General features: G+C 53.0%; 4 protein-coding genes across 7 annotated transcripts; 2 read left to right on the top strand and 2 right to left on the bottom strand.

The window, feature by feature from the left end:
* Positions 1-3,644: 3,644 nt before the first annotated feature.
* On the top strand, positions 3,645-7,369 carry E2F1 (E2F transcription factor 1). The gene is made up of 7 exons (XM_063350059.1): positions 3,645-4,052; positions 4,783-4,873; positions 5,437-5,656; positions 6,057-6,209; positions 6,366-6,480; positions 6,595-6,799; positions 7,062-7,369. The coding sequence occupies exons 1-7, from the start codon at positions 3,843-3,845 to the stop codon at positions 7,310-7,312; spliced, it is 1,245 nt and encodes a 414-aa protein (XP_063206129.1). The 5' UTR covers positions 3,645-3,842; the 3' UTR covers positions 7,313-7,369.
* A 6,165-nt stretch (positions 7,370-13,534) lies between these two features.
* NECAB3 (N-terminal EF-hand calcium binding protein 3) lies at positions 13,535-41,261 on the top strand. Of its 2 annotated transcripts, XM_063349690.1 has the most exons (13): positions 13,535-13,875; positions 18,839-18,863; positions 19,901-20,009; positions 26,682-26,707; positions 27,055-27,152; positions 35,348-35,484; positions 35,672-35,793; positions 36,108-36,187; positions 36,628-36,681; positions 37,341-37,453; positions 39,138-39,215; positions 39,574-39,665; positions 40,542-41,261. In XM_063349690.1, the coding sequence occupies exons 1-13, from the start codon at positions 13,780-13,782 to the stop codon at positions 40,568-40,570; spliced, it is 1,059 nt and encodes a 352-aa protein (XP_063205760.1). In that variant the 5' UTR covers positions 13,535-13,779; the 3' UTR covers positions 40,571-41,261. The 2 variants fall into 2 exon arrangements, with proteins under 2 accessions (XP_063205760.1, XP_063205761.1); XM_063349691.1 differs by lacking the exons at positions 36,628-36,681; positions 37,341-37,453; positions 39,138-39,215; positions 39,574-39,665; positions 40,542-41,261 and adding an exon at positions 36,276-36,597.
* On the bottom strand, positions 33,613-34,565 carry ACTL10 (actin like 10). The gene is given in 3 exon segments (XM_063350312.1): positions 33,613-34,083; positions 34,085-34,471; positions 34,473-34,565. Coding segments are annotated over 3 exon segments (951 nt in total).
* Positions 41,262-42,994: 1,733 nt separating the features above from the next.
* CBFA2T2 (CBFA2/RUNX1 partner transcriptional co-repressor 2) lies at positions 42,995-108,916 on the bottom strand. 3 transcript variants are annotated; one of them, XM_063349687.1, is made up of 11 exons: positions 108,809-108,916; positions 60,531-60,674; positions 56,483-56,724; positions 54,220-54,309; positions 53,478-53,659; positions 52,029-52,282; positions 51,258-51,343; positions 49,976-50,171; positions 48,393-48,461; positions 47,858-48,048; positions 42,995-45,759 (listed from the first exon to the last, which is right to left on the bottom strand). In XM_063349687.1, exons 1-11 carry the CDS (start codon positions 108,834-108,836, stop codon positions 45,478-45,480), a joined length of 1,764 nt encoding a protein of 587 aa, XP_063205757.1. In that variant the 5' UTR covers positions 108,837-108,916; the 3' UTR covers positions 42,995-45,477. The 3 variants fall into 3 exon arrangements, with proteins under 3 accessions (XP_063205757.1, XP_063205758.1, XP_063205759.1); XM_063349688.1 differs by having other exon boundaries at positions 47,858-48,045; XM_063349689.1 differs by lacking the exon at positions 108,809-108,916 and adding an exon at positions 85,717-86,208.
* Positions 108,917-116,588: the final 7,672 nt, after the last annotated feature.

Genomic DNA, 116,588 nt, shown 5'->3' with positions numbered 1-116,588 from the left:
AGCTGTTGGATGGCGTAGCGTGGCCGTATCTTCAGACCAAGTGAATCAAGTTGAGGCTAGGCAAACTGGACGTACTCAAACGCAGTGGAAATGGGAAAGACCGCGACCGGCTCTTGCACTGCAGCGAGGAAAGAGTCCATCTGTCCTGTTGGGTATTCCTGGGTGACACAGTTGCAGGGCAGACTGCTCCTCGGTGCCTTGCAGTTGTAGAATCATAGAATTGTCTGGGTTGAAAGGGATCTTTCAGATCATCGAGTCCAACCATCAACCTAACACTGCCAAAACCACCACTAAACCACGTCCCTCAGCACCACGTCTACCTGTCTTTTAAATACCTCCGGGGATGGTGATTCCACTGCTTCCCTGGGCAGCCTCTCCCAACGCTTGACAACCCTTTCGGTGAAGAAATTTTTCCTAATGTCCAATCTAAACCTCCCCTGGCGTAGCAACACCAGGAATGCACATGAGTGGTCGCATGCAACTGTTCAAGAGAAGTCAGCTGGAGGAACCTTTGTCTGTGACAGCCCAGCGTAGGTGTGGAGTCCCGGTTTCAGCCTGTGTGCCTGGTCCTTGCCCAAAAACTCCTCTTCAGGACAGACAGCTCGTGGCAGAGCCGTCTGCCAGAGCAGGGCGTGGGTACAGGGCTCTGGACACGAGTCTGAACCTGCCTCACCCATGAGCTAAACAAGATAATAACATACTCAAATAGACAAAATAAGGATGTATATAGATGATTTTGGTGCCTCTTCTGAGCTAAGAGCTTGGAACGTGCTGTAGAGGTACCAGCTGTGGTAGTGGAGATAAAGCAGTCCCTGGATGAGGAGCTCCCCCTGGCACTGGCAGGTAAGGGAGGTCCTGATCCCGAGCAGGAGAAGGTCCCTCTGCAAGGGGAGCAGTGATTAGCTGTAAGACAAAACCTCCTGCTTTGTAGCTGCTGTAATACTGCAGTGTCCAGCCCGGGCCCACGAGAAGCCGAATTAACACCTCCAAACTGATGTCAGTCCTATGTTAGAAGTGGTTTGGTTTTTTCCCCTCTCAAAGCATCATACTGTACCTGAGCCACCTGTTCCAAGTGAAGCTCTGAGCGAGCTCCAGGTTTTACTCTGGCACTTTACCTGCCTTTTGGGTTCACAGTGCCAACAACCGTGCTCTGAAGCTGCTGGGAAGGGAACGTGGACTGGCGAGAGTTCCTAAGTCCAGGTAAAAGCTAAAGCACAGAAGGCAACACCAAGGGGCTTATTCCCAAATGTTCTCCTTGATGATTCCCAGGCTATTTGCACAACAATCTACTGAAACACAAGGATTCTGTGCCCCTGATGCTTCTACCAAAAGACTGTACAGATTGATGTTGAACTTTTAATAACATCATGCAAGAGAAGGAATTCGTTGTGCCCAGCATCAAAGAGAGTGGCTGACCTGATGTCTTGGGAGAAGAATTGACAGTGTAGTTTCCTGTAACAAGATGCACAGAAACGGGCAGTTCCCAGCTTTTAGGGACCAGGATCTGGGAAAAGACACCTAAACCAGTGATAGTCTCCTTATGCTTCAAGTAAGCTTTAAATTTTTCCGTTTGTGCTACTTCAGTTCCCGTGGAAAAAAGGTGATGGAGGCAGACAGCGGGTAAACTCAGGGTAGCAGCAGGACAATGGTGTGGGGCTCTGGGCTTTCCCCGGTGCTGGTCCCCTCCGCAGGCCACCCTGCAGCAAGAGCGTGCCATGCTGTCAGCTCGCCGTCACCTGAAGTGCTGGGAACGGGAGCATTGGCAGGAGCCCCCCGTGGGGGTTGTGCTTCGCACGACGCAGCCGTCCCAGTGAGACAGCTCAGCCTGGTCCTCTGGAAACTGCCGAAAGCAGGACCACGCTGTGGGTGACAAGGATGGTAAATGTTCTTCTGGGACACCGTGCTAAGGTTAACTGACAAGAAGGGGTGCAGGTTTGCATCCTGCCAGCTCTCCTTCTGCCTGCCCCCCCCTGCCAGGAGATGGTTTTGCGGTGTAGATACTGGCTGCAGCTCTGTCTGCAGCCACGCTCTGTGCTCTGCCATCAGCGCAGGGACCAGCAGACACCCCTTGGCCTGAGTGTCCCCAAGTGTGAGGCAACCAAAACCCACCCGAACTCAGCGACTGCGGCAGGGTAAATCCAGCTGGGTTCAGAGCGTGTGAATGGCCTTCCTGATCCTCTCCGTGACCAAGGGGGCCGTGGAGACAGGACTTTATCTTTGTGCAACACCCGCCAGACAGCTAATCTAGGGAGCATGTCCCCACTCCTTCGCAGGGCTGGCGGGGCCGGGAGGGGGCTGCAGCTGTGCAGGGGACGGGATTCATCTGCTGTCCCTCCTATACATGCGAGAAAAGCCCCTGCCCTTCCTTCTCCCACCGCTATTTGCCTTTCATTTGTCTTTGCAACCCTTTTTCAGTCCTCCCAGCGCTAAAATCCTTGGAGAAGTTGCAGGGCAGCCAGGCAGCGTGGCGGCCGGGGGGACTGGGGGGGGGGACACAGAACGCAGCCGTCTCCCCCCGAATCAGCTCCTGCATGAACAGGGAGAGGGGGGGGTGGGGGGAACCCAGGCTTTGTGAGCGGAGCGGGAGCAGCTGGTGCGGCAGCTGTGTCCCAAACCCTGCGTCACCCCAGGAAGCGCCTGGCCGAGGCTCCCCGGGGAGGAGGAGAGCGCTGACAGCCCTCCGCTCCCCCCGGCCGGTGGGGTTGCCTTTCCCCCCCACTCCCCAGATGGAAGAAACATTAACTGTGTGCAAACATCTGGTCTAACTGTTGCTTATGCTTCACAGCCATGATGATATTGCAGTGCAAGGGCTCCGGAGAGCAGGCCCCTATTAGAAGGGCCAAGCGTTAATTAAGTGTATTAATTTCCTTTAACCAAGGCAGCATTTCTATTTGCTCTTTGCTGAGGAAGAAATGAGGCAGGGAGAGGTGATAGGATCGGTCCACGGGTGTGCAAGGTGTTACCGGTGTGTTTAAGGATGTAGGGATCCGGGGAAAACCACAGCACTGGGCTGTCCCGCAGACGAATCGCAACTAGTGCCAAACCATCCAGCATTAAAAAAAAATAAATAAAATAAATACTTTAAAAGCTGAAACCTGTTTGGCTGGGGCACGGCGTGTTGGGATCTGTTCCGCAGTCAGAAACTCCCCGATGTCTCCTGCATCCTACGCACTGGCGCCGTGGGGGGGAAGGGGGGAACATCCATCCCCAGCATCCCCGGCAGGTCGGGGGTGGCAGCAGAGCCCCCTCTTTAAATGCGGGGGGTACTTTTCAAAAATTAAAGGGGGTGTATATATATATATATTTATGTTTTTTTTTTTTTTAAAATTGCCTTCTGACACAGCCGGGAGGGTTATCAGCACCCCGCAGGCGGGAAACGCATCTCATGGGTGGGCCTATCGGCTCCAGGAGTGGGTTATATCGCGACAATCGCGGCAGGGGGGCGGCGGAGCTGGGGGGACGGCGGCGGCGGCCCCTCCGGCCCCCCCCCCCGCGACCAATCAGAGAGCGGCACCGCCCGCCGCCGACCAATAGGAGGGCGCCCCCGCGGCGCCCGGAGGCCGGCTTGACCAATGAACGCGTGGCGGGGAGGCCGGCGCCGCTTTCGCGGCAAAAAAGGATTTGGCGCGCAAAGGCGGGCGGGCGCGCGCGCGCGCGCCGAGGGCGTGTTTGGGGTGTGTGTGGGGGGGGAGGCCCCCGTCCCGGGCGCCCCGTATCCCATAACAATAACGGCGGCGGGAACGGCAACGGGAACGAAGCGCCCGGCTCCCGCCATGGGCTGTACCCCCGCCCGCCCCCTGCCCGCCGCGCCGCCCGCCGCCGCCCCGGCGGCCATGTGAGCCATGGCGGCGGCGGCGGGCGGCGCGGCGGGGCTGGCGGCGCTGCTGGGCAGCGCTTCCCCGCACCTCCTCATCGTCTCCGCCGCCGAGGAGCCCGCCGGTGGTGGCGGCGGCGGTGGTGGTCACCCGGACGCCGACCTCCTCCTCTTCGCCACGCCGCAGCCCGCCCGCCCCGGCGCCGCGCCCAGACGACCCGCCTTGGGCCGCCCGCCGGTAACCCCCGGGAGCGGGACGGGGAGGGGGCGGCGCGGGGGCGGGGGCTGCGGAGCCCGGGACCCTGCGGGCACCGGCGGGGCCGTGCGATAGACCGGGCCGTGCTATGTGTCGGGTGGTGCGATGCTGGGCCGCGTCGAGCGCGACTGTATACCGGAGCCAGACTATATACCGGGGCCGGGCTGTATACAGCACCGGGCCATATACCGGACCGGGCTGTATACCAGGTTGTGCTGTGCCACGCTGTGCTATACTGCACCGTGCTGTGCCGTGCCATGACCTGCTATACTCCACTAGTTTGTAAAATGCCGTGCTCTATACCGTGCCATGCCATAATGTGCCATGCTACAGCAACTGTGCTGTGCCATGCTGTGCCATACCCTGCCACACTGTGCCACGCAGCACCTGCCGAGCGCGGCTCATCCCCAGCGCCGCTCTGGAAGCCGCGGGCTGGGGCGCTGGGCCGTGCTTTGCCTCCTGCTCCTGCAGCCCACGCCTGCTTTGGGGTGCTCCCTGTGGCGGGGCCAGCCCCCTCCGCCGTGTCCCCGCTGGTGTGGGTGGCAGCCGTGGAGCCGCTCCTGTCAACCCAGTCCTGCCGTGAGCGGCAGCTTCCGTACCCCACAGTGCCGTGCCCCTGGGGGATCCCTCAGGGATCCCCTGTGGTTGTGTCCAGCACTGTGGGGGTGGCTGTGGGGGTGGCCGTCCCTCTGATGAGCCCCATCCCTTGCAGGTGAAGAGGAAGCTGAACTTGGAGACAGATCACCAGTACATAGCAGAGAGCCTGCCGGTGGGCCGGGGCAAGGCCAGGAACCCCACTAAAGGTACCGGCTCCGCTCTCCCTGACCCCTCCCCGAGCCAGCCCAGCCTGGAGCAGGGGCTCCGGCAGCCCTGTTCGGCTGCCCACAGGCTGGACTGCACCTCCGGGCTTGGCCCTGGCAGCTTTTCCCCATCTCTTTGTTTTGGTTTGGAGAGGCTGTTCCTGGGGCTGGGCTGTTTCTGGTGGCACGGTTTCCTGCCTGTCTGCCGGGCACCACACCGGCTCCGTCCCTCCCTGCGGGATGGAGCTGTAGCCCACCAGGACCGTGTCAGTGCAGCATCCCAGGTGGATCCTCCATCACCTCCCTCCTGAGCGCTGCCTGGCACCTTGGTGTCACAACCAAGGTTACGGTCACAACTGAGCACGGATATTGGAGCCACGCTGTGTCCTGCAGCATCCTTCCCATGGAGTATGTGGGAGTATTGACCTGAGAAACCAGATGGGTTTCAGGGTGGTGGTCCTGGTCCACGAGCCACCTGCGAGTGTAGGGGAGTGTTTTGGGACCTCTCAGCTCCAGCGCTGGGTTTCCCTTGTGGCTAAATCACACTTGTCCTTGGCGGCTGGCAGGGACAAAGTCTCCTGGGGAGAAGTCCCGCTATGAAACCTCGCTGAACCTCACCACGAAGCGCTTCCTGGAGCTGCTGAGCCAGTCGCCTGACGGCGTGGTGGACCTCAACTGGGCGGCCGAGGTCCTGAAGGTGCAGAAGAGGCGCATCTACGACATCACCAATGTCCTGGAGGGCATCCAGCTCATCACCAAGAAGTCCAAGAACAACATCCAGTGGCTGTACGTCCCTGGGCCGGGCTTGTGGGGCTGTGGCTGGCTGTCCCCTAGAATGGGGGACCTGCCTGGGCCAGGCTTGGGGTGGAGCAGGGTCTTGCTGGGATGGAGAAGCTCAGAGCGGTGTCACTGGAGCATCTGCTCGGGGGTCAAGTGGTGGCTTCCAAGCATCAGTATCCCTGGGTCACCTGCAAGTCCCCCTTGGGGTCCTCAAGCCAGGAGAGTGTCCAGGCTCGGGGAGGGGACCCCAGGGCTGTGCCCTACTGGGAAATCCCCATAAGGCTGATTCCCTGGGTATGGGGTGGGATTTAGCCTGGCCCAGGTGGGGACAGTCCATGGGGACAGTCACAGTGTGGGGCAGAGCGAGCCGTGGGGTTTGGCTCCTGATGGCCCTGATGCTCCCCAGGGGCAACCAGGCCACTGTGGGGGCCCCCGGCCGGCATCGGCTGCTGGAGAAGGAGCTGCGGGAGCTGCAGGCAGCCGAGCGGCAGCTGGACGATCTCATCCAGACGTGCACGGTGCAGCTGCGCCTGCTCACCGAGGACCCTGCCAACCAGCAATATCCTTTGGTGCGGGGCTGGGATGGGGCTGGCTGGGGGGGGTGGACGCAGTCGAGCCCCGATGTGAGCCCGGCCACGTTGCAGACGGGGCATTTTGCAGCCTGTCCCGCTGCCACATGAAAGCATCCCTGTGTCTGCTCCTTGACCTGCCACACCGCGGCCTACGTGACCTGCCAGGATCTCCGCAGTGTTGTGGACCCCTCGGAGCAAATGGTGATGGTCATCAAAGCCCCCCCGGAGACCCAGCTGCAGGTCTCGGACCCAGCAGAGGTGAGCTGGGGCCACCCGCTACTCCCCATGTCGGCACAGCCCTCAGCAAAGCCCAGCCTGGGCTCCCCGGGCATCGTTCAGCCTCCTCATCTCACCCCTCTCTCCTTTCTCCAGGCTTTCCAGGTCTCCGTGCGAAGCACTCAGGGTCCCATCGACGTCTTCCTCTGCCCCGAGGACAGCTCGGGGGTCTGTAGCCCCGTCAAGAGCCCCTTCAAAGCCCCTGCAGAGGAGTCATCTCCCAGCCATTCGCAGCCCAGAGCTTCCCCGCTCCTGCATCCCGCCCAGGACGTGAACATGCCGCTGCTGCCCGGAGAGCAAGGTGGGTGGCCGGGGCTGGGGACAGGAGGGAGCTGGGGACAGGGGTGCTGGTGTGATGGCACGATGGCTCTGGCCAGGGGCTCTTGCTGTGTTGGCAGCTGTGAGCCCCTCTGCCGTCAGCACAAGCAAGGCGCTGGGGTGACGCTCGGGCACCTCAGCGAGGCAGGGAGGCGGGACAGCAGGTTCTGCATAGCCAAAACCTGCTTTTTTGGGGGATTTTTGGCAAGGATCGTGGGATTTACGGCTGCTTCCCATCCCCACAGAGACGCTGCTGCCGGGGACGAGCGCGCTGCCCAGCAAGTGCCCGGCGGAGGAGGTGAGCCTCTCGCCACTGGCCTCCATGGACGCCCTCCTGGAGCACAGCAGGGAGGATTTTTCGGGTTTCTTGGCGGACGAGTTCATCAACCTGTCGCCGCCGCAGGTGCAGGACTATCACTTCGGCCTGGAGGAGGGCGAGGGCATCAGCGAGCTCTTTGACTGTGACTTTGGGGACCTCACGCCCTTGGACTTCTGAGGCTCTGCCTGCATGCTCGGGGGGGGCTGGGGGGTGGGAACTGCCAGGCTTGGGGGGGAGGGGGGGGGGGGCGCCCCTTGGTCCCCACCTTCGCAGGCAGCCCCTCCAGCTGCAGCACCCACAGCTCCTCTTCCCGTCCGTTTTTGCAATATTTCCTTCTTACCCCTCCAGCCCGGTGGGGGCTGGCGGCGTCCTGGGCTCCAGCCCCGCAAGGGGGATGCCAGGGTGGGGGTCCCATCTCAGGGGACCCCCCCGCAGGGCCCTGATCATGGCAGGAGTGGGGGGCTGCCCAGGGCAGAGCCACTGCCCCCCCCCTCAGGTGCCTGTTACAGAGCTTTAAGCAGTCCTGTGTATAGAGTTGATTAATTTATTATTGTCCCCTGGGGACAGCGTTTAATTTCCCAGGTGGGTTGGGGGGGGGCCATGCAGCAGAGTGGGGGTGCTGAGAGGTTTCGTCATGCTGGGAAAAGGGGTGGCAGAGTTGTGGGGGGCGCTGGGTTGAGGCTGTTTCTCACCCCCTTGCGTGGGGGGCTGCCAGCAGCCCGGCTGAGTGTGGGGTATTTATTTATTATTTATGGTGTGTGGGAGCTCTCCCGGGACCGGGGGGGGCAGGAGGGAGCGGGGGACGGTGCTGGCTGGGGACGATGACGTGGAGGGTCCCGCTGAGGGACTCGCTGGCACGTCGTGGCTTTGCTCGTGGCCAAAATGGGGCTGCGGGTGAGGCCACCATGGTGTCAGGAGGCTGCGAGTGGGGAGACGGGGCTGGATGGGGCTGCCGGCCCTGGAACCGTGTGCGTGTCCCCTTGGGGGGGCACAGGGTGTCCTGGGGGAATGCATCTCTGCGGGCGAGGACCCAATGCTGTCTCCAGGCTTTTCTTCCCCTCCCCACGCAGCCATTCAGCCTTTCAGCTCCATCTGCCCCTCTCTGGCCCACTGGGGCTGGGAGAGACAGAGGGGAGGAGAGGGGGGTCCTGAGTCCCCCCCTGGGGCCAGGCTGGAGACGCACTTTCACTTTTACTGCCTTTTTAACAAGCTTGTGTTCCTCTGAGCTTTGTGTTTAATAAAGGTTTCTACTGACTCTGGCCTTTGGCGCAAGGCTGTGCTTGGGCGGCCGGGGGCATGAGGGGTGGTGGGGACTCCGACCTGAGAAAATAAAGGGTTTGGGGTTATTTTCTGTGTGGGGTTTTTTTTTTCCTGTTTTCAACGTGAAATGTCACTGCCTGGGGAGGTTTTTTGTGTTCCGCCCCGCCCCCCCCCCCCCCCCCCCCCCCAAAATGCATGCACTCCCATGTGTGGGATGGGAGCTGGCCACCCTCTGCTCCTCCAAAAAGACTGTGCCCCAGTGGGACGGGGCCATGGCTGTGGATGGGGATCACTTCTTTCGGCAGCCCCTGTCCCTGCTTGGCTCCTCTCCTACTTGGCCCCCTCCCCCTGGTTTTGGGGCAGCATTTGCACAGGGGTGCTCCTGTGCAGGGGGGAGGAAGGCAGCATGGGAGCTGATGTGAAACCAGTCCAGGCATCCACCACGCCAGCAGGCTCCCCGTGACTTCCCAGCTCCCCTGTTCGCCCCAGCACCTCTTGGTCCAGCCTGAAGGCAGCTGCCAGCATCGCTTCACAGCCCAAAATTCAAGGTCCCCGTGTCCCTGCTCACTGGGGACGAGCTGGCTGCAAGCAGCAGCCCTCACCCTGAGTGCCCCAACCCCCTCTGGGGCACACCATCCCTTTCCCAGGGAACAAGGGACATTGGGGACCCTCAGGGAGGGATGCTTGGAGGCTCCAGGGACCCCCTGGCAGCCTGGAGCGGGCCCTGGGGGACCATGGTCCCCGCCCCAGTGACAGGCGGGGACGTGCCACTTCCTTCCCGTGTTTGTGTGCTCGCTCCACTCCTCTTTCTGCCTGGCCTCCTGCCTCTTTCTCCTTTAAACAGCCTGATAAATATTTCACCCCGGACCGCCTTGCGTAAGCTCCTGCGCCGGTGTTGGCAGGGAATGGGAGCCCAGGTTCAGGTCGGGCTGGGGTGACATGCCAAGCCCATCACCGCTGCCTCACCTCCCGTCACCATCCCCATGCCTCCATCCCCGCACCCGAGTGCAGTCCCCGGCTCGTGCTGCCATGGGACTGTTCTCACTACAGGACACACGTCAACAGCAACATGCCGGTGTAGGGTCGCAAACCCCACGGCTCAGCCCCCTCCATGGTGCCAGCTCCTCGCTCCATCCCCGTTCCCAGCCCTCCTCCCTGCAGCCCCCCTAGGACTGGCCAGGGCTTGGGAGCAGGGCTAGCTGGGGCCCGGGCAAGGACAGCATCCCGTGCCATCCCAAAACTCGGCGGCCAGGAGGGCAATGGCACGCACAGCCTGTCTGTCCCCTCTGCTTGAGTGGGGTTAGCTGGTGGCTTGCTGTCACACTGTCGCTCCATCAAATGGGGCTTTTTCAGGCAATTAAACTGAAAGAGCTCTGCTGCTGCTCCAGTCCGTGGGGGTCCTGCCCCACAGAGCTGGGGGCAGGAGGATGGGGAGACCAGGGTGGGTGGGCATGGACCCGGTCCCCTGCCTGCTGCGTCCTTTACAAGGTCAGTGTTTGTCACCCAAGGTGACAGAGGTGCTGTAGCTTTTGTGGTTTACTGCGGGGCGCCGGGCACAGCCATGTGCCAACGCGTCCTCCTCCCCACACTTGGGAAGGTCCTGCCCTCCTTCTCCTCTCCCCTTTTCAGTTCTGTTTTTCAAGGAGGGTGGTGGCGATCTGCGGTGCTGCCCAAAGGGGTGAGACCCCGGCGAGGGCAAAGTGGCCGTTGGCTTTGACAGGAGCCAGCGGGCGCAGGGAGAGGGAATAGGACTCACACCAAGGTCCCAAGCTCTGCAGGGCTCCTAACCCCCTGCGGCAGCACAGCTTTTCCCTTTTCCTCTGAGCAAAGGCGAACCTCTCTGATGGAATTCGCCATCATGTTCCCCTAATAGGGAACCTCACGGGATGAAAATCCCTTGGGACTCCTGGTCCCCAGGAAAGCAGGCCCCCCCCGGCAGGGACAGGACTGCGTCCCCTGCTGTGGCAGCACAGCCCATCTCGGGGGGGAATGCGTTGGCGGCTCCACGCCAGCCAGAGCACCGTAAAAATAACTGCTCTGCCTCCCAGGGATGATTCATGATGCAGCTGAAGGGCTTCCCTCCTGCTATTTCGAATCACTGGAGAAAGCTGATGATAGCTCGATTAGGGGCTCTTGTTTCTGAAGAGCACATGGCGGTTTTGGGAAGTGGCCTCGGGCGCTGCCTGGTTTTATGAGCTGTCTGCACCGCCGATGCTTGTTTTCATTGGGCAAAGAAGAGACGGTGCCAGAGATGGGCACCCTGCACACATCCTGCGTGCCCCACGGGTCCTCGGCTCCTGCCCGCTCCCATTTCCTGGCAGTAGCCCTGCAGGGACCCTGCCCCTCCAGCTCTGGGGGTGCCTGGTGCCATTGGGCAGCTGTGGTGGCTCCATTGGCACCGGCACGTGCTGCAGCAGGCAGGCGGGCATCCGCAGGCTGAGCTGTGCTGGATGCAGCCGCGGTGCTGAGCCCAGGCAGCCGGGGGGGTCCCTTGTCCCCGTCCTGTGAGGCTTGGACTCACAGGAGTCAGGAGAGCCCAGCCACGGGACAGGCTCAGGGACAGGCTGGCAGTGGCTGGGGGCAGCTTTAGATGCTGACACAGCACAGAGTTTGCCAGAATTTACACCTTTAATCCCCCTTGGAGTGTGCGGGCAGGTTTTGGGGGCTCCCCAGGTCCCTGTATACATCTGCCCTGGGGTGCCAAGCCCCCACCAGCACTGCCTGCTCCCGGCCCGGATTCTGCAGCCCACCCCACGCTGGGTATTTCCACTGCCGAAAACCACTCGCCTTTCTACCAAAAGGAATTAACTCAGGGAGGCGAAGCGCAGCATCATTTATTAATGAGACACCAGTAAGTGGGTGCTTCGTTTAATTCCTGCCCGCATGTGTCCCTGTGCCCCCTGCACCTGGGGAGTAGAGCAGAGCCTTGGCGTCCCCCCCCAGCCGGGGCAGAGGACATGTCCGCCTTCCCCACCGGTGGATTTCGGGGCACACTTTGGAAGCTCCTGTGGAAGGAGCTGGGGGCACCCGCTGCCTCCTGCTGCCGGCAGAGGTTTTGCCCTCGACTTTGCTCTCAGGACTTTCCAGCTGCTCCTTCCCACGCTGAAACTCCTGTTGAGCTCAAGGAGCTCCAGTGGAGAACGAGCATGGATTTTAGCAACACGGGAGTGCAGAAAGGCCCCCCCAGGTCTCTGCTTTGATCCACAGCAGAGCCCCACCATCACCCAAGCCCCTTCTCATGCTCCCTGGCAGGGTGATCCTCTGTCCCCGCTGCCATAGGCCTCCCCTGTCTCCAGTACCTCCATTTCAGTTTGATTTGATGATGGCAGCTTGACAGCTCCCGCTCTTGGACCCCCTTCTGCCTCCCTGGGGACAGCCCTGTGCCACATGGACTGGGTGCACGTGCTCCCCGGAGCCCTCGGGTATCCCCACCAGGTCCCAGGTGCACTTTTTCTGCCTCTTTTCCCTCGCACACACCCGGAGCAGCCGGAGATGGTAAAAATAACTGCGATGCATCCTCGCAACCGCCCCAGGGGAGGAGGAGAGCGAGTCAACTACACGTGCCACGGCTCGGTCACGTTGGGCTGGGGACGTGTCTCGGTTTCAAGAGCTGGGGTAAGAGACGCCAAGCTCAGCAAGACGGGTTGGCCTCGAGAGGTCCATGGGAAGGGAGAGTGGTGCAGATGGAGGCAAGCCCGGCTGGGGTTTTGCATCCAAGAGAAACTGGTGCACGCCCAGTTCTGTAAGTAAGATCCTGGGATACTGGGAGAGGGACGGGAAGAAGCCCACCACTCCAAGAAGTCACTGCACCGCATGTACCCCAGGAGCAGTGTGAAGCTCTGCCCAGACACAGCTTTATCTTGTTTATTTATCTAATTATCTGTTTCTTGTTTGTGAAAACCTTTTGGGACAGGCTGGGCTACGGACATGGGTGTCCATCCTATTCCCTTCTGCACGCGCAGGCCTCCAGGTGCCGGTGCCGGGCAGGGATGGAGGCAACTCCTGCCTCTTCCTCTTCTTCTTCCTCCTCCCCAGCTCCGGGGACACAGGAGCTGGCAGCAGACAAAATCATTTGAAACCACGCTCGGTGGCAGGGGGACCACCCCAGGGCCAACCGCAACCACAGTGGGATCACCCATGGCCAAACTAGGGCCACCCCAGGGCCAACTGAGGCAACCACCCCTACCTTGGGGCCAGCCACAACCACACTGAGAGCACCCATGGCCACACTGGGACTAACTGGGGCAACCAGTACTACCATGGGGCCAACAGCAACCATACTGACACCACCCATGGCCACACTGGGACTAACTGGGGCAACCAGTACCACCATGGGGCCAACAGCAACCATACTGACACCACCCATGGCCACACTGGGACTAACTGGGGCAAAAAGGGCTCCCATGGGGCCGAAGGTGACCATACTGAGACCACCGTGGCCACACTGGAACCAGCTGGGGCCACACTGAGACAATCATGACTAACCTGGGGCCAAGTGTCCACGCCGGGACCACCCATGGCCACGCTGAGACTAACTGGGGCAACTGCACAACAGCCAACAGCAACCATACTGGGACCATATGGGACCAAACCAGGACAACCAGGGCTAACCTGGGGCCAACAGTGTCCACACCAGGACCAGCTATGGCCAAACTGGGGTCACGTGGGGCAACCAGGGCTACCAGGGGCCAACAGCATCCACACTGGGAACACCTATGGCCAAACTGGAACCGACTGGGGCCAACTGGGGCAACCAAGGCTGCCCTGGGGTCAACAGCGACCATACTGAGAGCACCCATGGCCACACTGGGACCAACGGGGGCAACCAGGGCTACTGTGGGGCAACAGCAACCACACTGGGACGACCAATGGCCAATCTGGGACCAACTGGGGCAACCAGGGCTGTCACACCACCCAGGGCCACACCGGGACCACCGTGAGCGGCATTGGAGCCAACTGGGGCCAGCCCGAGGCCACCCCACGGCCGACCAGGCCCAGGGGAACCGACAGCCCCCACCGCGCCCCCGCCATCGCCCGCGCGTCCCTCACAGCGCCGCCCCGCCCCGCGCCCCTCCGCCAACGACCGGCGCCGCCCCGAGGTGCCAATCACCGTCCACGACCAACCGCATCGCCGCGGGGGCGGGCCTTCGGCCGAGGCAAAGTTGCCTGGCGGCTGCGGAGCCCGTCGGCTGGGTCCGGCTCCGCGCCGCGCGCCTTAAGGTACCGCACGGTGGGGTACCGCACCTTACGGCACCGCACCGCGCCGCGCCCTACGGCAGCGTACCCCAGGACATCGCACCCTACGGCACCGCAGCGTACGGCGGGGCACCGCTCCCTACGGCACCGCACCCTACGGCACCGCAGCGCCCGCGCCCGGCGGGGCCATGATGGCGTGCGCTGAGCTGCTGGCCGTCTGCCTGCTGTCGGCCGACCGTGGCCCCGCCGCGCCCCGCCGCCAGCCGCTCCCCATCTTCCACGACGTGAGTACCGCCGGGCGGGCCCCCGGCGAGCCCCCCGTCCCACCCCCGGGGCTGGCACGGGCCGCGGTGTCCCCTCACGGGGAGCCGTGGCGGGGCCTCGCGTGTGGGTGTCAGGGTGAGGCCCCTTCCCGCCTGGCCTGGCTGAGGAGACAAACCCAAGGGACAAGCAAGCGGGCCCTGCTGCTGCTTTAGGCCTGAGGCTGTGAATAGAGGCATGGGGTCACGGTGTCTTAAATAATACTCAGTGTTGTGTCCTTTTCCCGAATCATGGGCTTCAGAGCGGCTAGAAATAGCCCACTCCTTATCGAGAGCTGGTTGTCGTGACTCTGGGAGCAGGAGCTGTGTGTGTCTGGCAGGAAAGCTGCAGAAGGTACTGTGTAGCTGTTAAAAGCCGTGGGATCCCATAGGCAGAGTGTGTCCGTCGCTCCCTGCAGCCCCCATCCCCTGCCTGGTCTTAATGCACCAGGAGTTGTGGAGGAAGATGCTGTTTGTGCAGGTTGGAGGTCAGCTGGGCATCCCGGCGCTGTGGGTGGCTTGGGGGAGTTGAAGATGTAAATAGTGGCTGTCTTCATTTTCACAAGACAGGTCCTGGTGCAGTGCCTCCCATTGTGCCATGTCCCCTCAAGCCCTGTCGAGAGGGTGCACCTCTCGAGAGGGAGCCGTGTGCCCTGGGGCCAGGGCTCTGGGGGAGGCAGTGCCTCTCCCCTGTGGCACCCGGCAGGGTGGGCAGGTGGCTGCATGTCTGGCCATCTGTCAGGGCAAGTGGCACAGCCTGGGTCAGAGCCCAGGAGCCCTGTTGGAGCACATCAGAGGTTCTCGACTCCCCTGCTCCTGGCCGTCTTTCATGAGCTGCAGGGTGCCTAGGTTGGGTGGGCAGCAGCCGAATCTCCCCACTGGGTCACAAGCCCTTGCATTGCCCCGTGTCTGGCACCACTGTGGAGCCAAGGAGATGTGTGAGTGGAGAAGGTGCCCCTGCCCTGCTGCGGGGACCGGGGAGGAGAAAGCAAGTGAGGGTTAAGGGTGAGGGTTGGTGCTGTGCCCCAGCATCTGGACAGCCCAGGATAACAGCCCAGCCAGCTGTCATCTCTGTCCTGTCCCTGTCCGGGTGGTGCCACCCCTTGTGTCCCAGCTCATTGCAGAGGAGGGGAGCAGGAGATCTCGGGCAGCACTTTGGGAAGGTGAATGCCGTGCCTGGTCTGGTCCTCCACCTGGGAGACCCCCTGGCATCACCAGGGAGCAGCTGGAAAGCGCAGCTCCCTCAGCTGCGGTGGTGCTTCCAGCTGGGGGTCAGGGTCTCTCTTCTGCCGCGGGGGGATTTCAGGCTGCAGGGCTCTCCAGCCAGCATCATTAACAGGACTAATTACTTGGCTGCTGGAAGATGGGATGGAGAAGGGGGTTGGTGATGACAGCTGTGTTTCAGCTCAGCTCCTTGGGGCACTTGCTGAGTCCCTTATCTATCCCTCAGGGTGTCATTAAAGCAATTATAATGGGAGGTGTTAACAGCGCTAGCAGCTGCTTTCTGGGTTCTAGCGGCTTCCCTTCCTCTTCCCTGTGGCTCCCTTTGCTCCTGCCTCTGGAACTTGGCAGCATGAATTTAATGTCTCTGCTTTTGGGTCTGGGCAGTTGGCTAGTGTCCAGCTGCCCCCCCGGCTTGGCAGGGTGAGCTTGCCCCCACTGCAGCGGGGCAGGATCCCAGCCTGCCCCTTGGGCAGCGGGAAGGAAGGGCTGCCCACCACAGATCCCAGGTGGCAGCCAGTGCTTCCCCTGGGACCAGAGCCACTGTCTCCCTGCCCGCAGATTGTCTGCCTTCAGGAGAGGTGAGGAGGAGGAGGGCTTTGCCTGAGATGCTTTGCTGCAGGCGTGGTACGAACTGCAGTGCTGCCATCGCAGTTTTTTCTCCGTGCAGACATCTCGAGCCTCTGGGAGATTTGTTTCCCAGGCTGGTGCTCGGGGCTTGCTTACTCTCCTCTCAGTGTACGAGAAGTTCAGAGAAGCCGCTTGGACAGCCCGGTGTTTGTTGCCGGTGCCTGGCCACAGCCCGCAGTAGCCTCCGGTGGGTTGATGAGCATGGTGTCCCCAGGGCAACTGTCCTCTCCCCAACAGCCGGTGTGTCCCTGGCTGTGTGTCCAGCAGCTGCAGTTGCTTCCAGCCCTGCAGGCAGGGAGAAGCCCTATCATGTTCCTCCTTCCTGGGATGTGTGTGGGGTTCATCCACAAATAAATGCTGGTTCAGTGCTCCTTCTATCAGTTCCAGTGTGTCTGCTGCTGCAGGCACCATGCAGAGTTGCTGCTGCTTGGACCCAAGCCCAGGAGCCAGGGGCTACGGGAAATGTCTTGGGCTTGAGGCAGTGTCCCTGTGTTGCTGAGACTTCCAGCCCCCGAGTGCAAGCCAGGGATTGCCTGTGGGGCTTCGTCAGCAGCAGACACAGACCTGATCCCATTCCCAGCCTGGCTTTACATCCCTTTTCCCTGGCTTTGTCCCAGGGCTGCTGTCAGCACCCGGCTCTTGCACCGGGAGAAGCGGTTACCTGCCATTGCCATGCATGTGCCTGCACCCCAGGGGGCTGGAGATTGCCTCATGGAGCATGGAAGCGGCTGTGTGCTATTTTTGCTTGGCTGGAGTTGGATCCTGCCTCATGCACAGGAGCTATCAGTGTTTTCCAGAGCGTGCAGTGCTCACTGGGGCACCCCTCTGCAGCCGGGATCGGCCAAGGATGGGCTCACTGCAGGCAGCGAGGAGTCCCACCATCCCTGGGGGACATGGCCTCACCTCACAGGGCTCTTGCAGCTCACATATTTGTGCAACGTTTATTTATTTTAAGCTTCAGGCAGCTGTTGTGTGTGTACTGGCAGTGCTTTTCTAACGCACCACTGGAGAAGAGGATCCCATGTGCAAGAGAGAAGTGTCAGCTCTGTTTGCTGAGGTTCATGATGAACCCAGAGTGGGCTTATTCCAGATTAGAGACCTTCTCAGCCCCATGAGATTCACCCCAAAATTGTGCTCTCCCTCAGCCTGCAGACAGACCCTGCTGAGCAAGGTCAGCCTGGGAGTGGGAAATGTTTGACCTCACTTGCATCTGCATTTGTTAAGTGCCTGGGTGACACTTGACTGTGTTTGGGATGAGCTAGCTGGCCTCAGTGACATTTGGAGTCATAGAGATGTCATTGCATGAGCCCTGTGTCCCTCCGATGACAGAGAGCTCTGCAGGATTAAGCTTTTGCCGTGATGGAAAGTGGTGTGCCTGAGGCAGGGAGGTGTCAGGGTGGCACAGGCAGGTGGGACCTGCTGGTGCTGTCCCTGCCTGCAAGCAAAGCTGCCCCTGCAGCTAGGGAGCCCTGGCATGTGTAACCCTGCAGCCATGAGACCCCCTGATGGGCAAGTAGACCCTTTAGCCTGGAGAAAGTTTTGCTTTAAATCCCAGAGAAATCCCTAGCGTGTGGGAGCTGTGGGTTCCTGTCTCAGCTGGTAGAGGTAAAGCTCCAAAGTGCATCCAGCAAGCCCTGCAGAGCATTCAGCCCTGCTTTCCTACAAGGGAAGTAGCCTGCCTGGCTGGAAGCCTGAATCCCAGAGGGGCAGTTACCTAACACTGGTTGGCTCAGGGCGGCCTCCGTTCCCTGCAGCAGCTCAGGTCAGGAGGAGCTTGCCTGGCTCAGAAGAGCATTCTCCAAGGAGGCGTCCCTGCTTCTGGTTTCGGTCACGGGGAAGGACCAGGGAGCTCCCTGATGGGACCTGCATCAGAAAAGCCTCTGCCCAGTTGCAAGCCAGCTGCTTCCTCAGGAGTGAGCAGTGGAGGTTTCTCTGGGCAGCTCTTTCTTTGCCTCAAAGTGATTTTTTCAGAGACTTTTGAGTGCCTAGATGTTGGCTTGTGCCCTCAAAATGTGCAGCAAAGCTGTCAGTGAGCGGTGCAAAAGAGATCTGGGGGTGGAGGGGGCAGCTGGCAGTGACACGTCTTCATGCGGCAGGGAGCAGAGCTGGTCCGGGGGTGGTTTTATCAGTGTTCTCCGCTTTGCAGGTGCATGGAAAAGAATATAACAAAGTCCACTTTCCTTTTTCTTGTCCTCTTTCATTCCTGATCTTTCTTCAGACCTTCAGATTTCTTCATCAACCAGGATGATTAAAAAGAAGAAAGTTGCCATGCACACAACTTTCTGTGTGTTGCTCCGTTAGGATGTGTTGGCCAAAACCTTGTACTGTTCAGTCTGGCAAGATGTTCCCAGGCTTCCGAAATGATGCTGTTCCCCACCGGAGTCAGCCCCAGACCTTCCAATAATTATTGGTGAAAGAGGAGCCAGGCAGGGATAAGAAGCCCCAGCTTTCTCCTGGGTCACGGGCGGAAGCGTTGTGGTTGGGAGCCTGGGTTGAGACCCTGAAATGGAGCAGCTCTCCAACTGTGCTCCGTGGCAGAATTAGTTACAGATTAATTAATTCATTAATTATTAATTACAGTGTGTGTGCATGTCGAGGTGTCTCAGGAAGGATTGTTGTGAAGGGTGATTACAAAGTGCAGGACAAGAGCTGCTCTTCGGTGCAGAGGGTTGAAGTGTCAGCGGTGATGCACAAAGTGTTCCCATTATGGAGTGGTTTTATGCTTAATGTTCTTTCATTTAAAGGGTCTGAAAAATTAAAATGCTTTCCATCACAAGGGTGTAGCAAAGCCCTTTCTACTTTGTTTCCCTCTGTGTTCTCTAAAAGATGCTCAGCGTGAGTGCTGGGCTTGCTTGGGCTGCGGCAGCTGTGCCCAGAGCTTTGAGCATTGGAGGCGAGAAATAGTTTTAATGGTTTGCAAAGGGGAATTTCCCTGGAGCAGCCTGTGCAGCCCTGGCAGCGGGGGCTTCTCCACTGCTCCCCGGGCTCTGGGAGGTGGTTTTCTCCTGATGGCAGTGCTGGGTGCTGCCTGGCTCACTGTTCAGCTACATTGCTCTCCCTTCTCCCTCACTAAACCCTCTTGTATTTTCTCTTGCAGATTTTCCGACGAGCTGACAAGAATGGTGAGTGCTTTGTTCCTGCCGCTGCCTCCCCCTCCCTGCCCGGGTCTGGGTGAAGCAGCACAGCCTGTCCCTGCTGGGAGGTTTGGCTGAAAGTGAAGGAGGATAAGGGCAAGCAGCTCGCTCTGTCTGCGAGAAAAATGCTTTTCTGCTTTGACTGGAGGAAAAAGCACTGGAGCAAAGGACCTGGCCAGGGGCTGTGGAAGTGGGTTCCCCCAATTCACTGTCCATGTGCCACACAGGACAGAACCCTTTCCAAGCCCTTCTCCTGCCTGCATGCATGCCATCTCTCCTCTACACTGCTAGCAGTGAGAAGGGAAGGCAAAGGAAGCTGTGAAGCAGGCAGCCCAGGGGCTGTCAGGCTTCTGCTTCGTCCCTTGCAGTCTCTGCACTCAGTCCAGGGTTCTACAGGTGCCCCTGGCTGGGTGGCCCTGTTCCTGGATGACCACTGGAGCCCCTGGCGTTTGAGAGTTATGCTCTGCTACCCAGTTTTAATCTGACACACATAAACCAAGAAGTACAAAATCACAAGTCATTTCTCTGAGCCTTCGCAGCCCCTCTTGGGCTCTTCTCCTTCATGGTAGCTTGCAGGCTCCAGGAACTGCTTTTGTTGCACATCAAAATGCAGCCCAGGAGCTGAAGTCCTCCACAGAGAGGAAGGAAAAAGCTCTTGAGTCAATGGAAAGATTTTCTTTCCATAAAAACCTGATCCTCACTGTGCTGTTTGTAATAAACTGTACTTGGATAGTCAGCTTGGACAGTCATCTAAGTACAGAGTGTCTGCATGTGTTTCTGAAAACGTTGCAGTGGGGTCTTCTGGAAGGGGCTGAAATTTCCACCTGAAATGCCAGCAGCAGCGGCCCTGCTTGCCAGCGCTCCTGGGTGGGACATGCTTTCAATGAGATGTCTGCTCTAATTATTATGCACAACATGCCCAACCGTCCCACGCTTCTGGTAGAGAGGCTGCTGGGAGGATCGCTGGGGCCTGTATGCTTCTTTCTGCAGATATATAATTATTCTTCCCTTTTATTTAAATGCAGATGATGGGAAGCTGTCATTTGAGGAGTTCAAGAATTATTTTGCTGATGGGATCCTGAGCTCGGAGGAGCTGTGGGAGTTGTTCAGTGGCATTGACAGGCGTCATTCAGAGTAAGTACTGTGGTGGCACAGAGGAGAGGAGATGAAGGAGAATATAAAACTGCTTGACTGTAGATGGAGGACCTTTGGAGGCGGGTGCAATAAATAGTCAGGGTGAGATAAACCTACCTCTTGTAACACGCAGATGTTAAAACCCATTGAACATCAGCTACAAGCATTGGTGGTGAGAGAAGCCAGACATTTTGAGAACAGTCATTATCAGATTAACTGTACTTCTGTAAAAGCAACTACCCATTTAAAATTACATTACGTTAGTTTGAAAAATGTGTTCCAGAAATATAATATACAGATCTCTTGAGCAGGTTGTGTGTCTGCAGGAGGAGCATGTGGTTGTGTGAGGACGATGCACAGACTGTGCAGAGTTGCAGACTTTGCCACTGCTGACACAGGGAACTGCTTTTCACTTACGTAAGAGCTGCTTTCCACCAGAAGTGGGCCTTGTGAGTGTAACTGTGAATTTAGGCCAGCTACTTTTAAAAAAAGAAACCCCCAAAGAACAGGAGAAGTAATTGCACTCAGCCCTGGTCTCCTCTTGACTGGTGCTATCTTGAGGAGTCTGTTGGGCTCGGCTGAGTTTCTCATGCTAGTCTTTTGGATATCGGCATGGCCTTGCTGGGGTCCCTTTGCCCTGCCGGCCGCTGTGAATGAGCGTGCTTTGTGGATGGGCTGGGAGAAACTGGCCATTGATACACTGCATGTCTTGCGGCTGCCTGTTCAAATGGGAGGGTGCTGTTGGGGGTGAAGGTGGCTGCACCTTCCTTCTGGTCTCAGGTGGCTGTCTCGGCTCTGGCTCGTGCCACTTCCCTGGCACCCCAGGAAGCGTCTCCTGCACCAATCTGATGCCTTCAACCAGCGCAGTGTTTGAGCAGGCCCCCACAAGGGAGAGCTAAACTGGGAGCAGCCTTAGTTGAACATGCTGGTCCCAGGCCTTGCAGGGTGCCAGGGCAGCGGTGTGGAGGGCCCGTGCCACACTAAGCTGCCAACAGCCACCGAATGCCACCGAATACCCGTCTGTCTCTGGCTGCAAGTTCCCACATCATCCACCCAGAACTGGGGCAGTGGGGGTGATTGACTCCTGCCGAGTGTCGAGGTGGTGGGTTTAGGTGATGCTTCCACTTCAGTGATGGGGCGAAGTGTGGAGCAGTTGTGTGTGCAGCCCCTGCTGTCTCTTTCTTTTAAGCCTGGCTGCCTGTTGATGACTGTCCCTGCCACTTGGGCTTGTTGGATGTGAGCAGCAGGAGTGTCTCCTGAAAATACCTCTGTCTCTTTGGGCTGTGATCCCAGGGAGTTAGCAGTGAGCCGATCCCTTTCCTCTGCAAATGCTCCTTTCCTCTCGCTCCATTTGAGGGTGACCTTGGAGTCACCCTCCCATACAGTACCACTGGAAAATATGGGTTGCAGCAAAGCAGAGAGTTTTAACCGTGTCCTTAACTGAACGGTGAAGATCTTGTTTACCATCACGTTCAGGTTGGGCTTCTTAGAATCATGGAATAGTTTGGGTTGGAAGGGACCTTTAAAGGTCATCAAGTCCACCCGCTGCTTCGTCTGTCCAGAGCAGATAAGCAGGACTGACCAAAGGGCCCTGTGCGAGCTAGCTGTCTGCGAGAGCCATGCATGACCCTGGCTGCAGCGGTGCTCTCTATAACTCGTTACCCGTAATGACGATGCAGTAGCTATGACAACGTGGCAGTTGCAGCATTAAGCTGGTGATATCTATTAGCAGGGCATGACCATTGGGTCTTTGATCTCTTTATCCCATGAAGAGCAGAAGGGATCCTGTGGATGGAGCTGGTTTCCAAATTCCAGTGTTCAGAGACTTCAAGCAAATGTAGGAGACACCGTCCCTCCAGCTCTGTGAGGACGCCCTCATTTCTGCAAGAGCAGAAGGGAAAGTCCAGCCCTGAGGCCCCTGCAGGTGTAGTTCTTGTTTCCGTCCCTGGCTGGGACGTGGTTGATGTGCATGTGCACAGGGTCACACTTAATGCATACGTTACCCAGGTGTTTGCATCTGTCATTGGTTTTGGGATGTGCAGGGGGGGCTTGCTCCTCTGTACAACCTCTGGTGTCTTGTAAGGGCTGTACTGGGTGCCCTGCTGTCCCCTCGACGTGGGGCTGGACTCCCCTCTCCTCTGGCCTGCCTGCTTGCCTTGCACTTGCAGGAATTTAGTATTTTTGAGGGCTGGATGAAATTTGCCAGATTCAAGAGTTATTACCCAAGTAATAATTATTACTCAAAGTATTGCAAGGCTGGAAATCAACTACAAGCTCTACAAACCTATCTGATGTGCTTCTTTCATTTCCCACAGCTTTTCTGATGATGGGAAAGTTTCCGTCTTAATCCAGTGCGTGGATTTGGCCACAAGGGTGCTGTGTTTCTCAGGTCTAGGCTGAAACTTGTGTTTCTGTGTGGGTGCCAGCCTGACCCCAGGAGAGACAGTAACAGAGACCTTTATACCCAGGCACTGTCTGTGTCTGGGTAACAGAGCGCTGCCCAGACACGTCCTGACCCTTGCCCATCACTGCAAACCTGCAGCTGCTCCCCTGGGTCCCAAAGCTGATGTCTGGGAAGATGGGTGTTTCAGCGGTTTCATATGTTACTTGTTCTCCTCCCAGAGAGCCCCTGGCACCACATTCACCTTTTCTCCCCATCCTTCCCATCCAATCTTTGCTCCACCTCCTGTTTATACCTGATGCTCCAGTGGGATGCTGTGGCCTGTGCATCAGGCACCTCTGTTGGGTTCAGTTCAGATATTATGTTTCCCCACAAGGCTTTTTTTGTTCTGCATTTCTGAAAATCGCTCTCTTTTGGCTTTAAAATATCTCTTTGCTCTAATTCTTTGACGTTTAAAAAATTATGTTGAAACCAAATTCAACTCTTTATTGCACTTTGGTACAACAGCGTGGTCTGCTGTTTTGTTTAGCTTATTAGAAAGCTCCACACCAGCTCTGGGAGTGGTGCAGAACAGAAAGATACATCTTCCTGGAAAAGGGTGTTTTCATTCACTGAAATGTCTGGGTGAAAAGAGACAAATAGTTTTGAAGGGATGAAGAAGTTCCATTGCTGCAGAAGCGTCTTGGGAGATGCACAGTGCAGTTTGGTCTCTGAGCAGCCGTGTGTCCATCTGCAGCCCAGTCAGGCGGGATGGCAGCCAATCCCAGGGTCTCATGGGGACAACTTCATGGAGTTTGTTACAAAGGACTTTGGACTGAATGTTGTAGTGTTGCATAGGTTGCATGCCTACTGCTCTTTGCAGGAGGCTGTGAAACCTGCCCACGGAAGCGTTGCATGGACCTTGTGTGGCTTTTTGTCCTGCGTCCGTCGGGAAAATGTAGAAGAATAAGGTATGGCAGATCTTCCTTTGCATGAGAGCAGTCAGATGGTGGTGGCAGGAATTGGGTGTGGACTGCCCAGAGCCTGTGTCTCTGACCTTGAGTCACAAATGAAAGAGGTGGGAGTGCTGGCCTGGTGGTTTTTAAAAACTCTCAGTGGAAATATCTCAAGCCTCTGGTTCTGTGGAAGAAGGGACTTGTGTGAACTTTCCTCCCCTCTCTTTAGTCAGAGACTCGGGGCCACGGTGTCTGCCAGTCTTTGAATGATGGAGAGTGACTGAAACATGCTGGGTCACACGGGAAAGGTTTGGAAACCTTTCCTGGTTTGAGGTAAAACAGAACCAATTTTCTGTGATGATAGCAGAGGTTCCCAACATGATAAATGAGAAAAATAAAAGAATTCCCATCTGCTTTGCTGAAGCTGATTGCTGTTTTCTTGCATAAATTCCAGGCACATTCTGACAAAATCCCAACAGCATAATGATGACAAGATCCTTCATCATCAGTTCAAGCTTAATTACAGTTAATCAGTGGTTTGAGCGCAGTCAAAATACAGCTATGTGGAAATGTGGAGAGTCTCTAGATGAGTGCTTTTGGAGGCAGAGGATGGCTCTTCTTTTGGAGTGGGAGAGGGGATGGCAGAGAGAGGAGCAGAGGGAAGCCTGCTGCCCTGTTGCAGCCCTAAAAATAGATTGGGTTTTGATGTGCAGGTTCTTTATGTGAGCTCCTCTTGGGTTTTGGTATGGAGTAGCTTCTGGTAGCATGAAAATGGCACCATTGGTCCTACAGTTTGCTTGCTGTGCTCTGTCCTGTCCCTAATTGTGCCCTGGGGGCTGCCACAGGATGCAGAACGTGGGAAGAGGTGGCGGTGCAGGCTTGCTGACTGAGCGGGCTGCATTGGGAAGGGAGGAGGTCTGCCACTGGACAACTCCCAGAGGGCTGATTTTTGCCACAAGATCTCAGCAAGTGGTTGAAAGTTTAGTTATTGATTAGTTCATATTAGGTTCTAAGCAGCAGACAGACAAGATAGAAAGAGTTATTAATAACCCTCTCCTTAGAAGCCACAGGGTTGATGTTGATCGTAGCTCTTTCTCACACGGACGCCTGCTCGCTAGAGCCGAGATGGGGAACTGGGCAGTGGGTTGAGCTGGTGGCCCCTTCTTCCTGGTAAAACCAGTCCCAGCCCCAGGTTGTCACTGGGGACAGATGCAAACACCTGGGTAACGTATGCATTAAGTGTTTCACTGTGTATTTTGTTATCATCTCATGTCTCTTTTGTGAATTTTGCCCATCTTTTGGACGGTAACGATTGGCTGCAGTTATTACTCTGGGGCACGGGTCTAACAGGCAATGCTACGATGCTGCGGTGCCAAGTCTCTTGTGGCAGTGCAGCAGCAGCAGCTCTGCAGACTCCAGGCAGCTTTCAGAAATACATAGAAAAATTAAGAAGGAGCAGGACATTTTTCCAGTTTAAATTTGTGCTTCAAACCCCAGTTACTCTATCTAGCAGAGCATGCATGGAAGCTGCTCAGAGGTGGGATCAGCAAAGTTGATGGAGTGGAGTCGGCAGAAGAAGGGGCTGTGGTTTTGCTGATTATCTGTATTGCGTCTCAAGGGAAACAGTATTTTTTTTTTATCCACTTTAAAAACTGTCTGCAGTGCCAGGACAGTGCGCCAGAGCCCTGCCTTAATCAGCTCCTTGCGGTAGGTGTTTAAAATAGATGAGCCAAATCACATCCTAAAACTGCCCATCTTCATTGCCTAAGAAGGTGCCTGATGCAATTAGCTGAACAGAGGGGTCTACAGTCCCACTGCTGCGGGTCTGCGATGATGTCTCACACCAAAATATTTTCATGATTTGAACCATTGCCTATTATTAAAGTACACTAAGTGGAAGCAGAGAGATGCAGAAACCAGCCTTTAGTGTTTGGGGGAAAAGCTGTAGTAAGATTTTTTGCTGAAATTATTATACCTGTTCTTGGCATGGCATTTTGGACACTTCCCAGACTCCTCTAATTTTACCTGGGGGTGTTTTTCCCCCTTTGCCCTGTGAGCAGTGTCAGTGGGGGGATAGGGTGATGCGGTCGTGGTTTGACTTCTGGGCAGCGGCACTGCAGCCATCCTTGAGCTTGGAGCCCAGCAAACTCCAGGTATCACTGGTGCTTCCACATGTGCATGTGACAGCACTTAAACACTTAAAAAACCTCTCTTTCACGCTCTCTTCCACTTTCCCAATCAGGATTAAAAATGGTTGTAATCATTTAGGGGATTTTTGAGACAGCAGAATTTCTTGAGTGGAGGCTGATTTGAATAAACAATATCCTGGGGCATTTCCCTGCGGGCTCTGCAGGTGATGCCGGGCATTGCAAGCAGCTCTGCCTTGGTGGCTTTGGCCACCTGAGAGAATCCGACAGCCTTATGTGAACTCATGGTTATGTTTAACATCTCATCCCGAAAACATGTGGCTGTTTCTGGATGTTTCCTTCTCTCTCTGCACCTCAGTACACCTTTATTAGCAACAGGAGGGACCTCTCCAAGCCCCGCAGGGATGCCAGCATAGATTCTCCAGTGCAGTGCTCTCTGTTACTGAAAAGGGGCAGGGGGCTGGCCCTGCCTCCAGGATTTTGGACCCAGATCCCTGCTTTAATGGCCTTCTCGTGGGCTATGAACCCATCCAGCCCCCTGACCTGGGAGCCTGAAGGCAGCCCCACACCGCTGGGCCCCGCAGGGAAGAGCAGGAGCAGCCGGGGGCACCCATGGGGCAGATGGGAGAGGAGGGGGCCTGGTGCCATGGGGCAGCCATGAGGGAGGACCTGGGCTGAGGTCAAGGGAGACATGAGGAGGGAGCCCTGGCTGAATGTTTTGCACCTTTGGGTATGAGGTTGCGTTGAAGAAGCAGCTTCTGGGGCTTGTCAGCTCCAGGGCTCAGAAATGGGGCTGCCAACCCAGCTGGCCAGCCCAGAGGCGCGGGGCACTACCTACCTCCCCTCACCTTCCTTCTGGCCCCATCCTGCTCTCACAGACCTTTCCCAGCACACTCCAGCTCCAGGAGACGTTGGTGGAGCAGCTTTGCTTGCTCTTTCAGCCTCTGAAGCAGAGGTGATGCTTTGCAGTCCCGCCTGGGTCCTGCAGGTGCTGGGCATGGCTCCTGAGCTGCTGACTCTAAACTTGTGCAGCTTTTTATTTTTCAAATGCAGCTTTTGAAAATACGTGGGAAGAGCAGTAAATCCACTGGAGGCTGAAGACAAGCCCTTAAGACCCTGCTCACCACAACTGTTTCTCCTGAACCAGCCCCGCCATCTAACAAGAGCTTATTTTTTCTGTTTCTTGCAGTAACGTGGACACGGAGAAATTGTGCGGTAAGTAGGGTGATGTTCCTGCCTCGCAGGGCTTCCTCTTTCGAGGGTCTGCGGTGGTGCTTTGTGCACATCTGACCTGGGCAGGGTTCGGCAGTCAAGTGGCGTTGGCAGTCCCTGTGCCTGAATCCCAGCAAAGAGGACATCCATGCTTTTCCCAAGGTGTTGGGACATTTTGTCCCTGGGGATAGGAAAGGACTCTTCATTTCAGTCCAGGCGGGAGTGTGACTCTGGAGAGGGACACAAATCCCTCCTGCAGCGCTGGGCTGTGTGTGGGGAAACAGGAGGCGCAAGGGAGGCAGGGATGGAGGTGCTCTGGAAGCTCACTGTGGTATTCTCTCCTGCTTCAGATTATTTCTCGGCGTACCTCGGAGAATACAGGAATGTGCTTTCTGCCCTGGAGGCTCTCAACTCTGCAGTCCTGGCAGCCATGGATAAAACCAAGCTGGTAAGGATGGGACCATGGGAAGGTGGTGAGGCAAGTGGGAGCAAAACAGAAGCTGTGGTGATCTTAGCTGCTTGCTTAGTGTTTAACTTAGGTGTCAGAGGCAGGACATGTGGTACCTCCCAGATCAATGGGGTTGCCTGTGCGTGCTTCGGTTGTCTCCGTGTGCAGTGAGTGAGGCAGAAGCACAGCCTGCAGCATGCCTGGAGGAGGAGAAGGGTAGGGCTAGTGCTTCTGTGCTCTGGAGACATCTTCTTCCTTGTAGGGCTCTGGCAGCAGTTTTTTCAACAGCTCCTTGCAGACCACTTGCAGGGTCCTGCCTGGGGACGCTGTTTTTGAGAGCATCGCTGATGATCTATGTGTTGTGTCTCTGAGCCAAAGCAAGGTCTTTTCCACGAAGCAGTGTGGTGTAAAATGGGGACTCCGGGGTTGAGCCTGCTCCAGACTGACCCCCAGCAGTTTGTGCTCGGCACAGCCTGTGCTCACAGTGACAAAAATTGGCTCCTGGAGAGGGGGCAGGAGCCACTGCGGCAGGAGGGCTGCTTTGGGAAACAGTGAGGCACTTGGTAGATAGGAAACAGTGAAATTCGTTGACTCCCAGCCTTGTGCTGAGTTCATCCCTGTGGTGAATGCTCTCCCTGCAGCTTGTGCTGATGGGAGGCAGAATGGAGGCCGCTAATTATAGCAAGCAGCCTCCTGCTTTGTGAGCCCCCCTGCCTCTGTGTTGGAGAGCAGAGGTCTGCAGTGCGCAGCGTTGTGGGCTAAATACAGCTGCAAAAAAGCAGTAGCCAATACTGGAAGGGACCTTCCTGGGGGACCAGCAGCCCCCTTTGCGTCTGAAATGTGTTAAATGGTTTAGCCTTCTGCTTGGGGCTGATGGTGTTTTACAGCCGTGGGAAGGGCCGTCCCTTTCTTTCCCTTTGATGTGGTAGTTTGATGCTTGGTAAGAAGCAGATGAAGGGCATGATCCACGTGCACACCGTCCACTGATGTATTGATCAGACAGAGAAGTGAAGAGGGACTGGTCCCGCCGTCAGCTCTGCAGAGTCATTAATGTGGTCTTTGTGCCTCTGTAGTGTCAGTCACGATCTTCCCTCTCTTTGAGTTTTCCTGTGGCCAGATCCAGCCTCAGTACATTGGGAAATTTCATGCTAGGAGAGGGAATCACTTGAAAATGCATTTTCTCTTTGGTTCAGCTGCCTGGCCTTCTTCACAGTTATTAAATGCAAGTCCAAAAGGAGAGAATGAATCCTCTTCAGAGAGCTGTGCTTTATTTCAGTTCTTTTCTGTTTTGGTGGGTGGTTTTTTTGTTTGGTTTTTTTTTTTTTTTTAGTAATGAATTTGTATATTCATGTATTTCTCCAAAGGACAGCGCAATTACTGTCTGCTTCACAGTATTGGCGTGATGCATTCATTCACTTAATAGTTTCTGGTGCCACAGGTGTTCTCTGGAAAAGAGAAGCAGGCTTTCCCTGTTGAAACAGATTTTTGTGGACTTGCTTTTCCACCCCTGTTTGGATCTGCCCAGAGCCAAGGGCACAGAGCAGCCCAATGTTCATAGCGCTGCTTTCACCCAGACAAGGTCTGTCCTGAGCTGGGTGCTCTGATGCAGATACTGACCCTCCTGGCGAGTATCTCCCTGCGCCTCCTTGGTCCACTGGGCTCTGAACCAGGGAGAAGGCAGGAGAGGGCAATGCTCCAACCCTGTGGTCAGGGCTTTTGCAGAGCTGTGGGAAATCTGCTGCTGCTAGAGGCTGGCGGAGATGATAAATGCTGCGTTCTTACCTGCTGTGACCTGAATATATTCCCACGTTTGTATTTCTAGAATGGGACTCAATCTTGGGTTATTATGGGATTAGTGGGTTTATTAGGTTGGATTTTAGCCAGAGCTCTCGCCTCTCTGAGCCAAGGGATGGGGCAGAGAACAGAGACTTCCCATATTACATGTCTGTCCCTCATTTCTCTTGATTCAAACACCTCTAATGCCACTGTGGCTGAGGACTGGAAGTGCCACTGTGGCACTCTCCTGGAAGAGCCGAATGAAACTTCATCCCGGCGAGCTGCTTTGCAGGAGGTGGAGCCATGCTGTGCACTGAGCAAACTGTAATAGACCTGCCTGCTCCAACAGCCCTCAACATAAAGCTCTGCTTCCAGAGCGGGGCTTTGGTGTCAACAGATGTTATAAGATTTTCAGTCCTTGCCTGTTTTTTCCCCAGACTATTTAAGAGAGCTTTGTGTGACTTCCAAGGAGGCAGTGATACCTGGACTACCTAGAAGAAGGAGATCTCTGACTTGAGCTGAGTCTCACCAGTTGAACCACAGCATCTCTTGGTTAGGGCATGGTCCATCTCTGGTAGTTCCTCATTTCTAATGCCACAGGCTTGCTCACTCCTGCATCCTCCAGGTACTTAGCTGCAGCTGTAAATCAGCTCATGTAAACACGAGCCCACTTAACAAGCAAGAAAATAGACAGAGAGCATGGGCTGCTTCTTTAGCACAACAAAAGCAGAGCCTGGGAGGTGCGCTTGGCTTGCTCAGAGCATGCCAGGGCGATGAGCTACAGGGAGGAGAGACAGGGAAATAAGGAAACCAAAGCTCACAGGGAATATGCCGTGACTCTGTGTTTGGGAGCCGTGGTTTGAAACAGTGCTGCCGAAAGCTTTTTTTGGTATCGAGGATTCCCACCTCTGTGCATGCCGTCGTGGTCACTGCGGGCCAGGGTACCCGGCATGGATCAATGGCATGTCTCAGCGGCTGTCTCCTCACTGGCAGGCTCCTCGATCTGCCTGCCCTGCACATTGTTGACTACAAGATAAACGCTGCGATAAAGCATGGGAAGTGCAAGCTGGGTTCATCCATCTCTCTGTGTAAGTGACTGCAATTACTGTAGGAAATAGTGTATGTGTGGGCAGCAAACCTGCTCGTGGTCTTTGTCGTGGGTCCACATGCTAGCAGGAGGAAACCAAATCATTAGGGGTTCCTGTGCTCCCCTCCGTCCTCACTGGGTTGTTAAAAAAGTGGTAAGGAAAAGATGTCTTTTCAAGTAAATAGGGTTTTTCTCCAAATTTTGTCATTCCCACTTACATTTGTAAAATATAACTTGATAGCTATGCTGCCGTGTACTAATTACAGCTTATCTTGTGGCTAAACTTCGCGTTTGCAATATAATAGCATGAGAGTAAGTAGTGAGCTGTGGAAACACCTTGGGAAACGGACTGCTATTTCTCAGAGGGGACCTGTACGCTAAAATCTTTCATTCTCCAGTGTGCAGACGCTGCAAACTAGCCTCTCCAAGTCAGGTGCTCTTCTTTCTCGTTTAGCAGGAATTATGTGATAACCTATACCATTCTGTCCCAAGCTTAACTATCATCGTAAGAAACTAATAAAACCTCTCAAAAGCAGAATTATAGCAGCTGTTGGCAACTTTGGGATTTTCGTCTGGGTCAACAGAGCTGAAATACCAGTCCGTGACCAAAAAGCCTTGTCTCGTGCTTGCTGAGTTATTTCCTCCATGACTCCTTTCCAAGAGTCTTTGCTATGAGCAGAAAATGCTGTGCTCAGTGAGACAGAGCACGGTTTTATTGAGCCTCTATTTACAGAGGGGTCTGAACAGTGTGGTGCAACACCTGACAAGAGGGTTTTGCTTGTTTGCCCTAAAGTGAGAGTGCAAAGGGGACTGGGCAGCTGAACTGAAGGGAAGGTGCATTTTTCAATTGATTCCCTCCCCTGCCATGAAATTTTCCAAGTCGATGCAGAAGGGTGAAACAGCATTTGGGGCTCTCTTGAGAGATGGTTATTTCCATCCTCTCTCCGGCGTGTTCCCCTGGGCGTGCTGTGTTTGACGAGGCAAGAGACAGGAGGCAGCTGGCTCGTCATGTGCAATGCTTGCCCAAAATACCGACGTGTCTGTGTGGGATCCTGCTTTGCCCTTGCGAGGTGGGCTGGGGCCTGCTGGGACCAGGAGGATGGGGAGCCCTCTGCATGGCAAGCTTCAGAACCGAGTCCTCTCCAAGCATGGCGTGCCCCAGGCTGGTAGTTGAGTTTTGGGGGTGGCACCCCAGGCTGGTGCCTATCCCTGCATGTTTGGGGTGTGCTGGGGCAAGCTGCGGGGCTGGGGGCAGGCTGAATGTGCTCCTCACTGCCGTGACATGATGTCTGTGGGAGCAGCTGCCTGGTCCTGCGATAGAACTCCATCAACTGACATCATCCGCAAAGGACATCAGGATTAGGCCATCCTCAGGATGAAAGCTGAGAGGATGGGGAGTGCTGGGAGGCTGGCTTGATGCCGGGACTTGTCCCAGCACTCGGCCTTTTGAAGGGGAGCAGTGTGGTTGGGGAGAAGCACCTGGCCCCCGTGCGAGGGGAAGCATCCATATGCCAAGGCTGTGGGCGCTGCGGCCATCCCTGACTGGGGGGCTAGGGAGGACGCAGCAGAGATGGGAGCGCACCTCATCAAGTGGGTCCACACAGCTGCAGAGCCTGCTCACCGTGGGAAGTGTCCTCTGTGCAGAAAGAGGGGTGACAGTATTTGGATTTAGACCAACTCCTGAAATGAAACGGACTGTGCCCAGCCATGCAGTGGATGAATAATGTATCCTTTCCACTGGGCCCCAGTGGGGACTCAGTCAATTAGTATTCTTCACTTTTCTCAGGCTTGTCCCAGGGAGGTTTGAGTGCTGGTTGTTCCCCTGTAGGTGGGGGATGGCAAGCACAGATGAGTGGCACTGGCGGGGATTTCAGTGCCTGCACTCCTTGGGAGTGAGGAGGTGAAGGAGCGGGCTGTGGGAGCGGCAGAGTCCCTGCCTGGGGTCCCCAGCCCTGTGCTCTCCATCTTCTGGGGCCACGGAGGGAGGAGGCTTGTGGGAGCAGGTGGGGTGCTTGGCCGGGGAAAGCCTAGAGATGCAGAGCTGGAGCTCAGCTTCCTACATCCCCATTGGCTTCGCTGCCATTCTCTTCCTCTGGCAGAAAAAATGATGTTCACTTTCAAGCATGGATGAAGACCCATCAGCAGTATGGGGGCTGGGCAGGGGGCTCTGCTTGCCTGGGCGGTGGTAGGGGGTGAGGAGTGGCTGTGACCATCCTTCACCCACTCCAGCACGAGCCCAGGGCAGTGCTCGGTAGATGAGCATTACGTTCCCCTCCTGGCCAGCTGCAGCTGTGCCAGCAGCCCCAGGCAGACACAGCTCCAGGACTGGGCTGGTGGCCCAGCTGTGGCACAGAGGAACCTTCCCCGCTGCCCCCTGTTCTTCAACAGATTTTTGACACCAGCATCAGAAGGGTTATGTCCATGTGCTTTTGTGCAGAGCTTCTGGGATTCAGGATCCTTGGTTCTCCTGTGTGTTGGAGAGAAACACAGTAGGAATTGGAAATGTTTGACCTGAGTAATGTGGGAGCATTGCTGGGCTCTGTTTTGGACATGAAAGAGCATGTTTATGGTGCTTAGGGGGGTGAAGGCAGCCTGGCTCCTGGTCTGTGTCACAGCTTTGGGTGCATGTGAGAGTACCACAGGGAAGGCAGAGGTGCTTCTGGTCCAGTCTCTCTCCTTGTCTTGTCAAGGAAAGTGGTTGACCCTTTCCTGGTGGAAAGGGATCCCATCCATCTCCTGGTGGATGCTCCTTTGGAGCAACCAGCCCTCCTGCATTATGTGGAGACTCCTTCCTTGGCCTCCCGCCTCCAGTCCTGTCTCTCTTAACGCTTATGGTGATGTCCCGTGGTTTCTTTGTCCCTTGAGGAGCTGGGCACGGGGGGCTGGCTATGGGGAAAGGAATCTGCTATTACAGCTGAGTAGGGCTTCCCGGCGGCTTTCCCTTGCAACCTCTCATCCTTTTCTAATCATCTGCTAAGCTGAGTCAGTTCACTAAAGCAGCAGCAAAGGCAAGGGAATGCTTTTCTGCCTGTTCAGTGAGCCGAATTGGCTCCCTGAAGCACCAAATGACCATTATACCAGAACTGCAAAGAGCGGCTGGAGTTCCCTGGTTTTCACTAGCTCATACTACTCAGTGCTGAGCTGCTTCAGTGCCAAGATCAGAAATCAACCTCCCGTAGTAAAGTTGCTGCAGTGCAGGTGCCTCCTCCTCCCCAAGTCCTTCCTCCCACCCCTGTGGCTCCCCACAGACCTCGGGGGTCCCGCCGTGCTGAATGCTGAAAGGAGCTTTGCTGGAGCAGCCCCCTTCCCTGTGCCAGCAACTGCAGGCAGTACATTCAAAAAGGGCAGCTTTGCTGCAGTGCCCTGGACATCACGGCCTCCAACCTGGAGCGTCAGGGCTCAGCTGTAGACCAGCTGTACCCAGACAGTCGGCATGGCCTGAATTCACAGCATGAGCCGCGGTTGTGTTGCTGGCCTGATCAGACACATGCTTATTAGAGTGATGGTGGATAGGCGCAGAAATGAAAAGCAGTTTCTTTTGGAGTATTTGAATCAACTTTGCACTCCTGCAGCAGCGCAGGAGCTGGCCCTTGGTCGTCACCACCACTGCAGCTCTACCTGAAACAAGGCAGCAGGAGCCGTGCCCCTCCAGTGGGATGGTTTGTATGCATGGTTGTCATCTGCCTGCTGGAATATCTGGTGCCCGTACTCGGCACCGTGCTCCTGGTACTCGCCCTTTGCCATCCATGCGTGCTGGAAGGACGTGACGACACTGCCATTGAGCCCCCCACCCAGGCTCACCAGGACCTGAATCTGGCAGCCTGTGCCGTGGAACAGGGTGCTCAACTCTAAGCACATCCTCTTGGGAAAGTCAGGAAACACTGAGGAGCCCCCTGACAACACATTGTTACCCACCGTGTCCCTCCTGGCGTGGTCAGGTACCACCTGGAGGCTCTGCAAGGCCAAGTGGTGGGGCCCTGGGGAGCTTTGATGGAGTAGCTTCGGTTGGAAGAGCATCTCTGGGCCATAGAACTGTTCCTTGTCCAGGGTTATCCAGTGTCCATCAGGAATTCTGAAATCTGGCTGGATGATGGTAACCTTGGTCATGGAGGTGTCCTTCGTAGTCCACAAAGACATAGTAGCATTGGTTCTTCAGATGGATCGCTGTCATCTTCTTCACAGTCTTCAGCACTGAGGGGTTGTTGGGGCAGTCCATCAGCAGGCTGTGCAGGTAGCTGGAGAGGAAGCCACCAGCCACCCTGAGGCAGTAGATAGCCTTCCTCCAGGTCTGGGCCAGGCGGACAGAGGTGACATGGAACACTTCAGCCCCTAACTCCACGGCCATACCAGTGACTCTGCCGTAGGCACAGAGAGAGAGGAGCCCTGTGTTAGCCATGTGCAGGGCTGGCACCCTGAAGCTCTCAAAAAGCACGTCTGCCAACTTTTCTCTGTTTAATGGAGGGCCAAGATGGGGAGTTGGCCATGAGCACTATCTGTTCCTCTGGGGAGTTTTCCATGCCATCCCAGTCCAGTGAGCTGCAGCTGTTCATTGTACACAGATTTTTGCCCAAGATGGTCTGTGATCACAGCTGGTGAAGGAAGGAAGGAGTCTGGGGTGCCTCTGTGTGTGTCCAGGCACTTCCCTGCCTCTCCGTGCTTCTCAGACATGCTCTTAGGGCATGGTGTGCATCCTGACCCCCTGTTTGGGTGCCCTCCAGGCCAGTTTGGGTGCCCTCCAGGCCACTTTGCCTTCTTGCCAGGATGCATGGTGACCCTTTCATTCTTCCCAGTGCTTCTTGTGTGACCCCCTGGACCCACCTTCACATGCCCCCAGCACTAATGCCAGTGATGTGCACATTACGCATCAGACCGGGGAGAAGGATGGGGAGGAAAAGGCACGCAGCTCCATGTTCTTGACAGACATCCCTCCAGCGCTGTAGGGCAGATGGGCTGGGGCTCGCAGGGGCTGCCGCTTACGTTCAGGAGGTGACATGGGGACAGGCTGTGGTGTGGCCCCGAGTGCAAGTGCATGTCGTGAATTCAGCAGGGATCTCTTCCCGTCAGAGCAGAGAGGCTTGGCGCTGTCTTCCTGGGGAGAGAGGGCATGAAACCAGCCCCCTGCCCTGTCCTGCCAGCAGTGGGGTGCTCCCTGGGAAGGGGTTGCCTGTGGTTGGGGGGACACTGCAGGTGTCATCGTTGCTACAATAACTAAAAATTTGATTGGAATCCACCCCATTGGGTTTATTTAAGGGCCAGCCCCTTCCAGACGTGGCTCTGCTCCTCCAGCGCAGAGCCAGAAGCATCTGACAGATCCTTCCTCCCTTCCCTGCAGAGGTATGAGACCTCCTCGAAGATGGAGCAGTTCCTGACCCGTTTCCTGCTGCGGGAAACCATGCATCAGCTGCAGTCCCTGCAGGCCTCGCTCGAGTGTGCTGTTGACACCGTGGAGGAGCAGGCGGGACGGGAGAGGTAACGGGACATGCTGGTTCTTCTCCTCTCCCCATCACTGCTCGTGGGGGTTGCAGTGTGGGGCAGGGCTTGTGGGCCCTCCTGGAAGGGACATGTGGGAGCAGGATCTGCCCTTTCCAAGCCCGCTGTGAAGCTGACCCCTGCAGTGAATGGCTTCAACCTCTCCTTTTGCATTTTATTCTTTCAGAAAGGACATAAAGAAATCTGAGACCTCGGTTGGCCTGAGATCAGGGAGACGATGTGGGCGCAGAGGACAGAAGAACATCTGTCTGTCTCCAACAGACCCCTATTCCGGGATGCTAACGACAGGTATCTCCAGCCTGGCCATCCCTCGGGTTGGTGTCTCTGCCCCACTGGAGTCTGGAATGGGTGTGGGGAGCAGCAGCACAGGACAGTGGGGGCTTGTCTGGAACGGAGTCTGGACCATCACTCTGAGATGCCAGCTGGAGCTCCTGTGGGTTGTTGTATCTCTTGAGCAGTGGGAAAAGTTTCAGGAGAAAAATCATGGTTTTTTGTTTAAATAATAAATTAGAAGCTTTTGTGGTTTTCTGGATCTTGAGCAAGCTTTTGCAATGACCAAAGCAAGCTTTTTTGTTGACATCTCTCTGCCCTTCCTCATGCAGGTGTTTGTGTCGAAGACAACAGCCAGTGGATGGCACAGATCAATAGGCTCCAGCAGCTCATCGAGAAGCTGGAGTGCAAGGTGCGTGGCAGAGGGGAGGTGGGCTGGGGGCTGCCCTGCACCTTGGTGCTGGCCAGGTCAGTGCTGGGTCCTCTCCCTGTGCCCACAGCCCTGGTATTCGGTCCTGGCATCATTACAGAGCTGCACCCATTCACCAGACCCAGACCTGCATCATGGCTCATCCCTTGCTGTCTCCAAAGCTCCGCTTCTCCCCTCAGCTTGGCTGACCCTCCCGTGGCTTCTCCATGGTCTGTGCTCATCTGACAAGTCAGTGTGGACCCACTGAGCCCCACAGATGTGCCCATCACATCCCTTTTCTCCCCCAGGTAGCCAAAGGAACGTCCCCAGAGTGGTACCCATCTGTCATGCTGAGCCGGGCTGGGTTGTGGGTTACTGCCCCATTTTACCTTGTTGCAAAGTTCTCCCAGTAATGATGATTTTTCCTGTGGTGTTAAACGCAGAGCCCGCGCCTGGAGCCGCTGAAGGAGGAAGCGATGTGCAAAGGAAAAGATGCAGTAAGTCCCTGTCCTGCAGCTTGTTGTTTGCAGGTAATCCCGTAGTGTGCACAGATGCCCTCTCTGGCGCACACATGCGTGCTCGCGCAGCCCCTGTGCCCTGAGACTGGAGTCACCTGGGTGAGCTTCTGGCTTTGGTGTGGCAGGGGGTCCGCTGCCCGGCGATGTAGCACAATGGGAGTCAGAGCTGTGAGCTGGGCGTGGGACCATCCACAGGGCAAACGCAGCTCTGTCAGGTCCATGAAAGCCCCGGGCAGTGCCTGCGGCCAGCCCAAAGGAAGGCAATGCTCCGCTTGTGAGTCCCCAAATCCCCTAAGTTTGCTCCGAGCACCCACAGACCATGCAGAGCCCCCGTGCGGGGGTCCTGAGGCCCCTTTCTGCTGGGGGAAGCACCCAGGGAACTGTAGTAGTCCTGTAGTAGGACCCCACCACCGGGGTGTGGAATGTCTCCTGTTGGTGTGGTCCTCATTGTAAAGGCAACCTGCCCAGGCAGGAAGAAGCTACTTTATGTTGTTGTCCCCAGCGTTGTGGTGCCAGCCCCTTCTTGAGGCTTCCCCTGTGCTGCTGTGCTTGTTTGGCACTGCTGTGTCCCACAGCAGGCTGGGAGCAGGGAGGGCAGGATTAGTCCCTCATGCCACTCATCTGCTTTCCCTTCACAGCACATCCTGGTGGCGAAGAGGCAGATCTCGGTGGCAACAAGTGGCATCGAGGAGTTTCGCCAGGCGTTCAGGTCCTACACGGAGGTCACTGCTGGGCAGAGCAGCTGCCTGCAGTAAGTGTGTCAGGCAGCGGGGTTGTCTATGGCGTGGCTCACCCAGAAACAGGGGACAAAAGGGTTTTTTGTGGAGTATTTTGTGTGCTGGTCAGTGCAAGGGTGGGCTCGGCACACAGAGGTTTGACCTTGCAGAGAGGATGAGATGGTGTCACGGCTGCAGCGGTGTCTGCCTGCAGTCCTGTCCCATCTCCTGCTGCAGGTACTCCCAGCAAGAACCACTTGTCAGCGTCTGGCAAGGAGGGGGGTGGTTTTTATGCCATCGGGAATGGCTGTGGCACACACACGTAGGCGAATGCCTGCATTCCTCCATCACTGAAGGACTTGAAAATAATGGGGGAAAAGTCAAGGGGAGAGTTCATGGCAGAGCATTGCTTTGTGTAAAGTGTGTAGTGCTGGTGGGAAGCAGCCTTGAACACCTGAAGATAACCCCCGCATGAGACCAAGGCTCTGCCCCCCAGCACCACTCCGGAGCTCCGAACAGAGCTGAGGATGGAGCCCAGGTCTGACTTCAGTGACACGCCACTGCCAGCCTGTCCCTGGAGATTGCACGGCTGCTCTTTGAGAGGTGCTTTCCTTCGCCCATGGGAGATTTCAAGCTGCTTTCAGCGGGAAATGTTCGTGCTGTTCCCATTTAAAGTGTCATTTTTCAGCTCTTCATTTCCAACAGCACAAAATCGCGTTTTCAGTCCAAACAAAAGGGAGATACTTGTTTTGACACATGTGACAGAGAGAATGGTGTTTTCTTCCTTTGGAATTGATGGGCTTTTCTGTCAAGAGAACTATTAGTGTAGACAAGTGGGTAGCATTGCATGGGCAGGTTATCCGTGTGAGTGGAAAGCTGGAGTGAAGCCTGGGGAGACTCCGCTGTCCTGGTTCACGCCAGTGAACTGCAGAGCACGGTGTGGCCCCTGCGTGGGGGGACGCAGCCTCCAAGCTGCCGGGTGACTTGCTTTGCTCTCCCCCGGGGCTTGGTCCCTTCCTGCAGCCATTAGCAGCAGCTGGAGGAAACTTTCATCCTCAGCTGGAATTAATGATGCTGCAGCCGAGTGCAGATGGTTCCCCAGGCCCCGTACCCCAAGCTTTGCTCTCTCACCTCCCCGCTGCTTCCCCCTCCGGCTTCCCATGGGCTGCAGAAAGGCCCAGCCTGTTCCTCTGGCAGGAGGGAGCGCGAGAAGCATTCCCTGGCGAAAAAGCATCACTTCGGGGGGGTAGTGAGCTGTAGTTTGATGCTGTGATCTCTAGCTCCTTGCGCTCGTGCCTCAGTTTCCCTCCGTGTGAAGGGCATGGGGTGACACACACCTACTCCAAAGGGCTGAAAGGATGATCTCCTCTGTCAGGCAGTATGCTGCAGTGCACGGGATGTGCAAAGAAATACTTAATAAAACACTGACCACGCTGGCTTCTGGGCAGCAGCAAGGACCAGTCTCATAGCTGTAAAGCTGCGCTGCTGCCTGGCTGCAGGAACGGCGAAGCGTGAAGGATTTGGGTTCGGGATCCCCTGGAGCCGTGTGCTGGCCCTGGTAGCCACAAATTGTGGGTGCATCCAGACCGCTCTTTGAAAGCCTGGTGGTGAAGCTCATGCACAGGCCTGTGCCCCGCGCTCCCGGGCCTGGCGAGACTGACATGGCTGCACCGTGCCAGCTTGCCAGGCCCCGTCTCAGGGTCACTCCTGTCCCCGCAGCGTGTCCGCCTGCAAGCTGACGGACGAGGCTTGCTTCATCCTTTACGAATTCTGGCAGGATGTGACTTCGTGGAGAAGGTTGGAGGCTTTCCTTGTGCGGGGCTGGGTTTGGATGCGCTGAGTCGGGGGGGCTGAAAGGGTTTTCCACTTGGGGCTCCACCGGGGACCCCACTGCTCCCTCTCCTTGTGCAGCCTGTCCTGCTGCTGCGGCTGCGCAGCCCAGCGTGCCCCCGGGGCTCTGGGTGGGGAGATGGGGGTGAACACCCCAGTAAGGGATGTGGGGCAGCAGTGGATGTCCTGCGCTGGGTGCTGCAGAAGCAGCCCTGTCCCCCATGTGTGGGCAGGGATTCCAGCGCTCTCCTGCAGCCACAAGGCACGCACAAGCCCTGCACCCTCCTGGCCCTGCACCCTCCTGACCCTGCACCCTGTTTTACAGCCACTTGCAGTCCAGCTGCAGCAAGACTTTCCAGCGGTCCATCATCAGCTTGCTGGAGTCCCCGGAGCTCCTGACCACCATGCTCTTCCCAGGTGAGGGGGGTCGTGGGGCCAGCCTGGGAGCCTTGAGACCCCTACAGTCCCACGCTGCTGCTCCGGGTGTTCCACAGAGTGCAGGAGCGGGGCAGGGAAGGGGTGCCCTGGCTCCTTCCAGAGCAGAAAACTGGATGGGGTGTCACCTAAATTGTGTTTTTTTCGAACCAGAGACCTGTTTGCTCTGGCAGGTTCGGTTGTGGGAGCTGGCAGCGCTGCAGGGACTCTCCCTGCCTGGGGCATGCTCTGCAGCTGGGACAGCTGAGGGCACTTCCCAGAGCAGATGTGCTGAGACCTGTCCGGAATACGCCCCATGCCTCATTTCACTTCACCTAAGCCCTGAACCCTCTCTCCAAAGCACTGGCGCTCCTGGGTCGGGCCCAGTGCCTGCGTCCCAGTTTCATTTTACGGCTGTGGGGTGCTGAGGCAGGGGAGGGACCAGCTCAGGGAAAACGCACATTCCTCATGGTTTCAGCAGAAATCTGACTGAGACGTGAACTGGGAGAGCTTAGTGATGGATAAGACCAAGTTAAGCCCTAGTTTGCTATTGCTCTTGGGTCTTGCATAAAATAACACCGAACATGGATCAATTTTGGCTAAATCCCATGATAATAGTACTCCCGCTGACTTGCTGCTCCCACTGACCACATTCCCAGTGCCCCCCTGCAGCAGTCACCGCAGCTTGAGTGGATCACTCATCTCCGGCCCATGCCATGGCTGCGCTCCCCAGCCCGGGGTGGTGGATTCCAGGTGCCAGGGACCTGCAGAAGAGCCTCAGCTCCCCCCGAGCCGGGCCAGATCCCCCGTCTCTGCCACCCCTAACCCTTGTTTGACGCTGACTGTGCATCCCTGACCCCTTCCCCTCTCTCTCCCCAGCCTCCTGGTGGATCATGAACAACAACTGACCCTGGGCAGCCGCTTCCAGGTCGCCGACAGCATGCGGAAGGATGGGGAGCCCGTGGCACAGCCATCACCTTCCCTCTTGTTTGTCACCTCCCTGTCCCTCATCCCCTCCTGTGGTCCGGCGGGAGCTGCCTGGCCACGGTCCCTGGCAGTGTTTTACCCTTTTGCTCTTTTCATGTTAATTTATTTATTCCCCCCACCAGGACTGTCTCCATGCTGCCCACGGGGGGGCCGGGCACCCCCAGCAGTGCTTGTGGGAGATGCGTTTGAGGGTGGCAGCCTTGGCCCTTGGGGAGCACGGGGCTGCTTGCTGCATCCCAGCAGCCCTCAGCCCTTCTCGCACCCTGGCTCCTCTTCCTCCTCATACTCCTCTTCATCCGGGCTCTGAGGACAGGCTGATGCTCCAAAGGGTGCTGGGCTGGGGAAGATGGCTCTGCCCAGCTGTGGCATCCCTGTGCCTGGCCCACCAGAGCCACCCTGGGCCAGCAGTGGCTTTGTGCAGGGAGCTGGCCCGCTTTGTAGGGATGGTGAATAGTGTTTTATAGAAGGAAAAAAAAAAAAAAAAAAAGATAACGAAGTGTTCTGGCAAGGCCTGCCAGAGCTGACCCCGGCAGCCATTGCAATGGCTTTGAGACTGGACTTGCGCTCCCCCGGCTGTGCCCATGGCTGTGCACGTCCCCCCAATAAACCACTGCACATCTCCTGGGGAGGGCCAGTGTGGCTCATAGCTGTGTCGCTTCGTCCTGCGGCTCAATTAACATAAGCCAGATTTGGCACCAGTTTCAGTGCTGCCAGAAGGAGGTTGAGCTGAATTAATGGTGACGGGGGACAGCGGTGGGGGGGTACGGGAGGGGTGGGGACGCCCTGGGGGCTGGAGCAGAGCGAAGCGCACCTTGGTCTGGGGGCTGCACGCTCAGGATTGGGTTGTTGGTGCTGCAGAAGCAGCTTCTCCCCTGAGCCGCTGTAAAATGCGCTGGTGCGACCAGTACAGAATGCCAAGGGCAAGTGGGGCTGCGCACAGGGACCAGTGGGGCAGCGAATGCCCTCAGGCGAATGCTTCCTGGCAGGGACAGTGCCCCTGTCCGTCCATCCCTGCCTGTCCCCAACACCCGGTGGGGTTCACCTGGCTTGTCATGGGTGTCCCCACCCCAATCCTGGCTCACCTGGGTTCTTGCCCTCAGCCCGCCAACCTCTTCCCACGGGTCCTGCTCCCAGAAACAGTCATTTGACAGTTTCTTCCTTAGTCCCCGGGTGCAGGAATTAAAATGGAGTTAATCTGTGGCTGCAGGGGCAGTGGGTACGGCTCCAGCCCAGGGACACTGTGTACAAGCTGTGCTGGACGTGCTGGTCACGGTGTTCTCCCCCCCTCCCCGCAGTACCATGGGGCCAAAACGGGTTTTGTGGGGGTGGCTGGGTTTGGGGTGCTTGCTTTGCCCCAACAGGAGCTTCCCAGGGGCTCCCTGGGTTTGGGGTGCCGGGAAGGGAAACTGGCCGATGCTGGAAGCGATCTGCACAGATAGGCTCAGGAAAATTCCTTGTTGGGTGGGGGGAGAAGGGGGAGATTGCAGGCAGTGGTGCCAGCTCAGATGGGCGCCCTCAAACCCCCAGCAGGCAGCAACCGGACCCCCCCGCCTCCCGGGGACGGAGTGAGCACACAGACTGACCCAGTTCCCACGCGGGACCCAGCCTCCCAGCATGCAATTATTTACCTCGTTATTGATAACTGCTAATTTCCCTGGCCAAATCCACAGTTTGCCACGACTGGGGGTGGCTCAGGCAGCTGTGAGACCCTGGCTCTGCTGCGCTGGGGGCCACGACCCCCCCGCAGGAGCCAGACAGGGGGGGACGGGGGAAGCGCCGAGGCCGTGGGTCAGGCACGAGCTGCGCGGGGGCAGAGCCGGGGCTGGGAGAGGGACGGGCACCGGGGGCAGGCACGAAGGGCAGAGCTGGAGGGGACCAGCTTTGGGATTCCCGAGCTGCCGGCTCGGCTGGCTGCAGGGAACACCAGTGGTCCCCAGACCGGGTGGGGTTTGGCCCCCAGTTTTGGGTTTCTTAACCACTGGATTAGTGCTTGCAGCGGCCTGGAGACTGAAATCCTCCGATGAGGCAAATCGCGCCCGGTGGGCATCCTCAGGCAGCTGCGGGGACAGGGCTGGCACTGCAGGCCCCTTGTGACAGCACCTTGCAAGCTGTTCGCTCCTCAAATAAAAAAAAAAAAAAAAAAAAAAAAGAAAAAGCTCAGAAAAGAACATCTTTGAACAGGAACCCAAAGAAATCCCCAGGGCTCCTGCAGCAGCCTGTCGTCCCCGCAGCTCCCCCGGCCGAGGCCACGGCGTGGCAGCGTTCCCGCAGAAACCCCAACGCCGCCCAGACCTCTGCTGCTGCTGCGGAGGGAGGACGGGGGGAGCTGGCTGCTGAATATAGTCCTTTTATTGACTACTTTTCGAGTAGAACAAACTAAATACATCTGTAACAGTTTGGGTTCCTTTATACAGTACATTAAATAAGTTATGCACAGGAATGAAGTAACAAATTTCTATTACAGAATTCAATGTCAAAAAAAATAGAAACCTCAACCCAACGTCTTCCCATGTCTGAATTTCACATTTATCATTCCATGTTAAAAAAAAAAAAGAAGCAATTGTTCTAATCATGACTGTTAGTATTTCATTCATTTACACTGGGGTTAATTTTAATACACGGCCATCAAAGTTGCATGAGAATTATGGAAGACAATCTATTTACAAGCAATTTCTCCTGGCCCCTGCCCTGCTCTTCGTCCCGTATCCCACCTCGGGGCAGCTGGTGGGACGTCGCCACCGGCGTTAATTCACCTGAGGCTGCTCCCAATTTGCACCGTGTCCCCTTAGGGCAGGAACAGCCTCCACCCTCCCGGGAGGGGAGGGGGGTGCCAGGGCAGCCCCCTGGGCCCTGGTGCTCTCGCCAGCCCAACACCTTTGGCTGCTCCATACCGCATCCTCCTCCTCCTCCTCCTCCTCCTCCATGCTACAGACTCAGCCAGAGATGCCCCTCAGCCCCTTTGTGCTGGGGCTGCCGCAGTTTGGGGTCACGCAGCCGCCTCCGTCTCTCCCGGGTGAACACCCCCAGGCTGGTGACACCCTCCCTGGGCTGCCGTGGCCTCGCTGCTGCTGCAGGTCAGGGTGGCTCGAGCGTCGCTCCGCATCGGGGCGGCCCCAATCCCACGGCGTGCTCGGCTCCCCCGAGCCCTGTCCCTGCCAAGGGCTCTGCCCCAGCGCCGTCTCCTGGGGGACACTCCAGAGCCGTCTTGAACCAGGTGACTTTGTGGCTTTTTTTGCGTAACAGAACCTGGCAGACACGGGAACCACCCGCTCCATCCCATGGCAGACACGGGAACCACCCGCTCCATCCCACGACAGCAGGTTCCCAAACAGCTCTCCCTAAGGGATAAATCTGGTTCAGCGGGTGGCTCGTTTATCCCCGGGCAGCCAGCGCTGCAGCCTCAGTGACGATTCATTACATCTCTATTATATGCCTCCAATTGAAAAAGTGATCAAAAATAATTTGGGAATTACTCGCCTCATTGGGCGCCAGCCCAGCGATCGCACAACACCAGTCAGGGCCACGCGGCTTTGCTGAATAGCTGCTTTTCCCGAGCAGCGCGGGAGATCGGTGCGGCTCCCCAGGGCGCGTGGTGGGTGTCGATGACGGGGTCTGCGCTGCCCTGAATCCCTCCTTCCCGGCCACAGCGCGGACTCTCCGGGCTGTGGATGTCTCCGGGCCGACCACGGCATCCCCACGCGACCTCACCCTCCCAGCCTGTGTTTTTGGGATGGTTTCCGATGGTGGGATGAGGCGGTGGTGGCTGCGCGTCCCTGGGCATCGCTGGGGAGGGGGAGCGCAGACGGCGTCAGAGCAGCACCGCAGGAGCCCCCCGGGGCTGGGGGCAAGAATCGATGTTGGACACCAAGTCCTGCGTTTATTTTAGTAGTTTGGCCAATGCGCGTGGGGAAAACAGCCTATAAATAACCCATCGCAATCGCGTGAGGATCTCTGTGGTTAAAAACAACGGCAGTAACTCTCAAACCAACCACTTCCATGCAGCGAAAAAAACCCCACCACTTTCTGCATAGCAAACTAACGGCACCCAGGTGGAAAGGGCAATAACCGCCCGCCACCCATCCAGATTTGCTCTGCACGCTTTCCCCCAGCAAAGCTCCCACCCAGGGTAACACGTAACTGTCTGTCCCGTCACAGAAGGGGATTAAAACCAGACCACGCAGAAGGGACCGTCCGTACCTCCCTGCTACTGACATTTGGTTTAGAGCAGACGACTCCTCTCCTCCCTCTCTGCAACCACCAGCTGCCAACCTGCAGGTGGGAGAAGGGAGCTTGGCTTCTGCCATTGCACTAGAGGACAAGATGCTCCAGCTGGGACATCGGCTCCGGTCTGTTCACAGCAACAATGGGCCACCAGCACGGCCGCGGGAGACAGCGCTGTCTGGGAGCAAGGGGAAAAATAGATGCATATTATGGAAGAAACATGGCTGAAAGAGGAGGCGGCTTGGAGACTTCAGGAAAGGAGCCTGAGCATGTTTGACCCATGATGACGGCGCTCAGCATCTCCTGTGTGTGCTCTCCACTGAGTCCAGGTCCCCCCAAGCGAGTGCCCGGCTTCCTCCAGGTCCCGAATGCTGCTCCGGTAGCCCGGCAGAGAGACGGGCACGCAGGCATGGCCAGCACCAGTTCTTCATGAGCCACGAAAGGAAAAAGGCAGAATGAGATGGCAAAGCCCAAGTGTCGGTGCTCCGAGGAGGCGGCACGATGGGTCAAATGTGTCAAGTGATACAAGTCGCTGTGGGGCTTTCTTTTTTCAGCTTAAAAAGAACCCAGGGAAACTAATTAAATGGAGCGAACCAAAACTTCCCCTTCAGAGTCCGTTCGTTTCTATTGCTGTCACGGATGCCGGGGTGGAGGACCGGGAGGTGGTCGCCGAGGTCTTCTCCAGGGCCGGGCTGGGGACGCCATCCAGGCTCTTGGCGGCCGCTCGGCCCGTGGGCAGAGCCAGCGGCTTGCTCTGGCCGTGCAGGCCTTGGCCGCAGATCCGGTGGTGCCTCTCCCAGTCCTTGTGCTGGCAGAAGGAGCCGCAGTACCGGGCGATGTTGCAGCCGCTGCAGGTCTCGCTGGCTTTGCGACCGCAGTTCCAGCAACTCTGTGAGACCAAAGACACCACATCGTAAAACGGGTTTAGTTTCCAAGCGCTGGAGGACGGTGCTGACTCAACGGCTCTGGAGGGGACTGTTCAGCCCCCTCTGGCCCAGATTTACTAATATTAAGACGAGCAATCCATGAATGCCTGCTCTTTGCCAAGGGTACTAACCCCTACTCCTCCGTTCTGCCCAAAACTGCCTGCCAGACTGCACCGGTCACATCCTCCCCCCTAAATCCACCCAAATGCATAGAGGAAACAGCAGGCAAGGACTAAAAAACAAGCTGCAGATGCTGCTATTCGGTCTTTTTATTTCCCGTTTTAAGCAGCTCTATTTTGGTATCGCTCCCAGCCAAGAGCTCTCCACAGGGACTCCAGCGTGCTGCACAGGCAGCGTTTGCTTTGCACCCTGCCTCGCCGCACAAGAGGTCGGAGCAGGCTAATTTGGAAAAGAAAAAGCTCATTTGAAAGCTCCCCGGCCAGGTGGAAGCATTGCCAGAGCCCAGGCTTCACTCTGGAAGCGGAGCGGAGCCCCTCTGGCCTGCGGGAGAGGCGTCAGCTGGTGGCTCACGTCGTGTCACCGCCGCCTCCGGAGCGCGGGGACAAGGGGCGGCGCTGGGAGCTGCGGCTGCAGCTGCTCCGGGGAGGGGAGCAGGCGGATTTAGCCTTCCCGCAGCTGGACTGGTTTGTTAGCCATCGCGTACTGGGGAGGGCAAGTTAAGCTGGGGGAAAGCAACCTCCACCAGAGCCTGCCCGCCTCTCGCCCAGCCGAACGGGGCACCTTTCGCTGGCCACCAACTCTGCCACCACAAGCGAAAAGCTGTGGAAAGCAGGAGAGCGGGGTGGCGGGAGATGTATGGGACAGCCCTGTTGCGGGGAAAGGCAGCGAGATTCCCCGCTCCCGGGGTCTGCAGCGGAGCCACCGGCTCCCAGCGATGATTCACGGGTTGGCAGCGAAGTGCCAAAGCAAGCTGGTCGGGGGCAAGCTGCTCCAGAGCCGGCGCGTCCCCGAGGCTCCTCGGTCTCCCGAGAGAAGAGGGACTCGCGGCCAAAATAAACCCCCACCTTGCAGTAACTCTTGGAAAACTGGGTCACTGCTCTACAGCTGTTCATGCTTCAGGTGGTGTTTTTAAACCGTATTTCAAAGGTTGCACAGTGTGCCAGAACAGGCGACAGCTTTTCAACGTGTCCTTTAGAGACACTGGCGCTGGCAGGGGGATGCTGGGCTGCTCCTGAGGGCCTGCACCGCTCCCCGGGACGGCCAGAGGAGGAGGAGGAGGAGGAGACTCCTCCGGTATTTCCCTATGGAGGAATCATCACTTGTCTCATTTCTTCCATGGCTTCCTGAGCAGTTCCACCCACTCCCATCATGTGTTTACTGACTGGTGCATTTGGCCTTCAGTGATTTAATCAGGAAATAGTATAGACGTATTCTCTGTAACGCCACCGAATATTTACGTGGTTCCTGCCGTGCACAGGGACCCCGGCACCAGACCTCCCCGAGCCTCCGTCACAGCGGAAACCCAAACCCCGCAGGAGGAGGGAGGGACCGGCTGCCCGTACGGTCCCAGCGGGCACATAAACTCCACGTTCCCATCAGATTTTTGCTTGGCGGAAATAAAGCCTCTGCTCTTGCAGAGAAATCAAAACAAGAAGTAAATCACACGTGGATGGGAGGTGGCGGCGCAGGAATTAGCCAAGCAATTCTCCTTGCCTACTCCAGCTGGGATCTCCAAAGCTTAAAGAAGTGAGCTGCCAGCGAAGCAACACTGAAGGTAATAACGACTGGAGGAGTAGAAAGACATTCTCTAAGAGACACCCTTCAGCAGGTGCTGCTGGCCAGGACAAGCTAGGAGACATCCCTTCTTTTCCACTGTGCAAACGTCTCATTAGGTCTTACCAGGCTTAATAACTTAATTAGGCTGATTCCCCTGCCAGCAAAGAGGGTTTTAGGGTATCAACGCATCCTTTTAGTTATTGATTGGAGAGAGACTTTTGAAAGGGAAAAGGGACAGGACAAGCTCCGAGTCACTGCTGGGCAGGACCTGGAGACTTGTGAGTCTTTGGAAGTCCCTTCCTGGGATGTCCCCCGGCACCTTACCTCTGTGGACTCCTCCTGTTCGTTTATCACTAAGAAGGCATCCTCGGTGGCCTGGCGCTTGGCATCCGCGATGGTCTGCTCCATCCGAGCCCTCTCGGAGGCAATCATCTCAAACGCCTTCTGCTCGGCCTCCGCCACCGCCTTCTGCACCTCCGACATGGCCTGGCGCTTCACCTCGTTCACGGCTTCTTCTGGAAGAAAAGAGCAGCTTCACTCACCTGCCCGAGGAGCGGGACAAGCCCCTGGGAGATGACAGAGATGTCGGGATGCAGCAGTGTGTTGCCTGCGGTGGGGATGCCCCATGGGCAGGGGGGGACAAAGGGACACAGTCAGCACCAGCATCCCATGGGCTCCCCACTGGCACTGGGGAGGAGGAGCAGAGCCCGTGGGCAAACCCGGGCCATGGGTAGCCAGATGCGCACATCCCGGGGCTTTCCTGCAGCTTTCCTTCTCCCGCAGAGCAAATCCGCGGCATCTGTGTTTACCTCGACCGAGCCGGCAGAATCCCTCACCGAGGCTACAAGCAAACACTCACCAGCTTTTTTCCATATCTCTTCGGTGACGTAGCCCGTTCCTGACCTGCTGCTGAACTCCCGCAACGAATCTGTTGGAATAAGGGAGACAGGGAAAGGTTGGCAGAGCCTCGTCCCACCCGACCGCGGCTTCAGTGCCCAGCAAGTGCCCGGCACATCGTGGGGCAGGGGAGAATTAACCAGCTAAAACTCAAAGCAGAGCATTCCTACAGTTAAAGCCATTCATCAAACACTCAGATGATAAATTACAGCGTTTAATTAGTGCCTTGCATTATTTATGACACTGTATAACCTATTTCCATCTCCCGGTACTCTCTAACAACAGGCAAGGCTTATAGATGTATGCCATCAAACATCTGCGCTGGCCATCGGCTTTGAGCATCAATCCCTACGGCCAGAAGTTTACATTAAAGGCAGCACTGTCCACTCTCAGGGACAATTCAAAAAATTGATGGACAAACTGTCCTGCAAGACCTCTCATGGCGAGAGGTGTATACACCCCCCAGCACCCATAAGCCTGCCAAGAGCCTACGTGACAGATGGGGACGGTCACAGAAGCTTTTCAGAAGCCTCGTCCTGTGTTCTGTCTGCTCCCCTTTTTTTTAAGGCTTCAGAGTAATTTTCTGATGGGTCAAACCAAAAACTGATTCCCATCAAAGGCTGGTGAGAGAACCAAAGTGCTCCGGGAAGGCGGTGAGGTTATTTACGCCTGGGCCGCCCCTGGGGATGCTTCTTCGTGTTCAACTGCACCTTCTCCCAATGGCAACGGAGCCGGAAAATCAGCCCTAGGTCCCACGAGGGGAGAAAGCATCAACAACGTTCCCGATTTATAAAAAGAAATGTTTGTATACAAACAAGTTAAATGTATACAAAATTGAGAGTTTCAGTTCGACGTTTATTATTGTTGTTAGAAAACCTCCATCTTCATCACTGAATGATCAGGGTTTTATTTTCAACATTTGATTTGCAGCAGTTTTATTTGGACGGAAATTAGAATTACATCCAAAAGCGTAAAAAGGGCATTTCAGACTTGGTTTTTTGTAAAGGGCCAAAACCTCTGCATACTAGAGGGGAAATATAGTCAGCCTTAATAAAGTTAAGTTGACTCATGATACAAAAATAGAATTAATAACTCAGGTAGTAGCTCTTATGCTTAGAGCAGTCTTTGGTATTTTTAGAATTAGAAGACCTTGACATTTAGAATCCTTTAGGCAAGACAGACTGGAAGAGGGGTGGAACCAACCATTTCTCCTGCCTTTTCACCCCCCGCTTTCTCAGCTTTGAATGAACTTGGCTGGGCTCGGGCAGCACGTACGGCTCAGTGACAAGGAAGATGCTCCTCTCCTGGCACCAGAAGGTGCTGCCGCTGCCCAAAGGTGCCCTCAGCCATCAGCAAACGCTGCTTCCAGGAGCTCAGCCAGCTCCTGTCCCATGACTCGTCTCTCTTCAAAGCTTTGAGAACAGCAATGCGCTTCTTAAGTATGTAATTTATAATTTGAATATATTAGCATCACCTTATGCCTAAGATAGCTTTGTGGTAATTAGACACCTACTTAAAAAAGGTCCTGGCCCACCCCTCGCCTACCGCTGCCGATGGAGTCGGAGCTGCTGGGGCTGTGCTGCCGGGAGATGAGCTCGCTGCCCGCCTTCCGCGGCTCCGCCGTCTCGCTGCATCGCCTCTTCCAGTAGTTGAGCTCTTCCCGATCGGCCTCCTGGCAGCGCCGCAGCACCGCCATCGAGCGCCGGGTCTTCTCCACCATCTCCATGATGCAGTTCAGCGCCTGCAGGGAGGAAAAGTGTTTTCAGCCTTGCCGCCCCCTTGTGAGGTCAATTCCTCGTCAGAGGTACCCCGGGGACCATCCCAGGAAGATGAAACGCGAGGTCGTTTCACAGGAACAGGCTCCGGGCAGAGTATTTCGGGTGATGCACTATTCAGACAGGTGGATAAGATTGGGACCATACCCACAGGTGCAGCAGTGATGCTGAGCAGCACCACCTGGAAGGAGGTGATGACACCTGCACCGTGGGGCTTTGTCACCGTAGGAAGTTTAGGGCTACACTTCTAAAGGTGGAGGTGAAAAAACCCCACTTTCCTATGGGAATAGGGTGTCCATGCAAGGGCTGGCTGCGATCCTGGTGCCAGCTCTCCATAGCCACATCCCAGTTCACAAATATTCAGCTATGGGGCCTCTACTCCCCAGCCCTCTGACCATGCGTTTTAGAGCACAGGCAAGCATGGGGTCTCGCTGCATTTCTGATCAAAGTGGAATTTCAATCCCACCTCTTTGGGGGAAACGCTCCAGTGAAGTGCTTGGATGAACAGCCTTGCTCAGAGGGGAAAAAACAGACTGCAGAAAGTCTGCCAGGAGCACCAGGTCTTGCTGGTGGTACCTTGTTGAGGCTCACAAAAGGCTGGCAGCCCAGGAAAAAAATTCTTCAAAAAATAATGATGCATTTACTTATTCTGTAAAATCTCCATCCTTGCTGCATATAGCACGCCTGCAGGCTTTTTGGTCCAGTGCTGGCCTGGGCTGCTGCAGAAAAGACTTATGAGGGGTTGGGTTGGGTTTGGTTGCTCAGCCAGCCAGGGCACCACATGGCTCTGCACGAGAAGCTCCCCAGCTCCAGACACTTTGTCCCGAGTGATTTTGGCTTCCGCTGCCCATGGGCAGAGAAAACCTGCCAGGAAAGTGCTACTGCTCCTACCTGCCCTCCCCGCCATCCACCTTCTTGTGGTGGCTTGATCCTCTACAAGCCACCAGGAAAGCCTGGATATGGTATCAACAACAAGAAAATAACGAACTGGAGCAGGTCCGCTGGTTTGCTGCGTCCCACAGAGCCTCCCACACCTCCTGCCGCTTCCTTACGTGATCAAGATGCTTCCACTCGTCAGCCCACTCTCTCTCCGTTAAGCGGTGGTCCACCAGCTCGTCCTGGTATCCTCCATTCAAACCTGCAACAAACCACAGCCAGAAGAATGATGAGATGGACCGATTGCTTTCAGTGCTGGAGAGGGAAGGTGGCTCCGAAGCAATAATGAAGAGCTTTATCTCCAGCTACGTATAGCTGGGATTTTAAAACACATCTCAAGGAGGTGGCCCTACAGGAGCAATTCCACGCCGGCAGTCTGTGTCACTGCCTCGGAAGTGCTACAATCCACTCCCGGGTCTGGATCTGACCTGCTTGGGGAGCTGGCTCCCTTCTTATACACCCACAGGAGCTCAGAGCTTGTGATTCAGGCTGCCCTGCTGGAAACACAGCGTGCACCTCCCACACACCCCCGGGGAGAAAAAGGGTGGGGGGGTCAGGCTCTGCTCGCCTGCTTTAGAGATCTTGGCAAGGTTCATTTCTACTTCCCTGCCCTGTACTCCTGCCTGGTTGGCTATATTCAGCTCATGCATCGGGTCCTTCCTCCTCATCCTTGGTGGCTCCAGCCTTTACATGTACAGAGGGAAATACAAACTCTCAATCTTCCCATTTTTAACCTCCCACAGTCAGTTGTTTCCTCTGAATTTCTGCTGAGGAGGTGCCCAGCATTACACAGCTTTGGGTGCCAGTGGCCAAGCACAGAGCAGGGCCAAAGCTCAACTGGTGGACCTCAGAGCTCCTACAACTCAAAGCACTCCAGGCTTCCTCACCAAGACCACCGTGCCTGTCCCGAATCTCTCTGTGCTCCAACATCTTGCTGGGATCCCTGTAGAGGTGGGAGGTGGCGATATCTTCCAAGGTGTAGTGCTGGAGGGGCGGCGGGGTGGGGTGGAACTGCCCCCCGGGGTTCATCAGCGGGATGGTCAGGGCAGGGCTGTGCCGGGGCGCGGGGCTGATGGTGCACACTCTCTTGGCCGGAGGCTCCGTCGGCAGTGGCTCCCTCTCAAAGCTGTTGTCTTCCCTTCTGCAACCACAGCGGCAGACAGAGGTATTCGTTAGCACCGCATAAACATACTCGGAAAGGGAAAGATGTGGATTTCGAAGCAGCAGAGTTTGGGCTGCGATGATTTTACCAGGGGGTAAAAGCAGGGAGTTAAACCAAACACGCTCAACTTGGGAACAAATCCATAAAATGACCCCGTCAAAGAAAAAGTTCAAGACGCTCAAGTGTTGTGATTCATCTTTCTGAGCATGACCAAATTAAAATTTCACAGTTTTTATGAATTTGAGGCATGTTCCACATAATTACATAACAACTTTTAACTTGGAATAAAAAGTGGTGAAAATGAATCGCATCCTTCCCAGCCCTGACAGTGCCTCCGCTCCGCTCGCCGGCTGGGGAGGAGGAGAACGGCTCAGCTCTCCAGCTCAGGCTTTTTGGTGCTACCCAACAAGTCCCTCTGGAGCAGAACCTGCCTGAGAGAGGATCCCAACCTGAACTCACATTGCAGGAGAAGTCATCATGGAAGGGTGAGAGTTTGAATGGACCTTAAAGATCATTCAGTCCCACCTCCCACCAGACCAGGTTGCTCCAAGCCCCGTCCAACCTGGCCTTGAACCCCTCCAGGGATGGGGCAGCCACAGCTTCTCTGGGCAACCTGGGCCAGGGGCTCACCACCCTCACAGCAAAGAATTTCTTCCTGATATCTACTCTGAATCTCCCCTCTTTCAGTTTAAAACCATTTCCCCTCATCCTATGGCTCCCCTCCCTGATCCAGAGTCCCTCCCCATCTCTCCTGGGGAAGGGCTGGAAGGGGCTCTAAGGTCTCCCCGGAGCCTTCTCTTCTCCAGGCTGAACCCCCCCAGCTCTCTCAGCCTGTCCTCACAGCAGAGGGGCTCCAGCCCTCCCAGCATCTCCGTGGCCTCCTCCGCACCCTTTCCAACAGGTCCATGTTCTTCTCATGTTGGGGGCTCCAGAGATGGATGCAGTACTCCAGGTGGGGTCTGACCAGAGTGGAGCAGAGGGCATGCAGGGCCAGAACCACCTCCCTTGCCCTCCTGGCCATGCTTTGGTGTCTTATCAACAGCCAGAATAGCTGTTGGGAGTGGTAAGATCCTACAGTTTAGCCCTGGATGCTGCTTGAAGCTTTAACAGCAGCAAAGTTGAAACAAAATTCACGACTTCAAGAACCTGGCAAAGAGATGAAAGCTGGTTTTACCTGTCCGGACTGTGCCTCTTCCCATTCCCGTTCACCTCGATCAGCAGCTCGGAGGAGTCGGCAGGGGACGTGGTGTTTGTGTTCAGCAGGATGTGCTCGTGCTGCGCCAGGTACTGGGAGGGCGTCTGCTTGGCAGCCCGGGCGCAGTGCAGCAGCTCTCTCTGCAGCAGCGGGAGGTTGGCCTGGAAAACAAGTATGGAAAATTAGGCAGGCTGTGGGCAGGCGTTTCCAGCAGGTTTGCTCTTCATATAAACCCTCAGAGCAATAACACCTACAGCCTGTGGCCCCGACTCAGCATCCTCCAGGCCCTGGTGCCTGCACTGTCAGATTTACCCGTATTTTCTCAAGAGCTGAGGATGACCTGACATCAGTACGCCCAAAAACCAAGTATTGTGGGAATCGCTCTGTGCTTCCAGCATCTAACCACCCCAGACACGGTCCGTACGCCAACGTGTCAAATATTCTAGATCTGAACATTTGCAAATAAGATTATAGGATCAGAAGCTGCCGAATGGAGCTTGGTTTGTCTCCTTTATCCCTAACATACAAGCAGACATATGTGGCACTCGTTATAACGTGAGCTTTCCGCAAGCCAGTCCCACATGGCCACTGCTACGGTCTGTGCAGTCTGTCTTGGACTTCAACAAAATTGCCGCGGCGGTTGAAACGAGAGCTTTCCCAGCAACGACACACTGCCAAGCGGCACAGACCGGCACACGGAGCCCCACCAGCTCCCTGTCACCTTCAGAAAGGGGATCACAAATGGCCGGAGGGGGAAGTTCGTCGCCTCTTGCAGCTTGCAGTGAAATTCCTCGATTGTCACCGTTGAGTTCTGGGAAAAGAAATTAAGAAATGAAATGACATTTTGTTCTTATTTTTAGACATGTGGGAAACAGTTCCAAATGAACAGAACTGGAAGGGAGACTGCATCTGCCACGACAGGACTGACAATGTTTGCATCAGATCCTGCCTAACGCAGCCAAAAAGATGCAGGCCAATGGACTAGAAATGCTGCACCAGGCGAGGGGTGAAGGCTGTGCACAGCCAGGCGCTGCCCGCTTGAGCATCCTCCCAGCCCGGACCGGCTCCAGGAGACAGCAGGACCCAGCCGGCACCTCCTGCACCCTGGCCAGGTGGCCTGGGACAGGCTGCGGGGAGCCAGACAGCGATTCCAGCTGCTCAGAGCTCTGCATCTTCCTCTCCTCCTTCCTCCCTTTCAGCTTATCTCATCTAACCCATCCACAAAGTCACCACCAGTCCACTGCCTGCCCCACCAGCATGGTCCTCCCCTGGCCCAACCTTGCATACCCTGTGGCCGTTTAGGCTGGGTGCTCCCTGGGACAAGCAGCATTTAATAACTTGCATATAAAAAGTTCATCCCTGCAGCAATTACCGCAATCAATAGTGAGAACAACAGCCAGAGGAACCTAGACAGCTTATCCTTTCACTTCCAAAAGGAAAACGATATCCAAAAGGATGCCCTACATCCACGGAAATATATATACACCTTCCTTCTTCAGCAGCAGCATTTTGGTTCAGGTGTTCCAGCCCCCGAGGCCGTGGACAGACCCCTGTTTGCTCTGCCCACGCCAACCTTGGACGCAGAAATACTGCAGGCTGCCTGCAGGCCAGCTACCTCTGCTGCGGGCTGAGCCTCAAAAGGAACCTGCCAAAAAGCAGAAGCTAGCTCAGGAGCAGCGCTGGGTGCCGCAGCGGAGCGCAGCCGGGCCGGCGGCGTGGTGCCCGTGCTCCAGGGTTTCCATCCAGGGCGTAGGGGCTTGCATAGTATTTCTACCAGTCAGTTTGTATACCTGCAAACATTAGTCACAATTCCTTCGCAGGACCTGTTCGCTTGTTTTTTGAAGGGTGTTTTCAGCTCTCGGTAGCTGCAGAAGGGCATGAGGGCGCAGAGGCACCGTTAATGCAGGCACCACCTCCAAGCCCAGCTCTCGCAAACCCAAGGGTGGGAGTGTAGAAGAAGGGCAGAGGACGCGTACAAGTTATTTACCAAGCCTCTTCCTGTAGCTGCACCTTCAGATTGTCGCAAACAAAGAATCAATGCCTTTGGCAATGCGGGCAAATATGCGATCAGCAAAGCGGCAGCACACCAGAAGCCCAGACCTCCTATCTCGCAACAGCCTTCCCATCTTCTGCAGACCTTGGTGTCACCCTTGCTGTGTTAGTGGGCTTGGATAAGACATGCAATAGCAGCCCACAAAGAGGAAAAAAGCCCTTTAAATACATGCCATGTTCACCACCGCGTATAATAAATGAAATCTTTGAAGCGCCACGATATTCCCTACACGCTTAGAATCACAGAATAGTTTGGGTTGGAAGGGACCTTCAAAGGCCATCTAGTCCAACCCCCTGCCACGAGCAGGGACATCTTCCACGAGATGAGGTTGCTCAGAAGCAACTTGAGAGCAGAGACGCACCAACAGCTTCCCAGACCCAGCTCCTGACCGGCACCTCTGCTTTTTCCATTACACCCAGCCGCCCCGCCGAGCGAAGTCAGGGCAGCGCTAACGAAGCGGTGGCTGGAACTGGCATTTTTTTGTAAATTGATCCACGGTCAGGGCCAGATAATCACAAATCTGCACAAGCAAGAAAACACCTCTCTAGTACCAAACTACAGGCTCCCCTGAATCGTGTGAAAAGTTTCATTTACGAGGGGAAATGGAGAAACGCAGCATTGCCCATGGCTTCCAGCGAGCCCATGGCACCAGGGCTGTATAAAGAAGCTTAGTCTAAATCTTTCCAGGTTTTCTTAAGTTCATCTGCACCCAAGCTCATGCCAAAGCTTTTTGAAGACATAAAAAAAAAAAAAAAAAGTCAGCAACTTTAGCAGAAAACATTAAACATTACAGAGTCTTGCTCAGTCAACAGCTCTGCTTATGAAGACGTAAACAGAAAATATTGTGTAACACGGGCACAGGCCGGCTGCCAGCATCCCATCGCCAAAATGGTCTGGCAAAAGCAAAGCGGGGCCGGTGTGCAGGGCTTACCACCAACGCCAGGACAAGGGTCCGGACCTTCTCCCCGATCTCCGGTGAGATGTCGTTGCCGAACTGCTGGAGGGTAGTGAGGAAACGCTTCAGCTTGCTGAGCTGCCGAGCGCCGCACGTGGCCGGGAGCTGCTGGTTCGTCAGTGAGGAGGAGGAGGAGGAGGAAGGACCGTTGCTGAAGCGCTGGGGTGGGGATGGTGCCCCATTCAGCGTCGGGGGGGAATGGTTTATTCCGTTGGGCACTGCAAACGGGAGACAGAACCGTTATTGAGCCTCGGATGGGCATGTCTCTGCAGTCTGGTGGTTAAGAGGATCCATCTTCCACCCAAGAGCCGGGAGCTGGTGCTTAATTGTCTCTAGAAAACAGGGCAAGAGCCAGGAACGGGGCAGAGCAGAGCCCGCAGGCAGTGCTGGAGGGCACCCAGAGATGGAGCTGGTCAGGGCAACACGTGTGCCTTCTCCTCGCCCTCCCCCTGCACTGTCGGGATGCTCCGCAGCCCCCAGCGCAGGGGAACCACTTGCCCAGCCAAGGCGTCCCTTACGGGATCGCTCAGATGTGATTTACACCACAGCCAGTGAATTCCCTGACATTTCTCTCCTCCACTCGGCAAGCTTCATTTCCAGGGCCATCAAACAGGGACAGAATGCGGACTCAACGGAGAAGGGACACCTCCATTCGCACTCGAGGCAGCCCGGGAGGACGCGGGGTCAGGCTGCAGAAAGCCAGTGCCGCGGCAGACTGAGCTGTGCCGTATGCTCAGCCCGAGGCATTAAATGTGCTTTAGCTCAAAGTTTACAGCCCTCGGCAAGAATTACCGAGCAGCGTTTTCTGGCCTGCGTCAGGCAGAAAATGACACCAGATGATCCGAGTATCCTTCCCAGCCCCGTCATTTACAGTAAGTCATCAGTGCTCGTTACAGCCGAGGTCCCATTAACAGATACTGCGGCTCAGGTGCCTTCTCCTCACCCCGAGGAGAGCCGGCAGAATCCTGCCCCGCAGCGCCCACCCGCCCACCTCCCCGGGGATTTACAGCGAATTTCGCAAACGCAGTTGTTTTTTCCAACCTGGTCCCATCTGCAACTTTGCCTCCCGTAAGCGGCGAGCACGTCAAAACAAAACGAAGGGTTGGAAGTTCGGGAACTCGGCAAGGGATTAAAATAAATTGTTGACATCCCCGCACCACCATTGTGCAATCTAAAGCCCTGTCTGAAGAGCAGCTGTGCGCTGGGGGCCCCAACTCAGTACAAACCCAGAATTTTAGAGGTGAAAAGTACATCATTGTAAATACAGTTTTAGCTGCTCCACTGGGCTATCCTTAAAAGCCCGGCCCTGAATCCCTCATGGATATAAGGGCTGAAGAGAAGACCACAAGCTCTGAAACGCATTTCAAACGGTGGCATTCAGAGGAGAAGCACTGAAGCCACCCAGCGGAGCTGCCGCTCGCACGCGGGGCAGGGCAAGGTGCGTGCCGTGACGGCGCAGCAACTTGGAAAAAAAGATGCCGAAATTTCCACTGCAGCTTCGTGAGGATTACACCAAGTCCTCACAACCCCAGTGAGGGTTTTTCGGAGAAGGCAGGAGGTACTTGAACAGTTAAACGGCTCTGGGGCACGCCGGGGTCGGAGGCTGGAAAGGCTCCACGCACCTGGACTTGCCGTGGTGAGCACAGGAGGGAAGCTGAGAAGATTAACCAGAGTCGGTTAAGATGCAAGGGAAAGATAAGGCCAAAGAGACCACCAAAGGTGGTTCCTGCTAACCAGGGGGTGACGGGCTCTTCTGGGGCATAACAAAGATGTGTCCTTTCGTAGACAAATGATGAAACGAAGGCAAAGGCCAGGATTGAGAGGATGGAGGTGCAAAGGCAAAGCAAGCTCATGCCTTTTGTTATGGAGCAATGCAACCTGAAAAACTCCTGCCCGCACCGGCTCCCCCAAGGCAGCAAAGGAGCAGAGACGTTCTGCAGGTACTTGCAGGGTTAGCTACCAGCAAACACAGAGCTATGCGAAAGGCAAGGCTTCTGGCAATTACTCATAACGAGCACTTATTTCACAATACAAGTGTTATAAATAGGGGGGAAAGCTGCCCAGAGAAGCTCCTCTCAAACAGCAGAGGCCTGCGCAGCTCTGCGCTCTCCGGCGGCTGCGACCGAGGCGCTTTACCCCCTTCTCTATTTCGCTTCCTCTTATTCTTTCAAATGAAAGACCAGGGAGAGCAATGGGCTCTATTTATACCTGGGGAGAAGCAGGGGCTGTGTGACCCACCTGGGGGCTGCGGGGGACCCTTGGGAGAGGCTGCCAAGGATGGGAGCGGCGGACGTTGGTGGGCTGGGGCGATGCCAGGGAAGCGGAGCGAGCTGGGCTGGCTCGGGGCTGCCGTTAGACGCAGCCCCCATAACCGCTCTCACCCTGCCTGACCCTCCTGCAAACGGCGTCACCGCAGGGCGGCTGGCAGTTATCTGATCCTGTGCATCGCCAGGATCTGCTCTGCCACAGACCACAGCGCCGGGCTGGTACCACGATTTCCAGGTGAGAAGACAGTGATGAAGCAAGTGAAGCGGAGTACGGAGATCGGTGGGATTACTGCTTTGGGGAGAGGAGGATGAAAATTCCTGGGAAGATAAAAGTCACCATCTAGGGCTTCTCTGTTAAATTCTGCCTTAGGTCCTCAATAGTCAAAGGCTTTCGCTGTTTCTCCAACCCTTTTGTTAGCGATCCGCAGGCAGGCACGGCCTTCCTCCAGCACGCTCCTCCTCGCCTGCCCAAGCCATGGGCTTTTACAAGGCAGGGCACACACCCGCTGACTCTGACCAAGGCCTTTTGGCACCACCAAGAAGTTAAAAAGCAAGAATGAACTTCACTGCAGGTTGCATCTCTCTTCTCTCTCTTGGAAAGAGACAATTAAGCCATTTGCAATCAGCAGATTCAGGCTCCTTGGCCCTTAGCAGCGTGCCAAGCAACCTCATTGGAAAAATTAATTTCTGTCACTTTGCTAATGGTCTTTTTCTGCCTGAGCAAAAGGAGAGCCATTAAAAACCCCTCAGCGCATTAAGATGGGGACAACGTGTCTGGCGGGATAACCCGGCGATTAGTGCTATTGCCAGCATCACGCAATACATCACTGTGTGTCCTGAAAGAGGCTGGATTGTAAATCTCCGAAATCCACTGCCAGCGTGAAACTCTGAGATATCCCAGACACTGTTGTGCACGGCAAAGCAATGCAGAACCAGCCAGGGAGACGCTCAACACAGGGGGAAAGGGGTGAGGAGAGCCTGGAAAATACGTACTTGCCACGTGCAGGGCCAGATAACTCCGTGCCCAACAAAGTAAAGCAGCTTTGCTCCGGAATAACGCTTTTTAAAAGATATTACATGGCTGAAATGTTGGCTAAGGGAGAAAAAAAAAAGAGTCTTTCCAGGCTATAAGAAAAGACTGTACGTCCATCCCGTCCGTGGAGTCACCTCTGAGCAACACCCTGCCAGAAGCAGTGGGTGCAAGGCCGCGCTACAGCCGGGCAGGGCCGGGATCTACTGCGGCTTCATAGCAAAGATTATAAAGTGAAGATGGAGAAAAGAGAAGCTGGATGGACAGCAAGGAATTTCTGAGGCTGGGAAATTAAAAAAAAAAAAAAAAAAAAAAAAAGGAAAAAACTTTCTAATCTCAGCTGCAGAAACTCTGCCTGCAAAGTGAGATACAGCAGAGCGGGAATTAACTCCTCCAAAAGCTACAGTGAAAAGCTCTTGGCTTGTTTGAAGCCGACCTGATAAAGGACTGCAATTTCTTAAGGAGTTTATGGTGGAAATCAAGGCTGCACCTGCAGGGAGAGGGACTCAAGGCAGCACCGGGAGCGAGGTAGGAGCAGGCAGGGGGGTGGGATGGGGATTACAGACCCCGTCATACACCCTGCATATGTAGCAGAACCGCATGTAGCCGCCCCCCCTCCCCGACAGCCGTGCCGACGGCTGAGACACCCCCAGTGACTTCTACAAGCAGAGCCTTCCCTTCTGGCTCAAGCTGGTCGCAGGGAAAAGCGGCGTTACAGGGGTCTTACGTGCAGTCGGGGTGAAGGACACCGGGCGGGGGCCGCCGGGATTCACGGGGGGCAGCGGCGGCATGTTGGGAGGAGAGGACCTGGACTGGATCTTCACTTCCACGGGCGATCCAGGCATCACTGGCACCCTCTTCTCACCAGCAACTGTACGAAGAGAAGGTGGTAAAGCTTAGTGACAGTCATGGACAAGCATTTCCCTGCCCAGAACACAAAATTACAAGGGTCAAGATAAGAGGTGGCAGACACCCAGGGTGCAGCAGGTGTCCCGAGATGCTGCCGGGCAGGCTCAAGATGCCCGTCTTCACCACCCCAGTCTCTCCACTGCATCTTCCCACCCCTCGTGCCTGAAGATGCTTCCTCAAAGTATTTCTGCCTGTTTGCTTTGCTTTCCCCCCTCTGCCTAAGATCCCCTCGGCACTCCCCAGATGTGCCCACACGCACCTCGCCAGCGTGCACAGGGTGACACTGGGGAGGGGTGCCACGATTTCACCCCCAGCCCTGCTCCCCTACCAACAAAAACACGCTCCAAAGTGGCCACTTTGGCAAACAGCTCTCTGATCAGTTTTACAGGTTTGCTTTTTAAAAAAACCCTCACAAATTAGATGTTCCTGCACCTCCTCTTGCACCGGGGCCGTCCTCGCTGCCCAACGCAGCCTTGTGCACACACGCACCCTGGCACGCACCCCATGTTCATGCTGCCGGACCCTGAGATGGCTTCTCTGGAGGAACTGCTGGCTCGGAGCCATGCAACAGGCACCCCGGTTTGTAGGTGGGTGCCAGCCGTGTGCAGCAAGCAGCCGAAATCACCACGGAGCTGTAAAAATGGGCCGACATCAGCTATTCACACCCTCTCTCCTGCCTGGAGCTTCTAGTGTCTAATACAGCGCCAGCTCACACCGCAGCTTCTGTTTCAGCGTCTGAGGGTCCCACATGAGGACCACCCTCTAGTCGGATGTCCCAGCTCAGCCGAACATTGCAGCCATGCTCCTGGCTCCAGTTTGGCTGAAATCAGCCTAAAAAGGCATCCTTGAGGGAAAAGGAGGAAATATGTGTTTATGCAAGCCTTGGAGGCTTGGGAGGATTTTTTTCTAGGGTTTCTTTGGGGGTTTTTTTTGGTTTTTTAAAACCAGACAGCTCAGCAGATAAAGCCTAAGCATCTCCAAAAGTGCAGCTCCCATGGGAACCACCACCACCACCCCAGGGGTGCTCCATGCCAGTGGCTCCAGCATCTGGCTTGCACACAAGCGAGCACGGCCACTCAGCGAGGCAGCCGAAGGGGGCACGGCTGCAAAATGACACGTGTGCAGGGGTTCTGTGTCACCCAGGATCATAGAATCATAGAATGGTTTGGGTTGGAAGGGACCTTTAAAGGCCATCTAGTCCATCCTCGCTGCGATAAGTGGGGACACCTCCCACTAGACCAGGTTGCTCCAAGCCCCGTCCAACCTGGCCTTGAACCCCTCCAGGGATGGGGCAGCCACAGCTTCTCTGGGCAACCTGGGCCAGGGGCTCACCACCCTCACAGCAAAGAATTTCTTCCTTGTTTCTAGTCTAAATCTCCTCTCTTTCAGTATAAACCATTTCCCCTCATCCTATGGCTCCACTCCCCGGATCAAGAGTCCCTCCCAACCTTCCCTGGAGCCCCTTTAGGGACTGGAAGGGGCTCTAAGGTCTCCCCGGAGCCTTCTCTTCTCCAGGCTGAACCCCCCCAGCTCTCCCAGCCTGTCCTCACAGCAGAGGGGCTCCAGCCCTCCCAGCATCTCCAGGGCCTCCTCTCCAACAGGTCCGTGTCCTTCTGCTGTTGGTGGCCCCAGAGCTGGAGGCAGCACCGCAGGGGGGTCTCACAGAGCGGAGCAGAGGGGCAGAATCCGCCCCCCCCCCCCCCTCTGGCCACGCTGCTGGGGATGCAGCCCTGGATGCTGGGGGCTTTTTGGGCTGCCAGTGCACATTGACGGGTCATGTTGAGCTTCTCATCAACCAACACCCCCACACCCTTCTCAGCGGGGCTGCTCTCCATCACTTCATCCCCCAGCCTGTATCGATACCAGGGCTTGCCCTGACCCATGTGCAGGACCTTGCACTTGGCCTGGTAGAACTTCTTGAGGTTGGCACGGGCCCAACTCTCAAGCTGTCCAGGTTCCGCTGGATGGCATCCCATCCCTCCAGCACGTCGACCGCACCGTGCAGCTTGGTGTCATATACAAACTTGCTGAGAGCGCACTCGATCCCACTGTCCATGTCACTACTGGTCCCAACACAGACCCCTAATCAATCCAGAGGGATCAGTCCTGATGCCTCGTTAAGCCACAGAAGAAAGGTATTAAAGCACATGCTGTAATCCAATCAAATTAGATAACAATCTGATTTGTAATCCAGTTTTTACAAGTGTCTGTCAGCTGTAAGAAAATCACCTTTCAAGGCCTGGCAACGCAATTAAACACTGTATTCCCGTAAGGCAGGGAAGCACCAAATAGATGGCAAAATTTCGCACTGAAATACAACCACAAAACCTGCTACTTCGCAACTCCTGACAACAAAGATGCTGCTTTCGAGCCCAGAGAAGAGGCAAACTGGCACCCAAGGCCTTCGTGCCGCTGGCCCGGAATCTGCTCTGTGAGCCCCCAGCACCTGCTCTGCCGCCCCGCGCCAGGCACGAGCTGGCTCCTTTATTGTCCTTATGGCAAGTCATCGTTAACGCCAGCAAGGTAACAAATGAAGTTCGTTATTCCTCGCATTCTTTTTTTGCTGTTTGCAGGATGATCTGCGCAAGAGGGAGCAGAGATGAATACATGCTGAAACCCCGTATTTTCCTGCCATTTCGGTGCAGCTGGAATAACTGAGGCTGGAATCACTATAAAACCTGTGTCTACGATATTTCCACGGCAGAAAGTTTGTGTCTTTATTTATTTATATCTGTTTTCAAAAAAGAAAAAAAAATTCTCGGCTTTGCTTTCACGAACAAAGTAAAGACACACCAAAACGCACTATGAATTTTAACATATAATAAACGTATTAATATAATATTGTGAATGACTATTCACATACATTTGATCCAACTTTCCTATGATTTCACACTGATATGCCGACTCTCCCTGCCATATCCACGCGTGAATACGATGTTCAGATGAATGCCAATATATTGGTGTAGGAACAGGACATCACTCTTGCACGCCGGTACCTATTCCAGCAGGTGAGTTTATTGGCAAGAGCTGGAGGAGACAAACCCCTGCCGTTCCTCCCCATCAAAATAAATACAGCAAAATAGTCAAAAAGCAGCGTTTATGCAAGAAGGTGGGGGCGTTTCTATCACAAAAAGTCTGAGTTCACTCACGCAGGCAGGGAAGGGCAACGTTGCTAAACGACCCAAATTTTTCAATCAGAACAGCACTGATTGTACCTACCCACCGCTCGGTGCCAGCTGCCCGATGGCTGTCAGGGGACAGAAACCTCTTTGCTCAGAATACGGGAATAATTGCAAAACCGTGAGCTCATACACGAGAATCACGACCTGTCTGCACATTGCCTGGGGACAGAGACGTGGGGTGTGGGTCATGCTCTTCTCTGCAACCTCTCTGCCCATCTCCATGCCTGCTCAGCTGCTGCTAGCTCTTTCCTACTGCACCCCCCCCAATACCAACACATTGCCACCCCCCGCCTCCTTCCAGCTTCTTCACCCCCTTCCTACGATACCCTCTTCCCTGGGCGTATATGGACAACCTGATATTGCCATGCCCTGGAGAGAAACAGAGCGCGAAACCAATCCTTAAGGTTTCCCCTCTTTCCCCCTAGGGCACATTAAGAAAGCAGAATAGAGTCGGTTAGTTTACGAGGGGAGGAAAAAAAAAGTCACATTGAATTCGTAACCCCAAAATAAAGCCAGCTACCGCTGGGCTACTGCACAAGACACCAAAACCAAAGCCCACGAGAAGCCAACACCTTCTTTTCCATCTCGCTCCTACAGACAAGAAGCAAAGAGGACTGTTAAATTTAAAAGCTTCCTGCTAATGACCTGGGGCATCTATAAATGCAGACAAAAACCCATCTTTCTAAACCTCCTCATTTTTAGCCTAAACACGTCCGTTTAATGAGAATCATGTGAGCAAACCAGACTGTGAATGAGGACTTGAGTCAGTCTTGAGTTGACCCGGGGTAAAAACAAGCCAGTGAGATGGTCTCTGGAGAAATGCCGCCTTCCCAGTCTTTCTTCTGCTTTTCACTGTTCAGAAATATTTACTGGCTCACCAAGGGCAACATCTCAGCGCTGCATCCAGATGCACAGAGAGGAAGCCGAGATGCTCCTCAAAACGCCTGCAAGTCACTCCACTGTATCAGTCATCTGAAATCACGCTAGAGCGTCAAACGCTCTAATAGATTATTGGATGATGCTCTAAGAGGAACAGTTCTTGTCAATGACTGAATACTCCAAGTGTCAGAGCAGGACATCTGCCTGAACTGGAAACATTGGGTTGCTTTCCTTCAAAAACACCTCCTTCCAAATCCTACCTGGACTTGGAATCATTTACAAATGTTGTTACTTTTCACGTGGTGCCTGCAGGACACAGACTGAATGTGTTGATGGCATAACAATTCTGCCGTCAAGCTGCCAAACGTCAAAACTTTGCACCCAGGCGCTGCAAAGGTTAAGCAGGGAAAGAGGCGGCAGCGAGGTGGCCACCCGGCCGGCTGGGAGAGCTGCCTTCCCGGCCTTGAACGCACTGGAGCTCCACATGGGCAGACAATTCACTCAGAGTAAAACGAAACCCGATCACGGAGATGCTGTTTTAGTCTTGGCTCGATGCAAGAATCTCATCTTCTCCAAGAGCCGATGAAGCCTGAAGAGCAGATTTCACAGCGATGGGAGCTACAGATTTCAGATGCTGCAAAGCTGCTGTCTGGGCGAGGACAGCTGTAGGCATATAGCAGTTGATGCTGCGTGCCCTATATATTTGCGTGTCCCATTTATGGGGCCCAGGTGTGCAAGAGACTAGAAAGCCCCAGAGCTTTGAATACACCTGAAACCCTTCATCCCTCTGCTCTTCAGTGACTCGCCGAAAGGCCCCGGGTTTATCTGAGTCCCCGCACTGACTGTCGGTACGCACCGTATTTCCTTTGCTGCTCCAGTTCTCATCCTGGCGGAACAAATTAAGAAGGAGCATATGTTAAGATTAAGTGCAGCTGATGATTTTCTTTTCTGGAGGGGAGGAAGAGCTAAGTGAGAGAAGAGGAGAGCACGGCAGGAGAAAACCTGGGGTCTCAAATGGTCCTCGGAGAAGTCCCACTCCTGTGCTCCCGGGGCACCGAGGCTCCAGCTCTCCAACACGGCAGCAACATTTTAGAGGGGGCAGTTTCAACGCCCACTCAATAAATAAGATTTCATCACATTTATTTTCTTTAAAGAAGTCTTCTGCCTATGGTGTTTAGTACAAAGAGAGTGTTGCTGTGATAGGTAACCTCTGAAGAACGGCTAGCATTTCCTCGCTTTATAAACTCTATAAAGAAGCCACTTTATTAATCTTTTCATGCCTGTGGGTTTGAGAAAAGGGAAAAGACAAAAGAAAAAAAAATCGGGACAAGTTAGGGAGTATCTCAAGTATACTGGAATTTAAATGAATCCTTAAATGCCTTTGGCAATTAGAGAATAAACTAAGCAATGAAAAAGAAGTAAAAACACTGCATGAGGAAAACTGGATGTTACTTTCCCCCAAAAGCAAGATAAGGAACCGGAGAAGAAGCCACGAATAACTCTGGATGCAGACAGACACGAATGGTCTCCTCCCTGTCCGCTTCCCAGAGTTCAACATATAGTTCTGACAGATGGCAGAACAATATCAGGATGGGAGGTTTATGTTTATTAACAAAAAGCGGATTGTGAACCTGTCTCACATCCTTTCCGGGGCCATGACTCCTGGGTTGCATCTCCCACACGCACGGTTGCATTTCAAAGAGGTGACGGGCAGTGATGGAGTGCCCGAGGCTGGCGATGCTCCGCTCTGCAGAAGGATGCTCAAGAGAAAGCCCTGATCTAGCTGCGATGGTGGAGCGTCAGCTTGCCGAGAGCATGGGAAGAAAGAAAGAGTCACTGCTACGGTGCAGAAAATGTGGATGCTTTATATGAATTTACACCATTTGCATGGGCACTATTTAACACCATCCAGCAACCTCTGTGAGTGAGCACATGGAGGACGTACAGGCTCTCAAACCCTGTATCAGCTCAAGGCAGTGAAGTCTTTCCTCCTTCCTCACGAATTTAAAGTCTGTGGCCGGGTGTTTGGAGGGCGCATACAGCATGAACATCGATATCTTCAAGCCATTCTTGATGCAGTTGTGGGATCCCCCTTGGATTGGAAGGAGGAACCTGCCTGACCTGGGAATGATTTCGTCGATCCCATTCATGAATAAGCTCCAGAGAGCCTGAACCGCTTCCCACAAACCTGTTTGCCAGACTCAAGCGCCCCAGCTTTCTGCAGAAGTCAAAACATGAAATGTGTTGGAAGAAATAAGAGAAAAACACATTAAATATGAGACAGCACCGCATAACCGGCAGGTACGTGCAGGTAAGGGTTTGCTTGTCCCTTCTGCAGCACAGAGAGAGCAGACTCAAAATCAGACCTTGTCAACAAGGCTTTGACCACTAAGCGGCTAGATTGAAAGTCTGAAAATTAACAAAGTCTTGGTTTTAGTTGATGTCTTTTGAACAAAAGGCTGTGTACAAGGGTTTGCCCAGTGGTTCAGAGTCTCAGAAGTGAAAGCACGTAGCAGTTTCACACGGAAAGAAGAGGTTTAATCAGAGCAGGTGTTTTTGACTTTCATCAAGAACAGGCAGAACATGCTCATAACCTAAAAAGCCACTCCTAATCCAAAAAGCCACTCCTCACCTCAAAAAGTTAAGAGCCCAAAATTCATACCTGCCTCTTGAGAGGAAAGGACCGGAGAATCATCCCAGTAGCAGCAGCCAAGGTTAAGTCTGTCAGGAGAAACTCTTTGGTGACCCAGGAGCCAGCTCCGAGCTCGCTCTGGAGCCAACAGACAAACGGACACTCCCAAAGGCAATTCCACCCATCCCAAAGCGCTGCAAGGGAGATAAGCCACACTCCAGATGCACCTCTCATTCCACTGGCCCTACCACCTCGGATGACCACTCAAACTAGAGGCATGAATTATAAATCGCCTACAAGTCAGCAAGAGGAACCCTTCCTAGAAACAGCCCTTTGGATCAGAGGCTTGTTTCCCTGCTGTTTACGTGGGTAAGAGTCTCTGGTTTAAGATAAAGCACTGGAAAGCTTGTCTAAATGGATAAAGAGACCATTTCAAAAAGGGAAACAAAAGAAGGACACGCCTCGGTGCCCTCTCCGGTGGCTGGCAGGACCCTGCCTACAGCCTAGGAGAGCTGCTTTAAGATAACTAGCTTGATATATCGTTCTGGAGAAAAAGCCAGGGAAATGGCCCAAACCCATCCATTCCAGCCCAAACACGTCGATGATGAAAAGGACACGCTGCAGTTGGCTTGCGTCGCAGGGCTCCCTGTTGATAGTCTGAATGCAAACGAGAGGCAGCATCAGTGGAACCTGACCTGATAATGTAAATAGGGTGAAATGAAATATGGTTCGCCACCTCCCCAGCTTTGGCGAATGTTTATTTTGAATAACATGCTTATCTGCTCCAACTGCTCACCATCTGTTTTCAGTCTCCACCAAGCTAATATTTTTCACATTTAGGAACTGAGAAATGGGAAGAATTACATTTAAATTTTATTAACATCTTTCCTCCGCTCTAAGGTTGCCTTTCCCTCCCCTTGACGGCTCTAAGCCATCTGTAGAGCACCTCTGCCGTTCTCCAGGGCATGCAGATGAGAGGTTACCTACATGCAAAGCAAGAGTATCATTACTTAGACTTCCAGAAGATGCCGTTTACTGCTACTCCACTGCAATCCCTCCATCACCTGCTTCCAGACAGCTTCCCCCAAGCTCAAACTGAAATCACATCGTCGAGGAAAGAGCCAGTGTTTTATCTTTTTGCAGCATCACTGCATCAAAAAGCGACGGAGGGGCCAGACTGAAGATAAGCATCGGAAACAAGGCAGCCGATACAGCAGCCTTCAGAAAAAACAGGATGATTGGGTTAGTCCCAATTTGGTGGAGGGAGACGTTAAGAGGTGTGCAGTCAAGATTACATTTCTATACAAATATTGACATTTATTTGTATGTAGGGTGGTTTCCAGAGGTCTCCCTTTGCTCGAGTCAATAAATGATAATTTACAACCAGAACTGGGAGCCACGAGCGTGTCACATAAACAGGTCAGCAGCAAATGTTGGTCAACCGAGGTCCTTCTCCGTCCTCCTCCCTCCACACCAAAGCACAGACTTGGCCAAGATGATACTACAGCATCTGTTGCAGTGGGTAACTTATGTTACTGTACGGATACTTCCTCCACTAAACGCAATCAGCCTATTTTTACCCTGTTTAGCTTGGTTTTATAGCACATCTAGGCTCCTGAGCTGTAAGATGCTGTGGGAGTGGAGAGGACTCGGCACCTCGCAGGAGAGCCTCGCATCAGACAGGAGGGAGCTGCTGAGCCCGGGATAGGCATTTTATAAATCAAAAATAAACGCGTGTATCTCCATTGCCATCTATTCCTCTCCCACACACAGCTGTTTCACTTTAAATCTCAATTCAATGTGAAACTCAGATAGAAGAACTTGAAAGAGCAAAGTATGTTATCGCTCGCAACCAGTCCAGAAAGCAGTTAATAAGGGAAATAAGATTAATAATTTATTCCTGAAGGCAGACTGCAGATCTTTATCTGCCCTGCCCTTCAGTGATTTTTACAAAACCCTATTCATGTGTCTGACTCTACACTCACCAGTAGCACAGGTTGGGCTTCACAGCAGTTCTCTTCTGCTGTGTTCCCACCCAACACCAGCTCTGCCCTTGCCTCAGCCACATCAGACCCATCAGCACAAACCCACCCGCATGGCATCCCTGCCCCCTCAGCTCTGGTTTCCTCCTGGTTCAAAACCTCATACCAGGGCGAGTGGTGAGAAACCACGGCTGGAGGATCCATCCCACAAACTATCACATCCAACAGCCCCTAGTGTGGGGTATACATCAGGGCCCTCAAAATCTGGTTGTCTTGCTTCCACAACCCGTAGAAGCTGTAGAGCCCCCAACATCAGGAGGACGTAGACCTGTTGGAGCAGGGCCAGAGGAGGCCACGGAGATGATCAGGGGGGTGGAGCCCCTCTGCTGTGAGGACAGGCTGGGAGAGATGGGGAGGGTTCAGCCTGGAGAAGAGAAGGCTCTGGGGAGACCTCAGAGCCCCTTCCAGTCCCTAAAGGGGCTCCAGGAGAGATGGGGAGAGACTCTGGATCAGGAAGGGGAGCCATATTAAAACTGGAAGACTTAGATTAGACATTAAGAAGAAATTCTGTGCTGTGAGGGTGGTGAGCCCCTGGCCCAGGGGCTGGCTCTTCCCTCCCCAAAACCACCCTTCTGGTTGCTCAGACCTCCTTGGCCCAGGTTATAACCTGGGTCTGGGCAGGGCAGCTCTGTTCAAGTAAAGCCAGAGATGCTCACTAATTCATTTGATTATTACTGCTGAATTATTTTGCTAATTTTTCATTAGTTCATTATTCCATTTAAAGTTACAGAATCAAGACTTCTTTGTTGTTTTTTGTTTTTTTTTTTTTTAAATCATCCACTCCTATTACAATATTAAGAAATATTTACTCCTCCGCACTATTTACTTATCAGGCTAAAGCACTCTGAATGAAAAATGAAAGCCGTTACAGATATCAAACAGGCAATTATCACAATCATGGAAAAATTAGTTCTTAAAAGTCTCAGCCTGCTGCACGGCTCTCCAAATCCTCCGGCTCCGAGTGAAACAACGGTGGCGGGAGCAAACTTTCCAGATGGGAACATCTGTCTCTCATTTGCCGCAGGGAAGAAAACACCAGGAAGATTAACGGCTCCCGAGTCCGGTGGAGCCCAGACACAACACGTACAGAAGGGATACCATTTAGAAAGACTCGGAGCAACAGCTTGGTATCAAAGATTTATTTTTTTTTTTATGATTATTTTGTGGGGCTTCTACATACAGAGAAATGTTATGTCATGAAAAAAAAAGAGCGTGAGTTTCACTTACAGTAAATGCTATGTATAGTGAAAGCAAGAATTAAGTTAACCATGCTTACATGAATGATATAGAGCACTTTACCATCTCAGCTACTTTTTAGATATGAAGAGTCATTTAAACAGTTGGCTTTAAGGGGTTACCCCCCAAATTGGTCCTTCGCAGAGCAGCAAGGCCATGGATGGGGCGATTCGCCTCTCTGGGGTCCAGAGAGTGAACACCAGGCTTACTCCAGAGAGTAAAAAGTGACCCAACGCATAGGAAAATCACAGCTGAAGGACATGCTAACCCGGCCTGCCCGGCAATGCTAGCACCGAACGTCCTTTCCTCTTACTGGTATTCTTTAACCTCTGCTGCAGTTCAGGGGCCACATTTCTTGAGGCCCCATCCCTGGAGGGGTTCAAGGCCAGGTTGGACGGGGCTTGGAGCAACCTGGTCTGGTGGGAGGTGTCCCTGCCCATGGGAGTGGGGTTGGAACTAGATGGTCTTTAAGGTCCCTTCCAACTCTAAACGTTCTATGATTCTATGATTTACAAAGGTAGGCAGGCGTTTCAGCCAGGCTCCATCCTCTCCAGCCACCTACACACACACGATGCTGCCCCAACCGACGCGTCGGACACTAATGCTCACTTCTGCCATGGCAAGACGTGCAAACCATCGCCTGCACTTCAACACCAAAGCCACCAGCTGTGCCACCGCTCCACACCCAGCATCGGCGTGTCACAGCTTTCCTCCCCGTCTTCAACGTTGATCACTTTTCATCACGGAAGTATCCATTACAGCAACTCATAAACTCTTCTTATTTCTAATTAGCGGCCTAGTTCTTGATGCCTATTCAACCCACCAGTTTTAGTCAGCGTAAGCCCTCTCTGGAAGAGCACCAGCCTGGCGTACAGGCTAACAACATTAAATGCAGTTAACTCTGAAACAGGACCAGAGTGTTGAAAAAATAAAACTTCAGAACGGATGCAACTGCATTTAAAACTTTAGACTTTTGCAAGCAGTGGGTTTAAACCACAGTTGTGCGAAACTCTGCTGAAGTATAAAGAAAATAATTTGTTACCAGAAGTCCCACAGGTTATACAGAAGAACAACTGAGCACTGCAAATTTATGAGTGAAATTTTTTTTCTTCCTGTTTAGGCTAAACACTGTAAATAAAGCTGCAACTTTTGTACCTGTAAAATTTTGGGCGACCCAAAAAGGGGAAAAACCACAGTGAAACAAGTTCTAACTTTTGAAAGCGTTTTCCACCTTAACAGAGGCTTTGAGACAGCCTTTAGGATATGATTTTATCTTGCACTCATAAATCCTTTTAAAACTTGGATTGCTGGCCATTTAACAAGCAGCTCCACCCTTCTCCTGCTCTCCAGATGAAACACATATGCACTAAGCTCCATTTTGTTACCTTCCTCTCCAACCCAGCAGCATCAGAAAAAGCAGTGGTAGAGCCCAGGGAGCAGTGTTTAATTGGCATCCTCTTATTACTAATTAGCTCCGAGGGGCTCTCCACAGCTCGTAATGGTCAATAGAAATGCATCCACTGATTAAAACAGGCTTCAGAGCAGCAGAGATGCTGGATTGGACTCCGAGGAGCGACCCCACTGCAGGCGGGGGATCCCAGCCACCACCACAGCTCCCCGAGGAGAAGCCAGTGTGGGGCCACCACCGCGGCAGCCCTCACGGGGCTCCTCCGGTCCCGTGCTCCCGTGCTCCCGTGCTCCCCCAGGGAGCAGTCTGGAGGAGCCCAGGGACGCTGTAGGGTTGTCTCACCCAGGAGAAGCGTTCCCGGAGGGTTTTGGCTGCTATGCAGCTTCTCTGCAGCACGTCCTGCACAAGAGCCTCTCGCAAGCCCAGGGAAGTGGTGAAATCGTCATCCCTGGAGATATTTAAAAGATGGGCAGACGTGGTGCTCAGAGACATGGTTTAGTGATGGTTTTTGTCAGTGCTGGGTTGATGGTTGGACTCGATGATCTGAAAGGTTCCTTTCGACCTAGACGATTCTATGATTAGAGGTGTCTGAGCTGGCACAACATCAGCGTAAAATCCATCAGCAAAGACCTTGACAGAAGAGATTTAAGCCACAAATTCATGCCACTACCGCTCAACAAACGCCATTTGAGAGTCGGGGACCCTATGCCTCCTCAGCTGCCCCACTTTATTCTTTAACAAAAAAGTTCAGAAAAAGGGAATCTGCAAAAAGCATTTCAGCAGCAGCGCTGCGATTTTGCAGGGCTGGAGCCGAAGAGCCACCGGTGCCACACACATGGCAGGTCCAGAGCCACCGCACCGCAGCATAGCTCAGTGGTGGTGGGTGCAGACCCTGTTCCCTGCCTGGAGGCTGCAAAACACCCAGGGGAGTGCTGAGGGTCCGGCATTCCCACGGCTTCTCCAGGGAAGGCGCATTTCCAACCCAAGCCCCTTCCTGAGGGATTTTTGCTGGATCCTGCAAGCTTCCAGGCTGTGAGTTTGGTTCACTCCTGGAAGCTGGCGGGGGGGGGAAACAGTAAAAGCAACGGTCTATTCTGAGATACCAAGCTAGTGACCCTTCTTTTTCACCACCTGGTGTTTCATATCCCAGCTCTTAGTTTCGGTAGGAAAACTAAAGTTGTGGAAGAGGAGGTAATTTTCTAGCCAATTCCATAAGAAATTTAGCAGATGTCGAGGAAGATGCTGTTTCTGGGTCAGCGCAGCCCCTTTGCTTAAGGGCTTCCCACCAGCGGTCCCTCTCTGCTCACTGTGGGATGGATCCCTGCCCGATCGGGAGAGATCATTTAGGGAGCTTCCTTGGAGAGAAGCAGCATATCAAGTGGGGGCCATTTCACTCCCTGGTGCATTTTTAACCCAACTCCAAGCAGCAAAGTGGAGGTGTGAAGCACCGTGCCACAGTGCCGAGGGAACTGGGACCCCAACGCTTTGAGTCCTCTGCTCCCTGTTTGCTGCTGGGAACCAGTTTGGTCACACACAGCACCAGTTCCTACCAGGATGTTTGTATGGAAGTTCCTACAGATCGTTAAGAGGATCTTTCAGACCTATAGGTCTCCTGTCAAAAAAAATCCCTCTGCCCCAGACCTGAGGCTCCCGGCTGCAGACCTTCACTTCGACACCCATCTGCTCTCCAGCACGCCATGGGGAACTCCCACGTAGCTCACAACTTTGGGGATGAAAATTGCGGGTTTTCTGCTGCCCTTCAGAGCCCACGTGAACGAGGAGGGGCATCCAGAACCACCAGGGGCAGCTCCTGCGGGAGAGAAGAGCTGGTGTGGGCTGTGCTGCCCAGGGCACCCCAGCAGCACCCATGGGTGCTGCGATGGCATGGCCTGGGCTGGCAGAAAGCTGCTGACAGCAAGGTTTACTTGAGTTTTGTGTTGTCAGAGAACCCAGAAATGCCTCAACCACAGCAGCAAGGGGAAAACACAAGCCTCCTTCGGGAGAGACAGCCCTTGTCTATACATGATCCCGCCTCACTTGCCTTGCTGGGTGCCACAAATACAAGCATCCTCCAGGATGTGGACAAGTTCTGGGTCCTGCACTACTCGGCCTGACCGGTCAGGCAAACACAGACACACCTCGGGGAAACACGGAGCCTGCACAGGGAAGAGCCATCCCGAGCACCTCGCAGGTTCATACCGCACAGGGTAAAAGTACAACAGCTTCAAAATCATTAGAGGAAATGGTCTCGTTTAAAGTAAGTGGATGGATTAAAAACCACCACAAATTCCCCTCAAAATCATCCAGTAATTGAAGATTTAAGAACTTTAAACCTGTTTACTAAAGACGTACAGGAGGAGGTTTAAGTCAGAATCCTTAAAACAATTTAAGAATACATCCCTCTCGCAGTCCTCCATCTCCCAAGCGCTGCTGCTTGCTGAGTTGGTTCCCACCACTATAAATCAACATAAAAAACACCACTGACCTCAAAAAAATAGCCAGTACTGAGTAAACCTGCACTTCTTATAGCATCACTAATGCCGCTGAGCATGTGGGGATCTGAAGCTGATGAGAACTGGTCCAGCAGATCCGGTGTCTAAGGGGTGAGGGTATCCAGTGAGTAGAAAAGATTCAAATTGAGTAATACAGTAACTGAGATAAAAAAAGTCTATGCGTACAAGACAGACCTAAAGTACCGGCGCCAGCAGCCGAAGCATCACTACCAGTAAATGTTAAACAACGCCACTTGAAAAATGCAAGGCCATTTCTTAAAGAAGTGAGAAGATCTCAAGGCAGAACACCGCATTTAATCCATAACATCAATTAGACCACAGAGGCGCACAAATAATACCGAGGACACCCAAAGCTATTACGAAAAGCCTAAATTAAACTAGAAAAAACCAAAACTGTTTGTTAAACACAGAACAGGTACAAGCCCTGACCACCCGGAGAAGGAAGCAGTCCAGAAGCTGATAGTCAAAAGGGCTAGTTTAGGTGAAAACAATGGTCATTTATGCAAAACCGAAACAAAACAGAAATTCAACGCAAAACAAACCACCATCCAAGTTCTGCCACAAACCCCAAATGAAGCAATTCAGGAAGGACACGGGGAAAACAATCCCCCTTGGGTCCCTAAATTTTCTTCTCTTTCCCAAGTATAAAGCAGAGCCCAACAGAGCCTCCCTTCTCTGGACGGAGGCTGAAGGGCAGGAGCTCACCCACCACCAGCCAGTCCAGGGCTGAAGTTCCACCAATCTGGGCAAGTTGTCCAAGAAATCAAGGAGGAACTTGGAAAAGACTCGGGAAGTCATTTTCATCCCCATTATTTACAACTTCCTACAAGTGCCAAAGTCCGAACCGAGGACCACAAGTGTTCCTCACCCCACAACCCGCTGTGACTTTACTACTGCAGCCCTTGCACTGATGCCAGCAGTGCTGCAGGCACTAACGCCCATCTTCCTACCCTGTCAATGTACCTAAGGTCGGCAAGACTCACTAATCATACCATAACTCACGCTGGCTCTCTTTAGAGAGCACGCCTCATTCACTTGGGCGCTAAGTACACTCACTGCTGCCCAGCTAATATTCCCTCCCGATCAATGACACACAGAGGAGCCCTGCCAAGATGACAATTCTGCCTCTTATAAAACACCCCTCACATCACTACACAAAGAGCTCTTCCCTTTCGCCCCAAACCCCATCAGCATGTGGAAAGCTTTCCACCGTCCTATGGAGCCAGAAGCATAGAAGCAACACATTTAGGGAGGGCGATGAGAGGTGTTTTGGAGCCTGAGGATGTAGATAGGCACCTACCTACACACCTTTAGGAGTGGGACCACTGGTGCGGTGCTGGAGCACCACAGAATGGTTTGCGTAGGAAGGCACCTTAAAGACCATCTCATTCCAACCCCTCTGCCCCAGGCAGGGACACCCCCCACCAGACCAGGCTGCTCAAAGCCCCGTCCAACCTGGCCTTGAACCCCTCCATGGATGGGGCAGCCACAGCTTCTCTGGGCAACCAGGGCCAGGGTCTTACCACCCTCAGAGTGAAGAATTTCTTCCTTGTTTCTAGTCTAAATCTCCCCTTTCGGTTTAAATCTCCCTTTTCAGTTTCCCCCCTGTCCTATCACTACACTCCCTCATAAGGAGTTCCTATATGTCCCCTTTCGGGACTGGAAGGGGCTCTAAGGTCTCCCTGGAGCCTCCTCTTCTCCAGGCTGAAACCCCCAACTCCCTCAGCCTGTCCTCACAGCAGAGGGGCTCCAGCTCTTGGAGCATCTTCGTGGCCTCCTCTGGACCTGTTTCAACAGGTCCATGTCCTTTCTGTGCTGAACCAGCATCTCCTGCAGAGCCCAGGCACAGAGAGACGGGGGAGGACGGCAGAGCCATTAAAGCTCACTACTTCGTGGTCTCTTCAGGGAACGAGCCCAACAGAGATGGTCAGTCAGCAGTAACTGGCTCTGCTGTGCCTCCTCCCTCTCTCTCTCCTGGGCAGCAAAGGAGAAGATTTTCCATGGATAACCTCTGGAGATTCAATGATGCACAGGTACCAGAGAGTGAAGGTGTTGGCTCAGCTACTGATGCATTTGCATTCAAAGCATGATGCTGCAACACAGCTCAGAGAAGACTTCCCAACTCGCCACTCTTAGGGTTGTCCTAAACTAGTTACCACTAACCTGCATTAAACCTGCTCACCATCAACTGTAGCCCAAGGGAAAGGCGACATCAACCAAGAAGCACAACCATCAGAATTGCAAACCCAGAAAAGAGAAAGCCCACCCCACAAACAAACAAACAAAAAAAACCAACCCAAGTTTAGTTTAAACTCCTATTTTCCTCCCACGGTCACAGCAAAGCCTGTGACACAGTGCCTATAAATTTCTGCTAATGATGCGGCAGCAAGGCAGAGACCCATCTGTGCTCGGGCACAGGTGAGACTTTTCACTATCGTGTAAGTGCAGGCTGCCTTTCAATTACACTCACCAGCCCATTAGGCAAATTAGATTTGCATATGAGAGGATAACTAGAAAGTCAAGAAATAGGCCCTGAAGTAAAATACGTTTTATAACCTACATATCCCTGGGAGGCTGTGGACTGTAAGTTTGCTGTTCAACCCAGGGCTGTATTTGATGTTCGTGTTCGCCAGGTTTCTGCTCTCAGTGCTGGCGTATTTTTGAGGACAGTCTCCCCACCACGCAGAACTGAAGCCAGACAAAGACATCTGCGTACCCCGCATCCCCACCTCCCTAAGAGCATGCCCGTTTCCGCGGGGCTTCGCAGCATTTGCAGGTTCTGCCTTGCAGTGCGCTTGACAGTAGATTAAAATATTACTGGCCCCAGAGAATTTATATTGATTCCACCTGGGTTGCAATAAATATACCACCAAACTATAGAACTATTTCCAGCACGCGACAGAATTACTTCCAGCACCCTAAGAAGGTGCATTGGCACATGCTGCCCAGCAGTATGGCATTACACTGGTGTCCCATGTCACCAGAGACATTTGTGTGGACTAAATGGTCCTGCTCAGGTGATCCTGAAGAATTAATCTGCCTGCACCTACTTGTTTTTTTTTTTTTCCCTGGTGAGTGTATGCAAAACAGAGACAACCTAGCTCATCTCCCAGAATCCAGATGGCACTTGCAAACCTTGTCTGTGTATCAAATGTTGTTTTTTAGATCAAGTGTCCCTGGTTGACAACACAGAACTTCACGATGCTATCTTTAGAGAGGCTTCTCTGCAATGATACACCCTTTGAGCATACGTTACAGGGAATATGCTAATGTGGCAGGGCGTTTTCAGCGGTCGCAAATGTATCTGCTTCTGGGAGCTCAGATACCCCCGAACAAGCTGAGCCTGGCTGAAGAAGAAGGGTCATCCAGTTCCCCTTTGAACACCAAGCCCCTACAGAAAAGATGAGTCAACAAGTTAAAATTGCAGTGAAAGGTTAACGTACAGCACTGGAGAGATGCAGGATGAGCTCATGGCAAAGTCCACTCACACACAAGAATTATGCTTACCAAAAACCCCTACCAAATGAGTTAGAGTAGCTGAAAACAGCTAGCAAGATCATAGAATCACAGGATGGCTTGGGTTGGAAGGGACCTTAAAGATCACGTTGTTCCAACCCCTTGCCATGGGCAGGGACACCTCCCACCAGAGATCCGAGGCTTTTCATTCCTTCATTTCAGATCCGAGGCTTTTCATTCCTTCATTTCTCCTACAGGTTTAGAGATTCTTACCATACTTTCCTGTTCATCTAAATGCAAGGGTCTGATAATAAACCAATGGTTTTCTTCCTCAAAGTCTTCATTTCCTCCTCCAGATTTCATGTAAAGATAAAAGCAGCACATGCAAAGTAACTTCTTTTTTTTTTTTTTAAACAGTCCATTAATAGAGAACAAAACTCCACGAAACTTTCAGTTTCACGCATTCCTGAGATGCTAATGTTACCCTCAAAAAAAAGTTAGTATTAGCTGTTAGAAATAACACTACCACCACCAAAACCCCCACCATCCGGAGTTGCTTTCTACGCTCCTTGGCTCCAAGAACAAGAATCATTACCTGCACGTGAAAAAGCATGGAAAACCCCTGACCTGTACACACTCCCACTAAGCAGCAAAATGGCATTACAAAAGCCGGGAGAAGACAAAGGCGGCTGCAGAAACAGCGAAGGTTGTGATACAGCTCATCCCCACGATCAGAAGGTGACATCCCCAGGATCAGAAGGTGACACCACCAGCAGGGAGGTGGCTGAAATAACCCCTTGCGCCCGCTGCTGAAAAGAACATTTCAGAACCGTGACATCAGGTAAAGCAGCTTCTTTTGAAAAAAAGAAAGTGATCCAGGAGGTAGCTCTTTCCATATTGCAGGCGCTCACAGTAAACACCATATGGCCTGTTAATTTAATTAGGGAGAAGAAACCCCCTAAGTTTGAGATTTGACTTTGAAGGGTTTAAAACAAGCATGAGGAAAATCGCTCAAGATGCTCTATTAGGTTGCCTTGCTAGCTTCATCCATCCTTCTAGCTGGTGGCACCTGATCTAGCTGGTGGCTCTCCCCATGCTGCACAGCCTCTCTAAGGGGCTGATTTAATATTTTATTTCAGAAGTCCACTACCAGATGTGCACAACCTACACCATTGCACCTGCAGGGCTGCTTCCCAGGAAGATCTGGGTGGTCCATGCCAGGCAGCCAAGCCAGCACGGGTCTGTATCAGGAAGGAGTTACGTGCGGTAAATAACCCGAGTACTTCAGCTAAACCCATCTCCTCAAATGCCAACTGGATTTTTTATTTTAAATCCTTCTCACAAACTACATTGGCAGGTCCCACCCATCAAGGCAGGCTCGACCTCAAGGTGGAGGTCAACCTGACAAATGCCAAAGAACCAAAGCTGAAAACATCTTAGGACAAGTCCATTGCCCATCCGTACGCAAGTTTGCATTCGTAATCTTGAGGTCAACCAATCAAGCCCCAGCCGTTCTCAAAGACTTCTTTATATAAGCAAAGACTCAACTGCAGCATCTACTCCCAGAGTAGCAACAGGGACTCTTTGCCCAAAGGGGCTGGGTTATCAGAACAAAAAGTCATTGTCTGTTTTGAACAGAGCTTCCATGTGAAAGACATGGGGGGGGGAGAAAATGGAAATTCCCGTCTCTGACTTGGGGAGAAAGCCAGTCTTGAGACTTGACCATCCCAAATATCCTAATGCGGTTCCTCCGCTGGTAGGAGCTATTTACTAAAGACTCATCATAACCTGAAAAAAAAAGTGGAGAAGTAAAAAAAGTCTGTACTGATTTCCTCGGTTTTTTTGCTTCAGTCTGGACGATTCACAGTTGTTAACTGGTTGCTCTGAGGAGAGAGGAGAACTTCTAGGATCTTTTCTAGACAGAGGTTCGTATCCATATGTCTATACTGCAACAGCAGGCTGTGGCACCGCCATCACACCAGGTCTCAGCCTGAGTGGTCCAGGGCTGCTCAGTCCATCACCAGCAGGGAACAACGCAGACCCCATGGAAGTGGCTGTAGAAGCATCACCAAGAATGTAAAGACACAAAAGCTACTGATTATCTATGAAATAGTCTCACAAGCCATAAACGCTGAGGCTTGTGGGTTTTTGATGGGCTTTCATCTTAAAGCAGCCTGTTCAGGCACAGGCAGTACCATGCAACACCTTGGTCATGGTGCTTTGCAGACCATCTTCCCCCAGCAAGCTGCTCTGTCTGGAGCCACCAGCACAAACCTCATCAGCCAAAACGCTGGAGCACAACCAAACTCCTTTTGGGAGGCTCAGTGCATCATAAGGGAAACCCAACGTTTCTCCACAGAGGTGTATCTCCAAGGAACTGACCTCCAGACTTGGACAGGGCTTTGTCACCCAAGTTGTTTGGACAGAAGCACAGAGGAAAGCTATGCTTGATGCCTACACCACAGAGACAAGCTGCCACTCTCCTCCATTCCTGCCTGGCACAAAGTAGGCTGTGTGGGCTGGTCCCCTCATCACGGGACGTGACCCACCCGTACTCCTTAATGGAGATGCTCCCTGCCGCTGCAGGGCACCTTCATTTTTAAGTCCTAGGTAGGGCAGCAAGAGATGACCCACTCCCTCTACTAACTGCAGCACATCCCACCTCGGGGCCAACCCAGGCTGCTCCGTGCTGCTCTGCCAGCGAGAAATCCAGAAGAGATTTTGGGGGTTTGGGGTTTCATGCAACCTGCTGTCCTGTGGATGAATCGTACCAGGAAAAAAAAAAAAAAAAAAAAAAGCACATTGTTCCTAGAATTTTGTAACATCTGTTGGCATGTGGTTTCTTTGGCTCCTTTCAACAGTTGACTACACTCACAAATTAACAACCAACTTACACAATTTTTTTTTCTTTTCTGTCCAGACTCAGGTTGTGATCTGCGTGTCTGTTTAATAGGTGTGCCACAGCAATATGCCAGAGGCCAGAATTTCCCATTTTCTAGTAAAAAAACCCCCACATAACCGAACATCTAAAGCCCAGCAGACTTCTTCCTGCTAGCAAGGAAACCTCCTCTCAGGACACTGCAAAGATTTAATTTACTACCAATTGCCCTCTGGTTATTTTACATTTATGGGGTGGGGGCTGAAGAAAGGAAGAGAGCAGGGAGAGGGTGTAATTAGCTTTGCTTGTAAAATGTTCATCCCAGTTGTAATAGCAACTGGAGCCTATCGGGGGCTTAATAGATTTCAGGGTTTTGTTCGTCGTGAGCGCTTAAGTGTCTGTGTGGGGTGGGGGGAATAAAAAAGGGGAAAAAAAAGTATAAAAAAAAAAATAATCAATAAGTGGATCCTACTTCTTGCCACAACCCCATATGGAAGTAATCAAGCACAAGGGTGGCAGCTGGGGCCAATAACAGTCACCTGCAGTTGAGGGACATGGGGGTTTCGGATGGGTTTTTAATGCTAATTTCCTGGAGAAACAATGAAGGAGCGGGCGCAGAGCGGCAGCCGAGGGTGGATGAATAGGGACCAGCCGGAACAATGGCTGCACCTGGTGCCGGGAGCAGCGGCACAGAGCCGGCACGCGGCCACAGCGCACGGCACATCTGTTCCCCGCACAATAACCCGCTCCCCTCGATGCTCCGCCAGCATCCTAACTAATACCAGCTCTTTAAACATTCACAGCTTGCTGCGGAGCAACAGGTTTGAGCTGTTTCGGGGCTGCTCCTCCTCCTCCCCTCATTTGGGGCAAGCTCAATGACAGTTATCAATACTTTTGGGGCTTGCTTGTGTTTTTTTGGTGAAAGAGATGCCTTTGAAAGGGATGGCCATGCAGCATCCCGTCCTCAGGTTGTGGCGTCCTGTTGCTGGAAGAAAAACTGACTCTTGGCTTTGTAGTTTCCATAGGACCAGAGAGGAACCCAGCAGCAGATCTGCAACAGTCCTGGTTCTTCCACGTGGTCTTGTGGCCACCTGCAACTGTCCTTCTTCAACAGCACAAGTCCTGCCACGGCCACGAAAGACAGGAGTCCTGCAGCCGGGAGCGCGCCAAGGAAATTCAATACACATTATTCTAAAACCTTAAGCTTGGCTTATAAAAATGCCACTGCCCAGCCCAATAAAAGGCACGATAGTTACACTTTAAAATGCTTTGAAACCTCTGAAATCGCTATTGTCCTTTCGGACGTAAGCTGCCGACACACAAAGCAGCGCTAAGGTCAAGGTCTTGCCTCAGAAAATTGCTTGCAGACCCCAGAACTGAACACAAGCCTCTCCGTGCTGCACTTTAACTGCGGGATCATCGCTCACCAGTTCTTCCCAGCTTCTCCCCTTGCTCTCAACAAAGGGTTTTCCAGCCATTCCCTGAACGCTGCATGAATTAAGACAGTCTCCATCATAAAAATAAAAGTTGAACAAGCTCCCAGAGACCTGCAGTGATGCTGCCCCCAGGGACCGCTCTGAAGTGTCTGTCGAAACACATTTCATACCTAGCTTCTAACAAGCAATCCAATATGGAAATAGTCAGTAGACGCCAGGGTAAAGGCAAGCTCAGAATCTAGCCCAGACCAAGTACAGATAAGCCAGCTCTTTTTATGGGTAAAAACCCAACAGGCAACAGATTACAACCATCTCCTGTTCAGATTTAAAAACTAACCAGTGTTGCCTTAAATCTGCTACATATGCCCAAGTCCTCAAATGACTTTCTTCAGTTATCCAGTTATACTATAAACATCGCACATACACGTCAAACAAATCTTGTTTTTTGTCCAAACCCTAAAAAAAAAAAAACACAGAGCTGGAAAAAAACCCAAGAGGCCACCTGGCTCGTCTGTCCCCACGCGTAACCGTGGGAGAGAGAAATGCTGCTGATGGTTACTGCGTTTCTGGGGCAATTTGGGGACCAAAGAGCTGGCTGCCTTGAAAGCTCAGCTCCCGGATTCAAACCACACTCTTTCCCTCTCACCTCCTGTCCCCCACGATAACCGCTACAAGCCAAAATCCACCGTGAGCGACATGTGACAAAGCCCTGTGAAGCAGCAGTAAAATAATTTGGGAGTCACACACCAGGCGGCATTAAGGAGTGAAACCCCGCTCTCTCGGGGACACTGGTCCTGTAAGACTAAGAGGCATAAAACAGAAGAAAAAAAAAAAAAAAAGCCCCAAGAGCCTGACCCACACAGTTCACGGGCGAAAAACTCCCTTGGCTTTTGGCTTCAGCGGGTTTGAACAAGCCTCTGCAAAAACCAGCAGATGCAACTTGCGAAAATAGCAGCATCTTGGAAATAAGCAGGGGCCGTGGCTCCAGTCCCCGGGCAGAGCAGAACCCGACTTGGCAGCACTGTTTTGGCCTTTTCACTATTAAATGGAGTTTCTGCTCTTTTCCTCGGGGCATTCCCCGTGTAATAGACTTCTCAGATTAACGATTTATTCTCCTTGCCTTGAGCAATTCGGCTCCTTCCTCAGACCCTTCAAATCCTTCACTTGGCTTCCTGCACTTTCCTGTTGGCAATATTTGCTCAAACTGCTTTTGCTTTGCCCCTTTTACCTTTTTTCTTACACTGGGGTCTCTTAGTTTTGCATTATTTGCAGGTTTCTCTAAGGGGTGGACGTGCTGGGTTAGGGCTACCCGGCTGGGGAGGACCCGCAGTCCCAAAAATCAGGCTAGACATCTTCAATAGTGAAAATCACACCATCCAGCAGACAATTCTGGGGGGAGGGGGGGAAGAGGCGGCTTTACTTGGATGTGCTACCCCATTTCTGTAAAATCCTTACGACTGGCCACCCTGTTCCCCAAATTACAACACCTCTCTCACCTAAGCACTCAGCTCATCAGGCACCCCAAATTATTTCCAAAAATAGAGGGACCTGAGAAGAAGAAAAGTTTCCTGCAGGGCTTGAGCAAGACACCGGCAAATTAGTTGTTTAATGGCCAAATCATGCCACCCTGATGCCGGCAAAACTTCCGTCTGCTTAATCAGAGCCCGACCTGCAAAGACACCGCAGGAGCAGATGCTCCAACACGCTGCGTTGCGCTCACAAATTCGAGAGGTCTTTGGGAGAGCCGCAGCAGAGGAGCACGGCTCTTTGCTTTTAGATATTGTCACACGGTACGGCTTTGCCGGAGATTTTTTTGGTTTTCATTCCCCGCTTTGTGCCGATGCACTTTGAGACATTGAAATCGCGGAGCGGCACACGCTCCTTCTGCCTCCTCTCCGGGGACAGCGAGGGACGCATAGGAGGTGTTTGGTGTGTCTGTAGGCGCAGACTTACAATATATATATTTTAAAAGCCTATACCCAGATGCTTGCACGCTGCAAGAGAAGGAAAACCTTCAGGTGACTCATGCAGCGGCCGAACCAGCCCATGCGGCAGCGCAGCACCCTGCCAGGGAGCCCGGCCAGGCTGCACCGCTCTCTCCCCAGGGAAACCCTGTCATTTGGCACGCTTAAACCCAACCCCGACAAAACAACGGCAAAGTGCCCCAAAGGGAATCATCCAGCATCCAGACAGCCTCGCAAATCCTCCTCTCTCTATTTTTTCCAGCTTGATAGCAAGCTATCCTCAGCCACATTTTAGCTCCCCAAACTTTGAGTGCTGATTTTGGTGCATCTCCTGGATTTCTCCGGCACATAAAATGGACTGCGAGTACTGTCGTGCGGGAGCAGAGTGCTGCAGCAGGGAGGGGAATAGAAAAAAAATAAAGCTGATAATATTTTGCAGAGCATACACCCAGGGCAGCAGCTCAGCAAATGTGCAACAGAGGGATCTTTACAACAAGCTGCTCCGGAGGGTCGGAGGAGAAATTTCAACTGCTGAACCCTCCCAAAATAAAAAGGAGGGGGGGGGGGGGGAAGTGCAGGTTTAAAATACATCTGCAGCATTGGGAGATTACAATGGAATAAGAGAAAACAGAGCAGTCTGCAGCCCGACAGCAAAAATATATAGGGCAGGGAGGTCTGTTCCGGTATCACAAAATTGATCGGGAGAGATTTAGATGCTGGTAGCATCAGTTGCTGCTCGAAGAGCGTAAAGACAAAAAGGGAGCAGCCTCTGCCACAATGCAGAGAAGGACTGAAAACATAGAGAAAATTAAGGAAATTTGGGAGCCGATGGAAGATAAACCTCTGCAGATTTACCTCCCCAGCTCCAATATCAGCATGCAGCACTGAGAGTAAGGCTAGGCACAGCAGAAAACCCACATTCTGCTAAAACACACAAAAAACCTTCCTGCTTTTCCATTTCCCTAGAAAATGCTGAATCCTTCTGCTCAAAGGCAGGGGGTGCGGGGGGGGAGGGAATAAAAATAAGGAAAAAACCCCAAAAAACATTCCATAGCAACACAGAGTGAGCTCCAACACAGCTCTCCTCAGAGAGTTTAGTATTTTTTGAGCTGCAGAAGCCAGGCATGCAGCCGGCTCCTCTATTGAAGTTGCCCCCACTGCAGTGGGGGGGAGGCAGAAGCCCCCCGCCCACATTCGCTCCCACCCTCTCCCTCTACCTGTGCTCAAGGTTGAGGCTCTCTCCAGCGCGCCGCCGAAACCCACCTCGCTCTTCAAACCTCCTCGGCGGCTGAGAATCCCCCCCGAGCATCCCCCGCCGCCCCCCGAGACGCTGTGCCCTCCCCAGCCCCCTTTAAAAATAGAGCCATCCATCGCTCACCCTAAACAGGGAGGTTGCGACGATCCAGCTGCTGTTGAATACACCTAGTTTCTTTGAAATATAAATAAAAGCGCTCTTCCTCCTCCTCCGCTCGAGATCTTCCAGCGCAGCCGGAGCCCAGCCTGCCTTCTCCTTTCATTAGCTGGACATGTGTCAGGTCCCGCACATCTGCGATTTCTCACCGCCTGGAGCCGCCTGTCCGATTCCAGGGAAACACAGATGGATCCCAGATGGGAAGGTCCTGCCAAACAGACCAGCTCTCCACCTTGCCAGAATACCCAGCTTAGAGGCACACACCCTCGGCTCCCTGCCTGCTCCCTGCCTGCGCCGCGCTGCTGCCAGGCTGCTCGCCAGCTGATGTCACCGAGCACACACCTACCAGCGCCGACATTAACTTCTTAAATACACGGAATTTCTTTATGGCCGGCAATAACAGCGAGAGACAGCGGCGGCGAGAGGAAAAGGAAGGCTTGGCCGGTCCTTTCCACAGGAGAGACCCTCCCCAAATGGGTTCTGCCTGACGCAGCGTCGGGTGTAAACCAGCCGGCGGCTCAGCCCTCAATTTTGAAATGTGGATAAGCTGTTGGGTAAACGAGCGAATTAATTTTTTCTGAAGGTTTCCCTGTAAAAACTCCCCTCCAAGCCCCAGCGCCAGAGTTTGCCGCACTGGAAAGCTGCTGGCATGTGTTAGCAATTAGAAGCAACAACAAGATAACAAGATACTGATGTTGCAAGGGTACCAAAGCAGGACTGGAAAATTCAAAGGAAGAGCAATTAAATGTGTAACATATTACTCGGCTCAAAGAGGAAGTGTTAAAGGAAAATGTAAATCCAAAATGTTTTATACGGGGAGTAAACTCCACCAGGGATCTCACAGCAGCAAGGGAGGCTTGTAACAGAAACCCACTGGACACAACCACATTTGACCATTTTTCCGCCCCTAAATACACAGCTCTGCCACCTCCAACCCCCCCTGGTAATTTGTGAATAGCCGCTGCCCGAGGTGTGGCGTGAACAACAGACATTAACTGGAGGCCCCTGACTAATCCCATCAGCACAGCACCATTCACCACCAGCCAGGCGCTGGGGAAACACGGATTTACCCAACAGCGTTCCTCGCCATGCAGAGCGGCGTCCCCAGTTGCCCGTGGCACTGCCCGGGAGAAGGGACAACCACCCCTCCCGTTACTGTCCAAACCATCCTCCCCATGCCATCCTCCTCCCAGCTCCCATAAAACCACCCGACGAGGAGAAGCGACGTTTACGTTTTGCTTGCAGACCAGGCACATTTTAAGATCTCAGGAGGGATTCACCGCTCCAGCCCATGTTTCCCTGAGCTGAGCAGGTTCAGGTCTCAACATAACCCTTTCCAGATCTTTGCAGGCAACACCACCTCTCTCTCCAGCTGCCTTTTTGAGAACCAGAGACCTAGTTCCATGCCAGGACAGCGAACTAAAAGCCCACCCATTGCCCAAGCTGAGGGATGCTGGTTTTTTAAAAGCCCAGAAATCACACGAGCTGAATTCTCCACAGTTGGTATAAGCGTGGCGGGATATTTACTCGCCCACAGGCAGCAAAATGCTTCTTTTTATGAAATTTCCAACACTTTGGTAGGCTACTGCTAACTGCCAAGCCATGTCCATAAACCTTCTAAAAGCGCTGCCCCCCGGCATCCCACCTAACCCTTCACCCCCGGCTTCTCTGCCTCTTCCTCCTAATTAGTTTAAGGTACCTCTGTTTCCCTTTGGGAGGGGAAAAGGCTGTAAACGAAAAAAAAAAAAACCGCTTAAAGGAAGTATTAAAAAGCATTGTGCGAGCAGGCATGGCATGTGTCATGAAGCCATGGGCCATGTTTTTCTCCCGCAGAGGACAGGACCCCCAGCACAGGCAGGATGCTGGATGGTAACTGGGGGGAGGCGACGATAGCTGGGGGGAGCCATTCGGGCGTTGTAGGAGGGCAAGAAGCTGCTCCAGCCTTGGCTGGGCGAACGCGTCGCTGCCAGGAGGGCAGCTTGAGGGGGCACAGATTTACAGCTACCCCCTCCACCTCCAAATGTCAATTAAGAGCAGCAATTTCCAATGCTTCAGTTAAAAAAAAAAGCGGATCAGGGTCAAGCACCAGCTCACAAATACCTGGAGCAGCCTGAGAAGCGATGCTCGGGCAGCAAAGCGGGGTGGGAAGGGGCAGATCCAGCAGCAACTCCTGGTTCCCCCCTGCATTCTGCACCCCGGTCCCCGCTGGCAGGGCTCCTGGCAAGGCACGTCCATAAAACATTTAATTTCAGAAAGTTTCGCTCGCTGGGGCTTCTGACACTTTTTTTGATGAAGGTTGCGCAAAATACTGGAGCTCTCAATATTTCATAAGCTGAGATGGAAAAATCATCTCTAAATTATACAGACAATAAAGAGAGACAAAAACCAAGCAGCTCCATGAGCACCAGAATTAATAAAGTTATTTTCCTATGGACTTGTGTCTCATGATTTGTTCCCCAGCGCCTCGCACTGTGAGGTCCCCAACAGGAGCCCTCCCTGGCCGGGGTCGTCCTGACAGCGGTGGCTCTCATGTGGATTCTCTGATGTCTTATAAGGAGCGAGCTCATGTTGCAGCTTTGCCCCCAGCGGAGATGGTACCAGGCAGATGGATGCAGCCCTGTGCTTAAGGCATTAAGCATTTAGCATCAGACACCACTCCTCCCTGCCCAGCCCCGTCCCGACATCACCCAACCAGCCCAAAACCGGCAAGCAAATTCAAAAGCCGACCTTGGTCCGAGCATGAGAAGAGCGGGATGCCGTAGGACAAACAGAAGATGTTCAAGAGATGCAGCCTGCGAGCTGCGAGGTCTCTGGGTCAAAGTCATCAGAGAACGCCCTCTTAGAAGGTACGTGGGATGACCTGGGGTTCGGACGGTTTATTTGAAATAGATAACTATCGCTAGATGTTCCCCCACCTTCATTTTGAACCATATTTTAACTTAAGGTCCTCAACAGCTTGTAAACGTTTCACTTTAGATAAACAAAAACTGGCCCCAACTATGACAACTGTGTTGTAACTACCATTTGACCCCATGGCCAAATAAGTCTTTTCTCTATTTTTACAACCTAAAGCAGTTTGGAACATCAAAATCTCAGGCCACTCCAAGTATTTTAACTATAGCTACAATGACCTGACTTTATAAACCTTTATGAAAATGTACACACCCTTTGCCATGGTGTCCACAGACCAACTTCTACCAAAACCCAACATCCCCAGGAGAGACATCCCCACTTCTGGCCAGGGTTGGGGCACGACTACGCCAGACCTCATGGCTCAGCCTTGGATGAAAGAAGATGCACGTGTGGTTTTGGGCTCTCAAGGCATAAAAACTAAAGGTGGGGACATCTGGGCACCCTGAGTAGAAGCCACTGCAAAGCCTCCTTTGCCATCCATAGCTCATGGATTGTTTCTTAAACATGACCCATGTGCCTAAGCTCGCCCAAACCGGCATGGAGCTCCATGGAGCCCCAGGCAAGCATGCCTCCACCAGCTGGTCTCTCCAGCAGCACCCACACAGCAGGTCCCGTTACTGCCAAGCGAGCCAGGAGCATCCCACACGCCATGCCCCGCTCAGCCACCACCTTTGGAAACGCAGCAGAGGGAAACAGAGGCAACGTACTACTAGAAGACACTGAGACGTGTCATCTACCAACCTCGAGCAGGACCTGTACGTAACCACAATGCTAGGCTGCTCCCCAAATATGCATTAAAATAGATTTTGTAGCCCAGACATCACCACTACAGTGGAAAAAGGAGGATTGCAGGCGGCACAGGGGAAACTGCTTTCCCCGGCTCGCCACGTTAATCTGCTTCTGCTGTCTTCTCATGGGAATGTTCCATGGAAAGAACGATGCAAACAAAGTTTGAACACTGGGAGCTATTGATACCTGCTGCTAAGTGTGGTTTCTGAGGAAAGCGAGGAAATCTGAAGAATTTTTCCAGTTTCCAGTGGAATTTTTATGCCTATCACAGCCCATTGCCACAGCATGCACAAGAGACCCGGACTACTTCTGATTTCTCTTCAATTCCACCCATATTCCACGACGCGCCGCGGCTTTATTTTTTTGCCTGCTGTGTTCTTACCTCGGAAAGAAGTTTCACTCGTATTCACAGCAACCCTGGAAAGCCTTTGCCTTTTCAAGCTGACCACTTTCCATCGCACAGAAAAATAAATCCAAACGCACCGAGGCAGCCAAAGCCATTTATCAGGCTAAGTGGAAACCGTAAATTCATGCTAACTGGAATCTGATGGAAACCAATTGGGATCCTCCTCCTCCTCCAGGCTCAGGTCTGGCAGGAAAGTCAAACATTTTATTGCCTTCTTTATGCCTTACTTACAAGTCAGCGGAGCCAAGAAGGGACTGCTCCCCTTGAAGCGATGCTGGTGGGGTTGCAAGGGAGACACGCTGCCTTGAGTTCAAGCTAGGCAGACAGAGGCACACACTCCCCCTCCCAAGAAGAGATTAGACCTCTCAGTTCCTAGCAAATTTATCACATTTAACAAACATCCTCTTTTCAATACATCCATTATTTAAATTAGCACATGGCAGATTACGTTAACGAGCTTAATTTGTCAAGTAAATCTAATCATATTGCCTCCTTCAGGAGGGAACGTGAGTCGTGTTTGGCTTTTGTGCCATGTCAATACTGCCCAGAGAGGGGAAAAAAACATATTAAAAGTTGGCCTTAACTGAGCTGGCAGAATTTACACCCAGAATAACTACGATCAGACATTGTGAAAAAACAGTGGGAGCAAAGGTGCAACAGGGAATTAAGAACAACCTAAAGAAGTTACTGAAACTTTACTTCTGGCCAGTGATTTAGGCCTTGGAGGGGGTGGGGAACACCTAAGCCAAAGCTACCTTATTCCTGCTATATATAAAGAAAAAACACCCAGGATCTGATGTCCTATCTAAGAAAAAAACACCCCCAAACCAACACACCAATTCCTAAATCTAACACCCTTGCTCTGATTAGAAATCCAAGCCTCTGTAGCCGTCATGGGTATTTAAACCAAACACAGAAATATGGAAAAAATGAGTAATCCTATTTGGAGAGAGTAAAACCCAGCCTGCAGAGGATTAAGTCTAGTCCAACAGCTCTGCAGCTTGACAATATTTTCCAGATCAATAGCAGCGCTGTTCGATTAGAGATTTGTTAAAATATATACGTCCACTCCCCTCCAATTGTGGTTTTGGTGACCCTCATCTTTCATTGCCCAACGCCCCAGGTGGGGGATGAGGAGCCTTTCTGGCTTTGCAGGCAGAAATCTTCCCTTTTTTAGGTGAGATGATATGCTTTGAGAGCCATGTCCTGCATCAGATACCCTGCTCTGGGCTCCCTGTGCTCCCCACCACCTCCCCTGTGGAAGATCCAACAATTAAGAAAGCACACGTTAAAGCTTATCAAAGCACAACTTGTCAGTATTTGTTCTTGCCCCATAAAGGGCAGCATTTACAAAAAAATACAAGCAATAAAATGCATGTGAGAGATCACAAGCCCCTTCCCTACAGGGGGGTCATTACACCCCAGCTCGCTTCCTGCACCTCCCTCCACCGGTGACTTCCCTCCTGCAGGCTGTGGCTTTTCCCCTGATAAAGGCTTCTCTTTCTTTATCTTGGGCTGCTTTAACAGAAGCCTTTTTGCCCCCTTCATCCTGAGCTTCCCTCCCCCCCAGTCCCTGGGACGGTGCTGTCGGTGCTCTGGTCCTTGCCTGGCCCTTCAGAGGAGGTGGCACCTCCCCATCCCATTGCCAGCCACGACCTGAAATGGGACAGCCACCAAAGGAGGCGCATTTTCTCCTTAATTAGTTGTCACTAACCTGATAACCTTGATTTAAAAGAAAAACAATCAAAATTTCTCACCCAAACCACAGCATCCCTTTAAGACACGTAAAAAAAAAAAAATAATCCTCAGTTATGTTCATTTTACCCAGTAAAACCACCAGTTTAGGACTTCAAGCAGGGCTTTCCAGTAGCATCCCAGTTTGTTTTGCTTTGCAGGTTTAGCACTGAACAAGGCTCCCTCTCGTTTTACCTTGCCAAACAACAGAAATTATGATTTAAACAGGTTTCGGGGGGGGGGGGGGGGGGGGGGGATGTGTTTACTTTTTTGAGGTTTATTTTTATTTTTTATTCATTTTTCTTTGCAAAGCCCATCCTTGCCAGCTCCCTCTCCTGCTGTCAGTCAGCCCTTTGGACCTCGCAAGCGGTGGGTTTGGGGAAAGAAAAAAAAAAAAAAAAAAAAAGAAAACCAAAAAACTGAAATAACCCAACGCAGCCCTTTGCGCCTGGCCTGGCATTCCAACTCTCCGCTCCCGGCTCCACCAAGTCTGATTTAGTAGCACTGCTGGGAGCTATTAGTTTACGAAAGAACCAGCACGCCCACCCAAGCGCAGCCGACTGCGAGAGGCTCCTCTTACACCGCTGCCATGTGCCTTTCATTCTGGCCGGAGAAGTGGGAAAGGTTGCGGTTTCGCTGAGGGCGGGGAGCCAAGGAGGAACTGGCGCGGTGGCGAGCGGGGAGAGCGCGGAGGTCAGGCTGAGCAGGGCTGGATTTCATCCACACCCTGCATGAGAAAGTATTAATTAACGGGATGCTTATTAAGAGAGTTCAGCCTCCATCCAGATCTTCCTTTTACCCTGCCTGTTGCTCCGCGTTTCCATGTCCTGTAACCACTCCCCCTTTCATTCTATATCCTTTTTCCCTTTTCACTGCCATGCTTTTAATCTCTTTTTTCGCCTTATTTCTGCTTCCCTTCTCCACTCTCTGCTTCCACAATCTCCCAGCACTTTGCTTGCCTCCATCCCTTCACTTGTCTCCATCCCTTCTCCGGCAGCACGGAGAAGCCCCAGAATCCCCAACAGTTGATCCTGAAGATCACCGTGGTCACGCCCAACCATTACAAGCTCATGGCATCTGCCAAGCTCAGACACTTGCCCAGGTGTCTGCTACCAGCTTCTGCTACCTACACAGAAATAAAGCAAGGATCTGCCTCTAAAAAACACATGGCATGGAGGTACATTAAATACCCAGGAGGTATTTAAAAGACAGGTAGACATCGCGCTTAGCAACATGGTTAAGTGGTGGTTTTGTCAGTGGTAGGCTGATGGTTGGACTCAATGACCTGAAAGGTCCCTTCCCCATAGATGATTCTATGGGGAACCAGGTGGTTCTTCTCCATGTGTTGCTGCCCCTTCTCCCAGGGAGCTGTGGGCACACTTGTCGTGGCACTGGGAGAAGGAAGGTAAAGCTGGTAGCCACAGCTTCACGTTGCATTGGTGTTACAAGGCAGAAGAGCGCCCAGCCCCTGGGCCAGGTCCCCAGCCCCATGTGGGACGGGGCTCATGAGCTGCCGCTGCACGAAACACAGAAGGCCAAGGGGAAAACCCAACAACTAGTATGGGTTATGTGTCCCACCAGATCTCCTCTTGGAGGCAGAAATAACAGCAAGATTAAGTGACATGGGTGGTAACATGCAAAGTCTCCTAATAGCTGTCAGAACGTGGCCACTTTATTATCCAAAACAGCCTGTTTTGGATGTTAACTCCCCAAAACTGAAGAGCAGTTCAGTGGTGGGGATCAGCTCAGAGACAGGGAGAAACGAAAGGAGAAAACAAGTGATGAAGCATCATTTTAGAGTCATTAGGGTTTTGAGATTCCCCAACTGACTTCTATTAGGATTGTACCTATATTTGGGTACAGAAAAGGGGAAAAAAATAATAGGAAAGACTAATTCCCAGAGGTGCAGAGCAACCAGCAGGTTGCCTCCTGCGCCTCTGTACTTCCACTGCCTCTGGGGTGCTTGGACGGGGCTTGAGGAGGACCAGGCGCAGTGAACAAGGACCTGAAATTTTATTACCTTAATCTTCTGTCGGAAGCAGAGCCTATTTGCAGATTTACAGCTCGCGTCAACAGGAAGTTCATGTTTACAAGTTTCCAGGAAAAAAAAGCCAGCATTCCTGTCCTATGCGATAGCTCGGTGGGGACACTGTCTCACGTGGGAGTTCTCAGATTGGTATGCTAGACAGGAACGAGTTTTAGCCATGTAAAACATCCAGACAAAAAGATAAAGCTAGGAGAAAAATTGAGGGCCAGAAGGAAAACAATAATTCAGCAATTTGGTGGAAAATACACAGCAAGACAGCATAGCCATGGCTGGAAAAATACTTTTTCAGCATCTGGGATTCATACTTCAAAGAAACAGAAGAATTTTAAGAGGGTGAAAAACTATATTCAGGCACTAACATGAATTTTTCTCCTCTGGTCCAGATCCCTTGTCATTCCCATTACAGTGTTCCTCCAAGGGTCAGCAACCAAGCTCAGCCCACGGTCACACCGGGATGGCCCTTTCCCTCCCAACAAGCGCACTCATGGGACCATACCGGTGTCTGGTGGTGCTGCTGGATCCACCAGGGCCCACCGAGATCCACCAGGATCCACCCGCCCCTCCAAGCTCAACCCCAGATCAAGCTCCCTCCTCTCCACAGCCACCAGAGAGGTTTGTGTGATGGTGGAACCACCTTCAGCAAGCAGGAGGCCCGGGCAGAAACCGCCCCATCCTGTGAAAGCTGGACTTAAAAATCTTCCCCTTCCATATGGTTGTTAAAAAAACCCAAAACCAAACAAAAAACCCAACCCTCTTTCAAAAATTACACAAAACAAGGAGACATCAGGACAGCCAAAGGTCAAGCAGCCAGTGCTCTACCAGGATGCCAAAGCACCACATTCAAATCAGTAAATATTTATTTAGGCCATGTTGTACAGTTTAGTAAATACAATTACAGAGCTCCTAGGGTGGTTTCTGATCTCCTGAGCATTGGGCCCAGGGAAAGTTTCTGTCTTGACAAATGGACGTTTTCCAACAGGAGAATGAGTCAATCAGAAGATTCTTCTGAAACAACCTCATTCAACAAAACACAAAAGGTACAGAATATCAAGTCTCAAAAAAAAAAAAAAAAAAATAGAGCTAGCTTCTCCCAAGAGAAACAGCTGAAGAAAACCAGGCTGACAAAGCACACAACCCACCCACACTTAAAAACTTTCAAGATTTAACATGCAAAAGCTCGAGACCAGCCCAGGCAAAGGGGAGGCCCATAACTGCTAGAGGCATCAGCTTCCTCCAACCCCACCATGTCTGTACCCAACACTTTCAGCCACGGCTGCCCCCAGCACAGATTTAGGGTGACCCAGATGCTCACCCAGAGGCGCACATCTCCACTCATCCCCTGGGTATTCGAGCTCTTTGCGCATCGAGCCAGCGGCACTCACGACAAAATTCCCAGTGGAGTCAGAGAGACGGGGAGGAGAGAGTCACACAAAGTTCCCAAAGCTTATTTTTCCATCCTAAGCGCTCCGAAGGAAACACACCATTACTGAGGAATTGCCTGCCTCGTACCCAAGTGTTTCACATCCCAGCGACACCGTACCCAAGTGTTTCACATCCCAGCGACACCGTCCCTACACAAAAGGACAGGAGCCATCGGATCCCTTGTCATTTCTACGGAGGGAAGAGGGGGATCCGCACCCTGCGCTCTTGGCAAACTCCCTGCAGCCACAGAACAAGACGGGTGAGCACACAGCGCCCTGCTCTGCTTCACGCACACCAGCACCCCCTGCCTCTGCCTGCTCCCACAAACCTGGGAACTAATACGCCAAAAAGCACTCAAGAAGGTTCAAAGAGAAGATTTTTTTCAATTGACTGAAGGGAGCATTTGGTGAGAGCATCACATCAAAGAAGTCAGAAGTCTTCCACCCCACACACCGGACGTACGTGTTCAGACAGCAGCTAAGAGCTAGAAGAAGTGAAATGTCTGTATGTTGAAGTTAATTAACACGCATATGGGGGAAAGAGGAAGAGGCCGAAAATCACCTTCAGTCCTAAACTCCGATTTACTAAACTTGAAACTTAACAGCTGTCGAAGTGTTGATTTTCTACACCATGAGTTATAGAAAAAAATAATTAAGATCTCAGGGGAAAGAGTAAGAAAGAAACATCTTAATTTTAAAATAAATAATAAAAACCTGGAGTAGGAGATGAAAAATAGACGTTCATCAGCAAAGCTTCTCCAAAGTGGGGTTGGATTTGATGGCACAGGCAGTTAAAAGGCAGCATTCTGGAGATAGCCGATTTGATTTGGCTGTATTGCTTCTGAGAAAAAAAAATAATAAACCAGCCCAAGCATACATTTACTTCCTCTTCATTTCATTAATCCTACGCAGAGCCATCGCCAAGGTGAAGCCGTGTTTATCACCAGCAACGCTGCTTCGGGGTGCACTCTGCCCAGGTGAACCAGCACCTTCTGGGGCTGCTCTTAACTTTTCCCAGCTGTGTTTTGCTGAAGGTCCTGAATGTCTCCACCTGGTTCTGCAGATGGAGCAGCTGCAGTTAAAGGCAAACACCTGGCCTGCATTGCAGGGGGAGATTAGAGTTACAGCGGCTCCTGCCCTACTTAAGGCCGTATCAGTATTTGGATTATAAATGCTGCGTTCATGGTTAATAACCTGGCTGCTTTGAGCCCACGTAACCTGAAATGCTGCAGGCTGAGTTTTGAGTTCAGCACGGCTCATTTACATACGGTCAGTGGCCATGGTCAGCTCTCCACTTGCCTGCCACCAAGCAAAGCCTGAAGCAGGGGGGAAGAGATGAGTGACAGATACATCACCGGTCCTACTTGTGGTTGTAGCTCACTATCGGATGCCCCAACAATTGTACACTTCCAACTGGTTGCAACCCTTGCACAACAGCTTTGGGTTGCACCAACCCAACCAGGACTGCTGGTGGGACTCGGCCCAGCTGGGGCAGTATTAACTGCGTCCTTAACAGATGACAAATACACATCGTCTAGGGAATGTCACTATCAGCAGAGCAAGAAAAGTACTAAACCCTTTTTCTGAGGGCTTTTTACAGCAGCCATTTCAAACAATACCTCTCTTCACATGAATACTGCAGCCTAAGCAGGCTTCTAGTTCAAGAGTTCACTCTTCTTCCTGGAGACTTCTCACAACTAACCAGCAGTGTAATACATCTACCTGATTAGCGCTGCTGCTTCAGCATTTCTTTTCACCATTTTCCTGCAAGTCCTTGTTCACTGATGACAATATTTATATTAGGAACACAAGAATATGCAACTCTGCGACTACAAACTGTAGAGACAGACAGTGCACTTAAAAAAAACCCAAACAAAACCACTTCCCAATAGGCTCCAAACGTCTGGACACTACAGCATCAGTAAAAGATGCTATCTGTTACTTAGTGATTTTTAGATGACATGAACCTAATTCAGAATCGTAGTCATACAGAGAAAAAAATCCATGAGATGTAATAAACTTTTGGAAGAAAGGAGATAATTTGAGGGCAAAAATTAGACCTTGCCAAGCTAAACTAAAAGGAATCAGTCCAAGAAAGCCTGTGGGGTCAACTTGTATTGAGCACAGAAGATCCTTGTGCAAATTAAAAGGTTTTCCTGCCTGCTTGTTTTGGCACATGGAAGCGCTGCAAACTCACCCCTTAAGGTTCGCACCAACGACAGAGGCGGTGAAATGCCAGGAGGAGCCTGGGAGATGGGATATTTTAATGGTAAGAAGTGCTGGAGGTGCGGCCCACTAAAATTCTTCCATGTGTTCAGGAGTCGAGTCCAATCAAACCAACATTTGTGTAAAAGCTCCTCTTGGGTCCTGTTTCCAAACACCTGCATCCCTGTGTCTCCCGGGTACTGAGCTTCCCCCTTGCCTCGGCCGCTTCACAGTGCATCTCTGCAGGCAGGAGAAGTTTCCTAGGAAAATGGAGTGTGGCTGTCTTCCTGACCCATGCAGAACAGCTAATCCCAGAGGGATAATCCTGCTTTAATGAGGAAACAATAGGACCTTTGATAACGCATCTAAATTTTATAAAAGCCCTACTGAAACATTCCTTACTCTCTGGAACTGGACGACGGACCTCTAAAATGAATTTTGTACGCGCCTGGCTCAAGCTGTGTAATGTAACACAAGGCAGGGAGAGCAGACTGCTCTTTCTTGTTTGCAAGACACCGTAAAATCTGTACCAGCGCTGGAGGCAAATTTCCCATGCCCATTGACATCTGCGTGCCACCCCTTCCACAAAACGCCTCATCCTCTGCCTGCCGGAGGAGCCAGCGGACACCACAATCTCCAGTTCACCCAACGCCATCTCTCCAACTCACAGCACACCTCCTGCACGCCAAAAACAGGACCGACCGTGGTAGCTGTCCTGGCCCCGAGAAAGTGGACCAAACCCACCAGCTGACTTCATACAGACCGACAAACAGCTGTGAGATGGCAAGAACTTCATCAAAGCCAAGCCGGGCTGCAGCTGAGCTGGTGAGCTCCAAGCTGAACCTTCAAGCCTCTGCAAAACTGAAGAGTCAGCGTCACGTTTTGCGTTTCAAAAAACATTACACTTGAAAACAATTCCTCATTATAACTTAGGTGTAGAAATCCATTTTATGCTCATCGTACAAAAATCCTTGTTTTCTGACCTCGTGAGACCTTGCCCCGGCACCAGAGAAGAACCCAATGAATTGCCATTTCAACACTTTCTTTTACCCTCAAGTATAAACATGCGACTGCTGAGAAAAAACAGTGATGCTCTGACCTGACACCACCAGTCGTGTCGAGGGATAATTCCTGCGCTGTATCAGTGACTGGAATTACCAGAGCTTTGCCAACAGCTTAACGAGATGGAAACTCACGCTCCCGCTGCCAGAATTTGTTTGTCGGTGTATAAACTATTTGGATGCCCCGAATATTTTGCTTCTGTGTTATAAAACAGGTGCATAGAGGTACATCTCCATTCACGGAGCCGCCGCGGGGAGAAGCGCAGCCATTTGGACAGTGCTGTTGGTGACACATTTAAATTCCTGGCGTGTGGCATGTACACAGGCAGATCTGTCCATGGGCTCATCCTCACCTCGGTTGTTCCTGCGGATCCACAGGCTCACCCCATGTTGGAGAAGCAGAGTCAGCAGAAAGAAGGCAACACGGTCACCCAAACAAGCCCACCCATGCCACCACTTCTGGTGCCATGTGGGGTTTTTTTGCTTTTCAAAGACAGCTATAGGAAAGCCAGGGAGGGACTCTTGACCAGCAACAGGATGAGGGGTAATGGCTTCAAACTGGAAGAGGGGAGATTCAGATCAGCTTCTTCCACTCCTTTATGCAGGATTTCTACAGCCATTGCTGGTCCTCCTGGTCTGAAGGCCAGGGAGATCCCGGTTCTCCAGACAGAATCACAGAATGGTTTGGGTTGGAAGGGACCTTTAAAGGCCATCTAGTCCAACCCCCTGCCCTGGGCAGGGACACCTCCCACCAGACCAGGTTGCTCCAAGCCCCGTCCAACCTGGCCTTGAACCCCTCCAGGGATGGGGCAGCCACAGCTTCTCTGGGCAACCCGGGCCAGGGGCTCACCACCCTCACAGCAAAGAATTTCTTCCTGATATCTCATCTAAATCTCCCCTGTTTCTCTGATCCTGAACTGTCCATACACCATCAGAAAAACCATCAGCACTGACAGAGGATCAAGGAGGTGTAGTAAACAATGTTCAGAAGTAGTGACTGAGTCTACAAATGTTATTTTTGCGAGCATATTTTACCATAAAAATATAACTTTATATCAAACTTCGCTTTCTGAATTAGAGATACAGGGCTCGAGCAAAACTGCTGTAATTATTCAATGGGAAATAAAACCTGATGAACACAGTAGCTAGAGTGACTTAAGACTTAACGTTTAAATAAAATTGGTAGCAGGCAAATCAGGAGACATCTAAAAATTACCTGCCCGACAGTTTGTGTGCTCTGATAGTTGTTTACCCATTCACGTGCACAAAGAGGTTTTATTTTTCCTCTTGCTAAAATCAATACTACACAGGGGGAGGAAAAAAAAAAAAGCTTTGTTCAATGAGACAAACATATTTAAGAAGAAAAAGGAAGACGAGCGCCAGGCACTGTTAGATATGGACAGGAGGGATGGCAATGCTAAAATCAACGCGGGTGCAGGTCCCCTCCGCCGCTCCCTTTGCAAGGTCCTCATCCATAAGCTTTCCAACTGAGGGGTATCTGCTGCTGCCCAAGATTCTTCCTAAGACGATCCCATCAATTTAACTTCTGGGTGCTCAGCATACCGAGATACAGAGGGCAGACCACACTTTCACAGAAAAAATCATCCCCTGGGGGAATAAAAGGCACCAACCAGTGTATTCTGAAACGTGGAGACTCAGGTGGATCAAGGGCAGTAATCTGGAGTCTGGGATTTTGCTGCAAAGGAGTTAATGAACAGTAGTAAATGGATGCAGGCAATCCCCCAAAAATTCAATTTTGTAGGATGCTGATTTGCCCTTACACCCCATAGTCAGATTTACAAGCTCTATGAACAAGCCACTGCCCACATGTCTAAATTCTCGCCTCTCCTTTCTGTGTACAACTTCATAGGTGAGGGGTGGCTTGGCTGGCGAAATGGATGAACAGATGACAGCAGAGACGAGGTTAAGGATCTGTTCCTGCCTCTGTGCTTCTCCATTCCACATCCCTGAACCATTTCAGCCCTGCGAAGGTCCCGGGGGATGCTCTTCCAGATGTGCTAAACTAGTTTGCTTTGTGGTTGCTGCAAATTTGCCGTATTTGTTTTCTGGAAACCATCCTCAAGATTGCTGCCTTTTCTCTCCATCTCTAAGCAGATCTCTTGGCAAAAAATATCAGTCCTGGGAAGTGGATGGCTCCGTGATGAGGATATTGAGTTTAATACAAGTTCCATCTATGAAGGGGAAGGAGAAGGGAATGGGGAATGCACAGAAAGCCTGAAACCTGGATGCGTCAGCTTGTACATGCACCCAACTGCGGCACAAGCACTTGATACACACTCAAGGACATGCCCAGGCTCAAACAGGAGGTAGGTGTTTAGACTAATACTAATATCTCAAGCTAGGCTTGAAGGTTTTTCGGTTTAGGAGTGGGAATGCAACTCTGAAAGAACGTTCCTGAAGATGACAGAGTTTCTCAGCACAACGTAAAGTACAGCTTGTATCGTTACTCACCATGGGAAGGTGATCCATCAGCATCTGTAGTGTGAAGAGGGAAGCAAACAGCAGAAGGAAAGCAAAGTGCTAGAAAGAATTTCTGGCTAGAATTCGCTGCTTTAAGCCTTCGCGTGAACACGGGCTGTGTGCTGCAGAACGCCACGCTCACATTGCGAAAGCAAAATGGGCACAAGGCTTCCATCCAACTCGGATTTAATGGCAGAGAAGATAGATCCGCTCTTTGAGAAAAATCCCAATTGTTGATTTCTATTTTGTCTGGCGACGGAGCACAGTATTCCTCCTTCCTTCCTGCCAAAAGTGGTGGAAGTACGATGTACTTTAAAGTAATTACAGGAGCTCATCCCAGAAATGGCTGCATTTCAAACTAAGCAGGAGATGCAAAAGCGGGGAGTGGTTCCCTGATGAATGTTTAACCCGCCTTCAGACCTCGGGATGAAAAGATGCTCTCCAAACCAAACCATCGCTGTTTGCTTCCAATACTTGTCCAATCTGTCTCCCTTTAATCTGCCTAACCCTGCTAGCACCTCCCTCCTACGGCTGGCAAACCCAGGGCAGCATGGCCCCAACGCCTTCTACGAAGGAGCTGCCTTCCTAAAAAGATGCTTGATTTGATACAGGCTTTTTTTTTTTTTTGGACCAACATCTCCTGACTCCTCGGAAAAAATGGCTAACATTTGGCCATGCCAAGCCTAAATACACAGCCTGCAGTACGCCTGGAAGTGTTCAGTATTCTGATTATCAGCAGAACAGCCACAATTATCCCAATAAAACTATTACTATATTGGGCCTTAGATCATAAATAGAACATAATAGATTTTATTACGTCCCAGGAAGCGAGAGCTACAGAAGGGAAAGTATTGCTAAGAGCGCATTGCTACTACCTATCAATTTCTCCTAAATACTCAGCACTTAAGAAATACCCAAAGAAACACACTGCTCCCACAGCATAACTATTTCAAATTCCCCTCTGAGCTCTTCCCTTTTAGCCAACTCGCATGGTACTTTTTAGTAGCTGAAAATTAAAGGGTCACAATATTGAGCCTTCAGGTATCAAGTTCACAATGGAAATAGCAGCTGACACAGAAAGGGCGCTGCTGAGCGCGGCGGTAATAATTCTGTTGCCTCAGAGCTGGAAGCAGCTCCCTGACACAAAGTTTGTTATTTAACTCAGCGAGAAATGAAAGAAAATGCCACAGCCGTGGATTTATTCCTTACACAGCTTCTTTCAAATCATACTCCAAAACCGGAGCTGTGCTAGCAGTGAGAGACTTTAACTCAGGCTGCAGCATCCTCTTTAGTCTAAATAACTCCCTTTCAAGTGCTGGTGAATGCGGTGTCCGTGATAGCCTAAATAAGGGCTGTTTGTCCTCCAAGCCCATGCAAGCTCTTCTGCTGGAGCCCAACCTCCAGACACCTTCACGGGAGCCAAACACTGTATGCCTGGGATCCAACGGCAAGCGACAACAAATCTGGGATGCCCGACAGCCACCGGCCCAAGTGGCCCCATGGAGAAGGGCAGGAACAAGGAGGACTCCTGCGGGGCCACGGGAAGCCAGCCAGCTACGCCTGCTTCCTGCTTGCCCCTCCTCACATCATCCAGGAAAAGCCATCTTGCCACCCCCGGGGACTCCCCACCTGGCCCTGCTCCGCGGTGACAGCCCAGGCCTGCTGTTATCTCCCAAACAGATGCATTTATTCTCTTGAGAGCCTCCCACGTCTTATCTAGCTGGCAGTTTCCAAGCGTCGATCGCCAAGTCCAGCTAAAACCACTTTAAGCTCTTGGAGGCAACTATTCCTGAGAGCGTTTGGGCTGGGGAGTGAGGCAGCAGAACGGCAGGATACCCCCTCGCCCTCCCGCCGGGATGGGTATGGAAAGCACCTCCCGCGTCCCACTCCGGTGCCGCTGGAAACAGGACCTGGCACGGGAATGGATGTACAGTTTACAAAGATCCCTCGCTTCAAGCAAATTTGCCTCTCAACACATGGCCAAACTCTCACGCAATAAATTAACTATTTGGCAGCCAGCGAACTAGCGCTGGAGCCAAACCAATTAGGGTTTAATGTGATCCCAATTTCCTATTTCTGAGACGGGGGTCGGGGAGGGGGGGAGAGAGGGGGGAAGAGGAGGGAGGGAGAGCGAAGTAAATCCCCTCCCGGTTTATAAATCCTTGCCAATCATCCCAGATAAACCTGTCACCCACAGCTCTAAATCTGTATTTGCACTCGCGTGCTCCAAGGGACGCTATGGGAAAAGGCGCATCAGACGCAGCCAGCCTGACTCCCGACATGTGTTTTCCATACTTGGGAAATTCAATCATTTAAAAAATATTTACCAAGCTTTGTCTTTAATTAGAAAAACATGACGACGGATAAGGCAAGTTATTGTTTCTAAGCTAGAAATGTCAGAGATCCTCATGATGTCAGAAGATAAACCCCGTTACCGACCCACGTACACCCCTGCCAGGGCGACAAATGTTTCGAAGGTTTTTTTTTTTTCATCTCCCCTCAAAGTTCAGCACTTTACAGTCACAATTCATCAGTGGCTTCTTGGCTCCCACCAAAGCTAATCAGGGAGGAGGAGGAGGGAAGACTCCTGCCTGCAGATCTGCTAGACGGGGTGTGTTAATGCAAAAGAGCTTGCACAGCAGGGGCGGGGGGGCAGGGGGAGGAATATGGGAGCCATTTGACTTCTTTGTGTTTTAACATCCTGACTACAGTACCTCCTCTGCACATGCAATTACCTGCCATCACCTAAGATAAGCAAATTCATCTCATCCGCACCTGGAAGTGCCTCAGGCTGAGATATCCCGGTCCTTTAAAAAAAGCGATAAATTAAGTTTCTGCCTAACCAAGACCCAGTGAATTGTTTGCTCCCAAGAACATAACCACAAAATGTTGCCTTCCACCACGCTCATGAAAGAGAAGAAAGCTGACTGTGCTCCAGGCCAACAACCCCAAGTGTCCTGGAGCTCTGCCCACCCAGGACAACGCGTGACCGTACAGATGTTACCACGACAGCCCCTCTTCCATCTCCATTTCTTCGAGCACCTCCAGCCAGATGCAAAGAGACTCTGCAGGCAGGACACACGACGACTTAGAAGTATGAAGCCAATATGTGTTGGCTAACAGACACAAAAGAGAGCTGGGATGCAATGAGTTATTAGCTAAGCATTTGTGTGCTCAGCGCTCCGGAGGAGGTGTCCGAAGAGTCTTATCTAGCCGGGCCAGCGTCAGGGGGGGTCCCTGGATTGGCTCACCAGCGCTGCCCACCACCAGCCCCATTCCACCAGTGCCAGCGACTGCTCGACCCCACCATCCCTCACCAGTCCCTGCCCAGAGCAGCCTACTCCCATGCACACCAACCACCGACAGCCTCCCTGTTTTGTTTCCTTTAGGATTTTATACCTTCTTCTCCTCCTCCTCCTGTCAGAAAGGGCGAGATAAAATGCATACAAAAGCCAGGTGGGAATGTCCCAGGTGATATATTTGGAGGAACTTGCTGCTACAGCAACTAGGTGCGCTATTAGGAAGTGACAGGCCAACTCCCAAGAGACCATGAGGATTACAAAATACTGATGTATTTAGTCTGGCATTGATGCTAACAAACTGGTGTGTCTATCGAGTCCACTCGGAGAAAAGCAGCAGTAATTCTGCAAGCATTCACTAAGTATTCCACAGAAAGAAATGGCTAATGCTACAGTTCCCATTCAAAACCATACCCATAATGAGAGAATTCTGAAATATTTCAAAAAACTTCAAAGTGTCACCTATAGACCCAAAGTCAAGACAACAGCATGCCATTTATCTTCTCCAAATATCCTTGCAGCCCAAGGTTGAGGACTATTATCAACTACTATCTTAAATACCAACATAAATCTGCAATGGAGAAAATCCCTGCTTGAATAGTCTGATCCTTTAAATTCTACCAAGACTGCAAAACACATCTTCAAAGAAAACATATGTGCAGATTTTGACCTTCAAGTCCAATTGCCAGGTAAGTTACCACCTGTAGAAGTTAGTGCTTCTCTCTCTAGAAGCGCATGAGACGGAGTAAAGAACACTTTAGCTGAGCTCTAAGGTCAGGGTCGATTAACCTGGAGTGCACAAATACAGCCAAAAATGACACCTTCACAATGAATCAAACACAGGTCTGCACACACGTGGTCCACGGCAGGGAGGGACAGGAAGGTGACAGGGACACAGGAGAAGTTTTCTGACACAGACACTGGCTGGACAAGTGTCTTCAGGAGGGTGGTTTTCAGTCTGGAAGAGCTCCAGGTGAATCGCCTGAGCGCTTTAAAAAGTCAGTTTACTTCACTCTCCCAAACACTGGTGCAAGGGAAGAGTAACACCTTAAGCTTTCAATTTTTCGACATATGAAAATCAAGACTAAGTCCCTGAAAGATCCGTTTTCATTTCTGCTCATTGGAAATATCCATGTAAGAAAGGCATGTTCAGGAGAGCCAGTATGTGCCTTAAACTAAAACGGAACATTCCAAAGTTTCAAAGCAGTCCCAAATTTCTCCTTTCTTTTTGGGTCATTAGTTTCACACTGAGCACTGAACCACTGTCACAGATGAAAGTATTTGACACAGTTACGATTTAGCAGCAATTCAAAATTTACTAATGGTTTGAGGTAGATCAAGAGGTTGAATTTTAGCAGCACTTAGTCATTAACCAATTAAAGGATTTACAAGGTGATTTAGCAAAATAATTAAATGTTGAATTATTTACAGATTTGAAAACGACAAGATTCACGCTAACTTACTATAATGTATCCTAAATCAGTATGTGTGTGTATAAACACAAAACACATAAACACACACCACTCAAGGAGTCACCCACACCCCACCTGAGTCTGTAACTGCTTGGACCAAGGTCCCTTTGCAGCGGGTGACTCCAGTGAGCCGATGGGTGCCCCTTTCAACTCCTCCCACGCACACGGAGAAACAGACAGAAAATATTTGGATCCAGAAAAATATATAAACACCCATAGTCCTAAAAGCTAATGTGTATATTAGAAACACATACATAGAGAGGTGGATGGAAGAGGCTAGCCTACAGTTAAAATTTCCCTCTTCTGGAGTTTAAATACTCCCAATGCATTGGTATTCCTCAAATGGCAATAATTGAGCTTGGAGAGGGTTGACTCACCCTGGCCCTTTAACCCTCGAGCTGTCAGCCTGAGCGGAGTCCCAACTCAGGGGAGATGCTGGTCACAGCCCGCTGTGATCCAGGAGAGCTCCAAGCGTCTCGCTCGGGTCACTCCTTGTAGGGTCTGAGATAACTGACCTTCATCAGGTACTTTTCCACTCCAGCCCAACTCGGACAATGGGATATTCTGGTGCGTTCCACCAGTTGCACAGGCCCAGAATTTGCCAGATCTTGAAGTTCTGGTATCACCCCCTGCCTTTGGGCCACAATCCAGGTACTGGGAGGGGGTGATCAATGACCGATACCGTTTCCAAGTGATAGGGGATGCAGAAGCCAGGTGCGTTAAGGGGGGTTGCCCTAATGTTCTGGTGCGTTGCCCTCCGCATTCTTTCCTGTCTTATGTTAGGTTTTTCTATGGCCCAGGTGGCTACGTGGCCCCGGTGGGGGAAATCACGCGAAGCACCGAGTGGCCTGGGAGAGAGGGAGGGGTTGCACTACCACAACTTCTCTGTAATATATACCCAAAGAAATCAAGCAACCTCCTGACGCTGCCAGTATTTATAATGCAGCAGAAATCACTGGGCTGATAACCAAGGCAATGCATATAATTTGTGCTTATAAAAATTATGGGTCTACAGATGATTATTCACTTTCTCGAGGCCAAAGATAAAATCCAACAGTGTTCTTGGGCAGATGCTAGGCCCAAGAATGAAGTGATGTCTTGCATCAGCATTCAGCCTGTTCAATAACTGGTACTAACTTTGTTACCTGCTCTGTCTATAAAGCTGCCGAAGGCTGTAACACATATTTATGTGCTTATCCCTATAAAACAGCTGTATGGCTCACCAGGGTTATCATTAGCACTTCACCAATGGATGCTGAGCCACAGGCATATTAAAGCTGCATAAGAAATGATGCTTTATCTGCCGCTGAGTCATCCAAAGCATCCCAGGTGCTTGTCACCTTCTCTTGCCTAGGGCTACGGCCTTGCTGTACCTGCTAGCATAAGGTCAGGGCAATCACTTCCTGACCCGGTTCTGTCAATGGTACCCAGATGAAAAGCCCTGCTCTCAGACATGGTTTAATGATGCAAAACTGAGCAGCTACATATACATTTATACACATTCCACCTTCCACCCACAATCCAGAAAAGCATTCAAACAACTTGCCCAAGGTTGCAGAGAGTGCCACAGCTGCGATGGGAGCTGGTTTCACATATCCACCCTGAAGCTACGGCTTTAGACACAAGATTGCCATCTCCTTAGCTCCAGTTATTCTTAAGTGGGATTTCACTGTCTTTCCCCCCAGTACTCAGTCCAAGAGAAACAGGGAATCTGACCAGTCTCTGCGTACACCACCAAGCTGCACCATGAGCAGACACACTGGGTGGGATTTGTTTCATCTAACTCCTCGTTGCCAATGCCTGAGCCAGCTATCCTGGACTCCCCTTGCAAGTCAATGAAAAAGCCCAGGCACCTTCAGCATGTAGTTCATCTCATCCAGAGAAAGGTGTCCAAGACTGGTGAGATGAATTGCCCTTGGAAGCGCCTGTTCCTCCACTGCGACTGCAAAGGAAGCTTGGAGAAAGAATATCAGGCACAGAGTGGTGACTCTTGGACAGCAAGGTTAAAGCAGATGATCTCACCCAAGCTCCTTCTGTGGGGCCTTTTCTTCATGGCTGACAAAATGAAGAGCCCTCCCTGGCAGCAAGGGTAGGAGGCCATTAATCAGGTACCAGGGTTCTGCAAACCCACACGGACGTTAACACAGCTTCCTCGCTGCTGTGCCCTCCTCCCACCGCACTTTCTGCATTAGCGTCAGCATCTGTCTTTACATTGCTTCCCTATGAGCAACCACACCTCGTTTTAAAATTTCCTCATTTCCTCTGAGCTTTGGGATGTGCTTTTAACTGCTTTTCTCCCTTCGCTGAACTATGACTTATGAACAGAGTTCGCCTCGACGCTGTGATCCAGCCCATATGTAAATGGCCCATCCAGGCTCTCAGCCTGGAAACCCATGGACATTGGACATCACGGATCCATCCGGCACCTCGCTCCTCACCCCAGGATGGCTCACAGTCCATTCCCAATTGTGGATAAACAAATGCTGTGGGCACAATATGGTAAGAAGCACAGGCCAACCATCTACCCGGCTTCTGGGCAGCAGTTTCCCTGCTCTCCCACCGTCCTATTCGCTTTTGGAGAAAGCACAACTCTTCTGGAAACAAACCGCCTGTTCTGAGAAACGGATGAAAACGCAGCTCTGCTTATTCACCTTCCCAACCCCAAGTCGCAGAGGATGCTGCAAGAGATGGGTTTCATGTACACACATGCATGGCCAGTTGTTGAGCCCACCTTATGGCTCTGGCCACTGCTGGACCCACCGGCCTGCTGCGGTCCAGGGTAGCCCGGGGGGCTGCGGGCAGTGGCCCTGCCGCTGGAAGAAACAACCATTCAGCCTGGAAATTAAACACAAACCCCTCCGGCCAGCCCAGGGGCTGCTACTGCTGGGCTGGTTTTGCGGGGGGTGGTCCCCGAGGCTGCCCCTGGCCCCGCCGCCCGACACTCTGAGGGCGATGAACCGCACGCAGAGAAACACACGCCAACCAAGCCCCTGTAGTAGACATTTTTACACATAAACGCGTGCAGCGGGAAGGGCCGTGCAGGGCGCAGCACCCTCCCCGCAGGCCCGCGGGGGGCTAAGCGCTACCCCCGGCCCCATCCAGCCCGAGGCCCGGCCAGGCCCAGGCGGCCCCGCCGCCCCCTCGGCCCCGCCAGGCCCTTCGCCCCCGGCCGAGCGGCGCCGAGCGGGCCGGCGCCTCCCCCCCGTCCGCCCCCCGCGCTGCGGCTCTTACACTGGCAGCCGCCCGGGATCCCCACCATCGCCCGGCTCCTCGGCGCCTCCTCCCGCTCCCCGCCGCGGCCCCGCCGGCCCGGCCCGGCCCTTCTCCGTGACGCGACCGGGGGCGCGGCCTACCCGGCCCGCCCCGGCAAAGCGGCGGGAGGCCCGGGCTACGGCCGGTCAGCGGGGCGGGAGCGCCCGTGTGCTCTGAGGAGGTGCTTTGTCTGTGGGTGCAGTGGCGAGCCGGCAACGTGCCCAGAGAGCCCCCAGCATCCCGGGCTGCATCCCCAGCAGCGGGGCGAGGCGGGGGGGATTCTGCCCCTCTGCTCCGCTCTGGGGAGAACCCCCTGCAGCGCTGCCTCCAGCTCCGGGGCCACCAACAGCAGAAGGACATGGAGCTGTTGGAGCAGGGCCAGAGGAGGCCACAAAGATGCTGGGAGGGCTGGAGCCCCTCTGCTGTGAGGACAGGCTGAGAGAGCTGGGGGGGTTCAGCCTGGAGAAGAGAAGGCTCTGGGGAGACCTTAGAGCCCCTTCCAGCCCCTAAAGGGGCTCCAGGAGAGATGGAGGGGACTCTGGATCAGGGAGTGGAGCCATAGGATGAGGAGGAACAGTTTTAAACTGAAAGATTTAGATTGGATATTAGGGCGAAATTCTTCGCTGTGAGGGTGGTGAGCCCCTGGCCCAGGCTGCCCAGAGAAGCTGTGGCTGCCCCATCCCTGGAGGGGTTCAAGGCCAAGTTGGACGGGGCTTGGAGCAACCTGGTGTGGTGGGAGGTGTCCCTGCCCAGGGCAGGGGGTGGAACAAGATGGTCTTTAAGGTCCGTCCAAATCTAACCATTGTATGATTCTATAAGTTACATCAAATATCCACATCAGAGCTGAGACAGGAGTGTTTTGACTCTGATAAAGTCCAACACTCGAGTGTCATTTACCTCCAATAGGTAAGAGGCCCAGCGGCTGGCTGGACTCCATTTACCTCCAATAATTCAGAGCCCAGAAATGCTGGAGTTTGTGGTCATGAGATCTTCAGTGAGAGCCTGAGAGTCCTGCCCCGAGTTTGCTGAGGCTGCAGCCTCACGCTGAAAACTAAGCACAAGCTTGCTCCCATCTTGGAGGGATTTGCCATGATAGGTGTTCTCTAGGGAAAGTGCAAGTAGGCCAGCTGGGTCAGGGGTTTCCCGAAAGACTTGAAAGTAGCTGTAGGAAGAAGAGCATGTGTCTGCAAATTGGGTGATAGACATGTTTTTCGTTCCCAGCAATAAAATATACATGTGGTCCTGGAAGCAAGGCCAGGACCCAGCCTCCTGTCCTAGGTAGATGTCCTCACCACCAGTTCACAAGTCTTGCTGGTACCAGTGTGGCTCTTGATGCCCTGCCATCTCTTGGCTCAGCCTTGGCAGAGCTCATCACCAGTGAAGGAGAGCTCCTGGGATGGAGCAGGAGATCCAAACTGGCTGCCTTAAGGCACTATCCATCCCTTCAAGTCGCTGCCTCTACAATCAAGGCAGTAAGAGGTGTGATTCCTACTCAGCTCTTGGGGAAAAAGGGCACTCAGGTCCGGGCTGCTGTATCCCAGTAGGACCATGCTCCCAACAGACTGGGTTTGAACTCCGCGAGTTCTGGGCTGGTGGTTGCTGGCCAGCAGCCCGGTGAAAGCCCAGCTATGGGTGAGCTGCAGCACACCACAGCTTGGTGGTGGTTAGCTCTAGATGCTCGGGGAGCCACAGGCTCAGTTTGAGTTTGCTGGCCAGGAACAGGCATCTCTTGGGCCCAGGCGTCCTGTGATGGAGCAGATCCAAATTTGCGCTAAAATGACGAGCATATGTCTAGTCCCATCATCCTCATTTTAACTTTGTGGCTTTGCTTCCTTCCCTCATGAGGCATCAGCGCTTCCCTGGACCAGCCTGTTGGCCAGAGCCTGCATCCCCCGCACAGCTCTTATCTCCTGCCGTGCTGGCTGCAGCTTGGCTCTGGCCTGTGTTTACCACCACTTCGCTTCAGTGTCATCTACAGCCTTGCTGTGGCCAGATTTACACTGGTGAAGCGGAAAGGGCTGCTGTGGGGGTGCTGATAAGGGCTTTGTTTTAATTTAGTTGGCCTCCAAAGCCCCTAGGAGAGCGGCCGGCTGGACTCCATCAGAGGCTTCACCAACGTGATGGGAGCAGCTCCGCAAGCCACAGCCTGGCATCTCCCCAGGGCTCACCCACGCTGGAGCCTTCCTTGGGACTGAGCGTGGAGGAGATGAGAACTGCTGTGCTGATGGTGTGGGGCCGTTGCTGCCTTGCTCCATGCCCCATCTCTTCTGAGCACCACGACCTCGGGGGGACGTGCTCTGGTGTGAAGTGTCACTGCTCAGAATGGGGAGGAGGGCTGGGACCACAAAGCAGAGCACTGAGATGTGCTGGGGAAAGCTTCAACGGAGGAGCTTATGTATTTTCACCTTCCTTTCTGTTCAGCAGCTTTGCTGTTGCCCAAGGTAAAGCCGTGGTGGGCACGGAGCAGCTCCATTACAGGGTCTGTATTGCTGCTTTGTTTCTAAATTTGAAACAGCTGCAGAGGGAAACCCCAAAGAGGAGAGGATTGTGCTAAATAACACTCATAATACCCGCGGAGTACCAGGATGGAGTACATACAGGGGTTGATCTTGCAGACCTCAATGCCAATGAAAGATGTAGGAAGTCAGGACAGCAGCTTTGTGGACCTTTCTACAGTTATATGTGACTTCCCCGCAGAAGCAAGCTCATGTTTTTAAATGTGGCCATTCTGCCGCTCCTCCAGCAAGTGTCTTCTACAGAGACGGAGAGGTGTGAGCAGGGATTGGGCTCTCCAGGCTCTTTCTCAGGAGATCTGAGATGAGTGATACCAGGGTTGTGGGTGAGACCTGGGGCACGGGCATGTTCCTGTAGGGAGTATGAGCTCCGGATCCTGATGGTCTGCAAGCAGGATGCTCACCCTGAGACACATGCTGCCCAGCATGGAGCACCCCTTCCACACCCACAGCCCCCAGACAGTGAGCTGAGCTTGTCCCCTGCTCTCTGGAACTGGGGTAGAGGTTGGGAAACATCAACAGCCACCAAATGAAGGGCTCCGTTGCAATTTTTTCTCTGTTGGTACATTGGTACACAGAGCAGGGTTTGTTTGCTCTAAGAGAAAAAAACTCACCCAGCCTTTATGAGTATGGATTTATGTCCTGTGTCCAACCGAGCAACACCTGTTCACTCAGCTGATGTTTCTATATGTCCTTGAAATAGGCTTTGTTTTAGAGAGGAAGCTCTACGAGCACATGGACTCTATTTGGAACCGTTTTCTTTTTATCATTTAAACATGATGGTTTTCGGACAAGAAAAAGAAGACTTCTTAGCCCAGTGCAGTATGCGGACACATGCATCCTAGAGAGGTAGATATGTATGTCTAAATATATATACATATATCGCACCTGACTGAGCATCCACAGTTTTGCAAACAGCATTTTTAGGACTATAAATACACAGCCACTGTAAACGTTATGTGTCTATGTCCAGTAAAACACAAAACCCCTTAAAATATTCATACGTGCACTCCACAAGTCAAGAAATGCTCCCATCATCTTTAGCACATTTAATTGCCTATCAGACAGACGATCAAGTCATGGACCATGTTTTCCCATGCTGTGCTTCTGTTTGGTGCACGGTGGAACGGTGTTTGCCGTAGGAGCAGGCACTTGGTGTCTGTTCTGCTTATTCTGAGTGACCCGTGCTCTGAAGATGGTTTTTTTTCAGTTCTGGTTGCTGTCCTGCCACATCCTCACCCATACCCGAGCACTGATGCGAAGCACCCTTTTGGGTTTGATCCTCTTTCACTCACTGTGCTACTTCCAGCTTCTACTCCGGCTCCTGCAATGTTCTTGCCAAAGGAAATCTCCTTCATTGCATGGCCTTGAGTCCCCTCTGAATAAAGCCTGTCCACTAAGGTGACAAAGGTGGCTGCAGGTCGAAGGCTCAGTCTCTGGGAGCAGGGCTTTGCAACCTTGCTCCGGTTTTAAACTGAAAGAGGGGAGATTTAGATTAGAGATTAGGAAGAAATTCTCTCCTCTGAGGGTGGTGAGATACTGGCCCAGGTTGCTCAGAGAAGCTGTGGCTGCCCCATCCCTGGAGGGGTTCAAGGCCAGGTTGGACGGGGCTTTGAGCAACCTGGTGTGGTGGGAGGTGTCCCTGCCCAGGGCAGGGGGGTGGAACTGGATTATCTTCAAAGTCCCTTCTAACCCAAACCATTCGATGATTCTATGATTCTTTCAAAGTGTGGGTTTGTGTCAGCCCCCACCTCAAGGGAGGCCCTGTACAGTGGGTTATGGTGTGAGGTGGGTCACCAGCAGGTCTGAGGTGCTCAGGCATCTCTCCCGGGCTCTGTCCCTGGAGCTGGTGAGGTGGCTGAGAGCAGCTGAAGGTTGTTCTCATCTCTGCAGACCCGCGTTAAAAGGAGGGAGCAGGATGCTGAGCCGGAGGGCTCCCAAGTGGGGGACGTCTCAGCTGGTGACCATGGCCCTGGGCTGAAACAAGCTCTCCTGGGCAAAGATGTACACCCGTTTTGCTCCCCACAGCTCAGCTCCTTCAGCCTTGTGCTCCTGCCTCTTCCTCACCCCTTTGCTCTCCCCTCCCAGGTCCCACACCAGCTCGGTCTTCCCATTTCCTCTGCAAATCTGGTGGCAAGGATTAATGGATCTGATCAAAGAACTATGAACACAAGAGCAAGAGGGAACGTTACTTGGAAATCTCTCATCTCACAGGTGTGTGTAGGTCTAAAAATGGTGAAGAAAGAGTAATTACTGTTATAAAAATGAGTGGGAAATGAGATAAAGGGTTTATCTCACAGGGCAGGTCACGGCAGAGTAACCTGCCTGCTTCCTACACTGGAAACTGGTTTTCAAAACAAGGCAAAATGGAAAGTTTAGTACAAGCATCATTAACACGGGTGAGAGCTGAGTGAAAGGAGAGTGGGGCAGATGGTGCCAGGAGGGGAGGTCTGGAGCTTGGTGGAGTTTCCCAAGGTCAGTCCCGGTGTCCGGTCGGTGTTTGTCCTGGCACAAGGTGAGTGCACGAAGGCAGGTCAGCACTGCCCGGAGAGGCAGGAGTGCCCGGCGGGAGGAGGATGGGATCTCATCCAGCGAGGAGGAATGAAGGCAGGGATGAGACCTGTTCACCAGGTGGGAGGCAGAGCGCCCAGCGGCTATTGAGCCCAAACAGGCAATAATTCTGTGATAAAATATGGGGACAGTATTTATCATGCAGGTCCCTTTCTTCAAACAGGAATGTTTGAGCCTGAGAGTGTCCAGCGCAGCTTAGAACCTGTAATCCTGTCCCTGAAGCCATCTCAGATCTTCCTTGTTTGTATATTCAAGCTGATGGGTGCCTGCTGCAGCCATAAAGACAGTGATACTGTCTCGAATGTCATATTTGTTTTCCAAAGGCCATCTGGCTGCGTTTCTTTATTGTTTGAGAAAGCAGTGACACTGTCAAAAAGGCCCTGTGCTGGGACAGTAAACGACTGGAGGGGTGGAAAAGAGACAAATGAGCATTCAGTATCCTAGAATCATAGAATCATAGAATGGTTTGGGTTGGAAGGGACCTTAAAGATCCTCTAGTTCCATCTGCCTGCCCTGGGCAGGGACACCTCCCACTAGACCGGGCTGCTCCAAGCCCCGTCCAACCTGGCCTTGAACCCCTCCAGGGATGGGGCAGCCACAGCTTCTCTGGGCAACCTGGGCCAGGGGCTCACCACCCTCACAGCAAAGAATTTCTTCCTAATATCTCATCTAAATCTCCCCTCTAGTAGCCAGGGCTGTGTACCAGGGATGTGCATCACTCTGTGAGATCTCTCAGCTCTTCACTGAGATGAAGAAACTCGCCGTTCAGCATCTCAGGAGACAGCAGGCAGGTTCTCTCCAATGTCATCTGCTCCCTCAGGTCACCAGCTGGCTGGGCACCCACATGCTTCTGCAGCTTGGGGTTTCGGCTCTGGGTTTCCCACCCAGTGCCTGCAAACTGTAATGGCCTCTGCGGGGACGGCTCCCTGCCAGCGTCCTCAGACCTGTCCCCGTAGGCAGGGAGGGAGCTCAGTGCCAGGCAGGGTCAGGCCACGGTGATGCAAAGCCAAGTCAAAGGCAAGTTTTCAGCCCCTGCCAGGGCTCCGATGCACAGCAAGAGCTGAGGAAAGCCCAGCCCTTGCACTGGTTTGGACTTGCCAGAGGATGGTGCGTCCCAGGTTGTCTTGCTTTTGGCTTCTGCCATGTTCCTGGGTGCAGGCACACCACCCAGCCTTGGGGACACCAGAGCTGCAGGGTGCTTTGATGTCATTCAGGGACCTGCAGCCACAAAACTGCTCAAACTGTTAACTTTGCAGTCTCAAACCACCCCCTTTTCTTCCTTCAGAGAAGCACTCGGCTAAGCCTGTGCCTAGCCACGCAGGCTGCCTGCCATCTGGCACAAGCAGGACCAAGTAGAGTTAAATAAATGTTAAATACACACTAATACCATGTGACAACTAGCAAAAGGCAATGACTTCAAGCTCGAAGAGTCTAGTAATGTAAACAGCATCCTGAAATTAATATTTACCTTTTAAAACAAACAGATATTTGGGGTGTTTCATAGTCTTTCTGCCTAGCAGATGCCAAGAACAACAGCTTGGTACTGCAGGGAATTGGCTTGACAGCTCAGGGGACAGTAAACTCCCCACCGGTCTCCAGACTGCGAGGTCAGAGCTGGTCCCTCTCTTTTCAAGCAGATAAATTCGCACAAGCGCCAGATTAATCTTTGCTCAGGGGCTGCAACCTCTAATGAGGAGCGGGAGCCGGCCTGACGGCGCAGCCGGGGAGCGGGGATTTGAGCAGCAGATGGGCTGGAGGGCGAAGGGTTTGGGGGTGCTCAGAGCGGACCCTTGTCTGCTCTGGGGGGGGCAAAAGGACTGTCCTGGCGGGGGAAACGCTGCTTGGGCGACAGCATCACCACCAGCATGGCCACTGTGCTCCATTTCCAGACATGCACCTATGGGATAAATCCCATAATTTCTCTAAGGGGTGAATGTTTTGCAAATCACAACCAAAGCCCCCATCAGAGCACAGCCCATCTCGGGGATGGGCGCTCGCTGCACACCCCCGGAGAGCCCCTGCTCCTTCATGAAGAGACCTCGCAGCCATCCCCATCCTCATGTGAGCAGCCAGCACTCTTCTGGGCTTTGCTACGGTGTTTTTATCATTTTTTTTAAATCGTTTTCCACAATAGGAACCACAGACACAGCGCCCAGCTGTGCCCAACATGGGCACAAAGCAAAAGTCAGCTGCCACCCTGAAGGTGTTCGGGGTCTCCGTAAATAGGGGATGAGTGAACGCAGGGGTACGAGCCCCATTTCAGTTTTAGTAGGATATTGTTTGCACATGTCTGAAGCAGAAGGAACTTTAGGTGTGTCTTGCGGCTCCCCGCTTCTGCCATCACCCACCCTTTGATTTTATTTCACCCCTCTGCTCCTAACGCACCTCCCCAGCTTCATCTCTGGCCCTGTGCCAGATCCTCTTCCTCCCAGCTGGGGACGGTTCTGGTCCTCATCCCCTCCCGCATCCCGGGAGCCCTCGTCCCACCCGGCAATTTGCCAGGGGTTTTGGGCTGGCGTGGCTCTGCGGGGGTGTCCTGGGTTGAGAGACACAGGGCTAATTTCTCTTCTAATGCTTGGGAAAACTCCACTTTTAGGAGACTCCAGTGTCTGAATTCATGACGATACTTACTTCATAGCCAGCTGGGCTCCGTGGGATGCAAGGTCTCGGTGTTT

This window comes from Chroicocephalus ridibundus, chromosome 12 (assembly GCF_963924245.1).
Source record: "Chroicocephalus ridibundus chromosome 12, bChrRid1.1, whole genome shotgun sequence".
Classification (NCBI taxonomy): Eukaryota; Metazoa; Chordata; class Aves; order Charadriiformes; family Laridae; genus Chroicocephalus; species Chroicocephalus ridibundus.
Note: the sequence above shows the minus strand (reverse complement) of the source record. Positions and strands in the feature narration are given on the sequence as shown.

Coding starts and splice junctions, on each gene's coding strand:
- E2F1 (XM_063350059.1), top strand. CDS start 3,843: ATGGCGGCGGCGGCGGGCGGCGCGGCGGGGCTGGCGGCGCTGCTGGGC. Junction 4,053..4,782: donor CCGCCTTGGGCCGCCCGCCG/GTAACCCCCGGG, acceptor CATCCCTTGCAG/GTGAAGAGGAAGCTGAACTT. Junction 5,657..6,056: donor AAGAACAACATCCAGTGGCT/GTACGTCCCTGG, acceptor GATGCTCCCCAG/GGGCAACCAGGCCACTGTGG.
- NECAB3 (XM_063349690.1), top strand. CDS start 13,780: ATGATGGCGTGCGCTGAGCTGCTGGCCGTCTGCCTGCTGTCGGCCGAC. Junction 36,682..37,340: donor TGTGCAAAGGAAAAGATGCA/GTAAGTCCCTGT, acceptor TTCCCTTCACAG/CACATCCTGGTGGCGAAGAG. Junction 39,216..39,573: donor GATGTGACTTCGTGGAGAAG/GTTGGAGGCTTT, acceptor CCTGTTTTACAG/CCACTTGCAGTCCAGCTGCA.
- CBFA2T2 (XM_063349687.1), bottom strand. CDS start 108,836: ATGGTGGGGATCCCGGGCGGCTGCCAGT. Junction 54,310..56,482: donor CCCTTGTCCTGGCGTTGGTG/GTAAGCCCTGCA, acceptor TTCTTTTCCCAG/AACTCAACGGTGACAATCGA. Junction 50,172..51,257: donor AGTGGAAGCATCTTGATCAC/GTAAGGAAGCGG, acceptor TCCTCCCTGCAG/GCGCTGAACTGCATCATGGA.